This window comes from Notamacropus eugenii, chromosome 4 (assembly GCF_028372415.1).
Source record: "Notamacropus eugenii isolate mMacEug1 chromosome 4, mMacEug1.pri_v2, whole genome shotgun sequence".
Lineage (NCBI taxonomy): Eukaryota > Metazoa > Chordata > Mammalia > Diprotodontia > Macropodidae > Notamacropus > Notamacropus eugenii.
In genome coordinates, this window is record NC_092875.1 from 55,809,337 (window position 1) to 55,951,889 (window position 142,553).

The following is a 142,553-nucleotide window of genomic DNA, read 5'->3' on the forward strand; positions in this document are numbered from 1 at the left end:
AGCCCAGCAAGTTGGTAAACGCTAGTTTAAGCAGGGTCTAGCCTGCCATATGGATGGGCTACCTAAGGCCTTGCTAAGCTTGGTGGCTCACCTCAAGTGTGGGTAGTAAACAGGTAAAGGTGGTTACCTGGCTTAGGGCTTTTAAGCCAAGTTCAACCAGGGCTATTAGCTTCTTCCCCTGCTGTCTCTGCCTCCAGAACTAGGGCAAACATCTTTTTTTCCAGTGCCCTGCCCTGCTGTTAGACATCCAGTTCTTAAGATGCTGGCCATCTCACAGCTGGCTTCCTGAGCTCCGGGTCTCCCGGGAGGAGGGGCAGGAAGGGCCCTGGGGAACAGAACCCCAGCTGAGGTCACTCCGCCCCACCCTTCCCTTTCATTCCCCTCCCCCCACCGGCTAGTAAGTTTCCATTCCTTTTTTACCCCCAGTCTGCTCCCCGATCCCAGCAGGACTTGTAAAGAGGGCACAGTGATGACGGCGGGGAGTCTAAAAAGTTTTAAGTGTACGAAAGGGGCCTACGTTGGCTGTCCAAGGGCTAAATCCTTCAAATTACTCGCTCCACCACCCCGCCTATACACCCTTTCCTCCCAGGCTAGAGGAGAGGATGGAGTTGGGCCGACAGGCAGGCAGACAAGGAAGGGTGTGGGGCGGCAAAAGTCGCTTCTGCCCCTGCCCTGCCTGCGCCTCCCCCCTACACCCCCTTTCCCCCCTTAGCCCCCCTCCTCCTAGTCGTCCAGCTACCAGAATCCGGGGTTGCTAGCAAGAGAGCGAGTTTATTGTCGGGTCCAGCGGGGTGGAGGGAGGGCCAGCGCAGGTCTCGGCCAACGGTGGGACGCCTCGAGGTCTCCGGACTGCGCTCCACCTTCGAGTAGGGGCTCTGCGGGCTTCGGCATCTCCCTCCTGCCCGGCGGAGTGTTGGCACTTTCATTCGCTCCGGGCTTTCTGCGCGGCTGGACCCTCTTTTTTTCTCGCTCTGTCCCTAGCATCTTGGTCATGCCCCTTTTCTATACCCACCCCTCGCCCGCCCCCCCATCCCCCCCCACCGCCGGGTGCCGTGGGGGGGAGGGGCGGTCTCCCGTCTCACACCCGTAGACTGGGGGGGCGGGGGGGGGCGGGAGAGAAAGGAGGAAAGGAATGGAGGGGATGAGGTCAGGAGAGCTTCCCGCTCCTCTCCCCTGGGCGCCGGGCGCCCTCGTGCCTCTCCCCTGCGCGAGATCGAGGGGGAGGGTCAGTGAGCCCGGGGAGAAGGGAGGAGAAGGAGGAGATCGGGGGCCCCACGAGGGTGGGCGCTAGCAAGCCTCGCCGCGCAGCCAGCTGTTGCGGGCCACCTGCCCGGCGGAGGGTCGCGCGGACGGGCTGAACTGCAGCAGCTCGGCGATGAGCGCCTTGCAGCGCTCGGCCAGCTCCAGGCCGTCGGGGTAGAGGACGCCGCGCTTCTGGCGGCGGGGCAGGCCCGCGATGTCCGAGTCGTCGAAGGGCATGCAGCCGGTGACCATGACGTAGAGTACGACGCCCAGGCTCCACACGTCGTACTTCTTGGGGTCGTAGGGAATGCCCAGGAGCACCTCGGGAGACGCGTAGGCGGCCGAGCCGCAGTAGGTGGTGCTGAGGTCCGGGTAGCCGTGCGCCTGGCGTCCGAAGCCGAAGTCGGTGAGCTTGATGCGCCGCTCGTCCGGGCTCAGCAGCACGTTCTCGCATTTGAGGTCGCGGTGCACCAGGTGGTGGTCATGCAGGTAGCGCACGGCGCCCACGATCTGGCCGAAAAGCTCGCGCGCCTGGGCGCACGGGATGTGCCCGCTGCGCTGCACCACCTGCAGCAGGTCGGTGCCGGCGGCCTCCATGACGATGTACAGTTTTCCGTTGCACACTTCGATGAACTCGAAGACGTGCACGATGTGCGGGTGGCGGATGCCGCGCAGGATGGACAGCTCCCGGGGCAGAAACTTGTTGACGAAGTCCGGGGGGGCTCGCCGTCGGTCCACCACCTTGATGGCCACCGTGCCCTTGTACTTCTTGGAGGTGGCCACTTTGACCTTGGAGTAGCTCCCCTCCCCGATGGTGCGGCCCAGCTTGTATCCCAGCTCATTCAAGAGTTTGTCTCCAGACATGATGGACGGGGCGAGAGCGTCGGGAGGGTTTTCCGAATTTCGATTTGGGGCTTAACCCATGGCGCTTGGCACCCACAGACCTTGACCCCCATGTGCCCACTCCTGCCCCGGGGTTCCCCGCCGCCCTTTATCGCCCAGGTAACAATTTCCGCCTTGTGAAGTGACTGAGGGCGTCACGGGCCGCAGGGAGGCTGCCGCATGTGTCCTGGCTCTGCACGCCGGGGCCCGTTTTGTGACGTGATGGAGATGGAGATGCTGCCGTGGTAAGGGATGGCAAGACGCCCAGACCCGTAGCCTGGTTGGACGTGAGGCTGGGTCCTCCGAGGGATGTTGGGGACCGGCATCCCCAGGCAGGGTAACGCTGAGGCGGCACCCCCCCTTGGCGGCCATGGGCCAGGAGGTGCTGGGCCTTCAGAGCTGGCTAGCCCAGCCCCTTGTTTTATTAAGGAGTAAACTATGGGGAGCTCAAACTGGCCGGGGGGGGGTCAAGGTCAGCGGTGGGGCCGGTTTGGGACTGGATCCCTGCTGCGCTAACTCCTAGGGGCACCCCTTAAAACCCTAACGCCGTTAACGGAGCTGCCTCCAGAAGTGCTTTGCAAACTTTAAAAAGCTGCTTCAACGTCAGACGGTACTACCATTACTGGGCGGGTGCGCCAGTGGGTGCCGGAGGGGGCGTTCCTTGGCTCCACCCTCCCCTCTCCGACGTGGAGCGCCCGCCCCTTTAAGACCTTCTCTGCAGTAGCTTCCGCCACTCTCTAGATGGCGGAGCGGGCTCGCGCCCCTTGACGTCATTTCCGGCTTCTTCCGTCCGGCGCGGGTCCTCGCCGTCGGAAGTGCCTTGGGCTGGCAAGATGGCGGCGTCCAAGGTGAAGCAGGACATGCCCCCGCCAGGGGGCTACGGTCCCATCGATTACAAGCGGAACCTGCCCCGTCGGGGAATCTCGGGTCAGTGGTTCGTGGAGGAGGCGGGGCCCCGCTCTTACCCTTAGCGGCTTAGCTGGAGGGCCCCAAGCGTGGGGAGGGGGCAGGGCACCCCCGGCGCCCCGAGGTTGCCCGGACCGGAGCCCCTCGTTCCTCCCCATTCTTCAGAAGCCCCAGAGAGCTTAGAACACGGTGTCAGAGTCAGGAGCGCCCCTAGAACCCAGAGGCCGAGGAGTCCCAGGTTTCCCAGCGCGGGGTGATGGGCTTGGGGCTAGAGACGGAGCTTCTCAGACGGGGACAGCTGGTCAGCGTCTTCTCTTGCCTAGAGTCTTGCCAGCAGAAATGAGAAAGAGATCAGCGACCGTTCTGGGGTCCGAGCCCAGACTTTAAACCTGCAGAGGTCATTTGCTTAAACACCTGGTGAGGCTGAGAGAGTACGCTATATATACTCTTCTCCTGTCTCTCCATTTTATTTTTTATACGTTGTAGGGCACTGCCACTCGTGTAAGACTGTCACTGTAAGGGATTACCTGATCTCTGCAATCCTGCAGTGGATTTCTCCTTTCACTGTATCTACCAGTCGTTTGGAGATAACTGCACGTGTATCTGCCTAGCTAACTAGCTACTACTATTGGAAATATAGCTAGTAGTAGTGCAGTATAGGAAGATGAGTACCAGACATGGGAGGGGGGTGCCTGCAGGCAGGGGACTTGCAATCAGAAAGTGAATCTGAGTGCAGATCTTACTTCAGACACCTGGCTGTGTGAACCCTAAGCAAGCACCTTAACCTCTCGTTCTAATTTCCTCATCTGTGGCTGTGAGAATAAAATGAGACTATGTGGAAAGTGGTTTGAAAACCTTAAAGCGCTGTATAATAGCTATGGTTGTTCATAATGGCAGAAAAGAACAGTAATTCATTAGAAAAAACATTAGATAGACATCTGACCCAAGCACTGGGAAATGGAGATCCTAACCTAAGGAGGTAAATTTGACTTTGCATGCAGAGGACTCCCAGATATCTACCTAGACCTGCTTTCTATTACCAGCTTTATTAGACGGTTCAAGCTGGAAGACCTGTAAGATTCTCCCAATCAGCATGTCTGAAACAAAATTCATTCCTTCCCTAGTTACCCATGGTTTCCACCTTGGAGTCCTCATTTGATTTTTCCTTGCCCCATTATTTGCCGAGTCTTTATTCTCTCCCATATTTCTCTGAGTGTTCTTTTGCTTTGTTGTTGGGTTGTTTCAGTCACGTCCGGCTCTTTGTGACCCCATTTGGCATTTTCTTGGCAAAGAGACTGGGGATGGTTTGCCATCTCCTTCTCTGGCTCATTTTACAGATGAGGAACTGAGATGAACAGTGGCTTGCCCAGAGTCACACAGCTAGTAAGTGTGTGAGTCTTCCTGATTCCTCATCAGTGCTTTGTGTACTCTGGCACCACCTAGCAGCCCTGTTCCTCTTATTTCCAGTCGTAGCCACCATTCTCGTTCATGCCCTCCTCACCTCAATCTTTGGGCCCCTTGTCTTTTCATTGCTTATTCCATACCAACCTCCTGACCTGTATTCCTCTCATCATTTACCTCCATTTCTCTTACATGCTGCTGGTTGAAGCTAGAGGAATCATGCAAGTGCACTGAATGGGGGGACTACATATGTGTTACCTAACCTCAGCTGAGTCCTCACTGTAGTAAGGCAATCCTTTTTATTTCTTACTAATTGATTTCCTCTCACCATCCTCATTGGAGCTATAGCAGATAGCTCAGGCCTCCCAGACCTTCCTCTCCTCCTCTCTAAGATGACAACTTTACTTCTTTACTTAGAAAATTGAGGCCATTTACTTGAGTTTCCTCCTTCCCTTCTCTTCTTAAAGCCCCTTCACATCATCCCCTATTCTCTTTTCCTTTTCTCTAATCTCTGATAATGAGATGGCTCCTTTCCCCAAGTCTTAACCTCTACCTGTGCCCTTGTTCCCATCTTTGCCCTCCAGCTAATTGCCTTCTCATTTGTCAGCCTCCTCTGTTTGGTCTTCACCCTTTTTCTTAGGTCTCCTCCATCTTTAGAAATCCTCCACTAGACTCTACCACACCAGTTAGCTATGATCCTGTATTTCTCTTCCTCTTCTCAGTTAAAGTTCTTAGGCCATCTAAACCAGATACCTCTATTTCCTCTGCTGCTCCTGTCCTTCTTGACTCCAAACATCTCTCTGAAGTGGTCTAATTGCCAAATCTGGTGTTGTGATCTTTAGGCCAATTTGACTGGACCATCAAGTGTGTTTAATGTTTAAGAAGTGTAAGGTAGATTCTGACTGAAAAGTTTTAAATGTTTGATGGAAAAGTTTATGTTCAATCCTAGAGGTAATAGAGAGCCACTGGGGGGATGGGAAGAAGAGGGAGAGGGAGAAAGGGAGAAAGAGACAGAGTGGAGAGAGAAAGAGAGATTGATTTTGTGTGAGAGAGAGTGTGTGTGTGTGTGTGTGTGTGTGTGTGTGTGTGTGTGTGTGTGTATGTGTGTGTGTTGTGTTAGGACAGTTGTCTGTCCTGGTCATATCTGAACTTGAGGAAAATCATTTTGGCAGCTGTGTGGAGGAGGGATTGGAATGCAGAGAGACTTGGGAAGGAGACCACTTAGGAGGTTGTTATTGCAGTAATAAGTGAGAGATGATGGAAGACTTGAACCATCATGGTAGCTATATGAGGAGAGAGAGAGAGAGAGAGAGAGAGAGACGAACTCAGAGAGTTCTTATGGAGAAAGAAATGACAAGGTTTGGCAGATGATTGGCCACATGGGATGAGAGTGGGGGTTCAGGGATGGTGCTGAAGTTGGGGGGTGGGATTGGGCCTACATAGGAATAGTTGAGTTCTAGTGTGCTTAGGCAGAAAGGACTGAGTTCTCTTTGGGGCTCGTTGATGCCTGCAGAACATCCACTTCAAAAAAGTCCAGTAGGCAGGTTTGTGACATGGAACTACAGACAAGAAATAGAGCTTTTTCAAGTAGTTTGATTTCAAAAGTAAAGAGAGATCTAAGATTCTTGAGGGTAGAGTCAGCGTCTAAGGATATTCATAGGCAATTCGAGCTAGAAAGGAGAACATTAGAGACCCATATGACCTAAACTCCTTTTATAGAAAATAAACTTAGGTACAGAGGTGTTTGGTGAAGAGCCTACATGGTGCAGTGGGGTAGGGCAGTGTGCCTCGAGTCACAAAGACTCCAAATTTGGCATCAGACATTTACTGCTGTGTAACCTTTGGCAAGTCTATTAACCTCTGTTTGCTTCAGCTGTAAAATATGGATAATAGCCTGTCTCCCAGGCTTGTGGTGAGGATCAGATGAGATATTTGTAGCAAGTGCTTGGCACATAATAGGTGCGATATAAATGTTCATTTCCTCCCCTTCACCCTGCTCCATAAAGGGCATTTGTGGAGCTTAGGGGAGAGAGCAGTGCGTTTGGGGTCCCTGAATACTTACATAGTGCCTCCCACGTAGAACATTTTACTCTTAGAATATGTCGCTTCCCCCCTTCAAGGCTCAGCTCAAGTGCCATCTGCCACATGAGGGCTTGGCTGATATTCCTCCCTATCCCAGCTTTATTCCCTGGAATTACTTTGTATGCCTTCTTATATACTTTGTGTTTACATATGGGGGGGTGTCAAGAAGAGTGAAAACACAACCAAACAACAGAAACAAAATTTACAAATGTGTTTGCATATTTAACTTGATAAATGTAAGCTCCTCAAGAGCAAAAGACTTTTAATTTTTTTTCTTCTATGTATCTTCATTTTCTAGTTGTTGTTTTTCATTCATTTCTGACTCTTCGTGACCCCATTTGCGGTTTTCTTGGCAAAGATACAGAAAAATCTTTTTTGCCATTTCTTTCTCCAGCTAGTGTTACAGATAAAGAAACTGAGGCAAACAGGGTTAAGTGCCTCGCCCAGGGTCACACAGCTAGGAAGTGTCTGAGGCCAGATATGAACTCAGGATGTGACGATAGGCCTGACACTCTATCCACTCTGCTCAGCATTAGTAGGTGCTTGATAAGTGTTTGCTGATGATAGATATCATTGAGATTTGGTGAATGAAATTCACATGAGCTTGGATGTGGAAGAAGATGTCATATTCAGAGAGAACAGAATACGTTTTAAAAGGGTTCAGAGTAGCATCACATATTAAAAAAGTTGTATTCATGGGGAAATCCAGGAGCCAGCTTGGTAGAGAGCCTTTCCAGCAAGGTCAGTGGAGAGAGAATCAGTGATATTGTCAGGGTAATACTCTACACACTTCTCGGACAGGAGGAAATAGAGAAGGATTTTTGTATGTGAGATGTAGGATAGCTTCAGATCTATCTGTCGAAGCCCTCTCTGCCAGAAGCAGGGCTACTGATGAATTGTTAGCTTCTCTTACTGATAATTTCATTCTTTAAAAGGTGGATGAAACAACATTTGAGCTGCTTTTCTGGACTCAATTCTGACCAATAAGGAGGAATTAGTTGCTGAAGTAGAAATGGTAGAGACTTTAATATTGGAAATGGCTACTCCAAATCAGGATGTGTGCTAGAAACAGAAAAGACGAGATCTTGTCTGATTTCCACCCTAGATTTTAAATGAGTAGGTTTTCAAAGAGTTCAGAGAAAAGGTAGCTACGATTCTGTGGCCTAAACTTTACAGAGAGAGGGATGAAAATGAAAAAAGGAGTTATAGTGACACAAGGAAATGATTCCTATGAGGAAAAACAGAATGACTTTTTTTAAAAAGTAAAAAAAAAAAAAAAAACGACCATTATCTATCTCTTGATCCCCACAATAGCACTGTGATGTTGATGTTTTTTATCAGTTGTAGGATTTCAGTCCAGGACTTCCTGACTCTAAATCCCGGGCCATAGGGTCTCCCTGGAGGTCGATTTCGAAAGAGATTTATGCATAGCCGTGGACTCTTTCAGCAAAGCATTTGGCAGAGGCTCTTTCTTTGCTATAATTGTGGACAAGATGAAGTGTGAGTTGAAGTGTGGATAGATGATAGTATAAGTAGGTGGATTCAGAACAGGGAACTCATCAAGTTAAAAAGTGTAGAAAGGAAGAAAACAAGGACAGGTGACTTAGGACAGTTGTCAAACACAAACCTCTCAAGTGTGGCCTGAACCAGATTAAAATGTAATTAAAAAATGTTTACAAAATAATACTACAGTACAACATAGATGATGTTAATTTATGGTTTTCTAAGTCAGTGTGTGGGCTGCAGGGATCTATTTGAGTTTGAAACCACTGAATTAGGGTGAATATAATCCTCTGTGAATGACATCAGGAGCACTCAGGCTAAAAACAAAGCTTTTTTAGGTGGATGGAACTGTGAAAATGAGGCTGAACTACTAGACTTTCAGAGAGTGATTTATGGACTAGGAAGTGTCTCCCCCAAATTGGCTAATGTAATTGGAGCCCAAGATGCGCAGGTGTGTGGTAAGAGTACTGAGGCTGTCCTGAATGAGTTTGAGTCACCAGGCCTGGAACAATGAGATCCCAGGGCAGTGACACACGTGGTAGATATGTATATGATTGCTGAGGTGCTGTCAGGACCCGTGAAGCATTTGTGGGACCAGGAGAGAGAGCAAGCACATGGGCAACCAGATTTTCAGACAAGAGAGGAGTGTGGGCTCTTTGTACTCTAATAGCTCAGTGAAGTTGACCTTTGTTCCTGGCAGAATTCTAGAATAGCTTATTCAAGGAGAACAGTAAGGGGTGATCACTAAAATGTCAGCTCGGTTTGATCAAGAGCAAGTCAGACTTGGAGGCAGTCGCTGTTGGTTTTGCTTATTTTGTTACAAGGAAGGACTTTTTAGGGCAGTGGGGAGACGATTGTGATGTCAAAACTAAAGTTACTAGCCAAGCTTATTGTTTAAAAGGAAAGAATTAGGCCATAAGAAAGAGCAGCAGTAACCAAACAACCCCAACTACGTTTCCCTTTTTGAGGAATCTATTAGACCCATAGGTTGGGGGAACATTGTTGTTGTGTTTATCCTGCATTTTTTGAAGAAGACTGTGACATCAGAGAAATGATAACATGAGTTGCACTTGACTTTGTTTTGAGTGAGGGAGAGCTGTGCAGGTCACCAGCCTCCCTTACTCCTCCTGAGCCATCCTGACCAGATATTCATCAGGGTGACTGGAGGTGGCCCAGGATGCAATGGGAACCTTGGCCTTTTCACTTAGAGGGAGGTAACGCCCATTGAGGGGGAACATTGTAGACGTACTGTATATACCTTGCTCTCACCAGAGCTCTTGGCAAATGGCTTGTGCTCTCCTAGACAGGATGAAGAGACATGGGGTAAGCACTTTATATACAGTTTGAGAGGGATTCAGACCTGTTGGAATGCCTGGAGCCAAAGTTATTGGTGCTGTTAATGGGTTGATATCAACTTGAAGGGATGTTGAGCTATTTCTATGACTTTGTTCTCATCTTGTCCTTCGCCCGGTTTACCCTGCCTGAACCTGTTTCCTCATCTGTTAAATAGGGATCAGTTAGTGCACATACATTTATTGTTGGGAGTTGTGATATGTGCTGGTAACCTCTCCTCTGGGGGAGCCTGAAGCTTAGGTGGAGGCTGAGGCTGGTGGCTCCATGGAGGTTCTGAGTTCTGAGCTGCAGTAGGGCTGAAGCCAGAGGTATTGAGGAATGCTTAGAAGGAGAGGGCCACCGGGCCGCTTAAGGAGAGGTGTATTGGCCCAGGTTGAAAAAACCAGAGCTATATAAAGCTCCTGTTCTGATCCGTGTTGGCATTGACCCAGGAGTGAGACCCAGGCTAAGCAACTGACCAAAGACAAATTGGAGACATTTATGTTTGCCTCAGTTTCCAGATATAGTGCTGCTAGGCATTGGGGCATACCAAGGCAAAAAAACAAAACCACTCCTGCCTCTAAAGATCCTAGAGTTTGTTGGAGGAGATAGCGTACAGAAATAAGTTTATATGAGGTAATTTCAGGGTAAGTGCTTTAGGCAGAGGGCAGTGGCAGCTGGTGAGATCAGGAAAGGCTCCATGTGGAAGGTGAGCAGAGTCTTGAAGGAAACAGAAGATTCTGAGAGACAGCAGTGAGCTGGGAGTGCATTCCAGGCATGGAGGACCGCTAACAGTAATAATGGTGATGATGATGTATAATAAATAATAATAATAATAAACAACTAACTTTACGTAGTGCTTACTGTGAGCCAAAATGCTTTACAAATATTTCTCATTTGATCCTTATAGCAGCCCTCTGAGGCAAGTGCTGTTATTACCCCCATTTTACAGTTGTGAAAACTGAGGCAGACACAAGTGTCTTGCCCAGTTTGCTATCTGATGCCAGAATGAATTCGGATCTTCCCAACTTGGCTCACTGATTTTTTTTCATCTATCCACTTTGCCACCTAACTGCCTAGTCTAGTGCATGGTGTGGTAACAGAGACTGAGCATGGGGTTCAGTAAGACCTGTGTTCAAGTTCTGCCTCTGACAAATTCTAGCAGTGAGTAAGGCAGTTAACTTAACTTTTTAATGCTTCAGGCATCTTCAAATTCAGGTGAATGGTTGATTTGCTTCAATGGAGAAAATTTATGTCCTGGGAATTTTCTATGCTGATGAAGTCTAGACTGAAAAAAAAATCACTGTCCACATTGAGAATTAAGAGGATCAAATGAGAGATAATGTTGAAATCATTTTGTAACCTTAAAGTGTTAACTATTATTATTAAATTACGGTCTTGTCCCCCTCTGACATTTATATTCTGCCATGTTCTAGGGGCCCTTCTGTACTGAAGTCTTGTTTCCTCTGATATATATTTTATGTGCTAAGGCCCTTCTATACGAATAGGTCTTGTCCCCTTCCAGCGTTATTTTCTATGTTCTAAGGGCCCTTCTACCATGACACTGTGATACCATGACACCTTCTTCCTTTACCAGCATCACCATAGAAACATCTGCCCACCTGCCTTGGGCTCCAATATGAAGATCAGAATCTGTTCCATGCCCCCCTTCCCTCTGTTTTCCCTTCCAGGCTATAGCATGTTTGCCATTGGCATCGGGACGCTGCTGTTTGGCCACTGGGGCATGATGAAGTGGAATCGAGAACGAAGGTATGGTCCTTCTCTCCCTGTGCCTGCTCTGGTTATACAGCCTGCTCTGGGAAGTTGTCTGGTAGGGTCAGATGTTGATCCACTGTGACTGCTCATGTCACAGTCTGACTGCTGAAATGTGGAGAGGCTTGATACCTTGTAAAGGCCAGTAACTATCCTGTATTCACTGACTTCAGATGCCACTTACAGTTTCTCTCTGTTCCTTCCCTACCTCCCTGAGGTTTCCAACTGTCCCTCCTCCTTCCCCCAATCCTACTATATGTGACATTGGATAAACTGTTTTCTCTCTCTGACCTCAATGGTTTTTGTTAAAATGAGGAAGTTTGGCATAGTTGATCTCTAAGGGACCTTTCTACCTATCAGGTTAGGTTTCCCTTCCTGTGACCCCAGACCGTTATTTGCCCCTTCTGGGCCCAGGGCCCAGACAGTCTTTCTCTCTGAATGTGACCTACTGAAACAAGGACCTGATCTTGAAATGTGGGTGACTCTTGACAACCTCTCCCTAGCATTGGGGAGCAAACTTGTTGTTTGTGGTCTCCCGATGTGGTCTGGAGCAACCCCTGAATATATAGGATTGTGAAGACAGTCTCTAGGTACTTTGTATCCAAGTGAGCATCAGCAGCTCATGCTGGGAGATAGAATTTGCCTTCAACTTGCACTGAATATAAAGTGAATTTCTTTCTTCTAGCTGATGTGAATCTGACATTTAACAGTCAGTGATACTCTCTCTAATTTGTTTGCTATGTGACACAATTGTCACCAGGAATTGTTTTTCCTGTGTCATAGGATCTGAAGCAAAATCCTTTGGGTACAAATATGTGTGGTAGGAGTGGTATCTGCTTTATATAGGTTGGGTTGTATTCCTTTTAGAAGGCCAAAGAGGGTCACCCTTGGGAGGACCAAGGCTCGAGGCATTGGTATGACTTCCTTGTTATCTGAGGAAAGCCCTAGCTGCTACTTATTGGATAATGCAGGGCCATATCATCTCCCATCATCTAGAATTACCCATGGCCCATTATGAGTTGGGTGATGCAAGGTGGTCCCTTTAACAAGATTCTGTTTTTAAATGGAAATGGTATATTCTGTATCATGTTCTCAGGTTGTTCATGAGTATATTATTACTTTGTCATAATGGGCCTAGATCTCTTGTCCCACCCCAAACTCTACCAGTGGACCCCTCCCTGTAAAGACTAGGCTTTTGAGGAATGCCATTTTGCCTGGTTTACTAACAGTTCTGCCACTATAAGAGAAGCATGTACAACTGGACCTTATCCTCCATTAATCTAGTAGTACAAGTCATGTCATCATTTCTCTGATGGTGTGGTCTTCTTTGGCAATGAAGGATGAACAATGGGAAATACACTGAAGAATGGCAGTTCCTTCTTTCACTGGACCAAATGACCGACTCCTGAAAGAGCCTTGAGGGCTGAGACAGATAGGATCTTAATTTATACTGATTTGTGGGGAGTGACCACTGACGTGAGTGGTTCAGGGTCTGGAGAGAACAGAACTGTAGTTAAAGGTACTCTCTGGGATCAGGACTCATAGAAGAGTTTTGCTGATGCCTCCCATGGCCTACAGCTGTTTGTAGAGCATGTTATTGTCCATTGGAGATGATCATAAGCCCCCTAACAAGTTAATGTCTTATGGGAAAGTTACAGATTTGGGACTAGGTCCATCACTGATCTGGACATAGGAGTTGTGATGCTGTTTTGTGTTAGGCACAGTAACTGTCAGAGTATTATTATTGGTGCTATGGCATGTGATCGCTTTAACTAAGGATGGTGCAGCTGCTTCTTTTTAATGATGCTTCTCATGCCAGTCATAGTGTCTGCTTTGAAAGATCAGTGTTACAAGATCCTGCATGATTCTCCATCCACCTCTCATGGGCAGATAGAGTATATTGGCTCTCATCCTCCCAAGACATTTGTCCTTACTGCAGTTCGTACTTTTTTTTTTAAACATCAAAAAGCTATATTTACAAAGACAGCATAGCAAGCACCAATAACGGTCAGCCAGGTGGCACAGTGGATAGAGTGCTGGGCCTGGGGTCAGGAAGACTCATTCATCTTCCTGGGTTCAAATCGTGCTTCAGACACCCACCAGCTGTGTGACCTTGGGCAAAACCCTTAACCCTGTTTGTCTAATCCAGTGGAAAAGGAAATGGCAAGTCACTCTAGTACTTTGTCAAGAAAACCCCAAATGGGGTCATGAAGACTTGGATATGACTGATAAATTACTAAACAACAAATAGAAAGAACCAGAATTCTGTGACCTCCCAAACCAGAATTTCAGTCCTCTAATACCTTCCCCCCATCGTTAGGCTGGGCCTGCAAAGGCCTTCCTCAAGAGTGGCTCGATGGGCCTTCCAAGGCCGTCCTTAAGAATGGCTCTATGGGCCTTCCAAGGCCTTCCTCAAGAATGGCTCGATGGGCCTACCAAGGCCTTCCTTAAGAATGGCTCGATGGGCCTTCCAAGGCCTTCCTCAAGAGTGGCTCGATGGGCCTTCCAAGGCCTTCCTCAAGAATGGCTCGATGGGCCTTCTCAGGCGTTCCTCAAGCTCACTACCAGAAGCTTTGGCTGTGGGTTCAATTGCTGGACCTTCTGTGGCTCTTCTGACTTTTTGAGTTCACAGAGTTGTAAATGGGTCTATTCTTTCTCTCATACTCATTAACCTAAAATCTAGAAAGAATATACACAAAGAGACAAAGAGAAATAGTGGTGCAATGTGTTTACAACCATATGGTGGCCAGAGCGGGGAGATAAGGTAGCTGCAATAGCATTGGCTCCTCTTGCTATCTTACACTTATGCTGGATACGGTATTTCAGTGCCACTCGAGTCAACTGCCATGACAGCCAAGATCATGGTTCTTACAGAACATGTTCTTCTCCCTTGTGGGTTCCCCTGTATCATTACCTCTGATCAGGACATTCTGCCTATTGTTAGAAAGATCTGAGGTGGGCCTGTTGCCATCACATTTGCTAGTTAGGTTTTCATAGACTCTTGACGTAGTAGCTTTCCATTTTGGAACTATACAATTCATATCTTTTAACCCAGTTCCTCACCAGATTTTATAATTCAGAGCGATCAAAGAAAGAGGGAAATTATTCAGATGTGCAAAGTGTTTATATCGACACTTTTGGTTATAACAGAAATAGAAATAAAGAAGGATCCTCTCAGTTGGGGAATGGCTGAACAAATTATGGTATGTGAACATAATGGAATATTACTGTCCTGTAAGAGACCATGAAAGGGATGGGAAGTCTGAGAAAACTTGCATGAATTGATGCAGAATAAGTAGAACTAGAAAAACAATTTTTACTTTAGCTAAAACATTGTAAAGAAATACAATTTTGAAAGACTTAAATTTGATCATTGCAATAATTAACCATATGATGAATCTTATATTAACCCCTACCTTTAAAGATAGAACTACTGAATCATGATTACAGAAAGAGGCCAGCATTTTCGGACAAGGCCAAAATGTGAATCTGTTTTGCTTGACTATTTATTTTTTGGAAGGGAGGATATTTATTTTGTTTGTTTGATGGGTTGGGTATAGGGGAGATTATTGTGTTCCGTGATTTAGAGTCATCATCAGGAAAATGCTGGTGTTAAAAGGATGGGTTTTTCTTTTTGGTAAGAAGCTTGGGGTCATTGAAAGCATCGTGGGATTTCCCAAATATAATTTAGTTAGCTTTCTTTTTCTATGTAAGTCTGGATCTAGACTGATTGCAGTTTATGCCCAAGATACAATATGTGGGTTTGCCACTTAATTGTTTATCTGAGCTATAAGCATTTTTCATCCACATGTTTTTTCCTGTATGGGTTGTTAGACTGAACTCTTAGGTGACTGTGAATTTCCTTTACAAGACGGCAGTGTTAATGCTAACTGTATCAAATCCTGAATATCATTTGCAAAGAAAAGCACCTGGAGGACATCTACTACTCAGACTGTGCTAGACATTTCCTGTAATAGTGGTGAATACCTTTGAGCATACATCTTGTTTTATGTGTTACTGTCAATTAGAGGGTCATTGAACAAAGTCACCTTTGTTGTCTATGAAGGAATCCACATAATCTAAACATATTCATGGGAAATATCTTTCTTGAAGAACCTGGGAGGGGACATTTTGCTGTACTAACTCAAATTTTTTTTTTATAATTAACACACAGTAAACACCGTAGGATTTTATTCTCTGCATGTCAGTGATGTGACACTCAATTTATTCAGCCATATTACCTAGTTGATGGGTGCCTGTTTTCCTTCCACTTCTTTGCTATTACAAAAAATAGTATAAATTGGTAAAGATGGCAAGTGATGGGAAATAGTCAGTGGAGGAGTTATAGAAAAACAGGGACCTAATGCATTGTTGGTGGAGCTGATTTTGTACAACAATTCTGGAAAGCAATTTGGAATTATGTGAATAAAGTGACTAAAATGTCCATACTCTTTGACCCAGAGATTTCACTGCTAGACATTCCCCAAAGAGGTCTTCAACAAAAAGAAAAACTCCATAACTACCAAAATATTTATATAGCAGCACTTACATCAGTATCAAAGAACTGGAAATAAAGCTGGGGAATAGCTAAACAAAACTGTGGCATGTGAATGTAATGGACTATTAAGAAACAGTGGATGTGGTGAATATGGAGGAGCATGGAAAAACTTAGATGAACTCATGCAAAGTGAAGTTGGCAGAGCCGGGAAAAACAGTATATACAGTGATTCATACAATGCAAAACAGAACAACCACCACAAAATGATTAGAACGAAATGTTGTAAAGTAGAAAGAACAAGTTTGGTTTTAAAGAAGAGATATGAGATAAGAGAATCCCTTGAATCGTTTATAGAATGGTGGTGGTCCGTGGATATGGAATCTGCTGGAAGGGATTTCTGAGCTTATCTGTTTTGACCTCATCATTTTGCAGTCTGTTGGAATGAGGAATTAGTACTCCATCACTCCAGACTTGATGTAATGGGCTTCTAGCTAACTTCCTGGTTAGAGGTCTAAGTGATATCACTTCCTCATGTGGGGGTGGAGTAGGGGGGTGACTCTGTGCTCTGGCTATATCTTTAGCTCTTGGGACTGAGGCCTTAAATGAGGCTATACTTCTATTGGGAGACATCAGGGCAGCCCTTGGTGCCTAACTCTCTGCTTGTGTTTGCTCTAGACGTTGGCTGATTGAAGACTTGGAAGCCCGGATTGCATTGATGCCACTCTTGCAGGCAGAGGATGATCGGAGGTAGGAATCACTCAAAGTTGGGTTGGAAGAAGGCTTTAGCAGGCAGAGGAGGCTGGGGATGGGGGTCTCTTCAGGACCATGGGAGGATGCTGGCAGAAGAGAACAGCCAGATGTGTGGTGCCCTCAGTACAGATGAGAGAAGGCTATTGAATGAGTGGGCCTGACGTACAGATTTTTCTTTTGTTACCTTAGCAGAGTGAATCTGTGCCCACTATCAGTCATTTTGCCTTTGATTGGCGAAATTTATCTAACCAGTGCTGAGATTTTGATTTCAACTAGCATGAGACTGCCATCTTTTACTGGTTTTATTTCTTCCCTTGTGTGGATGTAGCCACAGAATGTGGATGGGACTGGAAAAGACAAAGAAAATTCTTTCTGTCCTTCTGGAGTCCCAGGGATTCAGATGCTGCCACATGCCTCCCTTAGAAAATATATCTTTCCCATGGAGGACAGGTAGAAGGACAAGCTGGCTGATTAGGTTTAGGTTCTGCTTTTTCTATCAGTTCTCCCTGCTTTTTCTTACACAGATAATTTTAAGGGACCAGCAATGCTGTGTTAGTCTGGGGCTGTAGCTTCTAACTCTTGTCTGTTTGCCTGAAGGAAGCTGCGTATGTTGAGAGAGAACCTGGAGGAGGAGGCTATAATCATGAAAGATGTTCCTGGTTGGAAGGTTGGTTCCTTTATGTGGGGTGGGAGGATCTAGAAGCAGGCTCTTAATTTAACTGTGGGGTCTTGGGCAAATCCTTTATTCTTTCTGAATCCAAGTGTCTTTGTTTACAGATTGATGGTGTCTAAAAAGAGGATTTCTAAAATTCCTCTCAGCTCTGACATTCTATGTTCTAAGGGCCCTCCCTTCTCTGACATAGACTGTGTTCTAAAGGCCTTCCCATCCTGGCATTCGAGGTTCTAAGGGCCCTCCCAGCTCTGACACAGACTATGTTCTAAGGGCCTTCCCAGCCTGGCATTCTGTTCTGTTAACTGAAAAGTGATTGGCTCAAGATTACATTGCAAGTTTCGTGGTGGTTTTGGGACTAGGTCTCATGACTCTCAAACTGATTTTTAGGTTTTTTTTCCTCAAAAGCCATAGAAGAGGAGAAAGACAGAGAAGTTAGTGGATGGCTGAGGGTTGAGTAGTATTCAGAAGGTCATAGATTTAGAACTGGAAAGGCCCTGAGGAGTCCTCCCTAGTTTTACAGGTGAGGAAACATTGGCCCAGAGAGAATAAATGAGCTGCCTAGGGCAATCCAGAGAGTGAGCAGCTCGGCTGGGATTTGAACTCAGGTTCTCTGACTCTGAATCCAGCAGAGTTTCAGAGATTCTTCAGCTATGACCCCTCAGTAAACCAGGGGGATAGGGACACCCAGCGGCTGTGGTGTAGACTCCTAGCAGTTGGTGTCCCTTTTGGGCTGGGGGCTGCTAACATTTGCTTGAGTTTGGGGGGTGTAGAGTCACATATGTGAGCAGCCTTGGTTGGGGGCCAGTCTTCTTCCATGAAACTTTGGGACTCACAGTAAAAGCTTTCTTTTCCCAGGTGGGTGAGTCTGTCTTCCATACTACCCGATGGGTGCCTCCAACCTTGGGTGAGCTGTACAGTCTACGGACCAATGAGGAGCGAGTCCATGCTAACTATGGCTTCATGTGGTACACCTAAAAGTGTGCCAAGGCCTGTCCGTCCCTCAGAGAGATTAAAGGTTCACTTGGAAATCTGTGTGTGTGTTTGTGTCTTGGGGAGAGGGAGGGGCTTATGTCCGTCTAAGGGTCACCTGCCTTGCCATTATGGCAGAAGCCTTCATATCTCCCTACCCCAGGGACCATACTCACTCAGTACTGGAGTCATCATTAATCCTTCCCCCAGATGAAAAACAGCTCATGATTCTGAGGAATATTGGGCTGTGCCTCCCTCATTTTTAAGGATGGTGAAAGGGAGGTCTTCTCCTTACTCTCATTTGCACCCTCTGTACTTACTCTTGGTCTCACCACTGTAGTGAATTTCAAAGGAAGCTCTTTCAGTGTGGTTGATAATCCTCAGTCCTCAACCCTACCATACATCAAACTCTACTGAGGCTAGAGTTCCTAGCCATGGTCCAAGAATTTACTGGCTACAGAGGGATCCCATTCCCAGTCCTAGACTGATGCCCCATCCTTATCCCATATGGAATTCTTGATCATAACCATGAATGGATTTCCCTATCACTGCCATCCTTTACCTCCATACTCCATACGTTGACCCAATTGCATTCCCCCTTACTCCCTCCCTAATCTTTCTAATGCTCTCGGTACCTGTCTTTGGAGAATATGGAGGATGGATAATTTAGTTTTCCCATCTTGCTGCTGGGGCAGGGGTTGGGGACCTCTGGCATCCTGCTGATTGGTTCTCTTGTCCTTCTACACTAGGGCTGGCAGGGCCTCTATACGTCCAACTCTGACAACCTTTGTGGGGTGGGGGAGGAGAAAAAACTCCTTTTGGGTAAGGTGAACTCCCTTCATCCATTTTTGCATAAGGTGATCAATCACCTTCTCTTCTGTCTGGTTGGGGAAGGAGGGACTGAGAGTTTCTTCTCTGTCTCCCAGGTTTCTCCAGATCTAGAAGCCTTAGTTCTGTCTGAGGCAGCTGCTGGCATCCAGATGGTGGAAAGAGTGAACTAGGTATTTCTGTCATGGAGCCTGGGCAAAGGAGAGGAGGCTGGACTAGCTCTAGAGCAGCCTGGGCCTCTAATTCTGCTTGTGGCCTTCTTGGCTTGCATCACTTTGAAGGTTACCACCTGTCTGCAGATCGTCTGGGTCATGAAAATCATAAGTCAGGCTAGAAGGGCATTTAGAAACAAACTCAGTCGCTCCTTCATTTCACAGTGGAACAGACAAGCTCAGAGAAGGGAACTGCCCTACCAAAGGTCACTTGGGGAGTTACTGGCAGAGCTGGGACCTGGTCTTGGGTCTTTTGATGCCAAATTCAGAGAGTCCCATAGTTGAGCCCTGCTTACTTTCTGTAACTACATACCCTAAACCTCCCAAGTGGCAGAAGGCTTAGAGGAAGCCAGGCTCCAGCAAAGACGTTCTAGACACGTGTGCCAAGGTCATGGGTGGGAGTTGGGACTCTGAAGAGTCCATTCTCTGCCAGGAGAGGTCTTAAGATAATACCCTCCTCTTTCCGAAACCATGAGAGGCTCATGGTAGGGTAAGCTTTGTCTTTATTCACCATCAGAGAAGATGGTGCCCAGGAAATGAGGCATGGTGTAGGGTGCTCACTTTTCACTTTTCATGAAGAAAACCTGCTATGTGGAGTTGTTGATGCTCAAGAGTGAGCCTAGTTTTGACCAAGGAGGAACTAGCGTTTGAAGTAGAAATGAGAGGAGCCTTGGGGGAAATAGTTGAAACACACCCTTTGATTTGGAGGGAGATTGGATTTCTGAGAGGTCAGAGAGAAGAGAGGTAGCAGTCCATAATCTGGGATTTTCTTCTGAGAGTGGGAAACTCCTAACAAGGAAGTTTGAGAGAAATGACTTGAGGATGTCTTAAAGGTGGAAACTGTTTAAAGACTGATGTGGCTACATACAGGGAATTAACTCATCGACTCAGATTTTAAAGGGATATATAGAAGATGAGCAAGGACAGATGAATGAGGATAAATTTAAAATTAAATAATTGCTTAAATACTAGTCTGCTATATGCAGTGCAATATGACTGTTACATGCGATACAAAGACGAAATCAGCTCTCAGTGAGCTGACAGAGAAGCCAAAGATGATTTTGAGTCAGTCAACAAATGTTTATTGAGCACTTGCTATCTCCTGTGTTCAGTTCTTGGCACATAATAAGCGACCAATAAAATTAATGAAATTATTCAAATCTAATAATTAAAATTAATAAAACAACAAAAATGTGTTGACTGACTGATAGAACGTTGAATGGTGGTGATAAAATAAAAAACAGCCTGTGCTCAAGGATTTAACTTAATGGATTTAACTTAATATGTTTTCTTTTTTGGAGGAGGGAAGGCAATTGGGGTTAAGTGACTTGCCTAAGGTCATAGAGCTAGTAAGTGTGTCAAGTGTCTGAGGCTGGATTTGAACTCAGGTCCTCCTGACTCCAGGGCCAGTGCTCTACTCATTTGTGCCACCTAGCCACCCCAAGGAGCTAACATTTTAATAGAGACATGTGAAGAAACAGGTGCATCATCATAATGGTAATTATAATAGCTAACATATTGTGCCTTCACTAGTGCCAGGTACAGTGCTAAGTGCTTTACAATTATCTCATTTGATCCTCACAACCATTCTAGGAGGAGAGTGCCATTGTTATCCCTGTTTTACAGTTACACAAGATGCATTCAGAGAAGATGAAAGGTGATCTCAGAAAGGAAGGGAGTGGCAGGTGGAGACCCTGGGAAGAGGCTGCCTAAGAAGACAAGGAATGTAAGAGGTAGAGGTGAAAGCGGGGTACCTTCCAGGCAATGGGATATCCCGTGCCAAAGGATGGGGCTAGGAAGTGGCATGGGATGGGTGAGAAATTATAGGAAGGGGACTAGTTTGGTATCTAGAATTAAAATAAAAAAATTGGAGATGGAAAAGGGGCAAAGGACTTTTAGTCAAAGCTATATTTATATTTGATCCTGGAGGTAGCAGGGAGTCACTGGAGTTAACTGAGTAGGAGAAATGACATGGTTAGAGCAGTACTTCAGGAAAATCATGTTAGAAGCTGAGGAGGATAGATAGTCTACTGTGCACTTAGACCACCAGCTTGTAAGAACAAAGATCAAAGTCAAAGAAAAAAATGTAACATATTACAGAACAGAGTACCGACAGCTCTCCCAGGTATCCTCTGGTCTGTTCAGTTCCCAAACTCAGCTGGCATTCTGACTAGAGCTCTTGGGTAATCTCTGACCTTACCACCAGATTCTGCTACCCCAAATGAGGAAATTGAGGTCCAAGTCAGATATGTCTGCATGACACCTCTGAGTATAGCCAGGCACTGAATGGTTGGATTCCCAGGAGCCATTATGGCCCTACTACAAGCAGGGACCACTTCATTAGGTGGTCCTACTTACCATATGGGGATGAAGACCCATAAAGAAGAGGCGTCCTCAGGGTGGGTGGAAAGAGGATTTTGGTGGGGTTGGGGGGAGTAGCCTGATGGGGCCACTTCACCTTGTGAAGCACATCATGGTTCTGTAAGAACATCATTTGCAGCAGTGAGTCTCAGAATTAGCTGATTCTGACACAATGCAAAATAACCTGAGCGTTAAAAAGCTCAAAGAAGGAACAGGACCAGTGCTTCGATGAATCAGGCAAGTGATAGACATTGTGGGGAGCATACAGAAGCATTGAACCCTAGCTTTTCTGTTGTTTTCTTGGCCAGTGAGAATGATCTCTGGATTGAGGTTAGGATGGATGGATAGGACAGGATAGGATAAAATGGATAGCAGAGTTGAAAAAATAAGTGAGGAAATGGTAAGAGGACAATTATTGCCTTCACTGATTTTAAGTCATCAGGCTTAGGTGATCTCGCCCCGGAGTACAGAAGCAACTGGTGGACGTGATTACTAAGCAGCTGTGTCTAGTGATCTTTGAAAAATCATGGAGAACAGAAGGAAGGTGCTGCAGGCTTACAAATGGGCAAATGTCCTAGTTTTCCAAAGAAAAAAAAGGAAGGTGGAGCTTGCAAATTATAGACCAGTGGGTTTAGTTTTAATTCTTGGCAACGTCTAGAACATATGAAAGAGATGGTTTGTGAGTGTTTAGAAAGGAAGCAGTTATTGGTAGATGCTAGCATGGCTTTGTCAAGAAAAGGTCATGCCAGAATAGGCTTATTTCCTTTTCTGACAAGATTATCAACTTGGTACATGAGGGGAAGGCTGGATGCCAAGGATCCTTAGATTGTGTGTATGTGTGTGTGTGTGTTTTCAAATTTAACGTTTTATTGATGTGTTGTTTTTACATTTCAAACCTTTCCAGGTTGCTCCCACTCTGAAAGAGGGCTCTTGTAACCGAGTGAGACAATTAAGCTAAACAGTACAGTGACCTCATTTGAAAATGAGTGATATAACATTCCACATCTGTAGCACCATCCCCCTATTTTAAGTGTTGAAAAAAAATTAACAGATATCTCTTTTCTCTTCCACCACTAACCTCATTAAAAAAGGAAGAGAGAGAAAAGAAAAAAAAAATTCCTCATAACAAACATAAATGGTCAAGCAAAACAAATTTCCTTATTGGCTGCATACAAAAATATACATGTCAAATTCCGTACCCTAAATGTGCCATCAGGAGATGAATAATATCAGCCCCCTGGAATTGTGTATGGTCATTATATTGATCTTTGTTCTTAACAACTTCAAAAAACCCCCGAAAAGAATGTTTTTAATCAGCCAGAATCTGCCTTCTCCCCTCCCCCACATTGAGAACACAAGAAAGTCCATTACAAATATGTGTAATCAGTCAAAACAAAATTTCCACATTGGTCATGTCCAAAAAAACGTTTCAAATTGTTTCATTCTGCATTCTGAATCTTTCACCTCTGTCAGGAGGTCTGTAGAATATTTCTTTAGTCCTCTGGAATTGTGGTTGATCCTTATACAGATAAGAATTGGACACACATCACATTTATGTACCATAACTTGTTCAACCATTCCCCAATTTATGGACACTCCCTCAGATTCTTACTTGCCACTCCTGAAAACCATCAATATTTTTGTACATCCTTAGAGTCTGTTTTGCATTAATCCATTCTTTGATGCATCTGACCTCTAATTCCACCTTTCCCTTTTCCTCCTTTCCTTCCTTTTTTTTTCCTGTTGGGTGAAATTTATTTTTGTACTCAACTCTGTGTGTGTGCGCGTATGCGCATGCGCCTTTTTTTGACCAGTTTAGATAAGAGTTTCAAGTGTCTGCTCCCCCTTTCTGTATAGATATCTACTTGTGTACCCTGATTGTGTGAGGTGATTTTCCCTAACCTTTTATCCCTGCCTCCGCTCCCCCCCATATATTCCTCTTTCCTTCTTTTTCCATTCTTAAGATCAAGACATAATAGAACCACTCCTAGGCCTTGTCTAATTGAACTCTTTCTATCATCCCTAATGGTGATAGGCTTCAGAAGAGACGGATGTATTAACTTCTCATTTTTTGATGCAAACATTTTATCCTTGTTTAGAGGTCTTTTATTATTGTTCATCCATTTTTACCTTTTTTATGTTTCTCTTCATTCCTGTATTTGAAATTCAAAGTTATTGTGCAGCTCTGGCCTTTTCATCAGGAATGCTTGGAAGTGCTTTATTTAGTTTAAAGGTCCATTTTTTTTCCCCTGAAGGATTATATTCACTTTTGCTGGACGAGTTATTCTTGGCTATAAACCCATATCCTTTACCTTCTGGAATGTTGTATTCTAAGGTCTTTCCTCCTTTTTAGTGGTGGCTGCTAAATACTGTGTGATCCTGACTGTGTCTCTTCTGTACTTCAATTCTTGCTAATTTGGTTATTTGTCATATTTTTTAATTTGACCTAGAAACTCTGGATTTTGGCTATGATGTTCCTGAGAGTTTTCATTTTTTTTTCCTAAATAACTTGACCAGTGGATTCTTTGTATTTTGACTTTGCCCTCTGGTTATAAGAAAGCAGTACAGTTTTTTTCTAAGTCTCCGTGCAACAGAATGTTTAGGCTTTTTTTTTTTGTGGGTCATGATGTTCAGATAGTCCAGTGATTCTTAAATTTTTTCTCATTATTCTGTTTCCCAGATCATTTGTTTTTGCTATGAGATACCTTACATTTTCTTCCATTTGTCAGTCTTTTGAATTTGTTTTAATATTCCTTGTTGTCTCTTAGAGCCATTAGCTTCTATTTGTTCCATTTTAATTTTCATTGAGTTTTTCCTTCATTAACATTTTATATCTCTTGTGCCAAGCTGTTAATTCTCTTTTCATAGTTCTCATTTCTTTTCCAAATTTTTCCTCAAATGCTCTCATTTTGTTTATAAAAATACTTATAGCTCTTTTGAAACTGTTGCTTCATTTATTCTAGTAGTTCTAGTTGAGTTGGTGCCTGGGCTGTGTTTTTCTTTGAGGCTTTGCTTGTAGATATTTTAGAATCATTGTCTTCTTTTGGGTTTGTGTCTTGAGCTTCTCTGTCACTCCAATAGTTCTTTATGGTAGGACTTCTTTCTTTCCCTCCCTCCCCCCCACCCCATTCTTCTAACCTACTTCCTGACTTCAGATGTGATGGTTGGGCTGGACTCTGCAGCATTTGTGGAGGAAAAGTCTGGGCTGGTCCTGCTGCTGTTTTCTTGGAGCATTGAGTGTTGTGTTATTTCAGATCTTAGTGATAGACAGAGCTATAATCTGTCAGTGTTACCAGATCAGTCTGTTTCAGCGTCAAATCTAATTGCTGCCCTTTGGTCTGAGCTTTGCAAATTGTTGGACCTGGGTTTTAATTCTGAGTCAGAGTAGACTGCTGATGGACTCAGTCCGTTTCAGCTATCTGGAAAGCTCTCTTGGTTAAAAGTGGTAGAATTATAGGCTCCCTTTTGGTTTGTGATTCCTGCCTTGGTTTTTCCTCAGCAGGCTGGAACCACCACTACTCAGCAACTGGTGGCTTCTGAACTTCCTACTTTCTCCATACTGCCTTCGCCTTCTCCGTCCACCTTGGATCTGTAACCCAGAACTGGAAAGTGTGTGAGGAAGCTTCCAGTTAGCACTTTCCCTGTAGAAATGACCTATGATGGTTCTGATGGTGCTTTGGTATGGACTTTGTGTCTCTCTGTTTCACAGTCAGTCTTTGGGTGCTCCTGGCTGGATCCTGTTCCCAAATTTCACAGACCTCCCTGTTTGTCTCTATGCTGAGACAAATGCTGAGTCTGATGACTCGCTATGATTTTTTTTTTTAGTTTTCCCACCAGGATTTGGTCTGGTGCATTTTCTAGATTCAAACTAGATTTTCTACTTTGGAGGAATTTGTGGGGGTGGGGAGTCCCCCACATTGCTTCCTGCTATCTTGGTTCTGCCCCCCCATCTCTGGATTTTGGCAAAGCATTTGATATTCTTGTGGGTGAGAGAGAAATATGGATTAGATAATGGTAGATTTGGGATTGGTTGCATGACCAGAGGGCTGATGTAAACTTGGAAGGAGGATTTCCAGTATTAAATGTTCCAGAAGTCTTATCTTTATCTTTGTCCCTTTCAACTTTTTTTTTCAATCAATGATTGAATGAAATTGTAGGGGTGATGTTTAAGACATTTACAGATACCAGTAAAGATAGATAATATGTTAGGATCCCAGAATAATCTCAATAGTCTAGAATGTTGGGCCACATGTCAGGAAAACCCAGAATGAAGACAGCATCCAAGAGGAGAGAGTGGTAAACAGTGTCATATGCAGCAGATAAATTGAGAAGGATTAGGACTGTGAAAAGACCATTAGCTTTGGCAATTAAGAGATCATTAGTAACTTTGGAGAGAGAGGTTTCAGTTTAATGTTAAGGCATTAATGGATTTAATTAAGTTAATTAAAGGAGTTGAATGAATGAAAGAAGAGCAGTGAGTGTAGACAGCATTCATTTCTCTCTGGCCTCATTTCCTCATGTTATATTAGGATTTAGGCTAGATGACCTTGTTCCTTTCAGCTCCAAAAAGGCTGGTTCCATGACTTGTGAGACCTCAGGCAATCACTTTACATCCCTGGTCTTTAGTTGTCTCATTTGCAAAATGGATGGAGGTAGGAGGCAGGCCCAGGTAATCTCGTAAAGGCCCTTCTGCCTCTAGGATCTTTGAACTCCAAGGCCTCACCTTGGAGCTGCTCTCTTTAAAACTGTCAGCAGTGGTTGGTTTTCCCCTAAGCCCCTGTTGGTCAGACTCTTCACCCTTTTCAATAACTACCAACCTGAATCCCTGAGTTTGCTCTGGAACAGCTTCCACTTATATGCTTAACCTCCATCTCCTTCTAAGTTCTGGGAGCTTCTGACCCCAAAACTTATCAGCTTGTGTAGAGTTTCTTTCCTGACTAATAGCTTATTCTGGGAACACTCCTTACCTCACAGGTGGGTAAATAAAGCTATTTGTTATGACCAAGCCTTCACCTCATGTCCTCTCCATGTCCTCCCCATGCCCTGTATTCTTTCTCTGCTCCATAACCAAACTTCTTTAAGACTAGAATCCTGTCTGGCTCCCATCATTTTCCCAGGGAGAGGTATGCTGGCCTGAACTAAAGCCCTTGGGGCAGTCCTCCTCTGGAACACTCTTAACAACAATGCTCTGCTTGGCCTACTCCTTGGTGCCATGCCTACATGACCTGCCATCTTTCCTTATTCTGGTGCCACATGCCCCTAACACTCTAGATTTCCTCTTAGTATTAGTATTGCTGGAACCTTCCCTGGCAGTTCTTGCACATAGCTGCAAGTGTCAGGCAGCGAATCCCAAAGCTGGTACTGACATTTTCCATATTTACCCCATCCATATTTTCCTTTATTATCAATCCATGAAGCACCAGTGGTTCTGATGTCCCTTCCCTAGAAAATGACCTTTTCATTGCCATGACCTTTGACAGTCCCAGTAGGTTTTGCAGACTATTTTTAAAAACTTGAAAGGCTGCCATGGAAAAAGGGTAATTAGGTTTGTTTGCTGGGCCCTAGTGGGCAGAACTTGGACCATCAGGGGAAGTTGAAGGGAGATATATTGAATCCCAGTATGGAAAAATTTTCCTAATAGTGATGTTCCAAAATGGAAAGAGCTCTCTGTTACTGAAGGTGGTTGCATAGAGAGTAGAGGAGCACTTGGTACGTATACTGTGAAGAGAGGGCTCCTATTTCAAGTTCACAGGTTGAACTAGATGGAAAGTGACTTGGAATCGAAGGATCTAGATTCAAATTCTGGCTCAGCTTATTGCTTGTGACCTTGGGCAGTTCTCATGACCTCTTTGGGCCTCAATATTCTCATCTGTAAAACAAGGGGCTTGGAGTAGATGGGGGTGGGGGTACTTGCAGCCTTGAAGTCACATCATCCTCTCGATCCTCAAGAGTGGCCTTTGAGTAAATCCAAACTTTACAGGACAAATCCCCTTAATAAAAAGATTTGTTCTGTAAAACTTGTACTCAGTCACAGGGCTGAACTTGAGAACCTAGAGGGCCACGTGTGACCTTAAAGCCTAAGGCTCCCCACCCTTGGACTGCATGATCTCAGAAGGCCTGTTCAGCCCTGAAGAAGCTATGAATAAGAAAATTTAGGTTTGACTCTTGTTGCTATGTTTTTCTAATTTTCTAATCACTGGTGGATGTATAATCTCTTTGAGCAAATGGAGAGAGTATCTACCTCACAGGTTTTCTGTTAAGATCAAAAGAAATAATGAAAGTAAAGTAATAAATGTAAATGTAAAGTGCTACATAAAAGTCAGAAATGATTATCTGTAAAATGTGGGTCATAAATCAATCTATACCTCTTAGGGTTGTGGGTAAAGTACGTAAACATTAAAACATGGAAATTTGAGGCCTATGACCTATGCTAAGGATAAAGCAATTCATATTTCCATGACCTTCTAAAGTTGGCCAAAGCACGATTCTCACAACAACCCTGTGAAATAAAAATAAGTGAAGATTATTACTTCTATTTTGTAGATAAGGAAACTGAGGCCCAGAATGGAGAGTGACTTGCTCAGAATCACACAGCTAGTGGCCCCAAGGCCAGATCCCCAAAGTCTTCACTTTGTAGCCCAGCATAGGCAACAGAAGGGTGGTACTCATCAAAGATCTCTTCTCTTTTAATTCCTTCACCTCTCCCCCCACTCCTGGAGTGCCACTTGGTGTTAGGAAGACAAGGGAAAATATGGTATTTGCCCGTGGTGATCACTCCTGTGAGACAACACTCAGGTACAGAACAGTCACGTTCATGAAAACAACTTCCAGGGCCCAGTTGTGTGGGGGCAGACTGTCAATATCATCAACTTTTGGAAAGGGCTGGTGGATGGGGAGATTCTTGGACCTCTGGTTGTAGGAATAAGGGTGAGGCAGCCTGGGTTCTGGTACCTTCACAGTAGCGTCTGTCCCGCTATTTCAGGGAGACCTCGGCGGCCGTACTTTACTGCCCACTCCTAGGCTGCCATGTTGACTAGTCAATGGCAGCACACAACTCTCCATGCTTGTCACTGGGTCAAAATGCCCCTCGCTGGTACCTATGTGTGCTCCTCAGAGCAGATCCCATCGTTGCTTTTGTATTTGTATTCCCAGCACAGTGCTTGGCACCTAGTAAGCTTCCGATACACTTATTTTCATTCGTGAAGCCAGTGCTGAGTTCTGGATTCTGCCACAGAATCTTGGGCAAGTCTCGCTAACCGATTGTGTAAAATGAAAGGCTATCATCCACCTCGAAGCGTTTTCGGGAAACGTTTTGTATTTCCTACAGCGCTATACTTGCTCCTGACCCGACCTCTGCTCAGCTCAGCCCTGCAGGCAGGAGTAAAAGCTCCTTCCATCCGGTGCAAGGTGGAGAGTATTGTGAAGAGCCCAGGGGCGAGGACTGGGCTAGGCTTTGCAATAGGATTGGGCAGGGGTGGGGGAAGGGGGTCTCTCTCCTGCAGGCTTCTGATTAGACGCAGATGAGTCCAGGGTCCCGGATGGGGTCTCGGAAACAAAACTGGATGTGGGGCGCTGTGATCGCTCGCTTCCCCTGCCCAGAACGACAGGACTGGAAGCCAGTATCTTTTAGTGGGTGGAGGGTTGGGGGTGGGGAGGCCGATTTTGGGGGAGAAGCAGGCCTGCCCGGGGTACTGGACTGTAACGGCCTTTTTCTCCCTCGGTATCTGAGCCTTCTCATCCTCGCGGCCCACGTCGGGGGCCCGGGTTCGGGTTGGACAGGGCCGGGCCCAGCAGCCCCAGGCTGACTAGAGCATCTCCCATTCACAAGGCTGCCACCGCTGGCGCCGAGAAAGGGTTAAGGGGCTCCGGGCTTTGCTATTGGGAGCGGAGGTTCCGCTCCTTCCCCCCCAACCAATCGCCAGGCTCTCCGAAGCGGCGGCTGTGTCCTGACTGGCTGGGCCACCTGCCCCGTCGGGGCCCGAGTAAGGCGTTGCGGGGGGCGCAGTTGCCCGCGCCCCGAGAAAGAGAGAGGGAGGGGCGGGAGGGAGGATAAAAGGAGGTGGCGGCTGCTGCGGGGCCGCGCACACTGCTCCGGCGGCCGAGGCAGAGCGCACCCTGTCCTCCCGACCCCCCAACATGAGCGACTCGGCAACCTCCGAGGGGCGGCAGCCCGAGCTCCCCAGGTTCCTCAGGTGAGTGGTGCTCGCGGGAAGGGAAGGGATGGGGGCGGGGGGCAAGAGCAGGCTATCAGGGTCCAGCCCCTGCTGGAATCGGCACCGGCAGGTGCTTGAACGCCGCGGAAACTTCTCCGGCTCCTACCCTGGAAAGGTCGAGGGATTTTCCAATGCCGGGACCCGGGAGGCGGCGATCAGAAAGAGGCACAAGGCCCATGGACCTCGACCATCCCTTGGGGGTACGTGGGGACAATTGAAACTCCTAATTCCCAGAGAGCTAAGGGGTGATCTCCCTGGGGACCCAATGCCCTGTCGAGGCCCCCCTCTCCACCAGGGAGCCCCTTTGCATAAGGCTCGGTGGGGGTTAGGGAGAATTTGGAATTAGAGGGAGAGAGTGAGCCCCATCCTTGTTCTCAGCCTCTGCCCCTAGCTGACATAAGGGGGTGGGGCCTGATCATACTGACAGCTTCGGTCAAGGAGAATTAGGAGAGTGCCCTGGACCATTCCCTGCTGGGTGCTCTGGCTGGGGCTCCCTCCCACTGCTCTAGTCTGGTCACTGTGGAGGCATCGAACTCTCTCCCTTTTATCACTGTCCCCGGGTGACTGTCCTAGTTTGCTCTTTCAGGTGCTCCTCTGCCCACTTAGTAGCCCCTACCCTTTCCCAGGGAGGATCCTCTTCTTTTCTGGAGACCCATCTCCTTCCTTACCCTTCTACCCAGGGCTTTTTAGTCTGCTGTGACTTGGGGGTCCCTCCTCCTCTCCCTCAGCTCCCTCCTTCCCAGAATTCTCACCCGTTTCCCAGGAAACTGCTATAGCTGCTGTCTCTCAGGTCCCAGCTCCCTGGTGTTTCTTCGTAGGGGAGCGAGGGATCCTATCCCTGACAACTTCCTGATCTCCCTGGGGCCTCTACTTCACCTGGGGTCAGGATGGGTGGTATTGGTAGCCAAACTTGGGCCTTGCTGGGCCACAATTTTCCCCAGGATACAGGGTTAGAGCCCTTGGAATAGTGATTCTTCAGAGCTTTCCCTTAGGGTCTCCTCACTAGGTTGCCGGTCATTCACTCCAGTCTTATTCCAGTACAGACGGAGAGGTCTTGCAGCTGGTGGCAGTTATCTAGCCTATTGGATGGAGGGTAAGTCTAGAAACCAGGTTTTATTTGTAGGGAAAGAACAGTAAGAGAAAGGGACCCTGCTCCAGATAGCTCCCTATCACCCCAATCAGCTGTGGTGAGGGAGGTGGAAGCTGACAAAGGCACAGAAGTTATTTCTTTGACCTCCCCCTTTCCCTTGATGAACCAGAGACAATGTAGGATTGACCCTATCAGTTTTCAGTGAGGCACCTTTCTTTTCCACAGTCTCTCCCCGTTTTCTCCCCTTTCCTCCAACGAGAAACCTCCCAGGCACATAGCACCAGGAGTCCAGACTCCTGATTTTCCTGATTCTTTTTACCTTCTGTCCAGGTGATATCTGCTTTTTCTTTGAGTCCCCTACCTGTGGAACACAGTGCCTGGAACATAGCACTTAATGAATATTTGTCAACTGACTGATTTGCAGGAGGATGTAAAGATAACCCAATCAATTCAGCTTCATCTAGTCACTTTTTCTCTCTAGCCCTCAGTTTCCTACCCTGTAGAATGGGAGGATTAGTGATCTCCAAGTTTCCTTCTTGTTTTAACATTCCACGGTCCTATAAGCTAAATGCTGTTGTGAGAAGGAAGCAGGGACAAAACCTGGGGTTTGGGGCGGGAGAGACAGAAGAGTCTTCTTAGACTAGGAGTTGCTGACCACATTCCTTCCTCCTTTCTTATAGCTCCTGATAGTGGGGAGCTGTCCAGGTGGGGAGGTCCTGATGACTATGACTCGAGACCCATGTGCCCTAGACTGATCCCTATCCTTGCTTCCTCCTCTTTAGAGCACTTTGGAAGGTTCTATAAAGGAAAGAGTCAGAAAACCCGAGATCAAATCTTGCCCCTCTTTATACTCGTTACATTAGCAACATCAGTTGCCTCATTTGTTAAACAAGCACAGAGAGTTCTCTGCACTTTCTATATCACATAGCTGTTGTGAGGCTCAGGCACCAGAAGTGGTTCTGGCATGTGGTCCTGAAACCTGCTTCCTTGTTCTTTATCTGCAGAAAAGCTTGGAAGCCTTTTGGAGGGAAGGAGTCCTTCCGCACACTGGGCCGCTCAGCTTTCAATAATAATAATAGATAACAACGATAACTTATATGGAGTATTTAGGTTTGCCAGAGCTCTTTACATATATTATCTCATTTGATTCTCACAGCAACCTTGTAAAGTAGGTGATATACTTATCCCTATTTTACAGATGAGGAAACTGAGACCCAGAGAGGTTAAGTAACTTGCCCAGGGTCACAGAGCTAAATGTCTGAGGAAGGATTTGAATTCAGATCTCCCTGAATCCAAGTGCCACCTACCTGTCAGGGGTGAGGAGGTGGGAACATAGGGCTTGCGTCTGAGATAAATATAAGAACTGGTCTTTCAGAGGTGAGCTGATAGGCTTGACCTTAATACTCCAAGATAGGAGGTTGGAGAGATGTCCCTTAAAGTGGAGGTGGGTGATTCTGGCCTTCTGAACTTCTCTGGTAAGCTGACCCACCTCTCTCCCATGTGCTGAAGAGATCATAGGGTCATAACTCTAGGGATAGAAAGGACCTCTCATTTTACAGATGAGGAAATGTACGTTCATAGAGGTTCAATGACTTGCCCAAGGTCACACAGTAATAAGCATCAGAGCCAAGATATGAACTCGAGTCCTCTGATCAGTACTTCTGCTCTTGTGGAATTGGTATTGTAGAAGGACTCAGGCAGGGGGTGGGGATCAACCCCAGGAGAAAGGGTTTTTTAATGGAAGAAGTCAGGAGTGGAATTCCCAGCCCCCTCCTCACCCTCACTTCCAGCCTCCCTCTCCCCAGTGTAGGTTGAGTAACAGCCCCCACCTGTAGTTATTTCTGGGGCTGGTGACGTGTGCCGTTAGGCTTCATTGTTTCCTGCTCCCTAGGAGCTCCCGCCTCTGCCTCCCCTACAGTTCCCACATGGGATCCCACCTTCCACTCCCCAGGTCCTTGAGCATGGGACCCTTTGCCAACACTAAAACTTAATCCTTACTCTCTAACTGCAAGAGGGTTGGACTTGGTGAGTTCCCGAGTTATAGAACATCAGCTGGGACAGATGAGGAAATAGGATCTGTGCTGGGACCACAGGCTGGGGACGAGGCATGGTTGATATTGGGGGTGGTCAGAGTTCGGTGGGGAATGGGTGTTATAGGAAACTGGGATTCCTGCAAGGTCTCACAGTGAGTTGGGAGGAACAGGAATCAAGGTATCCTGACCCTTGACTCTGCCATTCCACAGGCTCTCCCCCATAGTGAGAATGCTCACTTCTGCTTCCTGGCTTCCCTCGATGCCTTCAGGTCTCAGCTAAAAATCCCACCTTCTGCAAGAAGTGTTTCCTTGCCCCTGAATGCTCTCAATACCAGAGCTAATCTGAGATTACCTCCAGTTTACCTCATATATATCCTTTACATTCATAGTTATTTGCATGTTGAGAATTAGAATGGGAGCTCTTTGAAGGCAGGGTCTGTCTTTTGCCTTTCTTTGGATCTCCAGCATGGAACACAGAGCTTGGCACATAGTAGGTACTTAATAAATGCTTGTTGGCTGACTCCCAGGCCAGTGCTTTTCGAGTACATCAGCCACTTCCCTTCCCCCACTCCACTCCATGGTTCCCTGTGAGAGCTTTAATTACCACTTAAGCAGGGAAATGATTCCCAAATTGGCTGGGGGAAGAGCTGGCGAGATGATACTGTCTCCTGTCGGCCTGCTCCTCCCTTCCTTTTGTTCCCCCAGAGAGAGTGGAACTTTTGGGAACAAAGTGAGGGGAGGGGAAGGGAGGCAGGAGCAAACAATCTCTTTCAGCTCCCTCAATTTCCATCATTCTCCCCCCCCCCCTCCACTTCCTAATTCCTTCAGCCTAAATTCAGAGGGAGGCTGGGATAGGTGGAATGATTAAATGGCAACATCTTGGAAAGGTGATGTTTCTTGCTGTACCTGCTGAAGTTGGCTTCTTTCTAAAGAAGTCCACCAGGAAGGGGGTTGGGACCTTGCCTGTGGCCAAGGTCTCTTCTCCTGCCCATCCACTGAATTGATCCTTCATGTTCTCCTTTCCTTATCTTCATTCTATTTTCTAAAGTCAGATGCCCTATAAAGGTCTCTTCCTTGGCAACCTCAACCATACCCATGACTTTAGCTACTCCTTACTGGGTAGATGACTCCCTGATTTTTTTTAAGTTTCTGTCTTGGATTTCTAATTTCCTGCTGGACCTCTCTTGAAAGTACCACTTCACATTTGGTTTGATTTAAGATCATAGATTTAGAGCTGAGAGGTCAACTAGTCCACACTCCCCATTTTATATGTAAGGAAAAGAGGCCTAGATTGAGTGACTTGCCCAGTTGGTTTAGTTAGGGGAAGAGCTGAAATTCAAACTCAGCTCCTCAGGCTCTAAATCCAGCATTTGAGATTCCCCAACATACCCTAAATTGAATTCCACATCACTCTTCCCCCATTTCTGTCAAAATTGCCCCTCCTCCCTAATTCCCTGTTTCAGATGACATCACCTTCCTTCCAGTTACTCAGGCTCAGAACCTCAGAGTCATCCTAAAATTTTTCTTCATCTTCACCCCCTCACACCCAATCATCTGCTAAAGTCTTCTTGATTCTACCCCTGGAAAAGTAAACAAAATAATGTTTCTTGCATCTATCCCCTCTGCTTGGCACAAGCATCCTCATTCAGGTGTGGGATTAATGTAACAGCCACCTAATTGATTACCCGCTCTCACCTCCAGGCTCTCTTCTAACAGGTCCATTTTGGAGCAACTCAAAATGTCAGCAAATTCTTCCTTATTTTTAGCTAACGTTTGCCTCCTTCAAACTCCTTCTGGTCCACCCCTGCCCTCTCCCTCCCCCATTGGCTCTAGTCCTTCTCTCTGGAGCCAAGCAGAACAAATTGAGTCCATCTTCCCCCACCAATAGCCATAAGTCTGTTGGCAGGGGATGTTAGGAAGGATATTGAATTTACCAGCAATGTGAATGAGGACAAGTCACTTCTCCTCTTTTAGGCCTTGGTATCCCTGCTTTGTAAAATGGGCAGAATCATTGTTGCTGTCTCTCCCCTTCAGAGCTGTTGGGAAGATCCAATGAAAGTTAATGGATGGAGAGTCACTATGTAAATGTAGAGCAGTGTAGACCTTGGAGCTATTAGTGGTCATTATTAATCTCTTCTTACCCTTGGCTGCCCAAAGCACTTAGTTCTCAAGTGGGGAGCCCCCACCACCCCAGACATTACTCCCTCTTAACCTCAGAAAGAGATATCCAAGATACCGGTCTGCCAAGGAAAGGGATTTTTCTCATAGGATCTATTTCACTTCCAAGGGTCTTTTTTGGATGAGAGTCAAGAGGAGGGAAAGGTTGGACCCAGATGTCTATCTACTTGAAATTTGTACTGTCTCTTTAGGAGCTATTTCCCAGTGGAAATTCCAATCACCATAGAGAAAATGGACCTGTTCTCATTGCCCATCCTCTTTACTTCCATTTCTCCTCCCCCTTTTCCCCTACCCTATGCTGGTCTGCTGCTCAGACTGTGAGAGCCCCTTCCAACACACTTGAGCAGATGGAAAGACACAGAACATTAGGATGTGGTCAGCAAAATTTATCTTTTGCTTCTATTGAGTCTTTTTTCAGTGGCACCAGGGCAGTGAACTCGTGTGGTGCCATTGCTTCCTATTTTCTCCACCATGACCTTCAACACCTTGGTCCAGGTCTAACAGTGACTGGGACTTTACAATGTCGGCTTCAGAGGCTCAGAGAGAGGGAAAGCACAGGGCCAAAGTCATACCAGTTGCAGTAGGAAGTAGAGTTGAGATGATAATCATAGATTTTTAGAGCTAAGAGGGGATTATCCAAATCTTTAATTTCATAGATGAGATCCTTAGGTGATAGAATGTTAGAGCTATTATCAGAACAGGGCTAGCGCAGGGGTTCCTAGCCTTCTTGTGTGTGTCCTGGACCCCTTTGGCAGTGTGGTGAAGTCTTCAAATGTCTTAGATCATGGCCTTAAATGCATAAAATAAAATACATAGGATTATAAAGACAACCAATCACATTGAAATATAGTTATCTATCTATCTATCTATCTATCTATCTATCTATCTATCTATCTATCTATCTATATCCCCAAATTCATGTGTCCCAGGTCAAGAACTCTTGCTAGAGATAGTCTAGTTCACGACCCTCATTTCACAGATGGGAAAACTGAGACTTTAACAAGAGAGATGACTGGTTCATGATCATGCAACGAATTGGGGCAGAGCTGGGAGGCTGGTTTATAATTACTGACAATTGGGATTTTCATTGTCCTGGGTGGGATGGGCACAAGATGAGCCCAGGAGCTGGTCCTTGGGGCCCAGCCAATACCACACAGCTGCTCCCAATCCCCTTAATTAGTCAGGCTGGAAATGAACAATGTACAAATGACCCCTTTCAGACTCTGGAGAACAAGGGGTGCTGACTGATGAAAAAATAATCCAACCTACCATTAGCATGGGGGAAGAACTTCCTCTTCCTCCTCCTTCCCCCTGTGACCACCCACCCTTCCCCCACCCTGTTTGGGAATAGGCCAATCACCCATCCAAGGCTTGGTCTCCATCTTCACATTCCTTCACAGAAGCTCAGAGTTGGATGGGATCTCAGAGGCTATCTGGTCCAAGCTATACCTGAACAAGAAATCTCTTTCCATATTCCCAATAAGAAATTTTCCTACCTCTCCTTGAAGATCTCTAGGGAGGTGGAACTCAATATCTCTGGAAGCAACTCATTTTACTTTGGGATCATTTTTATTGTTAGGATGTTTTCTCTTGAAGTAAGTCTATACGCCTCTAACTTCTCCCCATTGAACATCTCCACTTGACTGTCCCCTTAGCATTGAAAACCGAAATTATCACCTTCCTCCCAACCCACTCCTCTTCTAACTTGAATGGATAAAAGAACTCATTAATCCCCAGATATATGGTGGGCACTGTTTGAAGTTCTGGGGATACAAAATACACAAGTGAGACAGCCCTTGATATCCTCAAGCAGCTTCCATTCTAACAGGAGGAGACAACACATAAAGGGGAGTGGGGTCCAAAGAAGGGAATTTTGGTCTAGGAATTCATAGGGATGGCAAGAGTGAAAAGGCAGTAGATTGTCACAACCTTTCTATTAGCAGTGGTGGCATTGGTTTGATGACCATCCTGAGAGGAAGATGTAGAAAATGAAGAGAGTTGTGGGTGACTGACAGGGATGGGTAGATGGCAAGAGGTCAGGCAGTCCCAGGGTTCCAGTTGATTGATTGTATGAGCTGTCCCCATGGTCTAGGGACAGCTAGATCTAGTAAGTTCCAGGAGTTTGTACTCATTCACCTCTCAGGATAGCTACACTTCAGTGCTGAGTTTTAAAGCTGAATGGTTCATCCCCAAGGAAGGGCACATTGTCTCTGGAATCTCATATTGGAAAGTGTCAGGGGCCCCACAATATGTCCATTCACTCAAGTTCCTTGGTTGGGAATCTTCCTCTGTACTCTCACTCTGTCTAATTATTTGCCAGGTTTGGTTTATTCTACCCACGTAGCATTTCTTACATTCTTTCCTTCCTTTCCACTTCTTTCTAATGGCATATTTTATTTTACATCATCAAGATTTCCCCTTGTATCCCCTCTCCTATTCCATCCTGTCCCCTCCCTATCCTAGAGAGCCATCCCTTATAACAAAGAATATTGTTTAGAAAAGGAAGGACAGGTAAAAAATCAACTCATTGAGAAAACCTGATACTATATACAGTGTTCTATACTTCCTCCTTCACTTTATCCTCACCCTCTGCAAAGGAGCAGGGAAGGTATCTTTTTTTTTCTTTCTTTTAAAAATAATATTTTATTTTTTCTCCAGTTATATGTAAGGACATTTTTTTGATATTCATTTAAAAATTTTTTTTGAGTTCCAAATTTTCCCTCTCCCTCCCTTCCCTGCCCCTTCCCTGAGATAGTAAGAATTTGGTAGATTATACATGTTCAGTCATGCAAAACATATTGAAGGTATCTTTATATCTCATCTTTGGGATCGAGTTAATTCTGTCCTTTCACAACATTCCATTTTGATTAATTTGTGGTGGCAATTTTTACTGCTTTTCTGGTTCTGCCTACTGCACTTTGTATGAATTCATGTAAATCTTCTCAAACTTCTCTGTATTCGTTATGTTTGTCATTTCTTATAGCACATTAACATTCACATACCCTCATTTGTTTAGCAATTCTTCAACCAATGGGCATCTACTTTGTTTCCAGCCCTTTGCTACCCCAGAATGTACTACTATGAATACTTTGGTTTATATGGAACCATTCTTTTTGTTAATGCCCTCATTGCCATAAATGAGTCTAATGCCACAGGCATTTTAGTTGCTTTATTTGCATAATTCCAGAATTATTCATAATTCCATACTTACCAGAACAATTGTACCAATTCACAACTGCACTAATAATGCCTGAGTATGCCTGTCTTTTCACAAACCTTCCCATATTGGTTATATCCATTTTGGTCATCGTTGCCAATTTTCTAGGTGTGAAGTAAAAGCTCGGGGTTGTTTTTTGCATTTCTCTTATTAGTAAGTTGAAGCATTCTTTCATATGTTTATTTTTAAAATTTAATTAATTTATTTGTTTTCAGTTTTCAACAATCACTTCCATAAGTTTTAAATTTTCTCCCCCTCATATGTTAATAGTTTGCAATTTTTCTTTTGAGAAGTGCTCATATCTTTTATCTACTTCTTCACTGAGGAATAGTGTGTATACAGTAACCTTTTAATAGGTCTCCCCACCTCAGGTTTCTTCACACTCTATCTCCACGCAGCTGCTGGGACGATATTCCTAAAGTACAGTTTAACCCTGGAGTCAGGAGGAATTGAGTTTAAATCCAGGCTCAAATCTGGATTTAGCTGTGTGACCCTGGGCAAGAGAATTAATCCAAATTACCTTGCCAAAAAAAAAAAAAAAAAGTACAGGTTTGACAATGTTACTCCTCGCTCAAAAAGCTACGATGATTCCCCATTACCTTCAGGATCAAACATAAAGTCTTGTTGGGCATTTAAAGTCCTTCACAATCTGGCTTCAACCTTAGATTTATTTCTTATCACTCTCCTTCACATACGCTATGGTCAAGCCCTACTGTCCTACTTGTTCCATGCCTCCCCCTGCCCCAATCCTCCTCACATCCCTATGGCCATACTCACCCATTTACCCGGCTCCCCTCCATCCAAACCACACACTTCACAGGACATTTCATATCTCATTCTGGGACTTCAGAGATTCATTCTTGACTATTTTCCACCTCTCTTAGTCTGACTTCCTAAAATTTAATTCCATAGTATCCTTCCTATCCTTTCCCTGAATTCTTTAAAAGCTCTTCTCCCCAAATTCAAGTGTGCATGTCAAACCGTACTTGTGGTGGTCCCGTCCTCTATCCCAAACTTTAGGAGGGCAGAGTTACTCCCTCCCAAGGTCTCCATTATCCTCGCCCCAGCACCCATCTCTTTCTCAGGTCCAGAATAGAATTCTGCTTTGTTGGTTCCTTGACATTTATCTTTCCAGCCATGTTTTATATGTCACACTCCTTTCTATCTAGTCACATTGGCCTTCCGTTCCTCACACAGGACATTCCATCTCTGGCCTTCATGCATCTGTACTGACCATTCTACATTCCTGGAATGTGCTCATTCCTCATAGAATTCCTCTCTTCTTTTAGAACTCAGCTCAAGTACCACCTTCCACATGGAGCCTCCCTAATGATCTCATTTTTATGGCAACTAGGTAGAGAAGTAGATAGAGTGCTGGATTTGGACTCAGGAACACCTGAGTTCAAACCTCACCTCAAGTTGTATGACCTTGGGTGAGTCACTTAACCTTTTTCAGTTTAGTTTTCTCATCTGTAAAATGGGAATAACAATAGCACCTACCTTATAGGAATCAAATTTTATCTATCTATATCTATATCTATATACATATATACACATATATACATATAGACACATGTGTGTGTATATACACATATACATAAATATATAAATAAAATTCTTGGAAAACTGAAAGTACTGTATAAATGGTAACTATTTTTGTTATTTTTAGTTTTCTTCATACATACACACATATTTGTCTCCCCTGTTAGAATATAAATCCCTTCAGAATAGGGACTATTTCATTCCTTGTATTTCTATTCTCCATTGCTTCATAATGATGCCCGACTCTTAATCAGTGTTTGTTGATTGACACCTACTTGCTTGTTTTAGTGTAGTCTCTCTTGGGTTACCCCCACCTCAACTTCTCTGTCCTTTTAGGAATAGAGGAAGAAGTGTCTTGTCCAAAGAAATGTTTGTTAAGTGTTGGATCGAAGGGGTTATTGTCCTCTGTCCTTTGTTCTAGAAGAGGACCATGACATCAGAGAGAGGATGCCATGATGTGCAAGTGAATTGGATTTAAGTGAGGGAGGGCTGTACAGAGTCACTCTCTCCTCCAGAGCCATCCAGGGCGACTGGAGATGGCCCAGGATGCAGTGGGGGACTTTGGCCTTTCCAAGCTAAGATCTCTAGTCTCAGATTGAGTGCGGGGTAGGATAGAAAGCAGGACTGTCTAGAAATGAAGGGTAGGGGGCTAGTAATGTGGTGTATAGGATAGTGTTCTCAGCAGAGATGGGTCAGGGGTGACTGGAAATTCCTTCTTACTTGACTTCTATTTGCCAGGCAATTTAAGCCCTGGCTATAACTATAGGGTAGTGGACCTGGACAAAGGGACTTTAGTCTAGGTTCTGCTCCCCACCCCCAATTCTTCTATGACCTCAGTCAGCAGAATTCTTCTTTCTGATCTTTAGTTTTCTCATCTATTAAATGGAAGCATTGGATTATATCCAGGAAGATCCAAAATATGAGCCATAGGACAGATGTAGCCTGCTTGACCCTACGGTGCAGCTGGCCTCAGATCTTCAGCAAAAACATTTCAAATCCTAATTAATAGGCAAATAGAACCTAATTATATACTCAAGTCAACCAGGAACTGATGCCAGGTGTTATGGTAACAGGCTTGAGTCAATTACTAATTGCAGTTGAAGCTGACTGTAACGAATTATAGGATTAAATTAATTTAGCCCAGACATATGGATTTCTGATGAGATGACTTACTATATAAACATATGGATATTTCTGGACTAGAGGAGCTGCGTTTTATGTTCTGAGGGTTCTCCTACTTCTGATTTTCTATGTTCTAAGGGCCCTCTCAGCTCTGATATTCTGTTTTAAGGGCCCTTATAGCCTACAGTCTTATAATCTTAGAAACCTGTCCTGCTGTGACATTTCTTTTCCAGCGCTATAATTGAGTAACTTGGAATGGGACCACGAGAGGGCAGTAGCACCTCATTTAAGATGCTACCAGGAGCTCGGAGGAAAGCGGGGTCCATCAGCCTTCCTGCCTCGAATTCTGAGCTCCCAGAGTTCCAGGAATCCTACCCCCCGGGTCAGGGACCCTGAGGCTCAAGGAAGGAACAAAAGATTTGGGGAAAGTTTGCCCCTAATTCTGTGTCCCCTGGCTCTGATACCCTTGTTACACTGAAACGTACAAAGAATAGGATGCTTAGGTATCGTGGGACCCAAATTCTAGCCCTAGCTTTGGCAAACTTTTATCCCACCTCACCTTGAACCCGAGGAAAAAACCATGAATTTAACCAGAATTGCAGTCCTGGGACTCCAACTCATTACTACATGTATGCCCTTGGACAATTTCTCATTTCCTTTTTCTCATTTATAAATGGAAGAGTTGAAACATAATATCTTACAGCCTCTTCTAGCCTTTTGTGGTAGAGTTTGGGAAACAAATTATAAACCTGGAATGGAGGCATGAGATTTTATTTTATTTACTTATTTCAAAAAATTTATTTCGTATTTTATTTTTCCCCAGTTCCATGTAAAAACAATTTTTAACATTTGTTTTTAAAACTTTGAGTTCCAAATTATCTCTCTTCCTCTTCCCCCACTTTCTGTCTTTCTCTCCCCCCCCACTTTGAGATGGCAAGCAATTCAATATAGGTTATACATATGTAGTCAGAGACATGAGATTTCAGTAATGGGAGAATTGGAATGAGAGATTTACAGCTGGAAGGAACCTTAGCCTGGGCTTTTTTTACCTTTTCTGTGTTGCTTCTCTGGACATCTTTTTGGAAGAATCTTGATAAATGCATAAAATTAAATATATAGGATCACAAAGGAAACCAATTATATTTAAATAAAGATCTATTTTTTTCTTTTCTGAATTCATGGACCCCCTGAAGTCAGACCTCTTGCAAGTCTATGGATCCCAAAGTTAAGAACCTCTGTTTTTTTAAACTTGTCTTATTTTTTAAGTTCAGAATAAAATAAATTAAATTAAAAGAAAAAGAACCTCTGTTCTAGTCTAACCTCGTCATTTTATAGATGGGGAAACTGAAGAAAACTTTGAAGATGATCACTCTTCCAAAGTCATACAGGAAGAATCAGGATTTAAACTCATCTTATTTGACTCCACTCATTTGACAGTTCTTTCTCCTGCACCATATTTCCTCTTTTCCAAACAGATACTAGCAGAATACATACTAAATCTTCTACTTGCCTTAGCGATAATTTTGAAATACTTATAAAAGGTAGAGGAAGGGCCAAGGAGTTCTGTGCTTTTGGAGTTGGTTGTTATATTAGAAACAACTGGAAGCTTGTAGAGAAGTGGTTATTCCACTGTGATAGAGGAGAGAAAGGAGGGTAGAATCTGTCATGTCCACTGATTTTGGGGAGTATTTTCAAAGGGTTCATATGGAATGGTTAGGCTGACCCTCCTAACAGATTATTTGGTGAAGAGGGTCAGGAAGCTCCCAACAACAGAATTATGAAGGTGACGAACAAACAAGTTCACTGAGGAGGAAGAGGGAGTGATGTGGATGCCCAGAGAATTCAGCAATCAGCTGAGATTAAGATAAAAAAAAAGTATAGAATGTGGAAGCAAGTGCAGATAAACTCAGCAGGGTTACAAAATATTAGCATGATCCTATGAGAATTGATCAGAAATACTAAAACTGAAAATGAGCCAAGATTAGTAATGAATAAACAGATGAGAACAGGAGAGTGTTTTTTTTTTAAAGCTACATTAGGGACAAGAGGGAAATTGAAAAAGGGCTGAGATCATAATTCTGAAGGGATGGGATGGTCATAAGAAAGGACAGAGACAACTAAGAATCACTCACCTTAGTCAATTCTTAGTGGGTTTCTATTTTCTCTATTGATGACAATGACCTTCAGATTTGGAGGGATACAGCAAAAATATGTGACAGGGAGATGAAACTGCAGATAGGTGGGGAGATGAATTTAAATTACCAAGCTAAGAAGTTCAGCATCCTAGAGCACAGAAAGAACTGGCATATGTGATTGCCAACTTGCTGGCGATAGTCTTTGAAAGACCCCAGAGGAGTAGAGAAGAACAAAGTTCCAATTTTTAAAGAGAAAAGAAGACAGAATTTGTAGATTATAGACTACGGAGCTTGACTTGGATTACAACGTGATGAAAAACATTGATTCTGTACGTGAAGAAGTGGTAATTAACGAGAGCTAGTATGGATTAGTTAAGAACAGGCTATGCCAGACTAACCTTATTTCCTATTTTGACACCACTCCTGGACTGGTAGATCATGTGAATGCTGTAGACATAAAACGCATTATCTGGATGTCAACAAGGCATTTGACAAAGTCTGTTATGTAATGCTTTTGGACACTCTGGAGAGATTATGTGATGGCAAAGTGAGATGAAATAGGAACTGATTGAGAGATCCAACCCCAAAGGGCTTTCATTAGGGGACTGGAATCAACTTGGAGAAAGTGATCTATTAGCATGCCTGAGAGGTAGATCCTTAATTCCCTTCTATCAAGCATATCTTCATTAAAATCCTTAATAAAAGGGTTAGTCAGACTTCAGATGACACAGAACTGAATGGAATAGTTAACCCACTGGAGGACAGTTATGAACTGAAAAGATCTTGGCATGAGAGGATAAACTAAATCTAATACGACTAAATTTGAGAATAGCGATAAATGTAAATTCCTTCACTTGGGTTCAGAAAATCTATCTCATATGTGTAGAATGGGGAAGGTTGGGGGAATAGGGCTAGACACCAATTCTTATGAAAACCATTTGGGTGTTCGTGGGACTTCAAGCTCAGTGTAAATGTGCCAGTCAGAAAAGTGAATGCAATAATCCTAGGTTGTCTTAATATTATTTAGGACGAGGGAGAACACAGGCCTAGCCTAGGTCAGACCTCATCTGGAGCATTGTGTTCTGGGAACCAGTTTAGGAAGGAAATTGACCAGCTGGTCTTTATCCATAGGAAGGGCACCTCAGAGGCTAAAAGAAGTGAATCTGACCATATGCAGTGATTAGTCTAAGGACTTAGGGCAATTTACAGAGACAGACTCCAAGTCAATGGAAAGAATAATGCTCTAACACATAGTGATATCAAAAGGGAGAATTGGATAGCTTGAGAGACAGTGAGTTCCCCTTCACTGGAAATTTCTGAGTGCTGTAGGTCAGATTAGATGGCTTTTGAAGTCTTTCCCAAAACAGATTGTGTTAGTTCTTTGATTACCCATCCTTGAGACTCAATTTTCCCATATTGAAAATGAGCATAGTTGGAACAGATGATCTCCGAGATCCCTTCTTGTTCTCACACTCTGTATCTTTTGTTCTAATTCTTTTTCTAGCTCTAACATTATTTGCTTAGTTGAACAAATCTTTACTAAACATTCCCTGCATGCAAAGTCCTTTGGGGTACCAAGATAGATCTGACATAGACACTACTTCCAAGATTATTATAACCTAATGGAATGAAGGACAAATATCTAAATGATTATGATGTGGGGAGGAAGAGATAGGTGAAAGAGCAAGGTCCAGTTAAAGAGGATTTGAAAAATATATGGAGGATCATACCTAGGGAACATAGCCAATGTAAAGGAACGGAAGGGCCATAGATCCCTCCAATGCACTAGGGCTGCTGATGTCATCAAGCTGCTCTCAGTGAATTGGCTTCCTGCAGGTCTCCTATGCTCTGGTCCTAAGGTCCCTGATATTCACTGCCATGGGGGGAGTCCATTGAACATTGAACAAGCTTCTCTGCTTCCGTCTTCAACAGATGTGTTCTTCCATCAGGGAAACACACACACACACACATACACACACACACACACGTATACACACAGCCCTTCATGGAGAGCTCCGCTTTTCCCCTCCTTCTCACTTGACATCACTCAGATGTCTTCCCCCAATATTTCCTCCAAGGGAAACTCTTCTATAGACACACTTGATTGCATTGCATTTCATCTTTCTTCTATCATTCCCACTCTTTCGTTAGTCTTTAATGCCTAAGTGCATAGAATGGTGGGCCTGGAGTCAAGAAGATTCTTTCTGAGTTCAAATCTGGCCTCAGACACTTACTAACTGTGAGACCCTGGGCAAGTCACTTAACCCTGTTGTCCTCAGGGTTTCCTCATCTGTAAAATGAGTTGCAAAAGGAAATGGTGAACCACTCCAATGTCTTTGCTAAGAAAACCTCAAACATGATCATGAAGAGTTAGACACCATAGAAAGCAGCAAAATCAAGTGATTCATTCCATGCTGACCACAAACATACTCATGTCTCTCCTATCCTTAAAAAAAATCCTGACTTAATCCTATCACCTTTGCTAGCTATTTTCCTATAACTCTCCTTTCCTTCATGTCTAAACTTGAGAAAGCCACTATATACAATGCCTCCACTTCTCCTTTATCCTCTTTTCAAACCTCTGCAATCTGGTTTCTAAACTCTTCATTCAATGAACACTACCCCCTTTATTTTTCCTCAAATTTCACCCTTGATTTTGGTTGCAGACTCACACGATTTTGGGCTGATCGTATTAAAAACAGCGTCAACACTCTGCACATAATCTCTGCCCTTGGTGATCTCCTCTAGGATGACCAAACCCACCTCCTCATCCACAGGCACCAGCTTGAAGCTTCTCCAGCCCAGTCTGTCCAGCTGAATGGGGCAGACATACTCCTCCAATTTTGAGGTGTCTGTCTCACCATTCTAAGGCTTGACATTTAGAAGGATGGAAGATTTAGCAATAAACCTGTAAAAGCAAGGACCCTGACATACACAGGAGGACCTGCTATCACAGGTTCTTAGATCTGCTTTTCTAAAAGGAAAGCAACTTGGGAGGGGGGGAGTCAACAATCACTTTAATCAAGCACGTAATATCATTCACTTAGTTCAGGGGAAAAAATCAGCACCCTGAACTTCAGAGAAAATACAGAGGAAATAAAGATCAACAGATAGGGCTTCCAGCTGCCTGACATAAGCAATCCATACAGCACAGATCAACAGACAGAACTGTCTGACCATACATACATAGTTACCAGAGAGAGAAGCACCAACAACTGGGTTTTCAAAGGAGAGGGGACTCCTTAGTGGCTGCCCAGAGTCTCCTCTGGCCAAACAAACACTTCCAATGAGTAAGCCCCAAAGTGAAACCTCACCTCAGAGTATTTATACACTTTTCAAAGCCAGAGGGTATCACAATCCATGAGAACCAGTGCCTCATTAGGAATTAACAAAAGGTGTGGGTCTCCCCTAATCAAGCTTCCCTTAACGGGGCAGGCCCATTAATTAGTGGGGAAGATCTTTAATCTCATTAGCATTACCAAGCCTTAGCTTCTTGGTCCCCTATGCATATTGCTGAAACTGCTCTTCTAGAGGCTGTGTTTGCTTCTTTCTTCTCATCTCTGCCAGATGAGTTGACATACACACGATATTCTGCTAGTGTGGCAACTTTCTAGGCAGGTAATATAGTGGGGACCTCCACCTTCTGCATAGGGAGCATATGCTGCATCTGAGAAACCAGAGAGAGATGGGAGGCCTGATGAGCTGCAGGTCCTGAATTACACTCAGAAGATCCTGGTTTCCCACTTCCAGGTTGGCAATTCTGGTGACCAGCTCTCTGTGGTTCCCCACTAGGGCTGCTTGAGAAGCTAAGGTGTATACTGTGGTAGGAGAAGCTAGACACAGCCATTCATTCATCTGCTTGCAGTTTCCTCTTTGCACCATCATACTTGAATTTGTCAAATTAGATTTTCTCATGTACTGGGAAGCTGGTTGCCATCTTTATTTAATAAGAAGAAAGTGCTGTAGCTGCTGGCTAGTGCAAGATCCATTTACTTAAATAGGGGTTTGGGAAAGGCTGAGACTTTCCTTTCTAAAATTACTAATGATCTTTTCATTGCCAAATCTAATGACCTTTTCTAATTTCTCCTCCTTTTGGACCTCTCTGTTGCTTTCATCACTGTTAATCACTTTCTCCCTGTGACAGTGCTCTCTCCTGTTGTCCCTGCTCCTTCTCAGGGGCCTTTGCTGGATCTTAATGGATGTCAAGCCTACTAAATGTGGGTGTCCCTCAAGGTTATGTCCTTGAACCTCTTTATGCAGACAGTTCTATATATCTAAGATCTAGTCTCTTGAGCTCTAGTCCCATTATCACCAACTGCCTTTTGGCTCTCCCCAACTGGATGTCCTGTAGACATCTCAGACTCAACATATCTAAAACAGAACTCTTTCCCTCCTAGTTACTTGGACTCACAAGCTAGATATCATCCTTAGTTCCTCACTTTCACTCACACCACATACCCAATCTGTTGTCAGATCTTGGCATTTCCACATTCATAACACCTCTGCTCTGTGTTTCCTTCAGTGCTCTCACTGATCTAGGATCCTACTTCAGAAACTCATCATCTTTCACCTATTATAGTTGGACTATTATAGTAGCTTCCTATTTGTTTCCCTTCTTCTGGTCTCTCCCCATTCCAATCGATCCTCCATATGGCCATCTGAGTGATTTTCCTAAAGGTAGATCTGACTATATCTTTCCTTCTACTCAATAAATCCCAGGAATTCCCTTTTCCCCTTTAGGATCAATTACAAAGCCTTTTGTCTGACCTTTAAAGCTCTTTGTAACTGGTCCCTTTTCCCCTTTCCAGTCTTATACTTGGCTCTTTTCCTTACACTCTATAATCTAGTTAGAAGGGTCTATTTGCTGTTGCTGGGACACAACATCCTACCTCCCTTTTCTCTACCTTTGAACAGTCTGTCCCAGGAGTCTAGAATGCTCTCGTTCCTCACCTCCACCTCCTTGGTTTCTTTCAAGACTCAGCTCAGATCCTCCCTTTTTTTGGGATGTCTTTCTGGGTGTGTCCCCTTGTCCACCCCAGCTGCTAATGCCTCCCCTCTGATATTACCTTCCATCTAGCCTGTGTATATCTTGAATATACCTAATTATTTGCAATGTTGCCCCCTTCATTAGAATATAAACTCCTTGAGGGCAGGGGCTGGTTTTTCCTTTATTTGTATGCCCAGCACCTAGCCCAGTTCCTGGCACATAATAGGCATTTGATAAGGTCTTTTTGATTAATCACAACAACAAGACAAAGCAACAAAAACAAAAAAAAAGACTGCATATAAAATTCACACCTCCCCCAAGCTTTCTTGCCTCAAGATTCTTTTAGTTTTTCTATGCATAGGAATTTTTCATGCAAATGAAGGAGAAAAGGCAAAGAATGAAACACCTTAGTTGAAACAGTTTTGAAGACAGTCTCCATCCATCTCTTTTCCTTCTAATGCCTGCTTTTCTTGTGTGTATAATGCCAAAATCAGACCCTCTGAGCCCCACCCTCCACATGGTACTTTACTGTGGTATAATGGGCAATGTTTTAACAACAAATCGTCTGGGGAAAAAATGTACCCATGACACACACTGAAGTTTAATTTGCATTATTAACATTTTCTCTGTCACTTTCTTAAGTCTAGATAATCAACAAAGGATTAAATCAAGCCCTAGTTTATAGTCTTTACCAATTTCAAAGATAGAAATGCTCACCCTGAAAATTTAGCAACCTACTTGGTTCAAGCTGACTCCAGTACACCCTGACTTTTAAGGCTTCAAATGTACTTTATTGAATTTAAATGTACGTTACTCAATTTGTCTTTATAATAATCCTGTGAGGTAGATGCTACAGATGTTATTCCTATTTTACAGATGAGGAAACTGAAGAACAGAGGGGTGAAGTGTCTTACCCATGATTACCCAGCTCCTAAGTATAAAATGGCAGATTTGGAACCCAGGTCTTTCTGCCTTCATGTTTAGCATCTTTTATAACAGGGTTTCTTCATCTTGTTTGTATCATGAATCACTTAATCAGTCTGGGGAACCTTTCTGACTCTCTGGAACCTACATGAGTTTTTCTCAGAAAAATGTTTTTAAATATATAAAATAAAATATGCAGGATTACAAAGAAAGCTAATTATGCTGAAATGTAGTTATAGAAATATTTAAAAACCAGACAGATCAAGGTCCAGGACTCCAGGTCCTACCTGTGACATAGTGGTGGCTTCATTCGGGAAAGTCAAGGAAAGTTCATTCAGCGGTTAAACCTTCAGCTTGGTTGTAGGCTGAGGGGAAGGAAGCAAAATGGAGGAAGACATTGAATGGGCACAAGACAGGAAATGATTGAGGGATCAGGGCCACAGAAAAAACTGGAAGAATGGGGTAAAGGGTATGAATGGAAAGGTTAGCATTAGTAAGGACCAGGGGAGGAAAGGGAAGAGACTGTATTCCAGAATGGTGCGATGACATCCTCTAAAATTTCTGCCCTGGGGCAAAGTTCTAATGTCCCCACCCTAAAGATGGCTCTGCAAGCCAGTGATCACCCAGCCTTTATTTGGACAACCTTCACTGATACTTCCCATCCCTCTTGCTTCCTGAGGCTGCCCATCCCTCTTTGGACAACCCTAATGATTAGGAGATTTTTCCTAATGCCAGGTGAAATCAGTAAGCATTTATTTATCTATTTTATTTCTGTCTGCAAGCATTTATTAAGCATTTAGTATGTGCTAGGCACTTTTTCAAGCACTGGGGATACAAAGAAAGGCAAAGGACAGTCTCTGCTCCCCTAGAGCTCTCAATCTAATGAGAGGAGACCATGTGCAAAATAACTACGTGTGAACAAGCTAAATATGGAAGAAATTGGAGGTGATCAACAGTGGGAAGGTCTGAGCAGGAAAAGACAACAGGAAAGACTTCTTGTAGAAGTGGGGATTTTAGCTGGACTTTGAAGAAGGCCAGAAGGTGAAAATGAGGATGTGAGATTCTGAGCCTGGGAAAACGGCAGTGAGAATACCTGAGCAGGGAGATGGAGTGTGTTATACGAACAGTAAGGAAGTCATAAGCCCTGGATCACAAAGTATTTTTTTTGAGGGGAGCAGTAAAGTATAAGAAGACTGGAAAAGTAGAGGGTCTAGGTTACAAAGGACTTTGAAGACCAAATAGGATTCGATATTTGATTCTGGAGGTGATGGGGAACCTCTGGAGTTTATTGAATAGGAGAGGATGATATGGTCAGACCTACACAATAGGAATGTTGCTTTGGTGGCTGAGTGGAGTGATGGACTGGAGTGGAAAGTCTTTTGGCATATGGACCAACCAAAGGCTTTTGCGGAAGTCCAAGGGTGAGGTGATGAAGGAACGCACCAGGGTAGTGGCTGTGTCAGAGGAGGGAAGGATTAAATCAACAGGACTTGACAACAGATTAGAAATAAGGGATGAGAGATCAGTTGAGGATAACATCTAAATTGTGAATCTGGGTACTTGAGAGGATGGTGGTATGCTCTAGAGTGAAAAGAAAGTAAGGAAGAGGGTGTAGATAATGAGTTCAGTTGTGGACATGTTCTGCTCAAGATGTCTTTGATATATATTCAAATCAAGAGGTCCAAGAGACAATTGGAGATGCCAGCCTGGAAGTTAGGAGAGAGATTAGGGCTGGATAAACTAATCTGAGAATCATCAGTTTAGAGATGATATTTGAACCAAGGGAGCTGATGAGATCACCCACTGAAGTATAGAGGGAGAAGAGAAGAGGGCCCAGGACAGAGCCTTGTGGGTCATCTCCAATTAGCACTGACCTGATGAAGATCCAGCAAAGAAAACTGAGAAGGACTGGTCAGATAGGTCGAAGAAAAAGAAGAACCAAGAAAGAGATAATGTGACAAAAACCTAGAAGAGAGAATCAAGGAGAAGAAGGTGATCTTGCCAGGGTCAGAGGATGCAGAGAGGCCAAGAAAGATAGGGATTGAGAAAAGGCTATTAGATCTGGCATTTAATATGATCAATGGTAACTTCAGAAAGAGCAATTTTGGTTGTGATGAGGTCAGAAGGCATACCATAGAGCTGTGAGAAGAGAGTGAGAGGAAATAAAGCCGAGACTCTTCCACGCTTCTCAAGGAGAAGCCATAAAAAGGAGAGCTATGGGATCATCGCTAGTAGGGATGCCCCATTTGGGAATCCACTTTTCTTCTCAGACCTGGCATCACTCTTTGCTATACTTCGATGCATTTGTCCTATAATATTGTTTGTTTTAGCTATTTCAGTGACATGCTGCACTATTTCTGCCCCAGCCTCGGCTATCTGTACCATCTTAGCAAAGTGCAGGACATGTATGTTAGGGCACTTGGTGTCTTAGCCTCTATGTGACTATGAAATTGATGAAGGGCAGAGACTGGGTTTTATCTGAATCTTGTGTCTTCTCTGATACTTTGCTCAGTGCCCTGCCCACAGCAGGTGCTTATCAGCCAGTCAATAAGCATTTATGTAGCACCTGTATGACAGGTACTTCGCTAGGCTCCATCTGGGGGATACTAAGAGAAAAGTGAAACTGTCCTTGCCTTTTGAGAACTTACCCTTTATCAGAGGAGAGAACATGGACATATGTAAGTATACACACGGACACATATCAGTATACACACAGACATATATAAATATGCACGGATATGTAAGTATGCACAATAAACATTTGCTGAACAGGATTGTTTCTCTGGTTGACTCTCCATCTGTCTGTGTCTCCCAGCAAGGTGGAAGCTGTTGCCATGGAGAAGGAGCTTATTGAAGACTATCGGTTTGGGCGGCAGCAGCTGGCAGAGATGTGTGGGTATGCCTGTGCTGTGGCTGTGACCAAGGTAAAGTCCTCACCCATGCCTTTCTCCTTCTTTCCCCTTGCAACCTCAAAGGGCTCAGACTCCTGGGTCATGGGGCAGCTTCTCCCTTTCCATCAGTACTTGACCAGGTTCTGCCTCTGATTGAGAGGGGATAGCCGTGGCTTGGGGATCCTGGGCCTAGGAGAGATCACCTTATCTTTTGGGGGTTCCCCTCCCTAATAGGTCCCTGTGTGGACCCATGTGCTCTTCAACCACCTCCTTTTTTCCCCCTGCATGTCCTTAAAATAACCTTCTTTTCCTTTCCTGTATAAAAGCTTTCAATTGAGAAGATCAAGGACCTTCTGCTCCAGGGCATCTGCTCCCTTCTCTCTTCCCAGCAGGAGCTCCTGGGGTCAGAAGAGCCAAGGACAAGCCTTGATCAGAAGGATGGGGGCAATGAGGAGAGGCTGAAAAACTACTACCTCTTCAGGCAGGAGAGACCCTGGCTAGGTGGCGACCTGGCTAAGACTGAGGGCTGTGCAAGCGAGAAGGAGCCATGAGCTTCCCCTCAGAACCCTGGGCTTATAAAAGCTGTACCCAGAAGGAGCTGAAGGAGAGCTTAGTCATAAATAGGGGTGCCTTTTGGCAAGGAGCACAGAGTCAGGAGGGTCCTGTCTCTGACCTGGGAATCAGAAGATGTAGATTCTAGTCCTGGCTCTGCCATAGGCTTGCTATATGACTATAAGGAAGTAATTTCTCTCCTCTGTGCCTTGATTTTCTCACAAAACTGTGATCTGTAAGGTCTCTTTCAGCCCTGACATTCTATGTTCTGAGGGCCCTCCCAGCCCTGACAGTCTGTGTTCTAAGGGCCCCCCAGCCCTGACAGTCTGTGTTCTAAGGGTCCCCAGCCCTGACATTCTATGTTCTAAGGGCCCTCCCAGCCCTGACAGTCTGTGTTCTGAGGGCCCCCCAGCCCTGACAGTCTGTGTTTTAAGGGTCCCCCAGCCCTGACATTCTCTGATCTAAGGGCCCTTCCTGCTCTGACATCTTGTATTCTATTCTGTTCTAGTATATTCTAAGGATTCTTGCACCTTGCCCATGTTCTAAGGAAGGAGAGTATCCAGGAGTCTGTTTTGGTTGCCTCTACCAGCTACATGGGCATTTGGCTGCCAGACTCCTTGATTGATTGCTCTTGGGTATGGAAAAAAGACCAGATTCCACAAGGCCCGGCAAACAAGTTTAAGATAAATAAACGTTCACTGAGCCTGAATTGAAAAGGCCAGGCCTGTTCCTTTTGTGGCTTGGCAGGAGGCCCTCACCCACAGCAAGGAGAGAATAGTAGCATGGGCGTACACAGCAAGTGTGGTTAGAAGGCCACCCCTCACCATGCCCTGGGGTTCCTACGTATAAATAGAGTATCAGTTGCCATGAGGGATGGGCTAGGGTGGTACTTAGGTCCTTCATCTCTGGGCTGTTCCCCTTTGTCAGGGAGGAAGCTACCCTTGGGTGTGGCTAGAGGAAAGCCTCTGCCCAAGAGTGTCTCCTTCAGGCTACAGGGATTAAGTGTCAGTCCCCAAAAAGTTCCTCTGAGGAGGCACTGCCATTCCTTGGAGGGGACCTTCGCAACTCCGTTTCCCCTTCTCTGCTCCCCCTCTTCTCCCTCCATCTCCAACTTGGATTGTAAACTCATAGAATGTCCTAGTTAGAAGGGACTGGCTTGAGAGCATTAGAACGCCAGAGTTGAAAAGGCCCTTAGAATAATTAATAATAATGATAGTTTATGTGGCATTTTAAGGTTTGCAAAGCACTATACACACATATATCAATAAAACAACTAGGAGCTGTTATTATCTTCATTTTACATATGAAGGTTTCTCGGCCCCGGAGGTATCTGAGGCTAGAATGGAACCCAAGGCTCATAGTCAAAGGACTTGGAGTTGAATCCCACTCTCATACTTACTGATTATTTGACCTTGGGTGAGTCACTTCCCATTCCAAGCCTCAGTTTCCCTCTCTGTAAAATCCCAGGTGACCTCTAAGGCTCTTCCTAGCTCTAACATTCTATAATCCATGCACCCCATGGAAAGTTCAAGGATGATGATAGTGATAGCAATAATGAGTGATAATAATAGTTCAAATAAGATCTTTAGGTCCCACCTCTCCTTAAGTAGATGGGGAAACTGAGTCCTAAAATGAGAAATGATTTGTCCAAGGTCACATAGCCAGTTAATGTCAGAGTCAGAAATAGACTCAAGAACTAGGAGACTTGTTGACCTGAGGAGGGGTTCAGGAGAGACTCTTTTCTCCCCTGACTGACCTACAGCATTGTGTTTCCCTTCTTTCTGTCCCTAGCCCTCCATGCCTGCCATGTTTGCCCATTGTAGAGATAGAAAAAGTAAGGCCCAGAGATCACAGAACCATAGATTTAGAACCAGAAGGGAACTGAGAGGTCAGTGGGTCCAGCTCCCTTACTTTATAGGTGAGGAGACAGAGACCCTGGGAGGTTATGACCTGCCAAACATCACATAGCTGGACAGTGTCTAAAGCACACTTTGGATATTCATGCTGCCGTGCGTTCTCAGGGAGTTGACTCTTTCAGGGTCATATAGCAAGGTAGTCACAAGAGCAAAGGCTAGAACCTGAGTCTCCTGGCATTTCCTCAGTTGCCCCTGACCTAGGACTATGATCCATAAACATGGTCCTGAGGACTGGTGAGGCATACAGCAAACTCAGGAAGGACTGCTGTTGGACCATGGATCCAAGGAAGACCACTCCTTGCCCTGGCCCACAGAAGGGACCACCTGATGGATCTACTTCCTAAGGATCTCCTGAGAAATAGGATAGATATCCCCAGGGGGACAAAGGGAAGTACAGATGCTACCTCCCTGTGTGATTCTGAGTTTCCTGCTTTCTCTAGACCTCAGTTTTCCCCTGACTGTACAATGGAGAGGGTGAAGGAAGGCAGACTGGCATGAAGGGTTGGGGTGGAGAGGAGGACTGTGGGTCTCCAAAGGTTCATCAGCACTCCATCACCCCTTCTCCAGGTGTTTCCTGTGGCTGCCCTTTCCCGGAAGCAACGTACTGTACTGGTAGTGTGTGGACCTGAGCAGAATGGGGCCATTGGATTGGTGTGTGCTCGACATCTTCGGGTGTTCGTAGGTATCAGTGCTGCTGGGAAACCTGCTTAGGGTCCCCAGTGTTATTTCCCTGGGAATTTCTTTGACCACGTGGTGTCATCTAGCGGGGGCCCTTTCAGAACCTTCCAATCATACCTAGAGATTTCCTTTAAAACTCCCCCTCCCCTTATTCCTTGTGCCATCAGGAATGGCACAAGTCTGGAAGGGCTAAGCACATGTTAGATGATAAGAGAACAATGAGCCATTTAAATGTAAGATAAATGTAGAATTCTACACTGAGGTTCAAAGAATCAACTTTCCAAGTGTAGGATATAGGAGGCCTGACTACACCATAGATTCTCTGGGAGAAATCTTAGAAATGTCAGTGGTCTATGACCTCGCTACAAGTCAACAATGTAATATGGCAGCTCCTCAAATCTAAAGCTAATGCAGAGAGCAGCATGGTATCCAGAATTAGGGAAGCAAGAGTCCTGTTGTGCTCTGCCTTGGCCAGACATCTGGAATATTCTGTTCAGTTTTGGCTACTGACTTTTAGAATATAGATGAGTTGGAACACATCTAGAAGATGGAGTAACAAGGGGACTACAGGCCACAAAAGAATCAGATGAAGGAACTGAGATTGCTGAGTATGGAGAAGAAAGGGCAGGAAGAACCTGAGAAGTGTCCTCAAGGATGTGAAGGGTGGTCTTATGGAGGAAGGATTAGCTTTGTTCAGCTAGGCCCTAGGGGATAAAGCTAAGAGCAAAGGGAGGAAGTTATAAAGAGGCAGAGACATAAAGAAAAACTTGTAATAGAGCTGTCCAAAAGTCTGCTGTGAAAGGCAGTGAGTTCTCCATCCCTGGGTCTCTTTGGACAGAGGTATGATGACCAGTTTTGGTGATATGCCTTTTAAGGTGCTGGTTGAGCTAGAAAATGTCCTCCTGACACTTAACCTGTCATAGTGTAATTCCTCAGTGTCAGATGCCCCCTCCCCATTTATACACCAGCCTCCATCTGCCCTGCCTAGAGTTCCTGACAAATGCAAGGAGGATACAGAGTGCCCTGCCTTCTCATCTCACTGGTCAGCTCCCCAGACCCCAGGTTCTCCCCAGGGGCTTGACTGTCCCTCATCTTTTCCCCACCAGGAGTATGAGCCAACCATCTTCTACCCCAAACGCTCTTCAGACTCGTTGTCCAAGGACTTCACCACACAGTGTGAGAAGATGGACATCCCCTTTCTTTCCTATCTCCCTACTGAGGTCAGTCATCAGGTGGTCTCTGCTGTGGGCCAGGGCAAGGAGTGGCCTTCCTTGGTAGGCCCTTAGAGAATCTGCCTGGTCCCCAGGGGTCTGTGCTTTTGGTATAATTGCTCTGCTGTGGTGGGGAGGGACTGATTCAGACTGGGAAATGATCTCACCTGATTTGGGTTGGGAAACATAGGGGGCATCCTCCTGTCTGTTCCCACTGTAGGCTGGCAGGTATGTGTGAGGAGGGCTCAGCAGGCCAGAGTCAGCTCCTAGGCCAGAATCCCAGGACAGAGGGAGTAGAAGATGTACACTTCGTCCATCATCTGTGACATGCCACACGGGCCTCACAGCGGGGGGAGGACAGTGCTGTCCGGGGCCCTGGGTTGCAGTCTTGGTGGTGACGACTGGGAAAGGCATTACTGAATCACATTTCCTCTCTGCGTTCCTCTGGCGGCCTCTGGCATGTGACCTCAGAGCACCGGCCACCTCAGGGGCACAGACACCCACAGCCACGCCTGGCGCCCACCACAGACAGGAGGGGGGTGGCAGGACAGAGAGGGAGGGAGAGCCAGACACCATGGGATGGCTAGAGAAACCTTGAGGACATGCTAAGCAAGCCTCTTCCTGAGGGTCTCCTACCATCTCTGTCCCCTAGGAACGTCCTCAGCCACCTTTCAGCTCTGGACTGACTCCTAAGGTAGCAAGGGGAGGAGAGATGGCTCCTTATGGCACTTCGTGATCACTGGGAGGTGTAGGAAACCACCCTATGAGTGTCAGCTGGGTGGGAATTCTTCAGTGGGCAGGGGACACTTTAACATGCCGGTATCCTGTTAGGACCACCCATCCATGAGGGGAAAAGCTGTTCCCCTCATGGGGGGGCCCTAAGAACATGCAGGCAGGTTAAAGTGGTCCCGGCCCCAGAGGGGAGGGTGGCTTCCTACTCTCACCCCCTTCCCACTTTTCCATATGGCTAGGACTGGTTTTTCTTGGTTCTCACTCCAACCTGCTGTGAATCCCTGACTTGTTTCATTCCCCTGTCTGAATTTGTGAGTGTGCCAGTCTTTGACAGTGGAATCAATGAACCTTGCTCAAGAGGTGGGGTCTAGGAGGAATTGATGGGTTCTCAGTCCTTTCCTTTCTGCTAGACTCTGGAATTGGGAGGGAGGGTGGATTGGGTATGCACAGGGTTTGGTTTTGTTTTTGGTGTGTGTAGGGGAAGGAGTGGAAGCATAATTTTATGTATGAGGGTTCTTGATTTCCAAATGCAGAGATTTGCACACATGGAGGGTGGTGGGATGGGGGTGGAGGATGTGCTTTCTTGGGGGTGTGTTGGCATGTAGATAGTGGAGGTACACATGCATGTTTGGGATATATAAGTGTGTGTGCACAGTTGTGTGGGAATTAGTGATCTCATCAGTGCACATGGAGGGGCAGGCAAGGGATATATTGGGTACTGGGGGGGCAGCAGGGGATACACTGATCATCCTCCCTGGGAAGCGGGTCAGAGAGGAAACCAGGTATGGCCCTTATCCAGCTCTTTCCTTCTCTTCCCTCCGCATAGGGCCAGAACCCTTGGAGATAGTCTAGAGAGAAAGGGACCAAGGAGGAAGGTTGCTGTAGCCATTAGGACACACATACTTCCCACAATAGTACAGGGATTCTGAGTTTCCCCTTTCCATGGACACTAGATACTTCAAAAAGGAGACTTTTCTGGCCAGCATCCCTATTCTCCTCCTTTCCCTGAGCTGGGGAAAATCTGCCTTGGTTTGACCACCCTGTCCTACAGGTCCAGCTGATCAATGATGCCTACAACCTGGTGATTGATGCCATCCTGGGACCCGGTGCAGAGCCTGGGGAGGCCAAAGAGCCATGCATGAGCATCCTGGCCACCCTGAAGCTGATCAAGATCCCCATTGTCAGCCTGGATATCCCTTCAGGCAAGAAGGGGACAGACCCCAGGACCACAGTGTCATGGGCTCTTAGTGATGCGTGTGTGTGTACGTGTGTGTATGTGTGTGTGTGTACGTGTGTGTGTGTGTGTGTGTGTGTGTGTGTGTGTATGGTGAGGGATGGGGATTGGGTAGACCATAGAGAAGCTTAATACTCTGGGCCCGGCCCTAGATTGAAGCCCAGTCCTGGGCTAAGCCCTGATCCCAGCCCTCTGCCAGGCTGTGGCTTTGCTGGGGGGTGGCTATATGAGAGTGTGTGTATAAATTCTCTGAGGGCCAGATTATGTAGATACTCATGTGCTTCAGGCTGGTGCTAACCCTCTCAGCATCCCTGAGGCAGAGGTAGAGGGAGGAGAAGATGACACCCACCTCCTGCAGGTGCCCAGGCCCAAAAGGGTAAACACGTGCCCGCCTGTTACTGGGCCTCGGCTACCCCGGCTCAACCAGGAGACATGATGTAACTGAGCAAACACCCTGCTGGCCTGGCTGCCGCCTCGGCCCCGTCTGCTAGAGCCATTAAGCAGGAATCTAGTAAGGGGGAGAACAAACAGCCCCTGTCCCAGATGGAAAGGGGAAAATTCCCACCAGGGTAAATGTACCAAGAGGCCAGGGCTGGAGCAGGCAGGCAGTGCCCATGGCGTATATGTGGGAGGGGATCCATCTTGTGTCCCTTCCCCAACTCATGATCGTTCCTCTGGCACTGAGTGATCTCGAAGGAGTAGAGAAGATGGACCACAGAATGGCTGTCAGGAACGTGGGCTGGAGGTTAGACCTCACCAGGCACTTCCTAATGAAGAGAGTGACTATTGTATTGCCCAGTGAGACCACACTGGGAAACCCTGGGGATTCCTAAAGGTGAAATGGGAGTTAAAAGAGTTCTGGTCCTGGAGGCATCATGGTAGGCATCATGGTACAGCAAAGAGTACTATGTGTGGACTCAAAGGACTCAAATGCAAATCCTGACTGCCAATGACCACCTGCATGACCTTGGGCAAGCCATCGACTTCTCTTTCTCAGTTTTCTCAACTGTAAAATGAGAGAATTGGGTCCAAGGATTTCCAAGGGTCCTTCTGTCTCTGAATCCATGACCCTGTGGTTCTCCACTGCTGATTTTGGTGATTTTGAGCAAGGTACATTTCTGGGGCTCAGTTTCTCTGTGATTATACTATAGGATCTCCGAGTCCTGACAGTCCATAAGATGTTTATCGCCCAATCCCAGAGAACATGGTGAAATATGTCCTGGGTGTTGATGCCATACTAGAGCCTAATGAATCCCTTTTCAGCCTGCGACTCCCTGCCCCTTCCAGATGAACAGCAATCTTAACCTTGTACTAATATGTCCATGTGTCCACGGGAGGATGTCAGAACAGAGCCCCAGCCCCCTTCTCTAGCTAGAGAAAGAGCAAGTCATTTAATTTCTTTGAGCCTTAGTTTCTTCATTTGTAAAATGGGGATAGTAATACTGATGGTACCTGCTTCATAGAGATAGTGTGAGGTTCAAATGACAGTATGTGGGTGAAGTGCTTTGTAAACTTTAAAGTGATATGTATATATACATATATGTATGTATGTACCTATCTAATCTATATGTTTCCATGTCAGTGATTACTTATTAGGAGGTGCAGCCTCTTGGAACTTTTCTGAGCTGGCCTCCCTGGCTTAGGGCCCAGCCCTTTTAATTCTTCTGATGTGAAGCAGACTAAGACCAGGTCAGGAGGGGAGGACTATAGGGAGCAAGCCCAGAAGACATTTGGGGGGCAGGTAGAACCATTAAGGACCCCTCACATTCCACCATCTATATGCAATCCAAGACATACTTCCTCTGCTGCCTCCATCAGAGGAAAAAGCACCAAGAATTGTGTTGGAATCTGGAGCCCAAGCAATGGGGGTTTTGTTTTTATACAGCATTTTATTTTATTTTAAATTTTTGTTTATTACACCACTATCCTTTCCAAATACTACCCCCACCACAAGCTGCTTCACAACAAAGAGAAACTATTAAGCAAGAAAAACTGACCCAGAGCCTGCATCAGTTTGAACTCATGGTCCCAAACTTCTTGATTAGAAGGACATATCCAACCAGTTACTTTCCTTTTAAAATGTTTTTTTGATAGTGTTTTCTTTGTAAAAAAATCACTCTTACTACCCAGACTCTTTGTTTACCCCCCAAAACCCCCCTCCCATTTTAACACACACACGCATTTTATGTTAAAGTTTTCGAAGTGCTTTATATACATGATCCCGTTTTATCTAGCTCAGGGACATAGTGAGATAGGGTTCTTACTATCAGACTTTTACAGATGAGGAAACTGAGGTGTTGTAAGGTTCAAAGCTATTAAGAGGCTTGTCCAGGGTCAAATAGTTAAGTGTCTGAAGTACGATTCAGGCCCAGTGCTTTCTGACTCCAACTTCAGTTCTCTATCAAGAAGCAAAAACCCCCAATACCTTAGCCATGCCTAGAAATGTGTCACTTTCTGTCCCAAGAGTCTCTCACCTCTGCCAAGAGGCGGAAGATACACTTCATCAGTCCTTTGAAGCCACAGTTGATCACTCTGTGGATCAGAGTCCTGAAATCTTTCTGAGTTGTTTTCCTTTACATTATTGGCAGTCATTGTGTAAATTGTTCCCCTAGTTCTGATTGCTTCAGTCTGCATCAGTTCATACACATCTTTCCAAGTTTCTCTGAATTCTTTGTTTCTTATGTGCAGTAATTATCCATTGTATCCACATACCACAGTTTGTTCAGCCAATCCCCCATTGATGGGCACCCACTTTTCTTTTAGTTCTTTGCTATTACAAAATGTGCTGTTATGAGACTTTTGCCTCTGTTTTTGACTTCCTGAAGTCTATGCCTCCTAGCAATAATGCTGTCAGGAGGTATGTAGAGCTTAGTGATTTTAAAAAAAGTATAATTCCAAATTGCTTTCCAGAATCTGCCATTTATTTCCAGTTGGGGCTTGTCTGGAAAAAGCTGGACCTTGGAGGTATCCTATGGTGCTAGGAGATCCTTCTCAGAGAGTGATAGTCTTGAAGCCTTTTTTAAAAAAAGAATTTTAGAATTCCAGAGCTGAAATGCACCTTAGTTGGGGATCTACTTCAAACCTACCCCCCCTTATATGACAGATAGGGAGACTGAGGCCTCAGAGAAGGGAAATGATTTACCCAAGGTCATAGAGCTGACCAGTGGCCAACTGGAACTAAAAATCTAGGTCACTTGATTCCCAAGTCAGGTTTTCTCTTACTCTCCCTTTATACACTACTGAACTCTCTGGTGGAGGTGGGGACATCTGGGGAGCTAGGGGTGGGGTTGGTCAAGCCAAGAAACAACTCATACCCCTCCCCCTTGTTCTTTCTTCCTGAAACAGGATGGGATGTGGAGATGGGCAGTGAAGACGGGATCAGCCCCGAGGTGCTGGTGTCCCTGGCTGCCCCCAAGAAATGTGCAGGTCGGTTTTCAGGGAAGTACCATTTTGTGGCTGGACGCTTTGTCCCTGATGACGTGCAGAAGAAATTCCACCTGAATCTGCCTGGTTACCCAGGCACAGAGTGTGTGGTGGCTCTTTAATGAGACCAGGGAGCAAAGGAAACCTTTGGGCTTTTCCCACTCCCTAAAACAAAATAAACATTAATCATTTCAGATTCATCATGCTTCAAGGGAATCTTTCTTGCCCCAGAGGACACCTGAAGGATAGAACAAGATAGATTAGGACACAAAGAAGGACCTTCTGAATGCAAAGACTCTTTGGAATTGGCTTGGGATTTCCCTGAGATGGACAGGATCGTAAAGAACCTGGGTCGCCTTGGTAGCTCAGAAGCAGGTGGTTAGTTAACATGGACCTTTCTCTCATTCCCAGGAGGAGGCTGGAATGAGGGGAAAAATGTATCTTTTCCCCATCCCCATCTAGAATAGAGCTAAAAGAGAGAGAGTCAAATATACCTTATGATCACAGGTTGGTAATTATCCAGAAACTTTGGCTAAGGCACTCAAAGGGGATGATCCTCCAATCTGCACATACACAAAAGGAAAAAATAAGAGCTATGTTTGCTGGAGTCAGAAGACTGCTTCAGCTGCCCAGATCCCCTCCTCTAAACACCCCCCCCCCCCATGTGTACCTGTGGCTCAGAGCTCCTGGATGGCCTTGGAAGCTTGCCAGTTGAGCAGGAGAGGAGCAGAGGTGTCTGTGTATAGGTGTCCTATATAAGAGCTCCCATTTCTCTAGGGTTTTCAGGTTCCCAAAGTGCTTTCCTCACACCTCTGGATTGTAATGCAATAATTATGATCTCCATTTTACACATGAGAGAGAAGGGGATGACTTGCCCTGCATCAGTGGGAGAACCCTGAGGCTGCCCTGAAGAACTCCCAAGGGCACATACTTTAGGGCAGCTCCTCTTATTTCCAAGGAGGAATCCTTCTGTCCTCCATCCCCTGTTAAAAGTATTAATTTGCACATGTGACAGTGTAAAAGGGCTCTCCTTACAACAAGCCACCCTGCAATGACTTTGGCTCAGTTCCATGATTTCTTTGTAAGAAACTCCCAGTGTGGAACTTCCTTCCACAGGTGCAGATTGGCAATTTGTTTATGATTTACTCTTTGAGGCTTATCTGTGTTAGTACAGCTTGCTAGAGGGTTATCAGAGGCAGGAGTTTAATCCAGGTCTTCCCGAGTTAAGTCCTGCTCAGTAGCCAATACACCTCTGGCCTTTCACAAAGGCCCCACAGCCTTAAGATACTGGCTCAGAGAGGCCCCCAGAGATAAAAGTGCAGCTGTATCCTGGGAGGAGGAGTCTAGAAATCTGCTCCCTCGGGTTTTTTTTCCTGACCGCCAAACATAGGCAGTGCAAGGATCATTATCCCCATTTTAGAGATGAACAAAGAAGGATGGAGGTGAGAGATGGAGTCAGCACTTGAGTTGGAGATCTGAGGGACTGGGTTCAAAGCCTAGTTCAGCTTGTCAGGAGTTGTGTGGCACTGGCAACTAATTCGGCGTCTGTATGAGCTCCTTTTCACTCATACGAAAAATGGGGGTGGGGGCGTCGTTGATTTTTGAGTCCCTTCCGGCTCAGAAGTCGGGTGCTGTTCTCCCTTGGTGAAGCTCCCACCTGCGGGATGAGACCCTCTCCCGGGGGGCCTCGAGAGGATGTGTCCAGGGAGAAGGTGGCTCTGCGCCCCGAAATTCCTTTCCTGCCCCCTGGGGGGAAGAGCCAAACAAGAGAGGGCCACCAAGCCAGGGCAGACGTGGGTGTGGGACGTGGAAGAACAGCTGCAATTTTCCTCAGCCTACAGTACCACCTCCTTCCCATCCCAACCTACCAGCGGATACCGAGAGCCCCCGCCTTGCTACGGAGAGGCTGCGGCAGAGGTGGGGCGCACATCTCTCACCCGCCCAGAGAGGCTCGGCCAGGGGCTCGGGGTCACCCAGCCAGCTGGAGGTGGGGAGTGGGCGGTAGCCCCCTGGGCTAGGGCAGGGCCAGGCAGAAAGCCGAGGTCATAAGCACGTTCGCCTCTCCAGCTTCTCACTCTGCCAACACTCGTGGTGAGGGTAGAAGGTGTCCGAGCCTTGAAACTTCTGAAACGAACAAGTTTGTTTAAAAAAAGAGAAAAAAAACTACCCATATCCCAGAGCCACCCTAACGTTGGGGGGAGGGGGGGGAGGGCAGAATTGGGGCGGGGCTAACGGGCGGGGGAGCAGGGAAAAGCGCGCAACTGCCCGGGCGCAGCCAGAGGTTCCCAGGGTACCGCGGCGCGCGGCGGAGCACAGCTGGGAGAGGAGAGGGAAGGAGACTAGCTGCCGCGGGTCGTGTACCGCCCGACGGAAAGCCGGGTCCGGGCCATGGCGGCTTTCCTGCCGCTCCTGTGTCTGTGCCTCGCCGCCGCCCAGCTGGCGGGAGCCCCAGGTGAGCAAGCTGCTTCAGCCCCAGCCCTTGCCCCTACCCGTGCCCCCTGGCCCTGGTCCTGTCCAGGAGGACGCTTGCTAAGCGCAACCTACGCGCCAAGCGGCTGGGCCCCGGGACGGGGCTGTGACTGGGGTAAACGGGTAAGCGGGCCCGAATCCCGCTGGCTCGGACCTTCTGCCTCGTGCCTCCTTTGGCGCTCCCGTCACCCGTCACCCCCCCGGGTTTTTCCATGTACCTCTCCCTGCTTCTCCCGAGCTGCTTCTGAAATCTCTTCTCCTGCTTCTCACTTCCAGGTGTCCAGCTCTCTGTGTCTCCCTTGGGTCATGACAGCTAGAACTACTCTCTAACCCTTTCATTTGACAGATGGGGAAACTGAAATCCAGAATAGATAATCAGTACCCCGGTTTCCCCCGCTCCTCTTACTTCTTACCTTTTGACCAGGGAGATGAAGTGTGTGTGTGTGTGTGTGTGTGTGTGTGTGTGTGTGTGTGTGTGTGTGTGTGTGTGTGTGTGTATGCGCGCGTGGTGGGGAGGACGGACGGTGGGGGAAGGCGCTGAGTCTTGTGTCCAGTGGTTGTCAAAGGGTCTTCCATTAGACGTTTCGGTTAGTCTCTTAAGAGAAGACATAGATGCCGTGCAAGTCAATTACAATTCATGTGGGGGGGCAAAAGCCTAGGAGCTCTTAGCTGATCCCAAGCTCAATCCAGACAAGACTGTGAACAGGTCGCGCAAGAAAAGGGATTACAAGTTTAGGCTTTACAAATGTCCAGTGGCCAGAGTGAGGAGGGAGCTGGTCTCTGTTGTCCTTTGTTTTGGTCACACCCTATCTGGAATATTGTGTTCAGTTCTTAGTTCAGCAATTTAAGAAAAACATTGCCTAGGGTGTCGGGGGAAATTTACTAGTATGGTGAGGTTTTGGAGTACCTTCTATGGTGAGGATCCCCTGAAAGGACTGGGGGGATTTATCCTGCAGAAGAGAAGACTCAAGGGTACCTATTAACCTCTCTTTTTAATCTGTCCAATGGGTGGTCATGTGGAAGAGATGTTCCGATTCTGCTGAGGCTTCAGAAGAGCAAAACTAGGCTTTCATTACCATCCGGTTTCTTATTCTCTTTCTACAAGAGGATTCCTTTTCTAGTTTATTTCCCCCTCACTGGAGGGCTTAAACAGAGGTTGGATTCCCTGGCAGGGAGGCCATAAAGAAGATTCCTGCCTTGGGAATGGTTGGGAAGTTTCTCTGGAGATGTCTCAGGTTCTTTATAGATTTGAGATTCTAAGCAGAAGAGGGTTAAGGGAGTGTAAGGACCCTTGGTCAGAATTACTGACACCTCCGATGTACTGGGTGCTATGGAAGATACTGAAATGAGTAAGAACCAACCATTCCCTGCCCTCAGGAAGCTTCTAGTCTAGTAGGAGTTTAAGACATATGTACAGTTAACTATGTAAGGCAGGCTGGAATAAGAGATGTGAGCGGAAGACAGGACAAGGGGAGGATAGATTGGAGGGACAGCAACCTAGATGAGGGAACTCTCACTGTAGGCTTCCTCTAGATTACATTGACACCTGTGACACCAAGATCACTCTCCCTGTGTCGGTACAGGGTGTGAGCGGCAGCAGAGGTCAAAGATGTTTCACACCTGGATTCTTTGCTAACAATGCCAGTTATAGCTTAAATCACTGGAGTTCTCTGTATTCTAAGAGATGAAGTCTCAGACCCCACTTGTCCCTTACTGTCACCGGCTGAGTCTGCTACCCTGGGTTCTGTCCCCACAGCCCTCCTTCAGCTTCAGGATGCTCCTGGTCTAGGGTAAGCTCAGGTACTCTTGGGTCTCTGAAAATGCCCTATTGGCTGTGTTCCACTCTATTCATCAGGGTCAGTGTTAAAGACTCATTTTCAAGTCCCTCTCGTTTTACAGATGGGGGAAACAGGACTAGAGAGAAAGAAGGGATATGCCAAAAGTTACACAAGGAATTAATGACAGAGCTGGGGCCCCTCTGATTTCTCATAACATTCTTTTGGAGTAGGTTAAGCACCCATTTAACAGGTAGGGAAACTTTGGCCCAGAGAGGGGCCAGCTAGGTGGTGAAGTGGACAGAGTGCTGGGGAGTCAAGATCTGAGTTCAAATGATGCTTAGTACATTTACTAGCTGTGGCCCTGAGCAAGTCAGTTAACCTTTTTCTGATTCAATTTTCTCAGCTGTAAAATACCACTCAGTGGCAGAGCTGGCCCTGAAACCCAGGTTTCCTGACTATGAAACTCTGTACTTTTCACTCTCCCTGCATCTCTTATCCCTTTATCTCTCTGATTCCTTCTACTGTTCTTAGGGCTGAGATGAGAATAGGCTGGAGGACATGGGGTTGGGGACCAGGATATAGGCACCAGACATGGATTAGGGCTACAATAAGACTCCAATTCACCCTTTTGTGTTTAGAATAAAAGAAGTGGCCCTAGAACAATCCTAGTCATGGGATCAGGATGAGGACTAGAAGGATGTGTTGAGGGGACTAGGGGATCTAGTCCATTTTTCCTAGGCATCTGGAAGATTTCTAGGTTCAGTGGTTAGCATGTTGGACTTCTAGTTAGTAAAACCTGAGTTTAAATCCAGTCCCAGACAATAGCTTTGTGACTCTGGGCAAGTCATTAATCTCTGTCTTTCTCAGTTTTCCCATCTGTAAAATGGGGATAATAATAGCACTTGCCTCCCAGGATTGTTGTGACAATCATGTTTTGTAAACTTTGAAGTGCTATGTAAAAGCTGGCTATGATCATCATTGCCATCACCATCACCATCACCATCACCATCCTCCTCCTCCTCCTCCTCCTCCTCCTCCTCCTCCTCCTCCTCATCCTCATCATCATGATGACTATTGTTATTGTTGCTCTCTCTGTTTCCACCTTCCTCATCTCTCAAAATCCCCTGAGCCCAAATCCTGCCTTTGGATGGTGGTGGTATGGTCTGTGTCCAGAAAGCACTGGGCTACAGGGGGTTAATGGACTAGTCTGGCAGTCAATCCCCAGGAGTGGGACCCTCCCAGTTCTGGTCCCCTGCCCTGTCAGAACCCCCGGAAAATCCCAAACCCCAGACCCAAGCCTCCAAGGTTTCCAGGAATGGAGACAGAGTGTTTATTGACAAGGGATGACTCACTGGCCCTGCTGGGTTCCACTCTGCCAGCCGGGCCAAAGCAACCCCACTGCCCTCTCCCTCCAGCCCCCGCATGGTGTCCTCCCTGGAAGAGGCTTGTCTTTAGGCATCATGCCTGGCAGAGGTGGAAGCAAAATCAAGAGCTTTTAAGAGGAACTCAATTCAACCCCTGGTTGCTAAGCAGCTGCCTGTGTTTTTTTTTTTCTGGGCTTTGATTGACTAGGAGGGAGCCAGTGATGGAGAAGACACCATGCTTGCCCTCTGAGGGCTCACAGACTAGCAGTTGATGGCATAGGTACTCACACCTTTAAAACATGGCTGGGGGGGTGGTAGGGGTAAGGGCCAGTCAGTGATCCAGGCATTCCCAAAATTTCAGACTCATGGGATCTCAGATGTAGAAGGGAATCTAGTGACCATCTCATTCAACTGGCACTTGAACTCAGAAGCCACTGTGCGAGGTCCTTGCTGAGAGGCCAGCCAGCTTCCACCACCTCCTAAGGCAGACAGCTCCTTTTGGGGATCACTCTCATGGTTAGGAGGTTGCTTCTTGGATTGAAGAATTCTATCTGATTTTCTGCCATTTTTACCTTGTTCCTAGTTCTGCCCTCTGGGGGCAAGCAGAATGAAGTGACAGGTGTCACCTGTCATCCACCCCCTCAGCTCCTTATTTTTCCTCTTTAGGCTAAACATTCTCAGTTTCTTCATCTGATATTCAAATAACCTGGGAGTTATAAACAATGAATATCAATTTAATTAACTGACCAATTAGCAAAGATTTATTAATTATCCATCATGTGCTAGGTACTGTGCTAAGTAGGTACTGGAGATACAAAGAGAAAAATGAAATAGCTGTCAGCGAGCTTACTGTATTCTTTCAAGGGAGCTAGCATAGTCACATTTAAGTATAAAAAAGTATATGGAATAGGGGTAAATTGTTATTATTGCTGCTAATGTTTATAAAGTGTTGAGAAATTTGCAAGGTGCTTTAGAGTTGTTTCATTTGATCCTTACAATAACTCTAGGAAGTAGGTACCATTTATTTATCCCCACTTAACAGATGAGGAAACTGAGGTAGACAACAGTTAAATGACCTACCCAGGGTCACATCACCAGTAAGTGTCTGAGGCTGGATTTGCACTTAGTTCTCCTGATTCTAGGGCTAGCACTCTATTCATTTAGACATGTGCTGTAGGAGGATCACTCCAACAGCTGGAGATATCTGAGGCAGGGAGATCAAACCAACAGGCTTCAAGGTGCCAACAGATGCCAACAGGCAACAGGTGCCAAGTGATGAGGGTAGGCACCGTACAATGTCATTGGTGAGGAGGTAATACTTATGATACTTGTTATACGGGAGGGGTTACGGTGAAGTGTTGAAGATGACACCTTAGGTTTCAGGCCTGGCTGCCTGGGAGGGTCATGGTAACCTCCACTATAGTAGGAAAGTTTAGAAAAGGTTGAGTTCTGTTTTGCCCATGGCAGTGACAGGGTACCATAGGGCACAGAGTTCTGGGCCTGGAGTCAGGAAGACCTGAACTCCAATCTAACCTCAGATACCTGGGGTCACTCAAGCTATATGACCCTGGGCAAGTCACATAACCTGCCTCAGTTTTCCCATCTGAGAATGGGCATCATTATGGCACCTACCTCCCAGGGTTCAAATGAGGCAGTAATTGTAAAGTGCTTGGTTATTGCCCTTGATGTGTAATAAGCAGTTGGAGACATGAGAATGAAGGAGATAGGTTAGGGCTGCTGGGGAATCATTAGCATAGAGGGATGACCATTGAACCAATGGGAGTTGATGTGGTCACCGAGTGAATTCATATGGAGGGAGAAGAGAACAGGGCCTAGGATGAAACCTTGGGGAACATTCACCTTTAGTGAGATACTTTTAGGTGGCTTATGGGAGCTTTGTGGGGGAGGGGCTCAGGGTCCTCTCCCATCTTGTCTTTTCTTGCCTAAGACAATTGTATCACCCATTGCTCCCTGCTTCCTTTGGCCTTGCTCATACTTTTGGGACCCAGGCTCCTTCTCCACCATCTTTTTAGGTTGTCAGGTCCTGGCCTTGGTGCTGTCCAGGGTAGGTTATTCATGCAGCAAAAGTTCCTTTCTTCCCTCTGACTGAGGCCTATCTTTCTCCCTCTTTTCTCCTCTCAAGGCATTAGAAGACCCAAGGGAGCCCATAAGCCAGGGGGACCTTTCCCTTAACTTCCTTCCCTGTCATGTTTCCATTTTTCCCATCATCCAAAAGGGGTTCACTTAGGCTCTCAGGGGCCCTTTGCAACACGATCAACCAATAAACATTTATTAAACACCTATGTTCCAAGCACTGGGGTCAGTCCCTGCCCTGGAGGAGCACATGATCTAATGGGAGAGACAGAATGCAAACAAAAATATACAAAACTAGCTACAGAAGAATGAGTGAGACATAACTGACTGAGGAAAGGCACTAGAATTAAGAGGGCCTGGGGAAGGATTTCAGGAAGAGAGGGCCTTTTATTTTTTTCTCCTTCTGTTCTCTTTCCTCCCTGGACTCCTGGCTCTCCCTCTGTAATTTACCTGTAATAATAATTTACCTGTAATGCAGAGTACTGCTCCTTGGCAGCTGGGTGCAGACAGTGATGAAGGATCCTGTAAATAGTCATATTCTTTCCTCACAGAGGCTCTGACCAGGGAGCACGCCCAAGGAACCCATCTTGCCCCCAGGATATCTCAGAGGAAGGTGGCAAAGCGTGCCCCTTCCCCAGAGGACCACTTGGAAGGTGAGCCCCCTCCCCTTCACCTCCGACCCTCTTCACAGTTAGAGCTTCCCTGGGTCTGGGGAGAGGGAGTGATGCTGGATGGAAGCAGCAAAGGTGAGAATCCCCATCCCCTTCCTCCCTGCTGAGATCTCTAGGCCAAGGATATCTTCCTCTGGGTGAGCTCAGGCTGGTAGTACCCCTAGTACCTTCTCAAGAACAAGGGCTGTCTCTGTCCCTAGTTCACATCTCAGCCCTTCAAGGAATTAAGCCTCTGTGAGCTGGGATTTTAGTCTCTGGCTCTCCAGTGTGGGACACCGCAAATATCTAAGTGGATGAACATGACTGAGTTAGGCATCTAGGTGGTTTGGCAGTTAGATTACTGGGTAGGGAGTCAGAAAGACCTGAGTTCTAAGCCAGTGTCAGACATTTCTTAGCTAGGTGCCATTGGGCAAATCACTTAACCCCTGTCAACTTCTGTTTCCTCATCCGTAAAATGGGCTCATTATAGTAACTACCTAGAGTGCTTTGAAAACCTTAAAGTGCTTTATAAATGCTAGTTCTAATTATTAAATAACCAGAGGTAGCAAGTCTAGGCTTTTCCTGGTGCCCAGGGACCCCAACTTCTCAGTCTGACGGAGTCATCTTCTCTGCTGTCTGTTCCTGCCCAGAGATGGAGAACACATGCCTTGAAATTGTGATTTTCCTGACCAATAATAAGAAGAAACACCACACATTTGTGTGATTTACATACTATATTCACTTTTACAGATGAGACTTGGCTTGCTGAGGGTCATGAAGTCAGTAAAGGGGCAAAGTTTGAACCCCAACTTCAGTTCTGTCTCATACCAGGAGACCTCTAAGGATAGGAGAGGACAGGGTGGAGGAAGGCTAGAGCTGGGGGTGGGTACTGACACCTTGGGTTGGCTGATTCTTAGTCAACCCACCAGGAAGCATGAGCTAGGGATCTTGGTGCTCTCTCAGTCCCTCTGGGTCCCAGCCTTTGCCACTCCCTGCCTCACAGATGGCCTTGCAGAATGGACATCCTGGTTCAACGTGGACCACCCTGGGGGTGATGGGGACTTTGAAAGCCTGGAGGCTATTAGATTCTACTATGGTGAACGATTGTGTGCCCATCCCTTGGCCCTGGAGGCCCGGACTACCGAATGGGAATTGCCTTCTGATGTGGGTGAACGGGTCCACTACAGTCTTGAGAGGGGCTTCTGGTGCCTAAACCGGGAGCAGCCCGAAGGAAAGAGCTGTTCCAACTACCATGTCCGATTCAAGTGCCCTCTGGGTAAGTGTACAGACATTGCTATGGGGATGGGGAGAAAAATGGGGGTGGAGGGGCAAAGTAGCCTTCTGGGGGGTCTCTATTACACAATTGCAGACCTGGAACAAGCAATGTTAACACATGGGACAAAGAGCATGAGGTTGCGAGAAGAATCTAAGGTACTCTGGGAAATCACTTCTAGGGATGTGAGAGGAAGACTGGGCTGGGCTGGGGTGAGGAGGAGCTCCCTCAGGTTACAAGCTCCAGGGAAGGGAACATACCATTTGGTATTCTTGCTAACTAGGTTCTAAGTCTAGCTACTGCCAGTGCTCTGGGCAAAGCCCTGATCTCCCCACCCTAGTTATGGCTCTACAAATAGGGACCCTACTTACCCCTTGCCTCTGGGCCAGGCAGCCCAGACCAACAATTTCTTTATCCTTCCCTTTGACTGTGTTTTTCTTTCCTGGTTTCACTGTCTCTTCTTTCACTCAGATCTGTCATTATCTGTTTCTTTTTGCCTCTTTCTGCGTGTTTCTGTCTTACTTTCTCCTATCTTACTTTGTTTCTCTTTCCATACTCTATCTCTGTCTCTATTTATTTTTGTTTCTGCCTCTCTGTTTCCTTCTGTCTCTTTCTCTCTCATTTCCACCTCTCCAATCCTCCAGTCTTGGGGAGGGAGGGTTTGGCAGGACATCTGGGTAGAAGGTTTTCCCAGGATTCAGTCCCAGACTCGGAAGGCAGGGTACTTAGGAGACCTTGAGCTCCAGGGAGAGGGAAATTACAGCCCTCCCTAGATTTTCTCACATCCTGGGTTCCACCAGAACCCACGGCCTGGTCTGCTTGGTCCTCCTGGAGTCCCTGCAGTCAATCGACCTGTGGAGTGAGGAGTCGTGGGATCCAGACCCGCCAGCGTCGATGTCTGGGTCCTCAGCCCCTTTGGCTCCTTCACCAACCTCCCTGTGCCGGGCCGTCTGAAGAGCAGAAGCCTTGCCCTGCCTCACTTTGCTCAGGTGAGTGCCTCCCCAGCATTTGGGGCCCTTGAGGAAAATGGGGACCTAACAGATTTCAAAACCACCCGCCACTCCTCCGGGCCACCAGCTTCCTCCATAAGACTCTCTTCTTCCAGAGAACTCAAACTCGTGGTGTCTACTTTAGCTATCCATTGCAAATTCTTCTTTAACTGAAACTATTTTCTCATCTGTAGATTACTTGAGTTATCTACCTCACAGGTTATATGTGAGAAAAGCAGCTGGAAAACCTAAAAGTCTTATGCAAACATTTATTATCGTTTTGTTTTGTTTTTTTTGCAAACAGTGTTGGTATTGTCCTCTACTGGTGCAGATAGCGTCCCCTTCTGCACCTTAGCAGAGGGTTTCTCCATTGGCTATGGCCAAAGCAATCCAAGACCCAGTGGCTGATACCCTGCACTTGTTCTGGCCCATGGATACCTGGGTTTTGAAGCCTCTCCAGCTTGGTAGAGAGTATAAGCAGTGCCTTTGAGAGTGCGCTGCCACCTACTCCCATGTGGGATTATAATAGTCATATAGCTTTTATATAATAATCAAATGCTGATGTGTCTGTGGTGCTTTCAACCCTATAGGAGTAGGCCATGCACATGTAAGGCCTCATTTTTCAGATGAAGAAAATAGTCTTAGAGAAGCCCAGCGACTTGCCCAGAGTCACACAGCTAGTAGGGAGTATCTGAACTGGGCCCTGAAGGCAGATCTTCGGGGCTCTCAGCTGGGTATTCTTAGCCCTAGTGTGTGCTGCCTGTCTGTATTATTAGGAAGGTGAGGCAGATTCTGGAACACCATTCAATGGTGTGCACATTCCAAAAATTAGAGGGAAATTGTTTTGATTACTCGTGGCTCGATCTAGGGCCCAGACCTTCTCTGCTACTGCTTAGGGGCAGGGTTGAAAATACGGGCATTCTCCTTTGTGCTCTTTTTGTGCATGGCTTGAAGAGGGACTGCCAAGCCCTGGCCACTGATGACCTTGTGACCTCTCCTTCCCCTCAGTTGTTTCATGGAGTGACTGGGGAGCGTGGGGGCCATGCTCTGGGAGCTGTGGGCCAGGTCGTCGCCTCCGCCGCCGGCGCTGCCCTGGTGTCAAGAAGAACACTTGTATAGGACGTTCTGTGGAAGCTCAAAAATGTGTGCGACCACCGTGTTCAGGTACTGGAATGGGAATAAAATGGTGCATGGAGGTTGCTTGGTGTCTACTTATTGGGGAGAGGGTATAACCGAAGTGTTGTAGCTAGGCACCGTGAATGAAGGCAGTGGGAAGGGTGGTACAAGGGTCCTAAAACAGTGACTGTTCATTGGTAGAAGATGATGCCTGGGTCAACCAACTGGTCTTTCTTCATGCCTCGTCCCCCTTCTCTTTTGTTCCAAGAGGGGTTGCAAGGTGTCCTAATTCTCCCTGATTTTCTAATCCGGATTCACCCCAAGCTGGGGGTAGGGTGGGGTAGAGGTGGGGGCATTTCCTTCTGCCTGGACTTGGAGATGCCTCCAGTTCTGGGCCCCTGGATTTAGAGCTCCTGGGGCTGGGCTGGTGCAGAAATAGTTTCCAGTGGAAATTTCCCTTTTCTATGAAAAAGTGCCAGGATTTGAAAGAGGAGGGGTGGTGGTGGAGAGAAGGTAGTGAAGGAAGACGGAGCTTCTGAGTCAATGAAGCCTGGTTGGCCACCTTTTCCCTCTGGCTCCAAAGCAGTCGGGTCCATTTGGATATCCAGCTGTCATGGTACCTAGGAGAACTGTCCCTAAGGAATTCCTCCCCCTTGCTGAGTCTCCTGCTTCTCCCTTAAATACTGGGTTGCTTCATTGAGTTCCCCATTTCCCCCTCTCTGAGTCTCTCTCTTGCCCCATCCACCAGGCCTAGGCCTGTGGAAGATACTTTGCCCCCTCCCGCAAGGCTAATGCCCATGGTACTAAACCTGTGTTGCTGTTTATGCCCTTTGACCCCCTTCTCAGGGCCCAGTGTTCAGACCCATGACTCTGGTGCTCTTTCTAACCTTGAGGGAGTTGGTTCAAAACCAGTGCAAAGCTTCCACTTCTCCAGCAGAGGCCCAGCCATGGGGGCTTTCCTTACTCGGGGCAGCTCTTCCTTGTAGTTTGAGGCTAGGGTACACCTTATCTTGTCCCTTTCCCTGCTTGCTTCCCTGGGATCCCAGTAGAGGGAGGATTTCCTCATCAGGGGCTGGACCCCCATTGCTCCCTGTCCCGTTATTTCCCACCCTTATATGCCCCAAGGCACAGACCCTGGTGCTGGGAGTTGAGGCAGTCCTCAGCCTCGGGCTCTCTCTCCAGGTTGCCGTTCCAACTGTGGCCCAGGTGTAGCCAGCAAGGACTGCAGCAGCTGTGTCTGCCAGGATCATGTTCTCGTGGGTACTGTGGTCACCCCTGCTGGTCGACCTCTGGTTGGGGCCCGTGTGACTCTTAAGGGCCGCCCTAAGCCCATCCTGGCCACAACTGATGCCCGAGGCAGTTTCCGAGTTGCAGGCATCTGTTCCGGAGGCCACACCAATGTCAGCGTCCAGCTGGAGGGTTTCGCACAAGGCCTTGGCCAGGCTGTGGCTCACAACTCCACCACAGCTTCTGTCACGGTCATTCTCCGCACCCTGGGTAAGGAGGGGCAAGTGAAGGGTCCCCCAAGGAGCCAGGATGAAGTACTATGTGTGGGGAATCAAAAGGCTGAAAGCTGATTTAGGGAACTGGGAAAGGAATGAGATGACTGGGTCGATGCCGGACCAGTCTCCGTGACTGGCTCAGTCTGGAACTTTGGACTAGTACCCTCATGGATGAAATCAGACTTGCTACCTGGAGAGGTCCATTTAAAACTAGGACCAGTTAAAGATGAGTCAGCTACAAACACCTCTCCAACATTAAGCAAAGTGCTGTAGGATGAGGATTGGCCTTGGACCTGGGCCTCAGGTTCTGCCTTCTATCATTTAACCCCTTCTTTCCTCCCCAGACAAGCCCTATCTGGTGAAGCAGCCAGAGTCGCGGGTCCGAGAGACTGGACAACATGTGATGTTCTGTTGTAAAGCCCTTGGTACCCCTGTGCCTAAGAAATACTACTGGTGAGCTAACTCCCCTACTTACTTTTTATTTTATTTTTTTGGAGAAAATTGAGATTAAATGACTTGGCCAGGATCATATATACCTAGCAAGTGTCTGAGGCTGGATTTGAGCTCAGGTCCCCCTGACTCCAGGGCCTGTGCTCTATCCCACTCTACCACCTAGCTTCCCCTCCCTCCTTACCTTTTGCAGGGAGCTATCCCCACAAAAGAAGACAGTTCTCCTTTACCCAACCTCTCAAATATCCCTCAGATCTCTATGCATAATCTGTCTGTTGGAGGAATTATTCTCCAGAGCCAAAAGCACAGGATTTGGAGTCTGCAGACATGGGTCCAGACCCAGCCTTGCCATTTATAAGCTGCATGACCTTGGGCAAGTCAATTTTCGCCTATGGGCTTCAGTTTCCTCATGGGTAGGACGAGAGAGGTTGGCCTGAATGATCCTAAGGTTACCTAAAGCATGACATTTTGTGATTCTCCAGTTCTCACTCTGACTTAGAACCATAGAGAATGAGTGATTCTCAGAGCTGGAAGGGACCTTAGCAGCTGTCTCATCCCATCCATATCTGGAAAAGAATCTTTTTTTTTCCATTTTTTATTAGCTGATTTATTTGTTTTCCGTTTTCTACAATCACTTCCATAAGTCTTAGATTTTCTTCTTCTCCTTCTCCCCTCCCTCCCCGAAATGACATGCATTCTTATATGGGTTCTATACATACATTCTTATTAAATACATTTTCACATTAATCATGTTGCATAGAAGAATTAAAATGAATGGGAGAAACCATGAGAAAAACCAAAACAAATCAAAACATAACACAAGAGAAAATATTCTGCTTCATTCTGTGTTCCAGTTCCATAGTTCTTTCTCTGGATGTGGATGACATTTTTCCTTGAGTCATTTGGGAATGTTTTGGGTTCTTGCATTGCTATGAAGGGCTAAGTCTACCAGAAAAATTCCTTGCACACTGTGGCTATTCCAGTGTACAATGATCTCCTGGTTCTGCTTCTTTCGCTCAGCATCAGTTCATATGAATCCTTCCAGGCCTCTCTGAAGTCTTCCTGTTCATCATTTCTTATAGCACAATAGTGTTGCATTACATTCATATACTACACCTTGTTCAGCCATTCCCCAAATTGATGAGCATCCCCTCAGTTTCCAGTTCTTGGCCACTACAAAGAGAGCTGCTATAAATCTGGAAAAGAATCTTGATGATAACATCCCCAAGGAGTAGTTATAGATCCTCTGCTCAAAGACATCCAGTGTCTGGCTTCAGACACTTCCTAGTTCTGTGACCTTAGGCAAGTCACTTAACCTCTGCCTCAGTTTTCTCATGTATAAAATGGGGATAATAATCTCACTTACCTCCCAAGGTGGTTGTGAGAATCAAATGGGATATTTGTAAAGTGCTCAGCACAGTGACTGGTATTTAGTAGGTGCTTAATGAATGCTGGCTTCCTTCCATCCTCCACTGTGGGTCCCCAAACTGACCACACAGTACTCCAGATATGGTCTGATCAGGGCAGAGCACAGTAGGACTTTCACTTCCTGTTTCTTCTGGAGCTATGCCTCTCTTAATGGAGCTCAAGATCATATGAACTTGTGGCCCTGGGGGGGTGAGGGTAGGGAGGCTGCCATGTCACACTGTTGCCTTCAGGAATTTGGTAGCTTATAAAAAGAGGAATTAGACCATATGTCCTCCTCCTCCAATCCCTCTCTCCCCTGACTCACCAAAGTCAATGGTAGGTCAGTCAGTCAATAAGCATTTATTAAACAGCAGCTATACATCCGGCATGGCTAAGCAGACAAGGAATAGTGACATAAAGGTCACCTGTATTTCCATGGCAAACCTGCCTTTGGTATAGGGGATGTTAGGGCTAATGGGGGCTCTGGGCTAATGAACAGAAGTGCCCCCATGAGGTAGGGGTTATCTGTGAATGTCTATGTTACATTGAGACTTTGGATTGGTAATATTTGCTACGATCAGTGTGATGTAACAGAAACAGGCCCAGAGTCAGAAAACCTTGGTTCTAGCCCTTAGTCTGTCATTCATTTATTCAGCAAACATTTATTAAATATCTACTATGTGCAAGGTTCTGAGTTAGGTGCTAGGGAGGTAAACAGGAAAAGAAAAATGCCACAGTCCCTAACTTCAGGGGCCTTATGTTCTAATGGGAACACAGTATGGACAGGAACACATATGATACAAGGGGAAATGCTGATAATAAAGGACATATCCAGACAGATCACTCTAGGAGTATGAGGTTTGAGAGAGCACTTTTAGCTGAGGATCTGGGAAGGCTACATGGAGGATCTGGCCCTTGAGCCGAGGCTTGAAGCAAAAGTAGAGATATAAAAGATGAGGAAGGAAGGTATTCTCAGGCTGGAGCATGAACAGAGGCAGAAAGGAAAGAGGTAAGGAGAAAAAAAAAGAAGGGTGGAGGGAGAGAAAGAAGGAAGGAAGAAAGAGGAAAGAAGGAGGCGGGAAGGAAGAAAGAGGAAGGGGGTAAGGAGAAAAAAAAAGAGGGGTGGAGGGAGAGAAAGAAGGAAGGAAGAAAGAGGAAGGAAGGAGAAGGGAAGGAAGAAAGAGGAAGGAGGCAGGAAGGAGGGAAGAGGAAGGAAGCGAGTATGTATTAAGCAATGGTATGTGCCAGACATTGCTAAGCACTTTACAAACATCCCATGTTATATTCAGGGAACAGTTAGAAGGCTGTTCTGGTTGGAACTAGAAGGCATCAGGGGAAGTGACAGCTGTACACGAGCCTTAAAGGCAGGCTAAGGATTTTGCCCTTTCCCCTTCGAGGGAATAGGGAGCCTCTGAAGAGTTTTGAGCATCGGGGTGACATGCTTAGAACTGTGCCTTACAGAGATACTTCTGGCATTGTGTGAAGGATAGGCTGGAGAAGAAAAAGATGAATGCAGGTGACCAGCAGCTGGTAGAGTTCTCCAGGCATGAGGAATGAGGGCCTAAAGGAAAGTCATGGTCACGTGAGTGGAGAAAAGGGACATCAGATGCTGCAGAAGAGAAATGACAGGTCTGGACAACAGATTGTATACAGGGAGTGGGGAAGGGGACAAGTCAGAGAGAGTTTGTTCAAGTCACCAGACGTTCTTAAGCCGATGGTGTGTTAGGTGCTGCAATAGAGTTGGGGATTTAAAGACAAAAGTGAAATCTCCCCTGCCCCAAGGAGTTGTATTCTGTCAGCTGTCTAGTCAGACAACCAGAAAACTAGTGCAGAGGTCAGGAGACAGGACGAGGGCTGGGGAGCCATGAGGTGGGTTTGTGTGCTCCTCCTTCCTCCTTGTCATTGCTGTGACAGCCCCAGCCTGTGTCCCTTCCCTTCCCCCAACCCCAACTGATCCTCTCTCTGCTTCCTTCCTTCTCCCCCTCTTCCACACTCCCCCAGGTACCACAATGGGAGCCTGTTGGACAGAAAGGTCTACAAGTATGACAGCAGCTTGGTGCTCAGGAACTTGGACCTGAATCAGGCAGGCACGTACCACTGCAAAGCCAACAGCGATGCTGGGACCATCAGGTCCAATACTGCTGTCCTGACTGTGTTGGGTGAGCATCTCTTGTCCTGTGGGTATTCCCTTCCTCTCGATGTCTGGGCCTAGAGTCTGAGGTGGCTGGGCAGGAGGGGACAAGACTAGAACTCCCCTAGGAGGAAAGTTTGGGATATAGAAGGGGGACAGAAGGTAGGCATCTGCTGGTATTTTTAGGAGAGTTATTGAGAGCTGGACCTGATGTGTTGGGTATTGTGGGCCTACATGAGATCCAGGGACATGGGTTCAATCTTCTGAGAAGAGGCACAGAAAATTAGGTTATTATTTCCTGGACATGGTTTGAACTTTGGAGCCCAGCTCTGGATTCTGGCCACTTGAATGGAGCCTCCATGCCTGGCCTGGATTGAGCCCCTTCTCATGGTTCTAGACTCAACTCTGACTCATTTTCTAGGCTGAGTCCCCTTTCTCAAGCCATGGAGCCTAAGCCTGGGCCCAAATAGAACTTTCAGCCTTAGACCTGAACTGAGTCCATGAATATTGAATGAATCTTCATCTTAGACTGAGTCCTAGCCCCACTCTCAGCTCCAAATTGACCTCCTGACCCCAGACTAAACCCCTGACCCTGTTACTGATTTTTCCTCCAGTCCCAGGACAGCAAGGCTGTGATCCTCAACCCCTTGAGCACCTCATCAAGCTACCGGATGACTGCCGCCAGGCTCCTTCAGGATCTGCCTACTACAATGTGGGGCTCTGTCCTGATACTCGCTGCCCTGGCCGACCTGGCTCCAACCTTCGGTGTGGGGAGTCTGGTGACCGCTGTTGTTCTGTGAGCCGTTTAGAGACTCGGGAAATTCAGTGTTCGGGCTACGTCTTGCCTGTGAAGGTGGTGGCCAAGTGTGGGTGTGAGAAGTGCATGCCTCCCAAGGTGCTGGTGAGGGGCCGAGTTGTGGCTGCTGACACCAAGGAGCCCTTGCGCTTTGCCCAGATCCTCCTGGGGAAGGAGAAAACTGGCTTTACTGGCTACCAGGGTGATTTCACCATCGAGGTGCCCCCAGCCACTAAGCGCCTTGTTGTGACCTTCACTGATGGACGCCAGGAATTTGTAGATGCGATCAAAGTCTTGCCCTTTGACCCTCGGGGAGGTGGTGTTTACCAGGAGGTGAAGGTCATGCGGAAGAAGGAGCCCATCAGTTTGGACTCTAGTAAAAGCAATACCATTCCACTGGGTACGGTAGAGGGTATGGACCCCATAGGAGAGATTGTTATGCCAGCTGGTGTCTTCTACTATCCTAATGGAGAGCCCTATAATGGGACTGTGCAGGCCAGTATCACTTTCCTGGACCCACGTGATCTTGCCACAGCAGCTGCTGCTTCAAGTGACCTCAACTTTGTGGATGACAATGGGGAATTGACCCCATTGCGGACTTACGGCATGTTCTTGGTGGACCTCCGAGCTGCTGGCTCTGGGGAGGAGCTACAGACAGGACCAGTAGAGGTGCGCATGGATGCCGGGCAAATCCATATGGCAGGGCACGCTGAGGAAATGAAGCTGTGGTCCTTAAATCCAAATACTGGATTATGGGAGAAGGAGAGTAACTTTCGCATGGAGACAGTTGGGCGCCGGGTCCGGAGGGAGGAGAGGACATTCCTCATAGGAAATGTGGAAATTCGGGAGCGGCGTCTCTTTAATTTAGACGTGCCTGAGCGTCGACGATGCTTTGTCAAGGTGCGTGCCTACATCAACGACAAGTTTATACCCAGTGAGCAAGTGGAGGGGGTGGTGGTGACCCTGGTCAATTTGGAACCTGCCCCAGGCTACTCTGCCAACCCCCGTGCCTGGGGCCGCTTTGATAGTACTGTCACGGGCCCGAATGGAGCCTGTCTCCCTGCTTTCTGTGATGCTGATAAGGCAGATGCCTATACTGCCTATATCACAGCTACCCTGGGGGGTGAGGAGCTGGAGCCTGCACCTTCTAGTCCCCAGCCTCATCCAGGGACTGTGGGTGTGACCCAGCCCTACCTGGACAAGTTGGACTATCGTAGGACAGACCACGATGATCCAGCTTTGAAGAAGAATGGTTTCCGGATTAATCTGGCCAAACCCAATCCCAACAATCTGGATGAGATTCAAGGTCCCATCTACCCCTGGCGGAGCTTGCGTGAGTGTGAGGACGCTCCAGTGACAGCCAATCACTTCCGCTTCTCCAGGGTGGAGGCAGACAAGTATGAGTACAATGTGGTGCCTTTCCGGGAGAGTGAACTGTCTTCTTGGACTGGTGATTACCTCTCCTGGTGGCCCAACCCCCAAGAGTTCCGTGCCTGCTTCATTAAGGTCAAGATACAGGGGCCGCAGGACTACATGGTGAGGTCTCACAATGCTGGGGGCAGCCATCCTCGCACCCAGGGCCAACTCTATGGGCTGCGGGATGCTCGCAGTGTGAGGGACATGGAGCATCCTGGCACCTCGGCAGCCTGTGTAGAGTTCAAGTGTAGTGGAATGCTGTTTGATCAGCGCCTGTCAGACCGGACCCTGGTGACCCTGATACCCCAGGGTAGTTGCCGACGGGTAAATGTCAACAGTCTTTTGAGGGAGTACCTGGCCCGCCACCCACCAGTGGCCCCAACTGATGACCCCACAGGCTTCTCCATGATAGCGCCTGTAGACCCCTTAGGCCACAACTATGGCATCTACACAGTGACAGACCAGAATCCCCGGCTGGCCAAAGAGATTGCCATTGGCCGCTGTTTTGATGGTACCTCAGATGGCTTCTCGAGGGAGATGAAGGCGGATGTGGGCATAGCAGTGACCTTCCAGTGTCAGGAACGCCCAGCTGGCCAACGGAGTCTTTTCCAGCGGCTGCTGGACTCTCCCAGGACTGCACTGGAAGATATACGCCGTGAGATGGGAGGATCTGGACGTAGGAGCCTTTCTCCTTCCTCTACTCGAAGAGTCTCTGGCCGCCGAAGGAGGATGGAAATGCTCCAGGCTGGAGCAGGAACGGAAACCTTGACCCGTAACCCTGAGGATGCCCCCTGAACCCAAGGAAATTCCTCTTAGCTCCCAACCCAATGATAACACCTGATCCAAAGGAATCCCCCCAAGGATGACCCTCCACCCCCACTCCCATCTCTAAGAAACCCCAAATCCTGGAGATACTTCCTCTGATCTTAGGGATATCACCAGGTCCCACCTTTCTTCTACACCCTTCTCCCAACTCAGTCTCCTCCATGCTCCCCTTCCCTATTTGTTGCTTAGAAAAAGCCTAGATTCCTGTGGAGGGGGCTAGGAGGAAGTGACTTTCTGTACCTCCTACCCCTACTCCAGCCCAGGAGCAAAAGGGGATTCTTCCATCTTCCATATCTCAGTTTAATTCTTCAGCTACTGAGCTAGGCTTTAACTCCTTCCTGTCTGGGTTCCAGAAGCTACCCCCAGATGTCAGTAACAGTTACCCCAGTTGCACTCACTGCACTACAGGCCCCTTAGGGTTAGACCTCAGGGTTAGTTTGGGACAGATCAGGGGAGTGAAGGGGCCAATTGCCAAGAAAAGGAAAACATCCAAGATGGTGTAGGATTGGAGAAAGAGACCTGAAACAGGCCACAGGGACTCAGCTTCTGTTCCCAGCCTTGCTGACTCATTTGTGTACCCTTGGGGAAGTAACTTTTGCACTAGACAATGCAGGATGGTGTGTTGGAAAGAGACTCCTGGTATGGCCCTAAGCAAATCACTTAATTCTGTAGGGATCAGTTTTCTTATCTGTAAAATGGGATGATCTTTAAGATCTTCACCTAGCTCTGAAATTCCTTAGATTAGGGGATCAGATGCCCCATCCCTTCTCTATAGTATCAATGTCAAAATTGGGAGAAAAATTGGTCAGTGTTGGGTAGGAATTCAGCCCCATATATAGAGACTGGTTCCCATGGGGATCTCTAGCTAGTACCAGGGCTTCTGGGTTCCAGAGCAGTTCTGGACCCATTCTCCTGGCAGTGCCACCCAGTAGCTCATGACCATTGGTCCCTGGGCCCCCGATTCCAGTCAGTTCAATACACATTGAGTATAGCTGCTGTTTAGGTGGAGTAGAGGAGAGGAGATAAAGTTCAATATGACAGTCCCTACCTACCCTCATGGATCACATAGTCTGTTAGAGAGGACAAGAAACAAAGGGAATATAATACACAGCATTACTTGATAAGTGTATTATTGAGGGGTAAGCCAAGTGCTGTATCAGGTGTGGGAGGGTAGGTCAGTACCAACCAGGGAGTTCAAGGAAGTCTCCCTGGAGAAGGTGGCAATTTGGCTGGGCTCTAATGGGTGGATAGGAATTCAGCAGGCAGAGACAGAGGAAAGGTATTCCATGCATAGCGAACAGCACAGAATACAGAGTGTGGGTTTTTTTTGGTAGGGGAAAAAGGAGGGGCCTAGCAGAGAGCTCTCCAGTTTGGCCAGAGTATAGAGTACGTGGAAAGGAAGAATACAAGAAAACTGGAATGATTGAGTGGTACCAGATGGTAGAGGGCTTCAAATGCCAAGAAAATGAATTTGAACTTAACCCTATAGACCAAAGGGAACCCCTAAAATTGGTAAACAGTAGACTGATGTCACTGAGTAGGAGAGGATAGGTTTCAACTCTTGTCCTCCATCTACCCCAACCCAGAGGAGCCCATGTCACTCAGGGGTTCCATATGTCCAGCCTGGTAAACATTTTCCTTCATAGTCTCCTGGGGTGCCTGTTAGTGGTAGGTGGCTTGGGACCCTACCTCCCCAGGGCAGCATCAGAGGGAGAAGGGATGTGACCTGGGTATCCCTTCCAGCTAAGGACTGCCTCCTCTGTTTCCCAAGCACCATTTTTGGTTATTAAGGAATCATGCCTTCTATTTCTTTATCCCATTAAGGTTTATAAAGAATTTTTCCTCTCTATAGCCCAGTGAAGCAGGTAGTATAAGCATTATTATCCCCATTTTACAGATGAGGAAACTGAGGATCAGGGAGATTGTGACTTGCCCAATGTCACACTGTTGGAAAGTGACAGTGCTGGGCCCTAGTGCTGGGTTTTCTGATTCTAACAGCCAATACTTTTTCCGTTTCATTCAGTGGTATCTCCCTGTTGTGGGAGGTCCTGGGGATCTTGACCAGGTGAAGGGATTGGGGTAAGGAGCTGGGGGCCATTGCCTCCACCCCATGAGGCTGGTGCTTTATGGTGCCTATCCCCTTTCCTCCCCACTACCCTTCCATTGCCTGGTTCCCCAATCATCTCTTCCTGTGGGCTCACCAGCCCCTGCTTCCAACATTCTATCCTGTGGGGTCACTCCTGGTTACATTAGCTATTACCTCCTGTCCTGTTACATTCCTTGATAAGGCAAAGGCCTTTGCAGGTCTGAACTCTGTCCCTTGTAAGGCTCCCTTCCCTGAAGACTAGGGGAGGGGTACAGGGAAGGGTTTGATCAGTTTTGGGGGGATTGGAGAGGGAGGTAGAGGGCTAGGTTCAGTCTTGACAACTGATTTTTGAGGCCTTTGGATTCCCCATTGTGGGACCATAATGTTCATTCATTTGGTGATTGGCGATTCAGAGGGTGGAAATAACTAGGTGCTCATGATTAAAGACGCTTCATTAATAAACCTGTGACTGAGGGGTCTTGTTGGGATGTTTGGGGATGGGTGGTATATAAGGTTGGGTGTGTGTGCAAGTATTATCCCCATTTTATAGATGAGAAAACTAAGGCTCAAAAGGAAGAAGTGAAACTCATGGTCACACAGCGAGTTTATGAAAAGCTGGGACTCTAAACTAGGTTTCCTGACTGCCATTACCCTATGTCCTGGTCTCCTTTGATCCTTGGATGCTTGACCCAACCACCGAACCAGAGATAGCGGATTGAGTCCCATTCCCCCCATCCCCTTTCTGTCCTCCAAAGCACTTTCTTCTCTGGCCTCCAACGTGGGAGGGGTGTCCAGGCTAAGGGCCCAGCTGGAAACATGGACGGACATAGCCATGTAACTTGGGACCTGCACATACCTGCATACCCAATTATCTATTCCTGTAGAAGAGTTCACACAGATCTATAGGCATGTTCCCCCATACATTTCTGTACATATATGTCTGTCTAATAGAGCCCCTAGCTAGAAACAGAGTTATAACTAAGGATTCTTTTACCTAGAGCAAAAATAATTGGGCGTGGGTGGGAATTGGAGGGGGCCTCAAGGGAGTGTCAGGGGCAGTCCAAAGGAATGAAGGCAGTACCACAGAGATTCTGATTAAATTGGGTGACAGGACATCTCATTCTCAGAGAGCTTAACCTGATCCCCAAACCTACTGAGTTGGGGAAATGGTGGGTTCCTAGAGAGGGCTGGAATAGAAAAAGGACTATATGGCTGATATTCCAGGACCAAATAAAGGAGCTGTGTGACACATACTTGGTGGAGGACTGGTGGATACCAATAGGCACAGGTATAGGGGTCTCTAGACTGCCTTAAAATCAACTCAAGGAAGAAATGGCACCCTTATCTCAAAACATGTTAGTCCCCTAGGTCAAAACCCCAATTGCCTCACCCTAGTTACTGAGAGTCAGGAAATAGGGCTTCTAGTCTCCATCTGACACTAAATCAAATGACTTTCTCAGTGTCTTGGTTTCCCCAACTATAAAATGAGGGGGGCTGAAATAGCTTCTTAAGTCCTTTTCAGCTCTAAGGTTCTGTGTTCTTTATTCTAGAGCTGATATTTTGTATCCTAAGGACCCTCTCTGCCACCAGTTTTGTATGTTTCAGCTTTGATAGTCTAAGGTCTAGCTTCCCTCCTAGCTCTGACATTCTGTGTTCCAAGGTCTTTTCAAGGTCTGATGTTCCAAAGTCTCCTCTAACTCCAAAGTTCTCTGCTCTAAGACCCTTCAGTCTCAGACATCCCAGTATTCTGTGTACACATGTGTAAATCTGTGGGCAGACACACGTGCACACACACAGACAAACATATGCAGAACTCCCCCAGTGGCCTCATTCTGCAAACCCTTGTCGAGTAGAGTTGCTCCCTGAATACAGTAGCAGCCACTAGCCTGGCTGGGCCTCTGCTTATTCTGGGCTGCCTCCGAGGCAGTGAGTAGGGTCTAGAGTAGGTCCCAGCTGGCCTGGAGGGAAAGGAGAAAAGGGCCTCCTGCTTCAGTCCCCGGGAGCCTGTTCTGAGCTGAGAATCTTGGCTCTATAGTTCTGTATTCAGTGAGGGGAAGTAAGCCTAGGCTGTTGTGGTGAGGGAAAGATGAAAGTTCTTCTGAGCGCATTGGATTATTAATCAAGGCACAACAATTGCTTAACAAACTGGGACCAGATCTTAGCTTAAGCCTGGACCCTGAATACAGGGGGTGACAGTTTTACATTAAAAACAATCAAATAAGACCAATTATTTAAGGGAAACAGCTAGGTAATCTGATTTCAAATTGGATGGAAGACTAGGGACTGTCCAAGTTGGGAAGGGGGAGAGTGAACAGGTATGGTTATCTGAATTCAGAAAAACAACTATCCCACTCCCTTGAGTGTCTGTGAAGGATCAAAGGAACATAGAAACAGTAACTGATTGATCAGTACAGACTTCTTTTCTTTCCTTTCTTTCAGATTCTGTTGGAGGCTTTATTTTTAAAAATCAAAACAAAACCTCATTGAATAGGTAGATGCCCTGCACAAGTGGGCTAGTTTTCAAATGAGGCATGTGGGTTTGTGAGAAAACTCCTTGCATCAGTCTTTGGATCTGTCTGGGTTTCTGGTCAGCATAGCCTTGTTCCTTGGGTAAGGGTCTCTAAGCAGCAAGGAGAAGTGGTCCAGCTTCTAGCCTTACGGGGCTAGGTTCAAACAACACAATAAGATTTTTTCCCAATTTCCACAATTGAATTAAATTTTCTCACAAGACAGAAGTTGAATTAGACCCATAATTGAATTGAAAGGGCACTGAGCTAGCTGCAGAATCGAGTCACAAGATGGAGTCAGTGTGGTTCACTCTTCCCAAAATTAGCCACATGCTATCCCAATCCCCTCAATTCCCTCACTATTCCTTAAGGGAGAGTGGATCGGAGCTTCTGGAGGCCAAAGATAGATGGACAGAGCTGGCAAAGACCTTAATGCCCTTCAAATGTCTTCATTTTACATATGAAACAAGATACCAGAGAAGGCACAGGATTTGCCCAGGATAAGCTTGGTAGCATTGGTGATTGAACCCAAGCATCCTGGTTGGCAGCTAGGCTCCCCTTCTTGACTTCAGCCCAGTTTCCTATTTATTCCAGGGCTTCCCCTGCTGCCTGGTCCCAGGCCTTTAACTAGAGCCAAGGTGGGTCAGAGGATCCCAAGGCTCTTGTTAGAAAAAGTCAACAGGCTCAGGGATTGTGGGTCAGACCAGACTGCCCAGCCAACCAGCCACCTGATCAGTCAGTCGACAAACATTTGTTAAACACTTACTGTATAACAGGTACAATGCTAGGCACTGGGATATAAACATGAAGAATGACAAATGCTTACATTCAAGGCTCTTACAGTCTAAATATGAACTTGTCACCTAGTCTTGGACTCCAGTTATTTGGAATCATAACGGGAAGGTGCTTGCCTTTGACCTGGTTTTCAAGGGATTGGCTTAAATGATCTGTAAGGTCTTCCTACCTCTGACCTCCTGTGCCCTAAAGGGTGCTCCCAGCTCTGACATTCTGTGTTCTAAGGACCCTCCTAAACTCTGACACCCTGTGTTCTAAGGGTCTTTCCAGCTCTGCCAGCTCTGACATTGTGTTCTAAGTGCCTTCCTAGCTCTGACACTCTTGTGTATGGAGCATATAGTTTCTTACAGTTGTCACATTCTATGTCCCATCGTTCTGCTCTAATCCCTGGGAAGGCCTGTCCTCTGGGCAAACTGGCTTCTGGTTTTGTAAGCCTTGTTGCATGGCTTTGAATGGTAGGCATTCATCCTTCAGGGTTAGGGAACCATCATTTATGTCTCTGCCATCAAGTTCCTGAAACTGCAGGGCTGAGGAACAGTACTCCTTAAAGATGATCCTTGTTGAATGGTCTCCATGTTTTCTGCTGCCAAGCTTACCCCCTGGACTGGTTCTGGTTCCTTTCCCTCTCTACCCTGAAGACCTCCCTGGGTAAAAGGGATCACTGGTGATTTGATCATGCTAGACTGCTCATCAGTGTTTCAAATTGACTTACCTGTACTATTGTCTAGCTAACCTCCTTCGATCTCATTTAGAAGAATAAATAGAATGATGTATTTTATCATATACTTTGCTAAAATCTTTTTATTACGTTCTCTAGATCTATCAAAGTCTTAACCCTGTCAAAAAGAAAAGCAAGGCTCTTTTATTATATGCGATCTGTTCTTGATGAAATTGTAGTGGCACTTGGTGATCACTGCTTCTCTCCCCTCTCCCCCTTTTAAAAATTTCAGTTTTTTCCCATTTTACAGATGAGGAAACTGAGGCAGACAACGATTAAGTGACTTGCTGAGGGTCACACAGCAAATAAGTGTCTGAAGTTGGATGGAATTCAAATCTTCTTAATTCTAGACCCAGAGATCTCTGCACTGAGCTACTTAGCTGCCTTGCTTCCATTCTTAAATTCAATTAAAGAAGCAATTTTCTTAAGCACAGACTGTGATACATTGTGCTAGGCACTAAATAGAAGTTCCACACTGATTCTCCTGCTTTCTGAAAGATGAAATTGTCATTAAGAAAGACTGAGAAATGATTTTTTTTCTGCTTTAGGCAGAGAGAGAACTTGGCCTAATACATGGATTACTAAGCCCCCCTACGACTGCCATACCCACGTCTTGGATAGTATTGTGACCTGTTTTCCAATCTACTCATTTATTTCTTCTTTCTGTCCAGGTGGTCTCTATCTAAGAGAGTCTATCAGAGAAATTCCTACTTAGAACAGAAGACACCAGACCCCTATAAAATCTTCTTTAAGATTCCACTGTATTTGCCATTCATGGTACCATGTATGGGGTCTGGCCACATGACTGTTGTAGCTCCTTCAATCATTCGTCTATACTGTTGTGTTCTGAGAGTCAACTGTACCTCTGTCCTCTCTGTCCCTCTTTTTACTCCTGGGTCTGGTGTCCTTACACATAGCCTAGCAAAGGTTTAATGATTTCATGCAGTCCTACATGTTTCTTTCTCTCCTGCATTACATTCTTTTTGGGGGAATGAAGGTCTACTCAGCGACCAGTATTAAGCATTTGGTTCATCAGAGGAGAGAGTCATAGTTCCCTAGAGGAAATTCCCAGATACTTCTGTTCTATCTCAATGTCTTCAGGTTGGTATTGACTCCCTAGTTGTCATTTTCATTCTGAATTTTCCAGTCCATGGATTATACTCTTTGGAAGTGGAAAGCAGACATAAAATAAGGCCATCTAAATGCTTTCCCTGAAACCTGTGGGGAATAAGATAGGACATAAAAATATTACACTTCTCCGTGTCTGCACTCCTAACTTACTACTTGGAATAACTCGGGTCTCCCACAGGATTCCTAATACATCAGGTTCACAGATCCTATGTGAGTTTGTACTCCTGAAACTATAGTTCGTCAATCTACCACTGAGGGGTACCTTTTTTTGAGGGGGGCAATTGGCATTAAGTGACTTGCCCAGGGTCACACAGCTATTAAGTATAGGAGGCAGGATTTGAACTCAGTTGCTCCTCACTCCAGGAACAGTACTCTATCTGCTGTACCATCTAGCTGCCCCAATACTTAATAGTCAATAGAAACAATTAAGTTAAAGCAAAGATAGTTACTAAGATGTTATTTATTGTAAGGATAGCTACAAAGCATCCTCCCCATAAACTTAGGGTGTTCTCTCCCACAGATATACATTGCATCAGAGAGAAAAGTGGACGTACACACAAAGGTCACATGTAGCCTAACCAGTTCATTCCCTGGCATTCTTTTATCGTGTTATCCTTCTTAAAGGCCTCCAGAGGCAGGCTGGATCTTTCAGCAGTTAATGGCAAAGTTCCCCTCTAATTCCACCAGAGAGGACTCTCTCACTCTTTGTAAAGGGGTATAGAGAATAGACAAATCCTTGCATCTCATTTTACACATTAATATCTTATTGCTTCTGTCACTTGCCCCTTCTTTCTCCCTCTTCCTCCCCATACAAATATACTTGTGGAGAAGAAGAGGATTTAGCTTAGATGGTGTTTAGAGGATATGAGAATTTGAGGTAGATCTGGGAGGATGCAGAGTAGTGGAAAATGGGGGTTGGACATAGAAGATTGGGAAAAATAAAGTCCAGGAGAATGGGAAAGGTAGAAATAGAAGGGGAAAAGGCCAGTTATCAAGGGCCTGGGTTATGGGGAACTTTCTCTTTTTGGACTTGTGGTGAAAGAATTCAGTTTATCATGGATGGACAGAAGCACTGCGCATAAAATCTCAGAACTGAAGAGGGTCTAAGGCCTCTGGTCTAATCTAATCTGATCTAATCTCCTGTTTAGTCAAAAAAAAAAAGAAAAGAATGTTGGGGTATATGATAACTGTCTATAGATATATGAAGGACTATCATAGGACCGAGTACAGACTTGTTCTGTTTGGCCCTCGAGGGAAAAAATGAGAAGTGATGGAGGGAAATTACTGTGAGGTAATGTGATGAATCAGTTTGTCTGGGTCAGTCACCTCTGGGTGTACTATGGGGGGGGGGGTATATTTTTATGCTTGAGGGGATGAAATGAGAATCAAATTGAAGAACTATTAAGAAAACCCTTATTCACTGCATTATAAGGTCATAGGGTTGGTATTTGGGTTTAAAAGGTGAAAATATGGTACATTCCCTGCCCTCAAGAGATTTATAATCTCTTTATTTGTTAGTAGCTCCTTGTTTTCCCTTGATCTAGAGAAAGGAACTTAAAGGCAAGGGGGAGCAGAGAGAGAGAAAGAGAGAGAGTGAGAGAGAGACAGAGGGAGAGAGAGAGAGAGAGACAAAGAGAGAGAAGGAGAGGGAGGAGAGGGAGAGGGAAACAGAGAGAGAGAGAGAGAGAGAGAGAGAGAGAGAGAGAGAGAGAGAGAGAGAGAGACAGAGAGAGAGACAGAGACAGAGACAGAGAGACAGAGACAGAGACAGAGAGAGGCAGAGAGAGAGAGAGAGACACACACACACACACACACACACACACACACAGAAACAGACAGACAGACTCAGAGACACAGAGGCAGAGATTTATTATTTTCTACGTGCCAGGCACTGTGCTAAGTGCCATAGATACAAATATGACCAAGGCAATCACTACCCTCAAGAAGCTTGTATTCTAATGGAGAAAAATAACACATTGATTTTGTTTGTGCACCAACTTTTCAATTTTACACAAAAATTTTCCATTTTATTCTCCTTCAAATATTTCTAGCTCTTATTTGGTTCCCTCATTGATAACTGATGAGAGCCTAAACTAAGGTGGTAGCTGTGTGAATGGAGAGAAGAGGATGTACAAGAGATGTTGTGAAGGAATAAATGGCAGAGTTTGTTGACAGATTAGACAGAGTGAATGAGATTGGGGCAGCTAAGTGATGTTACTTGACCCTACTTGCCTCAGTTTCCCCATCTGTAAAATGAGCTGGAGAAAGAAATGGTAAACTACTCCAGTATTTTTTTCAAGAAAACCCCAAATAGGGTCATGAAGGGTTGTATATGGTTGAATGCAACCTAACACAAATGATTCAACAACTGCATTGCAACTTGGGTTATTGGAATGGTGGTAATTATCCTAGCAATTCATGTCCCTCATCCCTCACATTCGATCTGTTGCCAATGCCTGTAGTTTACCTTTGTGATGTCTCTCAAATATGTCCCTTTGTCTTCTCTGACATTCTCACTCCCCAGGTATAGGTTTTCATCTTCTGAACTCTTGCAGTAGCCTACTGGTTGGTCTGCCTGACACAAGTCTCTCCTCACTCCACTCCCTCCTCCTCTCACCCAAAAGATCCAATTATATCCCCTTCCCTGCCCCACTCCATAACCTCTAGTGGCTCCCCATCAACAAAATCCTCTGTTTAGTGCTGAAAGCTCATTATAAGCCTCCCTCTCACCTTTCCAATCTTCTCACCTCACCCCCAGAAACTTCCCCATGTACTCTGTGATGCAATGACACAGACCTCCCAGCTCTTCTTTGAACAAGACATCTCTCGACTTTCTCTGGGCTGTCCACCATGCTTGAAACTTTCTTCCTCATTATCTCTGCCTTCAAGTCCCAGCTAAAATTCCACCTTTTAGAGAAAACTTTTCCTAATCCCTCTTAATTCCAGTGCCTTTTCTCTATTGATTACTTTAAATTTGGCCTTGTCTGTACATAGTTATCTGCATGTTGTCTCCCTATTAGACTGTAAGTTCCTCAAGGGTAGGGACTACTGTCTTTTACTTTTCTTAGTATCCTCAGAATTTAACACAGTGCCTGGCACACAGTAGGCACTTAATAAACATTCATTGACTGGGCGAATGACTGATGCTGTAGGATTGCTAATGCCCTTCCATACTGTTCTTGTTGGCCTTAGTCTTAATTTCTCATAAATACTGCTTGATCGTAGACATCTTTGCCTTGAGCATGACTCTGCTGAAATCTTGGTTTAGGATACAATCCCAATCCTGGTCCACCTGCCTCTCTCCATACTGCTTGGCTTGACATCAAGAAGACTTTAGTTAAAACTCTATCTCTTACTTAACCCTTATCTGAGGCCATATTTGGACTCAAGTTATCTTGACTCCAGGTCCAGTAGCTGCCTCCAGGGGTCATAAGATCATGGAATCTTAGATTTATAATTAGAAGAGACCTTAGAAGTCATTGAATCCAACTCACCCATTTTACAGATGAGGAAACTGAAGAGAATCCAGTGATCTACCAGAGTCAAGACTGGAACATAGATCTTCAGACTTCATATCCAGCATTCTTTCTACCCCTTCTTCCTCAATTTACATATATTTCATGCTTGTGAACTTGCAGTTCTCTGGTACACGATATTTCCTTTTCTTCCTCTGTCTATGCCTTTGTCCAAGCTATCTCTCATGCCTAGAATTAACTCCTTCTTCCCTCACTGTCTTAGGATCCTTATCAAGGCTTAGTGTCAATACCACCTCTTACATAAAGTATATAGCTTGATACTACTAGCTCTAGTTTCCCCCCACTCCACTCTCATTACTTACCAGCTGTGTGATCTAAGCATCTGCCCATGCTTTGCATATTTTTAGACAGATGTCTAAGACCATCAATTTTATTGCTAGATAGTTGGAAGGTGGATGGTGGCAGTGGCCAGGGTTGGAGGAAAGAGTAAAGCCCCTATTGACTGAGGGATGGGTGAGGGGCATTTCTCACATTTCAGGGGCTTTTTAGGTCATTTCTGGGGTTTTAGGCTATTACTGGGCAGTGCTCAGAATTGGGAGTAAAGAAGAAATAGCTAGGGTTGGAGGATCTTTAGGGATCAATGCTTGTATTTAGGAATGAGAAGAAAGTGCCTGGAATGGAGGGTGGATGAGGGCAAGTGCTTGGATTTATCAAGATGGTCTGGGATGGAGGCCAGGGTCTGGCCACCAGGTTCAGTTGCCTTAGGTTGAGGACTGGTCAGTGACTGGGGTTTTAAGATGGTCTTGGCCAATTTCTAGAGATGAGAAGGGGCTGGTTGAAGCATTCATGGTTGAGAAATACTTAGGACTTGTGCCCAGCACTTGGACAGGATCTGTGTCTAGGACTAGTGCCCTTGGGAAATGGTCATAGGCTGTGTCTACGGTTGGGGACTATGTCTGCTGTCTGTGATAGTGAATAATAATAACAATCTCTCATTTATCTGTACCTTTTATGTGTTGTCTTTCACCATTAGAATATAAGCTTCTTGAGGCCAGGGTCTTTCTTTTTGCTGGTGTTTATATCTCCAGTTCTTAGCCTAGTGCTTGACACATAGTAACCCTTGATCACAATGTGTGTTGACTAAATGTGGTCTTCAGACAGCTAAGTGTCACCGTATTGAGCTTGGAGTCAGGGAGATTTGAATTCAAATTTAGTCTCCCTTTGCCTCAGTTTTCTCAACTGTAAAATGGGAATTATAACAGCCCCTACCTACCTCACAGAGTTGTTAGGAGGATCAAATGAGGTGATATTTGTAAAGTGAATGGCACATAATAGGTACTCTAGAAATGCTTATTTTCTTCCCCTCCTTAAGGTTTTAAGAGTGCCTTACATACAGTATCTCATTTAAATGTCATGGCATTGGGAGCTGGTGAACTAAGTACTCTTCTGTAGATGAGGACATTTCAGCTCAGAGAGGTATGTGATTTGTCTAAGGTCACACAGTAAGTGTCTGAGGTGGGATCCAAACCTAGGTCATCTGAACTTCAGGTCTTGTATTCGATCTGTTATGCCAGGTGGGGACAAGTGCCAATGGTTGGAGAGTGAGGCAGTGCCTGGGATTGGGGTGTGGTTAGGAGAAGTGTCTGGGGTTGGGGAGTGACTGGGGATAGTGCCCAGTACTGGGGAGTGGTCAGGGACAGTCCCCAGCATTGGGGGAGAGCACAGAGACAGGGGTTGGGGGTAACTGGGGACACTGTCTGGTGTTGAGGTTAGGGGCAATTCTCTGAATTGGGATACAGTTTTGGGTAGTGCCCGTGATTGAGGTGTGGTTGGTGATAGTCCCTGTGCTTTGGGCATGGATGGGGGCAATACTTAGGGTTAGAGGCTAATTGGAGGCAGTGTAGGGGTCTGGGAAGGTTAGGGGCAGTTCCCAGAAATGGGAAATAGTCAGGGGAAATGCCTGGATTTCAATGAAGGTAGGAAGTCCTTGGGATTGAGCGCTAGGGGGAAGGGCTTGATGTGGAGGTTGCTTGGAGACCGTGCCCAGATTTGGGGGATGGTCAGGGAAATTACAGGGTTGGAGATGGCCAGGGGAAGTGTTTGTCATGGAATTGTCTGGGGGACAGTGACTAGGATTTGGGACGAGGAGGGATGGTTGGTAATGGTGCCTGGGTTTGGGGGATGGTTGGGTTCAGTTCTGAGGTTGAGAAGTGGCCAACATTAGTGCCTAGTGTTGTTTAGCGATACCAGGCAGTCCCTGGAATTTCTTGATAATGGAAATGGTTCCTAAGTCTGATGGGCAGGGCCAGCATACCGGGGTTAAAGAAAAGTGACTATGGCTGGAGGTTGACTGGGGACAGTGGGGAGTGGTCTGAGTAGTGTCTGAGTCGGGAGGGAGGGAGCAGTATTTGAAGGGTTGTTACATGGAAGGAGGATTAGATGTGTTCTTCTTGAACCCACTGGGCACTGCCAGGAGCAAGGGATGGCAAATTTAGGCTTGAGGTAAGGAAAAACTTCCTGCTAACCATAAGAACTAGCCAAAAGAGGAACCAGCTGCTTCTGGAGGTCGCAGGTACTCCCCTCTATGGAGAGCTTTAAGCAAGGCTGAAGGACTACTGGGGGAGCCAGGCTTAGATACTTAACTGGCTGTGTGATCGACTCTCTCAGCATCAGTTGCCTCATCTGTAAAATGGGAATAGTCTTATCCTTCACTTCAAAGGGTAACTGTAAGAATCAAAGGAAATGATGTTGGTCAAATGCTTTGCAAACCTCAAATGCTTTTAAATGTCAGAGATGGTGATAGTGTTGTAGATTAATAATAATAATTATTATGTCAGCTAGCATTTATATAGCACTGTAAGGTTTGTTAAGTATTTTCATATATTGTCTCGTTTGATCCCCACAAAAGCTCTAGGAAGTAGGTATTTTTATTACACCTTTTTTTATGGATAGAACTGAGGCAGAAGGGGGAAGGGAATTGCCTAGGGCCACACAACCAGCGTCTGAAGCAGAGTTTTAAGTCAAGTCTTCCCGACTCCACACTATTCAAATATGGGTTGGTTTCTGTACCCTTTGAGTCTCTGAGACTCTGTGATCCTGTGAGGGACTGGGGTTGAGGGATAGTTGGGGGTGGGGTGGGAAGTGTCTCAGCTGATGGACTGGTTTAGAACAATGCCTAGGTTTGGGAAGCAGGAGGGGGTGGTGCTTAGGGTTGGGAATGGCCGGAGGCTTGACACAGGGGAGGGGAATCAGAAATTGTCCCTGGAGTTGGTGGGTAGCTAGTTCTCTGGGAGTCAGCAGCCTGGATGTTGGTGTTTGAGGGAAATGCCTTCTGGAGGGGGTGCTTCTGGGACCACAGCCCAGTTTGGATGGACTCTCCTCTCTTGGTGGCAAGGGGCCGGGAGTAGCTTTATGAAGTGTCCTGGCACAAGGGCCCATCATTTAGAAAGCACTTGCAGCTGACTCCTGGCCATAGTTCCACCTTCTCCTCTTCTCTGGATTGCAGGAGGGAGGGGGAGTCCAACTGTGCTGCTCCAGGGGGTTGTGTTTGCTTATGGTTCCTCGCACCCCGTATTGCTCTGCCCCCATTCCTGAGGTTAGCAGGTTCAGGATGGGATTCTCCCAGAAGTGGTATGCCTTTTCCTCCATCCTCTAGCCTGTACTACCACCCAGGCCCTAGCCTCCATCTGTTCCCATCTCCCCAGCACCCCCATCTTTCATTTTCTCCATCCCCCATCTTTCAACTTGCAGCCCCCACAATCCTTTGTCTCCTCTCCCCTCAGTCCCCTAGTTCCCAAATATCGGGCTAGAAAAAGCAACAGAACCAGCTTTCTGAAGGCTTCCTTAGTTCCCCAGAGGGTACCCCTCATCTCCCCAAAGCTAGGAATCTCAGCCCCCCCCCCCCACCCCAGTTGGGCCTCAGGAATCTGGCCTCCTACCCAGTCCCTCCCCTCTTTCCCTGGCCTGGCTGTCTCCCTCCCCGGAATGTGCTCCTTGGCCCCCGACGGCGTCTACACCTCCTGGCCTGGAAAAGAGATCACGGCGCCACCAAGGAGGCCTGTTAAACCCATCCTTCTCCCAAGCCCAGGAGTTCTGGGGTGGCTGACAGACTCCCCCACCCCTTTATCAGTTCCTTACTGTGGCTCCTTGGGAGAGCCAAGGAGGCCAGGTTGGAGGCAAGGAGACACTCTGTCAGGGTTTCACTTCTGAAATAATTATCTACATTTGAAGCTGACAGAAGTGGATATTTTATTATGCTTTCAAACTCCTATGGCTCTTACATGTACACTCTAGCAGAGACCCCCTCAAGTGGGATGTCACTCATACATTTTCTCTCTTTTTTTAGAGGATAAGGTATTCTCTCACTTCTTTGGTAAAAGGGAATAAGAATTTAAGTGCCTACTATGTGCCAAGCAGTGGGCTAAATCTTTTCCAAATGTGATCTCATTTGATCCTCACAAAAACCCTGGGAGGTAGATGCTGTTATTCCAATTTCACAGTTAAGGAAACTGAGGCAGACAGTGACTTATTAAGTGACTCATTCACACAGCTGGTGTTGAAGGCAGGATTTGAACTCAAATCTTCCTGATTTCAGGTCCCCTGCTCTATCTACAGCAGCCCTAGCTGCCTTTGGTCATACCCCTCCCTTGCTCAGACACCTTTGCTGGCTCTCTGTTGCCTATAGCTCCTTAGTATGGCATTCAAAGCCCTCCATAACATGGTTCCATCTTGGCTTTGAAGACTTTCTTCAAATCCCTCCCCTGGGATGATTTGGTATAAAAGATAGAGCTGGACTTGGAGACAGGAATAACTGGGTTCACATCCAGTTCAAATCTGCCCAGGCAGAGCAAATTCTCTGAGAATCAGATCATAGATTTAGGATGTCAGAGGACATGGAGTCCAACCCTTTCATTTTACGTATGAGGAAACTGAGGCCTAGAGATAAGTGATAGATAATAAGTGTCAGAGCCAGGACTTAAACCTAGATTATTGGACTCCAAATACATATCTTTTTCTATTGTACTGTCTCAGTTTCCATATCTATAAAATGGGAACAATAATACCTGTAATCATTGTCTTATAAGGTTGGAGTGAGACAAGTGAAATCATGTTTATAGAGTACTTTGCAAACTTTGAAGTTCTATATAGATGTCAGATATTCTTATGATTACAAGTATTATAAGTATTGTTTTGATTCCCTCCAAATCCAGTCAATCCTGGTAGTATAATACAGTTGAAAGTCCCCTGGACTTGAAGTCAGAACATGTGGCTTCCAATCTGGTGTGACCTTAGGCAAATCATTTCCCTTCCTCAGTTCTCCCACCTGTATAATTAGGTCATTCTAGAGGATTTCTAAGACCTATTCTAAATGTGATGTCTGTAATCTACGGTCCTACGACCTTGTTTCACTTTGCCTCTTGTCTACAATCATTCCTGGGTACTATCCCTCATTCCTGGGTCTTGAGTTGAGAAAGCAATCATGCTTAAGAAATGTTTGCTAAATGGAATGAAGTATGCTGAGATATCCAGCCTTCCCAGTTTTTGGTTGGTCATGGACTCCTCTCCTGGCCAAAGTCCAACCCCACCACCCACGGGGTCCTCCCCCTCCCTCGCTGTCCCTATTGGTTCACAAGATTAAGTCCAGAAGCCAGCCAAATCTGAGGGAGGATGAGAAAGACAAGAAGAGAGAGGAACCACTGAGAAATGATGGGAAAGGATGTCTCTTGGTAGGGGATCAAATATGGCAGGATATATGGAGTCTATCAGTTCTCATTCTGGAGGACCTTGAATACCAGGAGAAAGAAGTAACATGGCATGGTAAGAAGGGTAATGATCTCATCAGCAGAAGAGCTGGGTTTGAGTCCTGGCTTTCTCAATAATAGCCATGGGGCTGTTGTCCAGTCAGTTTTCTTTTATTCAGCCTCAGTTTGCTCATCTGTAAAATGGGCATTATGATGTTTGCCCCTGTCTACCTCAAGAGGATGTTGTGATAAGGATGACATGAGATAATATATGCAAACCATAAAGTAATATAAGCATGTAACAATAACAGCTGATACTTCTTTAGCACTTGGTTTGCAAAACGTTATGTGCATCATCTCATTTGAGATTCAGAAAGGATTCTGCAAAGTAGATATTATAGAGATTGTCATCTTCCTTTCACTGATAAGGAAGCTGAAACTCAGAAAGGTTAAGTCTATTACAGAGCCTAGACTTTTCCCTACAGACAATGGGGAGCCATGGAAAGTGCCTGATCAGGGAAAGTTTGTAAGCAGAATTGGACTTTGGGAAGATGACTTTGGTAGCCCACATAGCAGGGGCTGGATTTGGAGAAACTAGAGAACATTGGGGTCATTCTTTAGGCATTGTCCCAAAGGTTAATGGAGCCTTCAAAGTGATGGGGCTTGGGTGAGAGGCAGAATCATGGGGTTACTGTTCCCAGTGCATTCTGGGCTGTGCTAGGCTTGTCTGGATGGCTTCTCTTGGGCTGTAGATGTCTCAGTCCCCAAGTGGGAGGGATTAGCCAGGTCCTGGGGTTGGGGAAACTAAGAGGCTAGAAGAAGAAAGAATTGGTGGAATCTTCAGGGCTGGGCCTCCTGAGCTTAGCTCTTCCGGGTGTCCTGGGAAGTCTAGCTATTTTCCTTCCTAGAGCTGAAGTCCACAGTCCTCCTGCCTCCATAGAACTCCAGTCTCTCTCCTTTCTATCTCTTTTGCACAAAATAACCACAGTGATTTTCCCAGAGCCTATCTTGGAACATGCTTCTCCTTTCCTGAAGAATAATGAATCTCTGTTTGCCTAGCAGGGAATACAGAGCTTTGCCCCTAATAGGTCCTTTATAAATGTTTTCTGAATTGACTATTGAATTATTGACTCTCCATTTTCCCTTACATGGATTCCCTGTCCATGTATCATCCCCTTCTCATTCCCTACAGATTGGGTCTCCCTGAGAAGCCCCCAAGGTCTGGGTCTTCTCCTCCCCTCCTTTGGGGCTCCAGGCTCTCCACTCCAGGTCCCCTCCTTCAGCTTTGACTTTCAGGTGTTATGTGTCAGGGAAGGAGGGGAATGCAAGTGGGAGAAGAGGGAAGACAAAGGGAGCTGCAGGATTGGGGACAAACTTACAGCAGGAATGGGGAAGAGGGGGCCTCAATTTTCTCTTTCAGGGAAAAATCCTGGAAACTAGGTCGCTGAGTCAGGGCCCTGAGCTGGGGGGAGGGTCTTGGATTCTGATGTGGCTGGACAGGCAGACTGGAAGGAGGGGGGCAGGAGGCTGTTTGGGGGACAGGGAAGGAGGGAGCGCCTACTCTCAAACCTCAGGTATGTCCTAATGGCTTGGCCAGGGTGGGGGTGGAGGTTATGAGTCTTCTTAGGCTCCAGAAACAACCCCCTCTGCCAACTTCCCCCTCCTAGTTTCCCCCTTTGGGACCCCAGTAACCTATGGGCCTTTAGCCCTCCCAGATTTCCTTGTCCTCAGGCCCAACCCAAGGGCCTCTGGTACCACGTGGTCCCAGCTTCTCCACCCAGGTTTCAGTCCTGCCCCTCTCCCCTCCTTCCATCCAGCTCCTCTAGCTGTTCCAGGCCTTAAGCCCCAGCACTTCCAGGATCCATCTTCTACTGTCTCATTCCTCAGGCCCTAGTTCGGTCTCCTCTCCTCCAGGTTATAACTGCCCTTGGGTCCAGTCTCTTCTGTCCCTGGTCCGCTTCCTGTCCTAGTCCTTACAATCCCTCAAGTCCCATGGCCCCTCTCCCAGTCCCTCCTCTCCGCAGTCTCTAACCCTCCCACAGATTTCAGCCTCTCAGACTCCAGCCTTCTCTCCTCTCTCTGCTGCCCCCCCAACCCCCCATTCTCTCCAAGTTCTTGACTCTGCCAGGATGCCTTCTAACCCCAGGTTCTCCAGCCCTATAAGGTCCTAACATGTTCAGGGGATCAGGGACAGGACCTATCTCCAACTAAACTGTGAAGCTGGTGGGGCTTGTCAGTAAATAGGTGCCATAATAAGTATATATGTATACGATAAGTAATTAGATAATTAACAGAGGAGGGCACTGGAATTAAAGGGGATCAAGAAAGGCTTCATGTTGTATTTTAAGGGGGAGTTGAAGGAATCCAGGAAGGACAGGAGCTGGAGCAGAGAAAGGAGAGCATTCCAGACATGGAGGACAGTGTTTTGGGGGAGCTACCCTGGGGCAGGCCCTCATCACCTCCTGCCAGGACTACTGGAGGAGCTGCTGGTGCCTCTGCCTGCCACAAGTCTCTCTCTACCCCAGCTCCTTGACCTCTCAGCTGTCAGAGAGATCTCGATAAAATGGTCTGACCATCTACACCCTCCACCCCCAAACACATTCAATAAACTCTACTGGCTCCCAGTCATCTCCAGGACCAGTTATAAAATCCTTGATTTGGTGTTCAAAGCCCTTTATAACTTGGTCCCTCCCTCCCTTTCCAATCTTCTTAAACCTTAAATCTTCTCCAACTCCTGTGTATTCTTCAATCCAGTGACAAGGTGACTCTGGTGTTCTTCTAACAAGAAATCTCATTTCCCAACTCTGGGCATTTTCCCTGGCTATTCCTCATGCTTGGAACTCTCTCCTTTCTTATCTCCTCCTCCCTATTTCCCTGGCTTCCATCAAGTTCCCTCTAAAATCCCGCTCTGTATAGGAAGCCTTTCTCAGTCCCCCTTAATTGTAGTGCCCTCACTCTGCTGATCATCTCTAATTTATCCTGTCCATAGCTTGTTTGTACAGAGTTATTTGCATATTGTCTCCCATTAGACTAATGGGTCTTTGAGGACAGGGACTGTCCTTTACCTTTTTACCTCCAGCACTTTAGCACAGTCCCTGGCACATAGAAGGAACTCAATAAATGTTTGTCGACTCTTCCCTGCCTTCAGTGACTAGCCTTCCCTTCCCAGGCGTCTTCTGTTCTGGAGAGAAGAATCTCTAGTCCTGAAACATCCTTGACCATTCAGTCCCTTGGCTGGCTGGGGCCAAGCAGTAGGTGTCACCACCAACACCAAGCTGATACTCACATGTCAACATGAAGCTTATGGATTCATGGGCTGGGAGGTCCCTGCTAGAGGGGTTTCAAGGACTCCTGTCCTTCAAAGGTAGCTTGGGGGTCCCAAAGGGAAACTACCCTTCTCTTCTCCCAGTATAATACTGATCCCAGCAGAAGTGCTCACGGGAAAGAGTTGGGAGATGAGCTCTACATAGCAAGGGCATGATCAGAGAGGATTTCTAGAGGTAATATCTCAAGCATTGGGTCTTTAGGGACTCAGATGATCCTGAAGCAGGTAGGGTATCCTTTGGAGCAGGGCTTTGCCTACCTATTTCTTTGGAAGCTACTGAGAGTTGGATTTTGTATACTGCATCAGTTGAGACCTAACCTTTGCCTCCTTATTGGCCCTTAGCCTATGAATATAAAAGAATATAAAGCTTTGGTAGGAGAAAGCAACTGGGTCCTAGAAGGCAGATCCCTGGATCTGCATTTTAATTCAGATATGTTATGGGACCTTAGGGTCAAAATTTTCCCACTTTGAAAATCTTGGAATTCCCTCATTCCCCTCCACTGCCTGAGAGAGGAAGCTGGGAATTCTGGGACGTCCCAAGCCCTGTCAGATGACTTTACCTCCTCTGAGACGCCCCAGGGCCTGACTCTTCACTGACAAACCAGAATCACCACCCCAGTCACCATTGTAAAAATCATGAAAATTGTGAAAGTAGAATGGTTAATGACCTGACTAACCATGCAGATCTGCTTGAGTTTCCTTACTATCTAGAGGAAGCTGAACTGACCTGGGAATCAGAATCATCTAATCAGGAGGCAGACTGAGCACCTCTCAATCTGGACATAGATGGCATCCATGTTGTGTTTGCTGAACTGCAAATTTCCTTGAAAAGGACAATTATTGAAAACATGATTACAGGGCTCTCCTTATTCTGATAAGCCCTCCACCCAAGCTGAAAGGAGTTTAATCTAATGTAGAGGAGGCCCACTGTTCTATTCACACTTGGGTAGAGACAGATTTTCTTTTTGACCAGATCCAGAAAGTGGTCTGATAGAAGGGTATTTTCTCTGTCTGGAGATGAGGTGATGATAAAGCAACCTCAGCTTCTGTTGGAAAGGTTTACAAACTTTGTACCCCAACTCCAAGGGGAGCTCAGCCTTGGACTGCAGCTCCACGTGCATGCTTTGCCTGCTTGACAGAAATAAACATGCAGACAACCTAATGTGTTTGTCTTTCTTAGATTAAACTCTGAGGTTGACACCATAAAGTTAGGCACTGGCCCTGGTCCCCTGTACTTAGTCTCAGTGGAGGACTCGTAAAGATGACAGAAGATGCTATGTTAGCTTTGATGAGGCCTCTGAGGGTAGCTCTGTCGCCAGGCGAGACAACCTAGTGGAACATGACTGGGTGGGGAGCCTGCAGTGGGTTTCTTAGCATACATATGCAAGGATAGAAATATATGGCACACATGGACATGCAAACGTGTGCGTGTCCATGCATGCATGTACACGCGCACCTAGATGCACATGTACAAGTATATGTAAATCCAAGATTGCTGACCTCAGGCCCATAGACTCAGTGTGTCCTCATGCTCCAAAGGCTCCAACTCTTGGGAAGTTCTGTCCTATTGAGGTGAGCCCTTCTTTTTCCTTACTAAGGGAAGGTTGTGTCCAATTTGTTTCTGGTTTTGAAAAGACTTGAATAAAAGGTAAGATCAAGGGCAGAAAATGGAAGATGAATTTAAAAAATGAGTGTTATAGTCTTCCTGGAAGAACAATGACAGAAATTCAACCAGAATGAACCATGGATGGTGAAACGTATGAAAGATAACAAAACAGTCACCGTTTGACCACACTGTTGGGACAAGAGGAAGATCAAAGAAGGAACAGATCTGCTCTCTGGTAGGATGATGGCAACAGATGATTTTGCTTCTGTTTTCTCTCCCAGGCATCAGTAAACATTTATTAGGTGCTGGGGCAGCTAGGTGGTGCAGTAGCTAAAGTACAGGGCCTGAAGTCAGGAAGACTCATCTTATTGAGTTCAAATCTGGCTTTAGACACTTACTAGCTATGTGACCTTGGGCAAGTCACTTAATCTGGTTTGCCTCAGTTTCCTGTAAAATGAGCTGGAAAAGGAAATGGCAAATTATTCTAGTGTCTTTGCCAAGAAAGCCCCAAATGGGGTCATGAAGACTTGGACACAACTAAAAAATAAATGAACTAGAGGTGCAGAAAGAGGCAAAAGACAATTCCTTCTCTCAAGGAGTTTACAATCTAATAGAGGAGACAGCATACAGACAAATATGTACAAAACAAGCTATAGACAGAATAACACAGAAGAGACTGGGATTAAGAAGGATTGGGGAAGCCTTCCTGTAGAAGGTGGGATTTTCTTTGAGATTTAAAGGAAGCCAGGGGAGGTCATTTGTCAGAGAGAAGGAGGAGGGAGAGGATTTCAGACCACCAGAGAGAATACTGGGAGCAGAGAGATGGATGCCAGTGTCACTGGATGGAAGAGTACCTAGGAATAAGAACTAAGAAGACTGAAAAGGTAGGAGAATGGATTTGAGCTCCTAGTGGGAAAAGTAGATAAAAAATAGCTAAGAGTTTGATGAAGTCCAAGGCAAGTGAGGAGATGATTATGTTGTTGTTGGGTCTAACTCTTTGTGATCCCATATAAGATCTTCTTGGCAAAGATCCTATAGTGGTTTGCCACTTTCCTCCCCAGTGACTTAAGAGGTTAAGTGACTTACCAGATTCACACAGCTAGTAAAATGTCTGAGGCTGGATTTGAACCCAGGTCTTCCTGACTCCAAGCCCAGCATTCTATCCCCTGACGATATACCTAGCTGCTGTCTGAGATAACACTAACTGCCTTCCACTCGTTCACATCACCAATCCTAGAACAGCAATTCACGGTGCTAAAAGACCTGGGGCTTGTGATTGCTGAGCTACTGAAAAATTGTAGACAATGGAGTATTGGCCACAGCACTAGAGATGGGTAAGTGTTCTGATTTTCACAAGAGGGAAGGAGGTAGAATCTTCAAATTATAGACCAGAAGGTTTGATTTCCATTTTCAGCAAAATTTTAGAAACATTATTAAAGTTGTGTTTTTCAATCATTGATCACTGAGTCAATATGGGTTCATCAATAAAAGGTCTTGCTGGTCTCATTTCATTTCCCTTTTGGACAGGATTACTATTCAACTTAATTCAATTCCATGCACAATTAGTTAAGTTTTTCCTATGGGGAAAAAATCTGTGCTAGACACTTGAGATACAAAGGTAGAAACAAAATAGCCTTCGAAGAGCTTAACCTCTCATCCATAAAATGGAGAGATAACAAGAGCACGTTTCCTATAGGGGTGTTGTGAGAATTAAATGAGATGATATATGTAAAACATGTTGCAAACTTTAGAGAGAGATATAAATGCTAGCTGTATCAATAGTTATTACAATCAATGGGTAGATGCAACATGTACAAAGATACAGTAAGAAAAAAGATAAACGCAAAATACAGAATTTTTGGGGTTTGGATCTGTGGTTTCATTATGCAGAGAACTTCCTATGAGGAAAGTTCGGGGTCTTATTGTCTTAAGAGTTGCCTTAGAGCACTGAGAGGCTAAATTACTTGTTCAAGGCGACACAGTTTCTTGTTGTCAGAGGCAAGATTTGACCACTGACCTTCTTGACTTTGAGGTTAGGAATACAAAGTAATTTCAGAAGAGAGAGAGAGAGAGACAGAGAGAGAGAGAGACAGAGAGACAGAGAGAGAGAGAGAGAGACAGAGACAGAGAGACAGAGAGACAGAGACAGACAGAGACAGAGACAGACACACAGAGACAGAGACAGAGACAGAGAGACAGAGAGAGACAGAGAACTAATGAGTAAGGGAGAAAGAAAGGCTTTTTTTGAAGGTTGGTGCCTGGGCTGTGCTTTGGAGTTTTCTGGGACTTTACAAGGCATGTGACACAACCTGGGCAAAGACATGAGGAAAGAAGATGGGATGTTCTATACTAGAAACAGTTTGACTGGAAGGGAGAGTGTGAGAAAGGGAATAACGTAAAATAGATTGGAAAGGTAGGTGGGGAGTCCTATTGAGAAGAGCTTTCAATGTCAGACTAAGGATTTGGTGGGAAGTAGGGAGACACTGAAGATGTTCGAGTAGGTTAGTGACATGGTCAGGTATGTATTGCAAGAATGCCAATTTTGGGGCTGTGTGGAGGGAGGAAGAGATTAGAAGCAAAGAGATAAATGAAAAATATTTATCAGCAACTTCTCTCAACAGCCAAGCATTGTGCTAAAGACAGGATAAAAAGCAATGGCAAAAACATAGTCCTTTCCTTCAAGGAGCTCCTATTGTATAATGAGGGAAACACTATGCAAACAACTATGTACATACAGAATATACATAGTGTAAATGGGAGGTAATGTCAGAGGGAAGGAGCCAACAGCCAAAGAGACTAGGATTCTTACAGAAAGTGTTTGAGTTGAGACTTGATGGAAGTCAGGGAAGCTAAAAGTCTGAGCTGAAAGACAGCATATTGGGGAAGGGCAATGATCGAAAAGGCACAGAATTGGGAGGAGGGATGTTGTGTGCAAGGGACAGCAAGAAAGTCTGGAATATTATTTATTACTGGAAGTATATTGTTATTGGAACATGGAGTATATGGAAGGAGCTAGGTAGTTCAGTGGACAGAGCACTGGGCCTGGAGTCAGGAAGACCTGAGTTCCAATCCAACAAATGAGGATTCTCTTGCAATGGTTCAGACAACAGATGAAGAGGACCTGGACTAGGGGAGAGGTTATATGGAGAGAGAGAAGGAAATAGGTGGAAGAGATACTGAGGAGGTAGAACTATGAAGATAGGGCAATTGATTGGATATAACTGTGGGGGGTGGGGAGAGAGAGTGTGAGAAAGGGAAAAATCAAGGATGATTCCAATGGTGAATCTTGTAATATACACACACACATACATTCCCATACCCACCTACATATATATATATTCCATCTAACTAACCTAATACTGAAAAAGATCTCCTGAGTTACAAATAACATCTTTCCATGTAGGAATGTAAACAGTTCAACTTTAATGAGTTCTTTAAGGCTTCTCTTTCCTGTTTACCTTTTCATGTTTCTCTTGATTCTTGTATTTGAAAGTCAAATTTTCTATTCAGCTCTGGTCTTTCCAACAAGAATGCTTGGAAGTTCTTTATTTCATTGAAATTCCATTTTTTCCCCCTGAAGTATTATACTCAGTTTTGCTGGGTAGGCCATTCTTAGTTTTAATCCCAGCTCCTTTGACCTCTGGAATATCATATTCCAAGCCCTTCAATCCCTTAGTGTAGAAGCTGCTACATCCTGTGTTATCCTGATTGTAATTCCTCAATACTTGAATTGTTTCTTTCTGGCTACTTGTAATATTTTCTCCTTGACCTGGGAACTCTGGAATTTGGTTACAATATTCCTAGGAGTTTTTCTTTTTGGATCTCTTTCAGGGGGTGATTGGTGAATTCTTTCCATTTCTATTTTACTCTCTGGTTCTAGAATATCAAGGCAGTTTTCCTTGATAATTTCTTGGAAGATGATGTCTAGGCTTTTTGTTTCATCATGGTTTTCAGGTATACCAATAATTTTTTAAATTGTCTCTCTGAATCTATTTTCCAGATCAGTTGTTTTTCCAATGAGATATTTCACATTGTCTTCTACTTTTTCATTCTTTTGGTTTTGTTTTGTAATTTCTTGGTTTCTCATAAAGTCATTAGCTTCCATCACTCCATTTGAATTTTTAAAGAACTATTTTCTTCAGTGAGTTTTTGAACCTCCTTTTCCATTTGGCTAATTCTGCTTTTGAAAGCATTCTTCTCCTCATTGGCCTTTTGGGCCTCTTTTGCCATTTGGGTTAGTCTATTTTTAAAGGTATTATTTTCTTCAGCATTGTTTTGGGTCTTCTTTAGCAAGCTGTTGACTTGCTTTTCATGATTTTCTTCCATTGCTCTCATTTCTCTTCCCAATTTTTCCTCCACTTCTCTTACTTGATTTTCAAAATCCTTTTTGAGCTCTTCTATGGCCTGAGACCATTGCATATTTATTTTGAAGGTTTTGGATGCAGAAGCCTTGACTTTGATGTCTTAATCTGATGGTATGCTTTGTTCTTCCTCATCTGAAAGAATGGAAGAAAGTACCTGTTCACCAAGAAAGTAACCTTCTATAGTCTTTTTCCCCCCTTTTGGGCATTTTCTCAGCCAGTTATTTGACATTTGAGCCCTTTATCAAGAGGAGGGTATACTCTAGGGACTTGTAAGTTCTCAGTTCCTCCAAGGTGGCACAATCACGGGAGAGGAGTTTACTCCTCTCTTGGCCTCTTATGTTGTCTGTGAGCAACCACAAGCACTCTCTTTTGTCCAGGATCTGCAAGTAGGGTTCCCTTTCCACTGTCACCACCAGTTCCACCAAGCCAGCCAGTGCTCCTCCTCACTCCAGGACTGCCACACAGGGCTGAGACCTAGATCAGTCACTTGTTTCCTTCTAGGTCTTTACGTCTAGGGCTCCAAAAGGGGACACTGCTGCAGTGACTTCCACCGCCTTGGGGCTGAGGCTAGGGCCAGACCCTATTCCCTTTTCACCCAGGTGAAAGAGTTTTCTTACTGACCTTTGAAGCTGTCTTTGGAGTTTGTGAGTTGAGAAATCTGGGAACCACAGCTGCTACCCGTGATTCTGTGCCCTGAAGCTTGCTTCAGTTCTGTCCATGCTATTCGGCCAAGGCTGTGCTGTGCTCCACTCCAAACCTGCTGCAATAGACCTTTCCTGTTGTCCTTCCAGGCTGTCTTGGGCTGGAAATCTCTTTCACTCTGTTGTTTTGTGGCTTCTGCTGCTCTAGAATTTGTTTAGAATCATTTTTACAGGTATTTTATGGGCTATGGGGGTAGAGCTAGAGCAGGCCCATCTTTCTGCTCCACCATCTTTGTTCCACCCCTCTCCAATGGTGAATCTTGTTGATGGAAGGATGCTGGTGTCCTCAACAGCAATAGAAAAATTTAGAGGAGGTTGGTTATAATGTTCTTTTTTTTTTTTGGACATCCTGAGTTGGAAATGCCTATGGGATGTCTAGGATGAGACATCCAGGAGGAGATGTCTAGCAAGCAGGGGTGACATAGTGTTAGTGTTTAGAAGAAGTAGTAGGACTAGGTTTGGAAGCCAAATGCATAGAGATAATAATTGAACCCTTTGGGACTGAGGAGATCATCAGGTAGAGACTTAAGATGGAGCTTTGGGAGATGCCCACACTGAGTGGGTGACATGATGTTGGTTCATCTGCAAAGGATATGGAAATGGAGTGATCAGATAGGGGGAGAACCAAGAGAGAGGAGGGTCATCGAAATTAAGGGAGGAATAAGTTCCCAGGAAGAAGGGGTGATTGACAATGTCAAAAACTACCCAGAAACCAAGTAGGATGATAAGGTCCTGGGATTTAGCAGTTAAGAAATCATTGGTAATCTTGGAGAGCCATTCCAGTTGGGTGGCGGGGGAGAGAAACCTGAATGTGAGGGAATTAGAAATAGTAGCTCAGAAAATGGTGCCAGTGGATGTATGATTTGACCTATAAAATGGAGGAGGTATAGGATGATAATTTGAGTGGAGACCTTGGTATCCTGGTAGGTCATGAAGAAAGTCAATGGATAAGGAGAGTTTGAAGAGGAGAGAAAGGGGGAATTATTATTGAAGCAGCAAGCTTTTGGAGGGGATAGGAAGGGATGGTATCAAAAGTATAAATGAAGGGATTGATGTCAACCAGGAGAAGGGCCAGGAGAGAGATAAAGGATTTTGAGTTGTATCATAGGGAAGGGGGAACTAATGATGAATGGCTTCTAGTATTTTGGTAAAATAGGAAGTGATATCCTCTGCTGAGCAGGAGGGGAAAGGAGAAGGCATAGGACATTTGAGAGAATATGAGAAAATAAGGTTACAATAGCATTGTGTGAAGGTGTGATAAAGAATCCATCAGGGAAGAATAAAAAGATACTTATGAGAATCAAAAACCTAGCTAAAATGACAACAACATAATAATACTAACCAACATTCATATAGTGCTCTGAGGTTTGTAAAACTCTTTCCAAATGTCATCTTATTTTACTCTTACAACAACCCAGGGAGGTAGGTAGTATTATTTTATAGATGAGGAAACTGAGGCAGACAGAGGATAAATGACTTGCCTAGGCTCATACAGCCAGTGTCTGAGGCCACATCTGAACTCAGGTTTTCCTGATTCTAGACTAAGTGCTCCATCCACTTCACCATTTAGCTGCCAACATGAATTTTCAGTAAACTCATAATTAGAGTTTTTGTGGCTGGACATTCTGAAGAATATCTTAGAAGGAGAATGTCTAGATTAGATATATGGACTACGGAGACAATAGTAGCTTCAGAATGGGTTGAGTGATTGATTCCAAAGAGTAATCCTTATTAATTGGGTGTCAGACTGGAAGGAGGTCTCTAGAGGACTGATTCAGGTACATACTCGTGGCCTTGTGCTGGTTAGCGTTTTTATCAATGGTTTGAATAAGGACATGGACTGTATACTTACACAGTTGGCAGCTTTTATGGAACTGGGAGGAGTAGCTTATATGAATACCAGATTCAGGATCCTAAAATAACTCATTGGGCTAGACTATTAAGTTGAATCTAATAAGACAAAATTTAATAAGGACAAATAGTAAAATCTTACTGAGTTTCAAAAATCAACTTCAGAAAGACTGGATGGGGGAATTGTGGCAAGACAACATATCATGTGAAGGAAGGCTACTGGTTTCAGTGTTCTGAAAGTTTGATGCTAATCGACAACGGCAGCTAATGACTCTTGCAGCCAAAATACCCAATGCAATTTTAGGCTCTGTTAAGAGAACATACCATCTAGAATACAGAAAGTGATAGTCCTGCTTTATTCTGCTTTTCTCAGGCCACATGTGGAATATTTAGGTCAATCTCAGGCACCACCTTTTAGGAATGAATTGACGTTCTAGGCAGCATCCAGAGATGGGTGACCAGGATGGTCATGCCGTATAAGGATTGGTTGAAGGAGATGGGATTATTTAGCCTGGAGAAGAGGTTTGTGAGGGTCATCATGAAAATTTTGTTCAAAATTCTGAAATACGGAAGAAGGATTAGACTTCTTCTGTTTGCTCCCAGGGGACAGAAATTGGGAAAATGGGTAGAAGGGGCAGAAGCAGATTTTGGATGGCTGTTAAATTGTTTAAAAGTAGAATGGACAGTTTCAGGGGCTGTGGATCTTAGCTTTCCAGTGGAAGTTGGATTATCACTCATGAGGGATTGCTGATAGGTGTGAGTTGGATGACCTGACCTCTGAGGTCCTAATACTTCTCAGGCTGTGATTCAATGAACCAAGGCATCAATAGCTATACTTAGACGATGTTGTTATACTGAGCTGGCCAACTCTTTTGAATTCTAAGACATTCTAGATGTCTGGATCTCAGCTTCCTCACCAAGTCCTCATGCCTGGCTCTAAAATATGGACACTGACCCTGGCAAGAGCCCTAAGCACATTCCTGCCAGGCTCGTACTGTGAATACTGACCCTGGCCCCTGTCTCTTACCACATTCCTGTTGTACTCCAGCTTGGGACATTGGCTCCTGCCTGGGTCCTTGAACTTGGTCTGCCTGGCTCCAACCTACAGACACTGACCCCAGCCTCTGTGTCTGGACCCACTTTTGCCAAGACCTTGCAAGTAGGCTGAGACAGCACCCCAACATTTGTTATCTGACCCCATGAAAGGTCTAGCCCTGGACCTTAGGCCTTGCTTCAAATGACCTCATTTGTCTAGGGCTCCAGCACCCCTTGAGAACTGGAGCTTGGTACAGGGAAACATTGACTTCAACTCCACAACCTTTACATCTCCCTAGTCCGAGGTTTCTAACTTGTTTTGTGTCATGGACCCATTTTCTGGTGAAACCTGTGGGCTCTTTCTAGAATAGTGTTTTTAAAATGTGTAAAATAAAATACATAAGATTATCAAGGAAACCATTTCCATTGAAATAGTTATCGAAATACTTTTTTCTTTTTCAAACCAAGTTCATGGACCCCCAGGCCAAGAACTTCTGTAGCAGTTTCTTGATCTTTTTGATCCCTGAACTCCAGCATCCTACACACTGAGATCCCAACTTCACTGATGTCTGAGCAGATCTTGGATTCTAGGGTTCAGAAATCTGCTACACTTCCTCCATCTTGCCCTTTTTTCCAGTTGCTGCTGATCTATTTTGGTGCTTGGTTTCAGTACTTTCTTTCCTCTTCCTCTTCTCCCCACTCTTCCTCCCAAATCTAGGTTATATATTTTCTAAGGTGTTCTTATAGGGGAAAAGGAAATAAAAATAACACTCAGAAATAACTGAGTAGAAAACCATTAGAAATGTGTGAAGAAGAAATCTAACTACTTGAAAACTGGGGCTGTACTTCACTTCTAAATTGTATTGCATCTATCTACAATTCTCCAGCCCTAGCTTGGCCCAGCTTCTTTTCCTTTAGAGCAGAGTGTATACTGAATGTCTTGTGGACCATCGATTTAGAATTTTTTTGGCCATTATTTCCCTCAGCTGACTCGGGGTACCCCCAATCAAGGAGAAGCATGTCATATGAGGATATATTGGAGGAACTGGGGACATTTAGCCTGGAGAAGAGAAGATTTAGACTAGATATGATCACTGTCTTCACGAACTTAAAGGGCTTTCCTGGAAGAAGAGTTTAACATTGTTCTCCTTGATCCCAAGAAGGTCAGTGGGTAGAAGAAGTTACAGAGGGGGCCATTCAAGTTTGATGTAAGGGAAAACTTCCTAGTCTTTAGATCTAGGCTCAGGTGCAAAACTGCTTCCATCCCCCATAGTAGACATATTCAATCAAAGGTTGGATGACCATTTACAGACTATAGGAGGAGCCTATAGGAGCAGCTAGGTGGCACAGTGGATAGGGCAAGGGACCTGGAGTCAGAAAGACCTGAATTCCAATATAGCTTTGGTAAGGTATTAACTGTGTGTCCTTGGGCAAGTCACTTAACCTCACCAAACTCAGTTTTCTCATTTGTAAAACGAAGCTAATAATAGCACCTGCTTCCTAGAGTTGTTGTGAGGATCAAATGAGATACTATTTCTAAAGAGCTTTGCAAACCTTAAAGCATCATATTAAAGCTAGTTATTATTAGGAAGCATTCACTTGCAGGAAGCTGCTAAGGTCATTTCCTACTCTGTGAAATACAATAGAGGCAAGACTGTCTTTGCTTTAAAAAAATCAGAGTAAGTCAGCCTCATACCATTCACTTCCATGCTTAGCAAAAGACAGCCCTTTGCCTATACACTCCTGCCAGTGGAATAGCTTTTTTTGGGGGGGAGGAGGGCGGTTTCCACCAAGGCTCTGTGGTAGCTGCCCCCTTTATTTTCCTTGTCTGCTGTGCCAACTATGATATCAGGCTCTCTCTGACGCCTTTTCTGGGATGGATTCGAACCCGGCACCTTGAGGTGAGAGCCTGGGCTGGGATCAGCAGTTTCCGACAGCCGGGCTGCTTTCTTCACCCAGGGCGGGTGAAGCCGCCTGCCCCGCCCCAGCGCTAGCCAGGGCCCAGCCGACCCCAAATATTTGGAAATTGCCGACTGTGCGGAATCATTGTTATTGACTGCGAGTTCTCCCCACAGAGGAAACGCCTGCAGGAAAAAGAGAAAGAATGAGGATGGGGGAAGGCACCGAGGAGAGGCAGCCGCCGCCGCCGTGTTAAATTTCACCGCAGAAGTGAACAGAATGTGAAGCGAGCCCAGCCGGGAGCTGCCAGGAGCCGAAAGAATGTTGGCTATTTATAGCCAATTAGAGAAAAATCAATTTGTCTTGTGGCTCTGGGTTCAGCCCTGCTGGGCTGTCTTCCCGACAGAGGCCCTGGACCGGGGAGGAGAGGCCAAGTGCCCTCCCCAGGCCCCTACGCCCTGCTCCAGCTCTCCCTTCCCACCGTGCCCTGGGCTACGCAGGCTTTGGGACAAGCGGGGTGAGGGCAGGTCGACATGCCGGCAGGCAAATGGGGTCTCATCCTTAACTGGCATGGGACTGCCCATCTGGAACTCCTGCCGGAGCCAGAGTCCTGGAGTTCAGAGCTGGAAGGGACTAAAAAACCCAGAACATAGATGTCAGAGCTAGAAGGGACTGAAGAACCCAGAACCCAGAATGCCAGAGCTGGGAGGGACTAAAGAACCCAGAACATAGATGTCAGAGCTAGGAGGGACTGAAGAACCCAGAACCCAGAATGCCAGAGCTGGGAGGGACTAAAGAACCCAGAACATAGAATGTCGGAGCTGGGAGGGACTAAAGAATCCAGAACGTAGAATGTCAGAGCTGGGAGGGATTAGAGAATCCAGAATGTAGAATGTCAGAGCTGGGAGACCACTTAGAAAAGAGACTGGTCAGAACTTGGAGGAACTTTTTTTTTTTAAATTAAAATTGGACAAATATCTATTTCCTTCGCTTCTCTCCTTGTTAGGGAGGTTGGCATGGTAGACAAGTGATATAAAGGAAGCAACTACTCCAGAGCTTTGGTGGAAGATCCCCAAATATACCATCTCTCCCCCCCCCCCCCCAAAATCAATGCCCCTATTCCAAAATCAAGGAGAAAAGAAAAAGGAAACCTTTTCCTTTTTCTAACAAGTGACAGGCATGTATATTCAAGCAAAAAAAGAAACAATTCCCGGATTGGATATTTTAAAATATATATACTTCTCATTCTGCATGATGAATCCATCTCCTTTCTGTCAGTAGGTGGGGACCTCTCCATCTAGATCCTCACCAGCCCTGGTGTTTGCAGTCATCCGAGTTATTAAATCTTTCAAAGTTAGTTGTTTCTAAAATGTTTGTATTGTATAGTATGTTCTCCAGGTTCTGCTCACTTCATCCTGCATCAGTTCATCCTAGTGTTCCTGGGTTTCACTCCCTTTCATGGCTTCTAATGGGACAATACTATTAAATCCCATTCACATACCTTAATTTTTTCTGCTATTCGCTAACTGATGGATATCCACTTTGTTTCTAGTTCTTTACTATTACTAAAAGAGCAACTCTAAATAGTATTTTGGGCATAGTTTCCAAATTGCTTTCCAGAATGTCTGGACCAGTTTACAGCTCCATCAGCAGTGTATTTACATATCTATTTTCCAGGAAAAAGACTTTAGGTCATAGACTTCAGAATTGGAAGCAGCCTTAGAGATCTCCACACTGGGAGTCAGTGGCATACTAAAAAGAAAGCTGGCTTTAGGATCAGAAATCCTGGGTTCAAATTCAGTCTTCAATCATCATAGGTAATCATAATTTATAAAGGGGATGTGATCATGTAAATCTTGATTAATTTGCTAAGTTTCCCAATCAATATGAAATTATAGGTTGTGGACCCTTTTTTTGGGAAGGCATCTAGGGACACCACCCCTCAGAACATGGCCCCTGGCACTGTACTGAAGGGGTTTCAGAGACTGATTATTCCTGATTTTTGGAAAAACTTTCCCCTCCCCACAGCAGATTTCACATGTAATAAGATCTTGTGGAACATAAAACACAATTAAAACCAACTTTATTAAGATAGGACTAAAAAGAACACAATTTCAAAGTTAAAACTCTTCTTTTTTCCTGGTCACCACAGGATAAATTAGCTGGAACAGAACAGTATGTCTTCATAGAGAAGGTAAAATTTTTGCCGATTTCTCCTCCCAAGCTAGACCTCTTTATGCTTGAGTAGTACGCCTACTCTTAACTCTCAGTAATGGAGGCTCAATCTTGGGTGGTCACACTCTACTACAGGGTAGAGACTTTGATCAGAAAGCTTCTCCTTAAGTGAACTTGAGCTTTCTCTCTTGATTGAGCTGAGATCTTATCTTGTTCCCATTTAAGAGGTCATTCATTCTTGTGTGTTTTTCAGTATATTCTAATCTGTATGATTTTTCCAACTTCTGTTTGGGTTTATTCACTATTTGCTATCTGTGATGGTTCCTTGTGAAACCAGAACCACCTGAGTAAGCTAAGATGGAGGATGTAAGCCTGGGACTACCTTTCTCCTTAAGGGTGGACAGAGATTCGATTTTCCTTCTGAATGGTTCCCCACCTCCATTCAGATCAGAGATTCAGATGGCCCCCCTCTCCCTCCATCTCTAGATCAGAGATATTTGAGGGAGGCAGATAGATATAATTCTAGTCTGCTACCCCTCTCAGAGAATGATGAAAAGAATATCCAGTCTCTCTCTACTTCCCAAAAGCTAACTTGGCTCAGATTTCAGAAATAAATCTATCTATACTACTCCTGAGTCACACTTGGGTGTGTAGCAACCTTTGCTGACACACATATCTTACATAGGCACACATGTAACTTAAATATGCACAGTAATATTCCACTATGTTCAGGCACCATGAATTGCTTAGCCATTCTCCAGTGAATGGGCATCTATCTAGTTTCTACTACTTTGCTACATTGAAAAGTGCTGCTAGAAATAGTTTGATGTTTATGGAGCCTTTCTTTTCTGTCAGTGACGTCCTTGGGATATATGCCTAGAATCTCTGAGTCAAAGAATATAGACATTTTAGTTGCTTTATTTACACAATTCCAAATTGCTTTGACTAGCTTACTTTTAAGAGGCCATCAGGGGTGTGCCTGATCCACCCTATAGTTCCATCAAGTTAATGGAGGAATTTCTTCATACCTCTTAAAGAAACAACAGAGTGATCATAGGGCCATAGATTTAAAGCTGGAAAAGATCTTCTAAGTCATCAAGTCTAGCCTCTTTATTTTTCAAATGAGGAAACTGAGGCAGGCAAAGAGCAGTTAAGTGACTTGCCTCAGATCATATGGCTAGTGCATGTCTGAGTCTGGATTTGAATACAGGTCTTCCCAAGTCCTGGTCCACTGCCTAATTAACTACATCCTGTTGTGTCTCAAACACTTTTTTGTATTTCCTTTACCGGAAGTGAATGACACACTCTTGGTTCCATACACTTTATAGTCTATGGGTAGGTCACTCAGGATGTGAGCTACTCAAGGTCTCCTTCCCTTTACAAGATGCAAATGTGATATCTCCCAGTCTGAAAGAGGGAAAAATAGAATACCTCTTTGTCTCTTTCTTCCATCCATCTCAGTGCCATCCTCAACTCTTCTCTTTTTCTCACTTGCCATATCCAATAAGTTGCTAAGCCTTGCGGTTTCTACCTTCATAACATCTTTCAATTAGCCCTTCTCTCCTCTGCTGCTGCCATCCCTCTAGGGCAGACCCTCATCACCTCACACCTGGATTAGCTGTAGTCCAGACACAGATATCCTTGTTGTTCTTTGAACAAGACACTCCACCTCCTGACTTGGACCATTTCCAATGGCTGTCCCCCTCATCCAGAACATTCTCTCTCTTCACCTCTGGCTCTTGGCTTCAGGTCTCAGCCAAAGTCCTGCCTTCTGCATGAAGCACCTCTCAGGCCTTTCCCCATGGATGCCTTTCAATTTATTCCATCTATATCTTGTTTATTGTTTGCCTATTATCTCCCCTATCAGACTATGAGATGCTTTCCTTTATATTCCTAGGTATACAAAGCTACCCAGTTCCTGGCATGTAGCATTCACTTAATGAATACTTGTCAATTGACCGACTCATCAAGTGGGCCGAAGGAACTTGGTCAGAGGCTCTAGGATAACCCCCTGCTATGTATGGGAGCTGGGGTCTCTGTTAGTCACTTTGAAGAATGCCATGAGTATATCTGAAAGTTTTCCAGAGCATATCGAGGCAGAGGCTATGAGCCAAAGAGAATAAATGGCCTGCTTGGGCTCAGCCCCCAGAATAAAACCTGGTCTAGTTTTGGGAACCTTGGGCTACAGGCAGCTAGGTGGCACAGTGTATAGTGCTGTGCCTGGAGTCAAGAAGACTTGTGTTCAAATCCAACCTCATAACTGTGTGACCCTGGACAAATCACTTTACCTCTATCTGCCTCAGATTCCTCAACTATAAAATGGGGACATCGTAATAGGGTTGTTGTGAGGATCAAATGAGATGATATTTGTAAATTGCTTAGCATAGTATTTGGCAAATAGTAGGCACTTAATAAATTCTTATGCCCTTTGCCTCCCTTCTGTTTCCATAGCCCTTTAGGGATTTTTCCCACAATGACCCTGTGATATGGTTCTGGAATGATAACTATCCCCATTTTATAGATGGAGAGACTGAGACTGAGAGGTCAGAGTGGCTTACCCTGGGTCATACAGCAATGAACTGAATCAAGATCTCCTGATTTTAAAGTCAATGCTCTTATCCTTTCTGAACCTCAGTTTCTTTTATCTATAAATTGGAGATAAAAATACCTATATTACTTCCCTCACAGGACTGTTGTGAGAAACTATGCTACAAACTTTAAAGTGCTACATACGGGTCAACTGTTACACTTGTTTGCCAGGACTCAGATCTAGCTAGAAGTACAGAGAGTGACCTATAGGAAGTGACAGGAGGCTCTCGAGGTGGTAGCTTTAGGTGGCATTTATTGGAAGGATACACATGAGCAGGAAACAGGCACCACAGCAATCGAGTCCCTCTGGGCCCCAGAATTCCTGACCCTGGGGTGCACAGCAGGCTCTGCCAACCAGGAGGGATTCATTGCCACTCAAGACACTCAGAGATGGGTGAGCATCAGCACCTAGAGAACCACAAAGGGAGGAACCAGTATGGTGGGAGGGGGCACTGTTGCCAAGCGTTGGAGGCAGAGAGAGACACAGGCATAGGCATGACTCTGGAGGACCTTCCAAGAGTGGGCCATGGCCTGTGCAGGAGCATGGGGGAGGTAGATGGAATGGTGACACTAAAGAATATTCTAGCAGAAGCCACTCTCGTTGGAAACTGAGAGCTAGACATGGTAGGAGAAAGGATGCTGGATTGGAACCTAGAGGAACTAGGATCTAGTTCTGACTCTGTCACCTACTTCTTGCGTGACATCAATGATTTATGTCCCTTCTCTGGGCCTCAGTGGAGAGAAGTTGAGGTCAGATTATGAAGAACCCAATTTGCCAAGGATCTCTCCAGTTCATAAATAGCTAATCTGGAATAAAAGCAGGGCCCTTTGTATATGTGGAAATCCACTAGAGGATTCAGTTCCCCTTTATTATTGCCTATCTTAGCTTCTGTAATCCACTACAGAAAACAAGATATCTGTAGGATGAAGTGATCATTTCAGAAAGAAGGCAGTAAGATTCAGGAGGACTGGAGCAAGCTTTTTGTAGAAAGTGGGACTATATCTGAGACTTTGGAGAAGCTAGGAAGCAGAGATAAGAAAGGAGAGAGATCCAGGCATGGGAGACAGACAATGAAGATGTCTGGAGGGGCAGCTAAGTGACAGTGGATAGAGCACAGGTCCTGAAGTCAGGAGGACCTGAGTTCAAACCCAGCCTCAGACACTAGCTGTGTGAGGCTGAACAAGTCACTTAACCTTAATTATCTGCCTCTCCCCCACTCGCCTCAAAAAAGAGAGGAAAAGGAATTAAATGAGGCAACTAGGTGGCATAGTGGATAGAACACTGGTCCTGGAATCAAAAGGACCTGAGTTCAGATTCGGCTTCAAACAGTTGCTAGGTGAGTGAACCTAGACAAGTCACTTAATCCTGATCACCTAATAAAAGTGCCTGGAATCAGGAGATAGAATGTATTATTTGAGGAGAAACAAGGAGGCCAATGTTACTACATGGAAGAGTACATGGTCTGGGGTTGTAGGGCACAAGGGGTCAGGTTATAAAGGGATTTAAAAGCCAATAAGGTGATTTTTATATTGGATCTTGAGGTTACTAGGGAGCCATTGGAATTGATTACCTATAGGAGTGATGTGGTCACATCTGTGCTTTAGAAAGGTCAGCCTGTGCTTCGAGGTAGATGGACCAGATTATGGGGGAGACTGATGACCAGGCTATTACAATAGTACAGGCATGAGCTAATGAAGCCTGCATCAGGGTGTTGGGTTGGTCATCTGGATGTCTTTAAAGTAGAAGGGACCTTAGTACACAGTGCCTCTGTCCACACCTATTCTTCTGTCTGGACTGCTCTCTCTCCCCCACCCGCACTTCTCCACTTATTTACAGATAGTACATTAGAAAGACATTTGTATATTGGGGCTGAAGACCTGGGTTTGTATCCTGCTTCTTCCACTTGCTACCTGTGTGACCTTCTCTGGGCAATTCAAGAAATCAATAGGTCAAGTAACCTCCTGGGACCTCAGTTTCTTCACTGGTAAAATGAGGAGGTTAGGCTATATGACCTTACGACGTAGTGCGTGCTTTGTGTGTTCCTACCTCTGGGCCTTTGCTAAGGCCTCTCCCCATTCCTGGAATGCCTTTTCCCTTCTAGCCAACTTGACTGAAATGATGAGATACTGTGTAATACAGTATAAACAGTGCTGAACCTGGAGTCTGAAACACAGAATGAGAATCTCTGAGGAAGAAGGGTTCTTGAAGGCCAACTAGTACAATGCCTACCTGACTTTTCATAGGGTTGATAGACTTGCAGATGAGAGGAACAGGCATTTATGAAGTTTCTACAACATGCCAGTTGTTGTATGCCTCACAACACTGTATGGTAGGTGCTATTATTATCCCCATTTTACAACAAAGGAAACTGAGGCAGACAAGTGAAGAGACTTGCCCAGGGTCATATAGCTAGTAAGTGTCTGAGTCTGAATTGAATTCAGGTCTTCTTGATTTCAGGCAATGTAGTCTGTGCACTGTGGAGCCCCTTAGCTGCCTTAGGATCTAGGAGGTAGAGATGATGTGTGGGAGCACTTGAGTTCCGTGTAAGGAAAAGTCTCTTAACTCTTGAGTTACCCTAAAACGAAATAGGCTGTCTTGGGAAGACACTCGCTTGGTATGATGCTCTGACTGAATCATTTCAGTCGGGTCTGGTGTGTGGTAGAAAGAATTATTTTCCAGTTACAGGTTAGACTCGATTAAGGGCCCTTGTGACTCTAAGATTCTGTGACTGATGACAAAGCATCTTCTTGACAACATCCCCAAGATGGTACTCCAACCTCCACTTATAGACCACCCGTGAAGAGAAACTCATTTTCCCCTCCCAAGACAGCTTATCTCACCTCCAATTGTTAGAAAATTTCTTGCTCCCTCAAGCCTAAATCTGCCTCTATGACTTCCTTTCACTTCTCCCAGCTCTGATCTGCTCCCCCAAATCTTTTAGCAATAAACTGATGCCAGCCATACCTCTCTAATCTTCTAACTGCAAGATTGACCTTTTGGGCCAAAGTGTAGAACTTTCAATTTATCCTTATTAAATTTTTTTTTAGTCGACAAGCATTTATTAAGCATTTGACCTTGGCCTTTCTAAATTTCCAGAACCTTGTGATGTCATTGGTCTTTGAGGATAAAGGATGGACACCAACAAAAAACAATTGTTTTTCAGTTGGTCAGTCATGTCTGACTCTTCGTGACCCCATAGATCATAGTACACCAGGCCCTTCTTCGCTGTTTCTTGAAGTCTGTCCAAGTTCATTTTCATTGTTTCCATGATGTCTGTCCATCTCATCCTCTACTATCACCTTTTCGTTTCACCTTCAATCTTTCTCAACATTGGGGTATTTTCCAATGAGTTCTATCTTCTCATTATGTGGCCAATACCGTTATTAAATTTTACTGTATTAGACTGAGGCTATCTCAGTCTTTTCAGAGTAGCTCATCTTGTCAGCCAGTGTGTTAGTTTTTCTTTCTAGCTTTGTATCATCTTCAAATCTGATCATCCAATTGATGTTAAACAGTACTTGGCCAAGAGCTGATTGATGGAAAATTCCATGAACGATTTCACTTTAAATTGACATGAAACTGTTAACTCATTAGGTCTGGCCATACAACTTATCATGAATCTACTTGCCTGTTCTCTCATGTAGTCTACGTTTCTTCATCTTATGCACAAGGATAAAACAAGAGACTTTGTGAAAACAGTGAAAATCTAGTTGAATCTAGAACTATAATATTTCTCCAATTTACCAGATCTAGTAAACCTATCAAAAAGGGAAATGAAGTTAATCTGGTATGATCTGTTTCTGGTGAAGTCACATTAGCTCTTAGTAGTCACCACTTCCTTTTCTAAGTGGTCACAAGCCATCCTTTTAATATGTTTAAGAACAGAAGTCATGCTCACTAATCTATAGATTATAGATTTTCTTTTCTTTCTCTTTTCTGGTCCTCTGGTCCTCTCTTATTTTGGACAGTTCTTCAAAGGTTAGTGGCCGCCGTTCATCCATCATACAGCAGTTTGTTCAGCCCCCCTGGGATAGAGTTTAGTCAGGTCTGGTGAGTTGAGCTCACTAAAAGCAGTTGGATTTCTATCTCCTGACTAATCTTGGGGTTCAACTATTAGTCATTTTTGCTCTGTTCTTTCTGATCCATAGTCCATTTTCCTTGGCAGAAAACAGTAGAAGTAAAACAAAAGGACACTAGTTCTGGCTTTTCTCAGGTATCTATTGACATTGTTCCACACCTCCTCTCCCCTAGCATAACAATCCTCTCCTTACTTTGATCTTAAATTGAAACAAATCTTTCTGTTCTGCTCATTAGCTTCAGCACTGCTAACACTATATCTACAAGACTGAACCATGTTTTTTGAGTTCCTTCATCATCATCTGCCCATGTTTCCATCTTCTATACATATTTCTTAAAAAGTCTCATTTGGCTGATCAGTTTCCTGTGTATTTCTATCATTTCCTTTAGACAGGTCCTCACCCTTTTCTCCTCATTGAAATTGTTTTTGTTTCTGCCATGGGAACTTAATTGTTGAAGCTTCTGTATCTTTTCTAGGCTGTCTTCCTCTCTAGAATTTTGGTCCATGTGATCTCACCTTTTCTTCCTCTGAGCCCTTTGAAAGGGCTCTCCTAAGATCCAGGGTACGTGCCAGACTATGTGTATGCAACATTTTTGTTTCATTTACCTTGTCCATGACCTTTAAACATGCAGGATAGCAGCTGTCCCATAGGACCAAATCTAGTCCAGGGACTGAGTGACTCAGTGTGCAATATCTTAATTAGCCACTAGGTGGTAGACTAACAGAGCTCTTCCCTCCCTGTTTTAGCTGAGATGGAACCACCTTTCAATCTGTCACAATACCCACTCTGGTCACTGGAGGGCGATTGTATCGAGCTATTTCTTTTCCCTCTCCATAACACCTCCCTCTGCTACTCAATCACTTCTGCCCTTTGCCTTTGCAGTGCAAGGGCAGCTTTTACCCCCTAGTCTGTCCTGGTGGTTCCAGAGTTCATGGACTATAGTTGAATAATAAAATGTAGAAATTGTTACACTTAAATCTCAGTTTCTCTTTCCTCTATTGATTCGGATACACAACGTGTGGATCACTGTAGTTTTAATATTTGTGAGGTCAAAAGGTATATAACACCAACAACTACTTCCCATTGAGAGGAAAAGTGACTGCTTTTCCTTTTTTTCTTTCTCCCCCCCTGATTCTTTTCCACTCCTCATGAAGGAAGGAAACAAGTATTTATTAAGTATCTGCTTAATATGTTCCCAATGCTTTACAATTACTATCTCATTTTATCCTTACAACAATTCTAGGAGATAGGTGTTATTAGTACCCCATTTTGCAGTTGAGAAAATTGAGGCAGATAGAAGTGAAATGACTTGCCCAGGGTCACACTGCTAGGAAGTATCTGAGACTGGATTTGAACTCAAGTCTTCTTGACTCCAGGTCCAGCACTCTATCCACTTTGCTACCTAGTTGGGTAATCTAGGGAGTATACCAAACTTTCCTCTCCTCTCTTTTACTGTGTCATCTTTCAAGGCTTCTGTTGTTTCTACTTCATCAACCAGTTGCTCTTTGTTCATGAGAATCAGGTTCAGAATAGTTCTTTTATGAGTTTTCTCCATCTTTTGAAGCATATCTTTATTATTAAGGTAAGTAAGGAAATATTTAGCACCACCGCATTTTTTTGGGAGAAAGAGAGAGACAAAGACACAGAAAAGGGACAGAAATAGAGAGACACACAAAGAGACAGAGACATGGAAAGGCAAAGAGATACAGAAATGCATGAGAGACAGAGACGGAAAGATTCACAGAGAGAAAAGAGAGACATAGAAACACAAACACACAGAAAGATGAGAGAATCACAGAAATACACTGAGACAGAGAGACATAGAAATACATAGACAGATACAGACAGACAGAGACACAGAGATAGATAATGACATAGAAACATACACACAGAGACATAGTGAAATAGAGTTGGAAAAGAGATACACAAAAGCATGCACACAAAAAGAGACAAAGAAGCACAGAAAGAGAAAGAAAAAAGGGAGATGCAGAAATATACAGAGACAAAGACAGAGAAAAAAGATACACACATACACTGACACACACACATGTTCAGGGCAGATCTCCAGAGAGTGAAAGCCTCCTATCATTTCTAGATCATGCCAGGTTTGTTAATGCCATGTTTCTCAAATGTGTCATGTTTTCTCCTTTTGTATGGGTAGTGTGTAGTATGTTCTTTCAATATGATCACTTTTGCCTGTCCTTCTGTTGATCTACACCCAAACCGTTCTTGTTACTTCTTCACCTTTCTGGTTTCTAGAGTTCTGTAGGGCAGCTAGGGAGGACAGTGGATGGAACACTGGACCTTGAGTCAGGAAGACCTGAATTTAAATCCAGCTTCAGACAATTGCTAGGTGTGTGACCCTGAGCAAGTTCATTTAACTTCTGTCTCAGTTTGCTCAGCTGTAAAATAGGGGTTATAATAGGATCTGCTTCCCAGAATTGCTGTAAGGATCAAATGTGCTTAGCACAATGTCTCGCAAGTAGCAAGTGTTAAAAATGTTAGGTATCATTCAAAATCATCATATCTTTTTAATTTAAAAACAAGTTTTTATTGATATATTTTGTTTTTACGTTACCTAATCCTAACTCCCACAGTTCTTCCTCATCCTCCAGTTAATAATCCCATATAACAAGGAATTTTTTTAAAAGAAAGAAGAAAACGAAGGAGAAATCATTAAAATCGACCATTGCATCAAAAAAAAAAAAAAAAAGGACAATATATGCAATGTTCCACATATTTGGAAAGGAGGGGGAAAATTTCTTATCTTTTTTTTTGGGAGGGCATGGTTCTTTGCAATTTTGTAGCATTTGTTTTTGATTGTTTTGTTATGGTCTGTCTTTTTCCATTTATATTATTGTAGTCAATCTACATGTTTTCTTGGCTCCCCTTCCTTCATGATGCATCTGTTCATGCTAATCTTCTCATGTTTCTCAGTATTTATCATTTTCCTGCTGCTCTACAGCTCCTTATTTCTTACAGCATAATATTCCATCACATTCAAATACCGCAATTCACTTTGTTTATTCTTCTTAATACACATACAATGCTACTGAGCCCAATCCTCTTTAATGATCTCATACATTTTGATGCCCTCCCAGAGCCATGTGTCTAATGCTCAGTGATACCCAGGAGGTTGAAATTGCATCCTTGGTCTATGGTCACCTTGTGGGGTTACCTATGCTTTGTGCATTTGTGTATATATACATGGGATAATGGGTATCTTGCTCACATCTTCTTTGGATTTTATTTCCTGAAAATTCTTGTGTCTCTATCGCTATCCTTTCTCTATGTCATTTAGATTAGGAACTGTATACAGATAATTTCCTCCAACAGGAAAAATCTGGTTTCTCATCTTTCCTCTGATACTTGCTAAAAAATCAATGTAGTGCAGGGTTCAGAGACCTGGCCTTGGAGTCAGAGTTGATCCAGGTTCAAATCTTGTTAACTTATTAATTGGGTGACCTTGGATAAGTAAGTTAAACTCTCAGACTCAGTTTCCTTATCTGTAAAGTTGGGACAATAATTTCTGTGACATTGACCACGGAACCATAGGGTTAATGTAAGGATCAAATTATCTCTCTCTCTCTCTCTCTCTCTCTCTCTCTCTCTCTCTAGTATTTTGCAAACTGTAGAAACCTAGCCCTTAGTGAAGTGTCTAGCACATAGTAAGTGCATAAGAAAAGCTCATTACATAGTAGCTATTTAATACATGCTTATTGATTGGTTACATAAATAGAAGTTAATACTACATGCTGGGTGACCATGGGCAAGTCACTTAAGAAATGGAATTTTAGTTGGCTATTTTGTTGATCAGTTCTCAAGTCTCAAAGTTTTTTGTCTTTTCAGTATTGTTCCTGTATAAATTGTTCTCTTGGTTTTGCTCACTTCTCTCTGCACTAGTTCATAGATATCTTCCCAGTTTCCTCTGAAATGGTCCATTTCATCATTTCTTATGACACAATAATATTCCATAATATATCATGATTTGTTTAGTCATTCCCCATTTAGAGAAATAACCCTTTAGTCTCCATTTTTTGACTTTTATGAGGAGATTCTAAAGTATTTTTGCACATATTGATTCCTCTTGCTTTAATTTCTTTGGAGGTATTGCTTGCCTTTGTTTCCTCATCTGTAAAATGAGCTTGAGAAGAAATGGGGTCATGGAGAGTCAAACACAACTGAATTACGAGAGGTAAAAGCTCTTATAGTGGCATAGCTGGGTATGTACAATTTAGTAGCTTTTTGAATGGTTGGACCAATTCACAGCCCTACAAACAGAGCATTAGTGCACCCGTTTTCCCACAGTCCCTCCAACATTTTTCATTTTCCTTTTTTGACAACTTTGCCAATCTGATGGTTATGAGGTGGAACTCCAGAGTTTGGGCAAATTTATCTTGAGTTTGATGAATGGACAATAACACAGTTTGGTTAAAAACATAGACTATATGAAGGGGAACCATCAATTAATCAATCAACAAATGTTTATTAAGTGCCTACTCTGTGTTAGGCATTAGCTAAGTGCTTGGGATACAAAAAGAGGTAAAAACCAGTTTGTTTCCAAGGAACTCAGAGGCAGGAAGTGAGAAGGGTCTGAACTAGTGTGGTGGCTGATGTCACTGATGTGATCAGGACAGATGCAAAAGATGTGGAATTGGAATCTATCGGACTTGTCAACTGATTGGATATAGGAGGTAAAAGAGAAGGGAGAGGCAAGGATGATTCTGGTGAATATAGAATTCCTTGAAAGGGTGGTGGTGCCCTCAACAAAAGAATGGAAGGCTGGAAGGAAGATAATGTTTGAAGTACCAATGAGATATCCAAGTGAAGATGTCTAGCCTGCAATTGATGATGGAGAACTGACACTCAGGAGACAGAGAATGCCTGGATATATATGGCTTTGGGAGTGATCTGGGTAGGGATGGTATTTGAGCTCCTGGAATGGGATAAGAGCACAAGAGGGGAATGTGTAGAAATTAAAGGAATTGGATCTAGGAACCTTAGAAGACACTCATACTTAGGGGGAGTGAAATGGATGATATATACCAAAGGGAGACTGAGAAGCAGAAGACATCAGTATTAGGGAAGTTAAGGGAACTGAAGTCATGCCTTCCATGATCTTCTTTCCCCCAACAGAGCTGGGGAATAAAAGCTCTTTCTTGTCCTTAATATTCCCTCCTAGACTCAACTGCTTCTGAGCTCAGTGTTCTTGACTATTCTTACGGGAATATATTGTTCCCAGAAGAGATGTTTGTAAAGTGCTTTGGAAACCCCAAAACATTATGAGGTGATAGCCCATAAATGAGATGGAAGGGACTTTAGAGACCACACAGTCTAATCCCCTTATTTTGCAAAGGAAGCAACTGAAGCCCTGAGAGATTAATGATTTGCCTAAGGAGTCATCCAGGAAGTAAGAGGCAGAAGTTGGATTTGAACCTAGGTCTGAGGACTCTAACTTCAGGATTCTTTCTATTGTATCATGCTGCCTCCTTTCTTTAAATGTTAGGTGCCAAGCCTAGAGGCCTGTATTGGGCTACCCGAGTCTTTCTTACCTGTCCCAGGTCTTCGGTTGGCCAAACCGGATAAACGTATGAGAGAAAGGACGTTCCAGAGTCAAACAGGGGTTGAGCTTTATTACAGGGTTTCGGTTACAAGTGCAGGGGGCTCTTCCTTAGGAGGAAGAGGGGGAGATTTCCTAAGGAGGCTAAGCTTAAGGGATTGGAAGTAGAAGTACAAGCGGGGAGAGAGGGGGAGGGGAGAGAGGAAAGAAAAGAAGCGGAGCCCTACTTTTCTCTTTGGCTCCACACGTGCTAAGAGAGAGCTTTCTGGCTTCCTCAATCCTACTTAATCTTCAGCCACACAGTTTGCATCTCAATACCATGCTGTTAGGTAACTAGGTGTGCTCCAATCCGGGACGACCTCGAGGGCAGGGAGACTCCACCCATCAGGTATCTCCGGGGGAGAGGCGGAAATACCCGAGCTAGCCGAGCTAGCTCAGTCTGACCTTCTCGAACCCCCGCTGTTCATGGAGGGCCTCGTAAGACTCTAAGATTTAGAAGTCCCACTTTTACCCGCCCGAGACCGTCCACACGGAATTGAGCTTCCAGTCCCAACAGTTAGGTATTATTATAATGGTGCAAATAATAATAATGATCATCATAAAGATGATGTGATGATAGGATGAAGGTGGTGGTAGTGAGGTGATGATGAGAATGGTGCAATCATTTTGAAGTTCAATATTCCACTTGGAAAAGATGATGGGAAGTACTTATTTGCTATTTGTGGAACTGCTGAGGGTAGGCTGACCACCATACCGTTGATGCCTCCCAAGAACAACATATCTTTCAAAGACCAACTGAGATTTTCAGTGACTTAACAGTGTTATTTGGGGAGACATGAGTGTCCTGCCATCCCTGGTAGCAGTGATGAGTGAATGATGCTGAGACAAGAGCAGGGGGCTACATGGCCACTGGAGAGCTGGGGATTTGGGGATCCCAAATCTAAGAGATGTGGCATGGGCTAGAATTAAGGAGAACTGGGTTTCTAGGCCTTGCTTTGTGGAGTGAACTAATAGCTTGCATTATATAGCACTTGGAAGCTTGCAAAGCTCTTTACATCTGTGAACTCAATCAATTCTTGCAATAATTCTGGGAGGTAGGTGATATTATTACATCTCCTCATTGCCATTTTACAGATGAGGAAAATTGAAGTATAGAGAAGTCAAGTGACAGGATCACATGTCTAATAAGTGTCTTCCCCTCTCTGAGCCTCAGTTTTCTCCTCTGTAAAATGAGGAGCTTGGACTAGAGGTTCTTAGAAGTCCTTCCAGCTCTGACATTCTGTTTTCTAAAGACAGGAGAGCAAGAGAGAAAAGAAAGAGAAACCCCTTGGAAGGAAGGTGCTGGTGGACAACTGGGCTCAAGCACATGGAGGCAGAGGCAGAGAGCACAGAACCAAGGAGTTAGTATGGTCTGAGATATCCTGTGTCTGAATGTATAAGCTGAGGCCACAGACCAAGAGGTAGTCAGAAAGGCAATTTTGTTTAGAAGCTGCAGAATACCTGAAGAAAACAGTTTCTTAGAGTGTGAACATAGGAAGAGAATATTTGGCAAGGGTCTAGGGATGGGGATGGGAGAACTAGAGGTGGAACAGGGGTCTGAGCCATAGCTGGAGGAGTTGCTGGACTGGATGGAGTGGAGTGCTGATAGATAATAAATAGGCTGTTAAAAGTACATCATAAAGTTTAAGCCACCCCCTATAAATGCAGGTTAATATCATATATGAGTCACTTCTTAATACTTTAAACCCAGGTGATTGCTGTGTAACAGGAGATGGACTATAGGTGTCAATTACCTAAACTGTCACTGGTCTGTTACTGGTTCTGGACTTGATCTGTGTTCTGAAAGTTGAATATGGAGGACACAATCTGGAAAAGGGTGAGTAGACTGGGGACAGAGGAAGGGAGATGGGCATTTGAGCCTGACTGGGCTTAGAAAGGAAAGACTTGGAGGAGAGGACAGGGATCTTGGGGGCAGCCAGAAAGGGATGGCTAAGTGTCCTGTAGAGTCTTGTAGTTGGGGACATGGTTAGAAGGGAAGGGAGAAGGCAAACATTTATATGGCTCCAACTATGTGCCAGCCATTATGCTAAGTGCTTTTCCTTTTTTTTTTTTTTAAACAAATATTACCTTATTTGTGGAGAGAAGAGATGGTGATTTAGGGTAGAATCTGGGACTCTTTTGGAATTAAAGGCAAGGTCAGGGAATTGGGAACATAGAGACTGGAAGGCACATATGATATTTGAATTCAAATCCAGCCTCAGACACTTACTAGCTGTGTGACCCTGTGCAAGTCACTTAATCCTGTTCACCTCAGTTTCTTCATCTGTAAAATGAACTGGAGAAGGAAATGACAAGCCATTGTGGTAACTTGGCCAAGATCACAGAGTTGGACACCACTGAAATGACTCAACAACCACATATATGGGGGACGCATCTTGGGTCGGGAGAGTCCCCAAAACTGCTTGATACAATAGATAAAGCAACAGACGTGGAGTCAGGAAGGTTTGCGTTCAAATCTTGCCTAGATACTTACTAGCTGTGTGATCCTGGACAAGTTATTTAACTTCAAAATAAAATGGGGATAATAAATGCACCCATCTCCCAAGTTAGTTGTGAAGGTAAAATGAGATAACTTGTAAAAGTACTTTGCAAACCTTAAAGTGCTACATGAACGTTAGCTATTATTATTAAGTTGGGTGGAGATTTATGTTGTGGGTGAACCAGGCTCTAAACAGGAACCCTCTCCATTGTGATCCCCTTGGGTATAGTGAGGATTTAATGGAGATCTGAAGGGTCCTGGAGCATTCATGGAGGTCATGGACATAAAAAGGGTCGTCTTCAGTGGAGTATGGCATTGATTTCCCAGCGGCAGGACACCCAACTTTAGGGGGGAGGAGTTCCTCCAGTGCCCAAATGCACCCGCAACTCATCTGGGCTCAAATGAGCTCATGCATTTCAGACGCTTTGCAAATCTTAGAGTGCTACATAAGTATCAATTACTGCTATTCTATTCCCAAGTCACTTGCACTTTCTGTTACATTTGTAGCATTTTGTAAAAGCTTCGGAAATGTGACATCCCAGAGTTACGATTGTTTCCCCTCCCGCAGGCTCTCAGCAGATTCCTCGTCCTCCTTGTTGTCTGATCCGGGACGAGGGTCTAGAACTGATCCCTCCGGAGTCTGGGTGCAAGCTAACGCTCCTGCCTCCACCTCCCTAGGAACTGAGAGCTATAGGCAGGCGGCCCCGGGAGGACCCGCGGGGAGGCAGCTCCCTCTGGTGGCTGTAGAGGGAAAGAACTCTAGAGGAACAGGCAGAGCCCAGGCACGCAGAAGACAGATTTAGCAGCGGTCTGAACACTTAAATTAGATCCTGCCGCTCAAAGATCCTCTGTCTCCTCATCATACTTGGGACCCTATGTCCCGTCTGGTAAAGGCTTCTCCCTCTCTCCTATTCCTGCCTTCTCTCCAGGACTCTCGCTCCAATGTTTCCTTCTCCTGACCCCTAAACCTAGCCCGAAACTCCTGGTGCGCCTCGCTCCTTCCCCTGACATCCCATTTCTCTTAACCCCTTGGGCCAAGTGACTTCACTTTTCTGGACCTCAGTTTTTTCATCTGTAAAATGAGCCAGTTGGAATAGAATGGTTTCTAAACTCCATCCAGCTCTAAGTCCTGATTGTCCCTGTCCCATCGATTGTCTTATAATAAAATCTCCCTGTAGCCTAATCATGATTCCTTGGACCTCCCCTCCCTCAAACATTCTCCCTCTCTCTTTTTGCCCAGGAACTGGATGGGGGAAGTGGAGATTTCAGACCTTATCAGGAGTGTCAGGGTAGCACTAATCAGGAGTTTTAAAATCACCATGTTAATTTTGGGCTCCTCACTGTATCTTAACTGTCTAAAGAAGTGCCAATTTCAGACTGCACGTAGGAGTTGGCTTGCAGCTCCAGACTAACCCTCTTTGTTTATTCTGGTTCTACCTTAGTAAAATATACTCTTCATATACTCTAAACTATTTTTTACTCATTTGTGCTAATGCTTTGGGGTCACGTGAAATTGCGTAAGAGATGAGAATCTTTTTGTGGTTTCTATTGCTCATTTTTTTTCAGTCATGTCTGATTCTTTTTTATTTTTCCAATTATATGTAAAGACAATTTTAAACATTTTTACAAAATTTTGAGTTCCAATTTTTTCTCCCTCCCCCCCTTAAGCTGTTTGATATAGCTTACAATCATATAAAGCATATTTCCATATTGTGTGTGTGTGTTCGTCCTTCGTTGCTGAAGAAGACCATGCCATCAGAGAAATAATGACATGACTTGCACTTGACTTTGTTTTGAGTGAGGGAGGGCTGTGCAGGTCACCAGCCTCACTTCTCCTCCAGAGCCATCTGAATCCAGTGACCAGATATTCATCAGGATGACTGGAGATGACCCAGGATGAGGCAATTGGGGTTAAGTGACTTGGCCAAGGTCACACAGCTAGTGAGTGTCAAGTGTCTGAGGTGAGATTTGAACTCAGGTTCTCCTGACTCCTGCACTGGTGCTCTATCCACTGCACCACCTAGCTGCCCCATTTCCGTATTAGTCATGTTGTGAAAGAAAAAACAGCATGTCTGACTCTTTGTGATCTTGTTTAGGGTTTTCTTTGCAGAGATACTGGAATGGTTTGTCATTTCCTTCTCCAGCTCATTTTACAGATGAGGAAACTGAGACAAACAGGGTTAAGTGATTTGCCTAGAGTCACATAGCTAGTAAGTGTGTGTGTGTGTGTGAATGGAGGCTAATTATTAACAATTCACATCATTTATGAAATATTGTTGGGAATATATTCATACCATTAGACTAGATAGAAGCGTAGGTTGAGGAATGAAGGGAGAAAAGGCAAATTCTAGCTAGGGCTCAGAGCTGTGAGGTCACATATGCTCACCCATGCAGTTTCTTAAACTGGTAACTCAGGGCTTGAAGAACCATGTGATAGCGTGCCCATATATAGCACCCTGAGTTCCAGCAAACTTCTTAGTGCCCACATAAGGACTCTGGGTTTTCTTTCTCAACTACCATGTGAACTGGCAGGTTTTGTCTCCTGAGCACTGCTTCTACTGCTCCCCTCAGGATTCCAGGGCAGTAACTCTGAGGGGCTGGGGTGGTTCTCTATCCATCATAAACTCTCATCTGGTGTGCTCCTCTAAGTGTCATTTGACTAGTTAATATCTCCCCAATATCAATTGGGCCCCTTGATCACTCCATTATCAATTCACCAATTAACATTAATTAACTTTTGTCAACCTCAAACATTTATTAGCTGTGAGACCCTGACAAATCACTTAATTGTTTGCTTCAGTTTCCTCATCTGTAAAATGCGTTGGAGAAGGAAATGACAAAGCACTCCAGTATTTTTGCCAAGAAAAGTCCAAAAGGAGTCATAGAGAATCAGACACAACTGAAATGACTGAGCAACAATAAATCTTTATGAAAGGATATATACTGAGAAGAATATTGAGTACAAAGTACAAAAGACTCCATCAAAATTAGGCGCTCACCCTTCTTTACCAATTTGGAATAGACTCAGACTTGAAGTGGTGACTACCACCACTCCCCCCAGTTCATTACATTATAATCTGGTCCTTTCAGTCTCTGATTCATCCACTTACTTACTCATCTAAGATCAGCAAAGAATAAACACAACAGAGACAAAATCAACAATATTGTTCACTCACAGATAAAGGGTGATGGGGGGGTGGTGGTGGAGAGAAACACAGAGAAAGAAAAGAGACAGAGGGAGATACAGAGAGACAGAGACACACACACATTTCTCTCTCTTTCTCTCTTTGTCACACACACAGAAAGAGAGAGAGAGGAAGGGGGGAGAGAGAGAGAGAGAGAGAGAGAGAGAGAGAGAGAGAGAGAGAGAGAGAGAGAGAGAGAGAGAGAGAGAACCAAGAAGGTACTGCCCCAGCCCAGATGCTCATAGTAGATCTTTTTCCTATTGAATCCAAGGTTGCCAGAAAAGAGACAGTTATTCTATTTGTTCAAGTCTTTTGTAAGCACATTCATTTCTGGCTAAGCAGCCAATTAAAAGACTTGTCATCTTTTAGTGTTAATACACAATATCCAGGATACTGGTGATTCATCTGAATAAGAAAAGGGAAGGACCCTGTGACCCCTCCCCTCTGGAAGCAGGCTTATCAGTTCTCCCTTGGGATATTCGTCAGGCAAACCAAACAGTCCTCCTAAGGACTGGGCCTTAAGTAGCCAGTCTCCCCATTATATAAGAAAGGAGCACCTATGTCTTTCTTCCCCCTTCCCCAATAATAATTATGCTATTATTATCTGTTGACTGAGAAAATTTATTGTAGTAGGTATGACAAAGGATAAATGTTTCTAGGACATTTTTTTCCTTTATGCTTGGGCCCTGAGAATAATGATCACTGGGTGAATTCTTTGGGCTCCATCTTCCTAAAGGCTGCATCTCTGACTGCCAAGCAGTGGCATTACTAGACAAAGACTCTGTTGATGGTAGGTTTAAGGGATCATTGGAAAGCAGGGATGTAGGTGGGAAGAGAGAGAGACATTCTACAATCTAAGCATAGGATATGGAGATAGAACAGGAAGCATCTGCAATATTACTATTGTGGCATCTCCAACTCTGCAGGTTGTGCTGGAGGCTTCTAATCTGCCTCAAGAGACTTTGGCAGATCTCCTGGAGGCAGAGGGCACTTTTATCTCTGAACTGTGAGTTTTGAAGCAGCCATGACCTTCTCCCATTTTTTTTTTCTGATGAAAAACCTGTGATTTCACTACTATAAGGATCTGTGATGTAATCAGTGTGAGGAATTCCATGATGTGGAAACTAACTCCAGCAATACAGATTGCAACTCATCCGTAACTTATGGTCTTAGAGAGTTGCCAGGGAAATTGAGAGGGCAAGGAGAATATATATGGGCAGATAGCTAGTATGCATTATACTACTTTAACTTTGTTTTTCCCCTCTTATTCTTAGAGGGAGACAGTGGGTTTAAGCATCTAGGGAAGACAATTTTTATTATCTCAGACTGCAGTGTCTGAAATGAACACCAGGTGGCGATCTACATAGGCTGTTCCTTTAGTTTGCTATTCATATGGTTTGGCTAGTAATTTTCTAGCAGGACTAGGAGACTGAACAGTAAGCTCAGATAGCTATAACTGCCCCCAATATGCCAGTCCCTCTTCTTCCCTCTTGTCTCAGAAGCAACTTTGCCTTCTTGTCTGTCCACTCTTTTTCAGTCTCCTTTGTTGAATTTTCATCCATGTCAAGCCCATGGGGTATCTATCACCCATGGTATCTGAGTATCCCCCAGGGCTCTGTCCAGGACTCTTCTCTTTTCTTTCTGTATTCTCTTTGGTGATCTTATCAGCTCCTATTCCTTCAGTTATTTTTCCTTAAAATTTAATTTTCTCTTCTTCAATGAACACAAATCTATTCTCTCTCCTTTCCACTTTTCTTCCTCCTTCACAGAAAAAAAATAACACCCAAACTGAAAAAACAAAATCTTTATAATAAATACGCAGTCAAGAAAAACAAATTCTCCCATTCATCACCCCTTTGTCAGGAGGTGGGTAGCATGTTTCATTATAGGTCCTCTGGAATGGTGGTTGGCTATGGCCATAGTTCTTAAGTCTTTCTAAATTTTTTGTTTTTACAATGTTGTTATTGTAGAGAGAAGAAACTAGTATTAAGAGAGATTAAGAACAACCCCCAAAGGCTGTTAAACTTTGCTTAGTCTTTGAGCCATTAGTACTACTAATCAACCTAGTGACCCAACAAGAACAAGGAAACAAAAGACCCAGCTATTACTCAGAAATATTCAGAAGCTTTTTTTTGTAGTGGCAAAGAATTGGAAACTAAGGAGGTGCCATCAGTTATGGAATTAGATGGCCAAACTATGGTATATTAATGAAATGGAATGCTATTATGCCACAACAAATGAAGAAAAGTATGGTTTCAGTGAAACCAGAGAACACTTGTATGAACTGATACAGAGTGAAGTTTGCAGAACCAAGAAAGCAATGTATACAATAACCAAGTCCAATGAGGGGTTGTTGTTGTTGTTGTTGGTGGTGGTGGTGGTGGAGAGCAACCCAGCTCATGAAGGATTAAACCAAATGAAGTGGTCTGGGTATAGATGGATTTCTTTGTCTAGATTGCTGGAGAAAGCTGTCTCATGATCAATCCACTTTCTCAGCAGGAAAAATTGAGGACTACTAGTGCACCTCCTCATTAATATATCTGTCCCCTCATTGATTGGTCACCATTCAGGGTTGATTTTCACTTGTCAGAGGCACTCTCTTTTCTAAAAGTATGTTAAGACATTGAGTATCTCCATTACAGATCTTTGGTTACTGAAACTACTAACCATCAATTATCAGCTAGCCTAATTAAAAAATTGATTATCAATTACCCAGAAACTCTGTCTCTTGGGTTTTTCATTTATCTCACATTAATATGCTTGTTTCTCTACCACCGCCCTCCCCCATCCCCCCTCCCAGCCCCTACAACATGTGTCATTTTCCTTTTTAGACAACTTTGCCAGCCAGATAGGATAGGTATGAAGTAGAATCTCACAGCTGCTTTAAATTACACTTCCTTAATTATTAGAGATCTGAAATATTTTCCCATATTTTTCGATACCTTACATTTCTTTTTCTTTAAAGCTTTTTCTTTATTTTTTTTGGGGAGGGAGGCAGCTGGGGTTGCCCAGCTAGTCACACAGCTAGTAAGTATCTGAGGCCAGATTTGAACTCAGGTCTTCCTGACTTCAGGGCCAGTTCTCTATCTACTGTGCCACCTAGCTGCCCCAAATGTCTTCTGAGAATTTCCTGTTCATAACTTTGACCATTTATTGATTGTAGAATGGTACTTATTCTTTTGAATTTGAATCAGTTTTAAATTTTAAAATTTTAAAATTTTAAATTTGAATATATGTCTTGGAAATGACACTTTTTCAGAGAAATTTATTAAAAATATTTCCTCCAGTTACTTACTTCCTTTCTAATATCATCTGCATTGGTTTTGTTTTTGGAAAAAACCTAATTTTATATGATAAAAATTGTCCATTTCATCCTCTGTAATCCTCTCTATCTCTTGTTTGATAATGGACTCTTTTCCTATTTTAATAACTGAAAGATAATTTCTTCTTTGATCCTCTAATGTGTTTATGATATCATGTTTATGTCCATCATGTACTCATCTGGAGTTTACGTATGGTATCAGATGTTGACATTTCAGTTGTGTTCTCATGCAGATGATTCTCAAATCTATTTATCCAGCCTTAACCTCTCCCCTGTGGGGTAGCTAGAAGGCGCAGTGGTTAGAGGGTCAGGCCTGGAATCAGGAAGACCTGAGTTCAAATCTGAACTCAGACAATTACTAGCTGTGTGACCCTAGCCAAGTCACTTAACTCTGTCTTGGTTTTCTCATTATAAAATGAACTGGAGCCATTGGTAGAGTTGTGAACTGATCCAACCATTCTGGAGACAATTTGGAATGATGCTCAAAGGGCTATAAAACTCTAGCTCAACCTTCTTTGTTTCAGGAACAGCTTTGTTTAGTCCTTTGCTGGCAAGATTCTAATTTGTCATCAGAGAGGAAGGGAAATAATAAATATTAAAACATGAAATCTACTATATTCATCTACTTAGAGCTATAGTTCCTTGAAATCATTCTTTTCCCACAAATCCTTTCTCAAGGTATTCATCGATTTAGACACTTAATGTGTGGTGATCTCTTGTGAATAACATAGAATAATATCCAAATGAAATATGTACAGTTTCTGCACTGCTCTCCCCTCACCCTCCAACATTCTATAGCACGAATGAGAAAGAGCTTGTATGCACACTTCCAAGGCTCCTGAAATGGAGAGGGGGAGAGGACAGTTTACTCCTCCTCCCTTACCCCTCCCCCCCACACCTCAGCTTTATGGATTCAAAGAAAAAGTGGGACAGGTAGTACTTCTGTATTTGAAGAGCCTCCCAGACCTCCCATTGGGCTGTAGGAATCACTCATCATGTCTTGGGTTCTCAGTGCCCAGGTCAGTAACTTGCTCCTGTTTGCTCCTCTTTATCTCACTCTCCAGCAATGCTACCTCAGAACAAGAAAAGGAGAGAGGGCACAGAAACCATTTGGAGGCTGGAGAGTGAGTGGTGCTGGTGATTCCTTGGTGGAGGGAAGGGACCGGTCTGGATGCTTACTTAAAAATTCTGGGAGTTTAGGTTTTTGCTTATCTTCTTAGTCAAGCAAATGTTGCTTGTTTCAAGCCTACACTGGTCTGAAATGGGAGGAGGGAGGTGGAGACACTGGTACCTGCTCTACCCAGCAGCAGCAGGCATGACTGAGAGAGTGGACAATTGGTATTAGGTGCAGTGCAACTCCTCTCCTTCCCTTGCTCATGGGGAGAAGGGAGGATGATGGTGTTTATTAGAGACATTCACAGATAACTGTAACAGCTTGCTTGTGTGTGGGTATGTTGGGTCAGATGCTGAACTATTGCTATTCAGATCCCTGGCTACTTTTTTCTTAAATTATTATGCATATATGCACACACATATGTATATGTATATCTGTATATCTATATATACACATATTCCTTCCAACTATCCTAATACTAAGAAAGGTCTCATGAATTACTAATATCATCTTTCTATGTAGGAATGTAAACAGTTCAACTTTAATAAGTTCTTTATGGTTTCTCTTTCTTCTTTTCCATGAAAAAGCATTTTCATGCTTTTCTTGATTCTTGTATTTGAAAGTCAAATTTTCTATTCAGCTCTGATCTTTTCAACAAGAATGCTTGGAAGTCCTCTATTTCATTCCATTTTCCCCCTGAAGTTTTATACTCAGTTTTGCTGGATAGGTGAGTCTTGATTTTAATCCTAGCTCCTTTGACCTCTGGAATATCATATTCCAAGCCCCCTGATCCCTTAGTGTAGAAGCTGTTAAATCTTGTCTTATCCTGATTGTGTTTCCACAATACTTGAATGTTTCTTTCTGGCTGCTTGCAATATTTTCTCCTTGACCTGGGAATTCTGGAATTTGGCTATAATATTCCTAGGAGTTTTCCTTTTGGGATTTCTTTCAGGAGATGATCAGTGAATTTTTTTCCATTTCTATTTTACTCTCTGGTTCTAGAATATCAGGGCAGTTTTCCTTGATAATTTCTTGGAAGATGATGCCTAGGCCCTTTTTTTTGATCATGGCTTTCAGGTAGTCCAATAATTTTTAAATGATCTCTCCCAGATCCATTTTCCAGGTGAGTTGTTTTTCCAATAAGATACTTTACATTGTCTTCTTTTTTTTTGTTCTTTTGGTTTTGTTTTATAATTTCTTGATTTCTCATAAAGTCATTAGCTTCCATTTGATACATCTTAATTTTGAAGGAATTATTTTCTTCAGTGAGCTTCTGGATTTCTTTTTCCATTTGGCCCATTCAGCTTTTTAAGGCATTCTTTTTCTCATTGGCTTTTTGGACCTCTTTTGCCATTTGGGTTAGTCTAATTTTAAAGGTGATATTTTCTTCAGCATTTTTTTGGGTCTTCTTTAGCAAGTTCTTGACTTGTTTTTCATGATTTTCTTGCATCACTCTCATTTGTCTTCCCAATTTTTCCTCTACTTCTCTTTCAAAATCCTTTTTGAGCTCTTCCGTGACCTGAGACCAATTCATATTTTTCTTGGGGGTTTTAGATGTGGGAGCTTTGGATTTATTGTCTTCTTCTGGTTGTATGTTTTGATCTTACTCATCACCAGTGACATGAGAAAGTACCTCTTCACCAAGAAAGTAAAAATTTCACAATCAGTTTCTTTTCCCCCATTTGGTCATTTCCCCAGCCAATTATTTGAATTTTGAGCTCTTTGTTAAGTGGAGGGCTCCATAAGCAGTCTCTGCTTCAGCAGTGTCTGCTGCTATCCTGGAGCTGGGGCTGGGGCTAGAACTGGAGCTAGGAGCAGACCAGGCGCCTCCCTCAGTCAGGTGAGAGACCCTTCCCACTGATCTTTGAAGTTATTTTTGGCATTTGTGGGTTGAAAAGTCCTCCTCCAGTGCCCTGGCCACCTTTAATTGTTCATTAGCATGTGTTTGACATTTGTTTTATTATGTGCTAAACTGTTCTTTTATACTGACATTTGGGTCTTCTCTTTTAACCCTCAGATACTATTAGGTTCTGCCAAGGGGAAGATTTATAAACAAAACTAAGCAAAACTTGGTTATCTCTTTATAACTGCCTAGTTAATGGAGATATGTAGCTCCTTCTATCCCTTAACTGTCTTCAGAGTGTACAGATAGCATGGCTTCTAAGGGTTTTTATATTTCACAGAACAGATAAACTGGAACCCTCTTGTTTTAGTATGTTGTTTAGACCCCCTAGGAGCAGATTCAGGCAGTATTCATTACTATTTTATTGTTGCCAATAATCCATGAAATCTCATAACAAGTAGCAAACCTAGAAAGAATGTTCAAAGCTGTTTGTTTCCAGGCTCTGACTCAGCTATCCACTCTGTCATTTTTATGGTTTCAGTAGGATAGGGCAGCCCACAGAGCCTTGGGGATAAAGCTCCTCTTCTACCCTGACTCAAGAAGAGGGTAAAAGAAGGGGGTGGAGGACTGGGTAGAATCCAGGAGAGAACTCCTTGCTCTTGGCCAGCTGAGACTGTCTTATTTGTATCCCCAGCACTTAGCACTAGGGGCTGGAAAATAGTAGGTGCTTCATAAATGCTAGTTGACTGACTGATAGACTCAAGAGGAGAGAGGAGGGGGTAGCACTCAGACAGCTGGCTGACACAGCCATACCTATTGGTTTCAAGGTAAAAAGAGACAGGATGCAGACCTCAGACACTTTCCCTAAGATGTCATGCTATCATCTGTTCCAGTCGCAAAGAGAGAATGTCCTCTCCCTCCCCATGGATGTGGAACAAGAGAAGAGAGCCCACATTTATTTAGTATCTAATATATGTTAGATAGTGTGCTAAGTCTTTTATGAATTTATTCCCTCTAATGCTCATCTATATTTTGTTTGTAGATGTCTGGTATATATGTACATATTCTATCTCCTATTAGAATATATGCTCCTTAAAGTTAGGGACTGTTTCTCTTTGTATCCCCAGCGCTTAGTATAGTGTCTGGCACATGATGATGACAATGATAATATCTGACATTTATATAACTCTTACTATGTGCCAGGCATGTTGCTAAGCTAATTTTATAATTTTTTATAAATTTATATTTTAATTCATAATTTTAATATATGACACTTTTGATTAAGTTAGTAAATAAGTAGTAATACTTATAGTAAATACAATTTATAATGTTATAATTGTGATCTCATTTGATTCTCACAATATCTCTGAGAGGTAGGTACTGTTATTATCTCCATATTGCTGATGAGGAAATTGAGGGAGAGGTTAAGCAACTTGGCCTAGGTTTACACAGTTAGTAAGTGTCTGAGGCTGGATTTGAACTTTGGTCTTGCTGACAAGGTAAGCTTGTTGATTGGCTAATTCTTTACTCCAAGGTCAGTCTTCCCTGCATCATGTTATTATGCCTCTCTCCAACATTCACCACTGAGTTATAAGTTCTAAAGCAACAACGTCCCTTCTATGTTCCTCCAGTACCTTGGTGAGAATTAGTGACATACGAACTCCTAGAGAACAAGGATGATTCCCCTTTGTATATTTGTATTCTCGACACAAAGTAGGTGTTAACATATGCTTTTTAGTGGGTTTATAGGTAGGAGGGATCTCTGTAGGAATTACTTTCACTGGTTTATGCAGGCAGAAATACCTTGTCAAAATATTAGGAGATACTCTGTTTTCCAGAGCTTGGCATAACAACAATCCTTTGTGCTCACCCTCTGGATGATCTCAGCCCTGGCAAAATCCCAGAATTGTTTCATATCAGCACCAGGTGGTCTCTGAGCTTGGACAAGTGCTTATAGTACTCATGTTCTGGTCATGAAGCTCTGCTATGAATCAAACTTGTCAACTGTTGCTGTTACCCCTCATTGTAAGGGTTACAGCTCACTGTACAGTCATTGGTATAAGCAGAGGTTCCCAAAGTGGGAACCCCCCTGGGGGGGTGTTAGACCATTCCAAGGGGATGGTAATAGCCTTGGGTACAGTTGTGGGGTATTGAATAAAAATAAGGGGGCAGTGGAAGGATAAGGAAAGAAGAGGAGAACATTTTGAAAAATTGAACATTTCATCCATTGTGTAACAGAGTTGAAGTTGTAGAGATCATATTATTTTCCAAAAAAAAAACCACACAGGTTTTAACAAGCAAATATTGGCAGGTGACAGTGTCCTGTATTCCCTGTATCAGGGAAGTCCAGCTTGCATTGGCAGCAATATGTGTGTGTAATGACATACTTACAATATGACACTATGTGGTTACATGATGCAATATTGTGTCATCAAAATTTCAATGCAGGAAAACCCCCACAAATTTAAAATTAATTATTAAATTTAAAATGAATCATTTAAAATATTTTATGTAGTTTTGAAATGATAAACATTTAAAAAAATGTTAAAGGGTTAAAGAAAGTAGATTTGTAGCGGGTGCTGAGTAATTTTTTATTTGAAAAGGAGGTGGTAGGCCAAATAAATTTGAGAACCTTTGGGTCTAAGTATTGAAGTTTCCCAAAATTCCTCAGGGCCACCCTCCAGTAGGGGCAGGGCTATGGCACACACACCTTTGCTTGTGAGCCTTTCCCTTACTCTGAAATAAATTAAACTTCATTTTGATTCCTTCCTCTCCTGTCTCTGGCCTGCTTTGCTTGGCTCCAGCCATTCACAGGCTAGAGACTGTGCTCTAGTCAGGTTGACAACATCCCTGACTTACTTCTCTTTTGTTGTTTTCCTGTTGTGTCTCAATTATTTGTTTTGAATATTGGATTTTGGTTTCCATGGTCTGAAAACAGAGAATATTGCACTGGGGTCAGGGGGCAGGAGAGGGTGTTGGGCCCTGATGAGCAAAATTTGTTTCCCCCAGCAGCCTGCTCTGAACCTGGGAAAAGGAGCCACTTTTCACTGACTGTCCCCCATATGGGGAATGCTCTTTCTCTTTATCCTCCTTTCCTGGCTTCCCAGACTTCCTTCAAATCCCAGTTATAATCTCACCTTCTATAGGACGCCTTCCCCAAC

At 44.9% G+C, this 142,553-nt stretch overlaps 4 protein-coding genes and 1 long non-coding RNA gene across 7 annotated transcripts; 3 read left to right on the top strand and 2 right to left on the bottom strand.

The window, feature by feature from the left end:
• Positions 1 to 751: 751 nt before the first annotated feature.
• TSSK6 (testis specific serine kinase 6) lies at positions 752 to 2,240 on the bottom strand. The gene has a single exon (XM_072601136.1). The coding sequence runs from the start codon at positions 2,104 to 2,106 to the stop codon at positions 1,288 to 1,290; it is 819 nt and encodes a 272-aa protein (XP_072457237.1). The 5' UTR covers positions 2,107 to 2,240; the 3' UTR covers positions 752 to 1,287.
• A 599-nt stretch (positions 2,241 to 2,839) lies between these two features.
• Positions 2,840 to 18,070, top strand: NDUFA13 (NADH:ubiquinone oxidoreductase subunit A13). The gene is made up of 5 exons (XM_072601140.1): positions 2,840 to 3,051; positions 11,040 to 11,118; positions 16,295 to 16,366; positions 16,967 to 17,036; positions 17,898 to 18,070. The coding sequence occupies exons 1-5, from the start codon at positions 2,958 to 2,960 to the stop codon at positions 18,015 to 18,017; spliced, it is 435 nt and encodes a 144-aa protein (XP_072457241.1). The 5' UTR covers positions 2,840 to 2,957; the 3' UTR covers positions 18,018 to 18,070.
• An 11,006-nt stretch (positions 18,071 to 29,076) lies between these two features.
• YJEFN3 (YjeF N-terminal domain containing 3) lies at positions 29,077 to 61,690 on the top strand. 2 transcript variants are annotated; one of them, XM_072601137.1, is made up of 6 exons: positions 29,077 to 29,604; positions 51,669 to 51,777; positions 54,780 to 54,890; positions 55,997 to 56,110; positions 57,885 to 58,035; positions 61,413 to 61,690. In XM_072601137.1, exons 1-6 carry the CDS (start codon positions 29,549 to 29,551, stop codon positions 61,610 to 61,612), a joined length of 741 nt encoding a protein of 246 aa, XP_072457238.1. In that variant the 5' UTR covers positions 29,077 to 29,548; the 3' UTR covers positions 61,613 to 61,690. The 2 variants fall into 2 exon arrangements, with proteins under 2 accessions (XP_072457238.1, XP_072457239.1); XM_072601138.1 differs by lacking the exon at positions 29,077 to 29,604 and adding an exon at positions 30,533 to 30,718.
• LOC140499548 (uncharacterized) lies at positions 60,884 to 63,693 on the bottom strand. Of its 2 annotated transcripts, XR_011965481.1 has the most exons (5): positions 63,359 to 63,693; positions 62,161 to 62,302; positions 61,985 to 62,053; positions 61,514 to 61,655; positions 60,884 to 61,081 (listed from the first exon to the last, which is right to left on the bottom strand). It is a non-coding gene; the product is annotated as an uncharacterized lncRNA (long non-coding RNA). The 2 variants fall into 2 exon arrangements; XR_011965480.1 differs by having other exon boundaries at positions 62,161 to 63,693.
• Positions 63,694 to 63,747: 54 nt separating this feature from the next.
• CILP2 (cartilage intermediate layer protein 2) lies at positions 63,748 to 84,298 on the top strand. Its single transcript, XM_072601135.1, has 9 exons — positions 63,748 to 63,942; positions 69,747 to 69,848; positions 70,849 to 71,121; positions 71,919 to 72,107; positions 73,116 to 73,271; positions 74,406 to 74,720; positions 75,070 to 75,178; positions 78,584 to 78,741; positions 79,328 to 84,298. Exons 1-9 carry the CDS (start codon positions 63,879 to 63,881, stop codon positions 81,718 to 81,720), a joined length of 3,759 nt encoding a protein of 1,252 aa, XP_072457236.1. The 5' UTR covers positions 63,748 to 63,878; the 3' UTR covers positions 81,721 to 84,298.
• The last annotated feature ends 58,255 nt before the right edge of the window (positions 84,299 to 142,553 follow it).

Coding starts and splice junctions, on each gene's coding strand:
- CILP2 (XM_072601135.1), top strand. CDS start 63,879: ATGGCGGCTTTCCTGCCGCTCCTGTGTCTGTGCCTCGCCGCCGCCCAG. Junction 63,943..69,746: donor CCAGCTGGCGGGAGCCCCAG/GTGAGCAAGCTG, acceptor CTTTCCTCACAG/AGGCTCTGACCAGGGAGCAC. Junction 73,272..74,405: donor TGTGCGACCACCGTGTTCAG/GTACTGGAATGG, acceptor CTCTCTCTCCAG/GTTGCCGTTCCAACTGTGGC.
- NDUFA13 (XM_072601140.1), top strand. CDS start 2,958: ATGGCGGCGTCCAAGGTGAAGCAGGACATGCCCCCGCCAGGGGGCTAC. Junction 3,052..11,039: donor GCCCCGTCGGGGAATCTCGG/GTCAGTGGTTCG, acceptor TTTCCCTTCCAG/GCTATAGCATGTTTGCCATT. Junction 11,119..16,294: donor AAGTGGAATCGAGAACGAAG/GTATGGTCCTTC, acceptor TGTTTGCTCTAG/ACGTTGGCTGATTGAAGACT.
- TSSK6 (XM_072601136.1), bottom strand. CDS start 2,106: ATGTCTGGAGACAAACTCTTGAATGAGCTGGGATACAAGCTGGGCCGC.
- YJEFN3 (XM_072601137.1), top strand. CDS start 29,549: ATGAGCGACTCGGCAACCTCCGAGGGGCGGCAGCCCGAGCTCCCCAGG. Junction 29,605..51,668: donor GAGCTCCCCAGGTTCCTCAG/GTGAGTGGTGCT, acceptor TGTGTCTCCCAG/CAAGGTGGAAGCTGTTGCCA. Junction 54,891..55,996: donor CTCGACATCTTCGGGTGTTC/GTAGGTATCAGT, acceptor TTTCCCCACCAG/GAGTATGAGCCAACCATCTT.